Below are 106113 nucleotides of genomic sequence, written 5' to 3' on the forward strand. Positions count from 1 at the left end.
AGAGCAACACAATGCTCAGATGAGATGGAGAGGTAGAAATGTAAAACTTTCAAAAAATATTGAAGCCATGCACAAACTAATATCACTTAAGTAATTACCGTATATACTCGAGTATAAGCCGAGTTTTTCAGCACGTTTTTTGTGCTGAAAAGCGCCCCCTCGGCTTATACTCGAGTCTACGTCTTCGGGAACCCCGCACAGGAGGGGGTACCGAACGGACTCCCACGGGAGGGACGGGGAGCGGGCCCGCCGAGGTCTCGCGGGATTTGTTGCCCCCAGGCCGGCCCCCATTCCCGTGTCTGGTGGACGGACGGCGCAAACTTGGCGGGCTGTGCATTGGCGCGGGGAAGCCCTGGTGGTGCAGTGAGAGGGCTGGGCAGGGGAGCCGCCAGCCTTCTCGGCTGAGGAGGAGGTTTCCCGACGCGAGCTTCGCCGCCGCGAGAGCCACCCAAAGGCCAGAAGAAAGGTCATTCCATCGAGTAATGGGCGAAGGCTCCTTCCTCTCCGCCTTACCCATGCTGTGCGAGCCCGGCTGGGCTGCAACACCGCCGCCGCCGCCTTCCTCAGCCTCCGGGCCTCGCTCTAGCAGCCGCCAAGCTCAGGCCGGACTCGGCAGCTCCCACCAGCACTCGCACGGCGCGATTCGGGCAGGAGGAGTCGGGCTCGCTCCGTGGCGGTGGCGCCTCCGCCGCCGCCACCGCCACCGCCACGGAGCGAGCCCGACCTCCTGCCCGAATCGCGCCGTGCAGTGCTGATGGGAGCTGCCAAGTCCGGCCTGAGCTGGCGGCTGCTAGAGCGCGAGCCCCGGGAGGCTGAGGAAGGAGCGGCGGCGGGGTTGCAGCCCAGCCGGTTCGCACAGCATGGGTAAGGCGGAGAGGAAGGAGCCGCTCCATTACTCCGATGGAATGACCATTCTTCTGGCCTTTGGGGTGGCTCGCGGCGGCGGCGGCGGCGGTCGGGAAACCTCCCTCAGCCGAGAAGGCTGGCGGCTCCCCCGCCCAGCCCTCTCACTGCACCGCCAGGGCTTCCCCGCGCCAATGCATAGCCTGGCGGGAGTTACTGCGGCTCACCCGGCTCCCGCCCCAACTGGTGGTGTCGGGGCAGCCGCTGCCGCTTTCTAGCAAAAAGGTCGCTCGCCCAAAACTCCTCGCCTTCTCCTGGGAAGGGCTGGATGGCTAGCCGGGAAGGGTTGAATAAGCCAACCTCCCTCCCTCCCTCCCTCCTCTCCCCCGCAAGCGAAAGAGCGTTTTCCCGTTGGAAGAGAGAGAGAGAGAAAGGAGGCCGTTCCTCCTTCTTTCATTCTTTCTTCTCCTCCGTGCTTCAGAAGCTGGGCGTGTGTGTGCGCCTGTGTGCCCTAGTCCCTTCCTTCTCTTCGGCGCTGGAAGAGAGAGAGAGAGAAAGGAGGGGCCGTTCCTCCCCTTCTTTCATTCTTTCTTCTCCCTCCGTGCTTCAGAAGCTGGGCGTGTGTGTGCGCGCCTGTGTGCCCTAGTCCCCTTCCTTCTCTTCGGCGGCGCTGGAAGAGAAAGAGAGAGAGAAAGGAGGGGCCGTTCCTCCCCTTCTTTCATTCTTTCTTCTCCCTCCGTGCTTCAGAAGCTGGGCGTGTGTGTGCGCGCCTGTGTGCCCTAGTCCCCTTCCTTCTCTTCGGCGCTGGAAGAGAGAGAGAGAGAGAAAGGAGGGGCCGTTCCTCCCCTTCTTTCATTCTTTCTTCTCCCTCCGTGCTTCAGAAGCTGGGCGTGTGTGTGCGCGCCTGTGTGCCCTAGTCCCCTTCCTTCTCTTCGGCGGCGCTGCCCCAAACGGCCGCCCCAAACGGCCACTCAACCGGCCGGGAAGGGGGCCCCGACGGAGGAGAAGGCTTTCCTGAAGGTCGATCCCGAGCTAGTAGTCACCGTGCTGGGCGACCTGGAGCAGCTGCTCTTCAGCCAGATGCTCGGTGAGTCAGCCCGTCCCCTTCCTTCCCGTGGGGGTCTGCCTTGCTGGTGAAGGTTATTGGGGCTTTTGAGCAAGGGAGGAGGAACGCGAGCACCGCCTTTCGCGCTGGCATTCCGGGATTTCCCTTTGTTTAGAGCTGGGAATCCTCCTTCCCCCTTTTGCACTCCCTCCCTCCCTCCCTCTCTCTCTCTCTCTCTCTCTCTCACACACACACACACACACACACACACACACACAGACTTCTAAAGTCGATTGGCACAATGCTAAGCAAACACAGCAGTGGGTCAAGGGTGAAGGGCTAGGAACCTGGCAGGTGAAAGGTTGAGCGACATGAAAGGCAAAGACCACAATTGTTTTAAGAAAGAAGCTTTAGCAGGAGGGGGATGGGAGGGTGTTTTAAGTTTTGGCAAACAGCCAGGCCAACTGTATTGGAGAAGGTCACACAACTGGCCTTAACATTTTAGCTGCTGTCTTTTTCCTCACACTTGGGTTTAATGATATTAGAGACCCTTATTGCCCTGCCAAAAAAAAAAAAAAAAAGAGCCACCCCAACGTCTATGAAAATTAACCTTCTCTGCCAAGAGACACTGTGCAGGGTATTTTCACTATTGGTGTGCATACAGGCTTAGATTTGTGCTGGGTTCTTAGTGCTTAGAGCACTGACCTTCAGAGGCACCCTGGTCCCTTGGAAGCTAAAGGAGGACTCATTTTCATGCTTGCAGTTGTATTGTCAATTTCTGTGAGACAATGTTGTTGAAGTAACTCACTCACTCATTCATTCATTCATTCATTCCTTGTGTGTCCAATCACACTTAGCCAATAAAAATTCTATTCTATTCTATTCTATTCATTCATTCATTCATTTTATTTTGTCAAATACATATTAAATAATTATATAAATATAAGCATGAATTGAATACATAAAAGGAATACAACTAAAGGGAACATTAGGACAGGGACGGTAGGCACGCTGGTGCTCTTATGCACGCCTTACAGACCTCTTAGGAATGGGGTGAGGTCAATACTAGATAGTCTTTGGTTAAGGCTTTGAGGATTTTGGGAAGAGACCACAGAGTCAGGTAGCACATTCCAGGCATTAACAACTCTGTTACTGAAGTCACATTTTCTGCAATCTAGATTGGAGAGGTTCACTTTTAAGTTTGAATCTATTGTGTTCTCGTGTATTGTTGTGGTTGAAGCTGAAGTAGTCATTGATAGGAAGTACATTGTAGCAGATAATTTTATGAGGTATGCTCAGGTCATACCAAAGGCGGCGTAGTTCTAAATTTTCTAAAGCTGGGAATCCTCCTTCCCCCTTTTGCACTTTTATTGTTTTTCGTTCAAATAAATATTCATGTTATTTTACTTGGCTCTATCTTTATTTTTTACATTGACCAGTAGCTGCCTCATTTCCCACCCTCGGCTTATACTCAAGTCAATAGTTTTTCCCAGTTTTTTGTGGTAAAATTAGGTGCCTCGGCTTATATTCGGATCGGCTTATACTCGAGTATATACGGTAGCTCCAACCCAAAACCTATAAATCTCACATCTTAGAAAGGTGGAAAAAATCAAGACATTTTTTGATCTTTTTTTTTTCCTTTAAGGACTTTACAAAAATTAAGATGGGGACAAAAGGAAGATTAGGAGAATATTGGAAAATTCTTCAATGAAAAACCATTGTCATATAGGATCTATGAGGTTAAAGGCCACCGTGAAGATACTGGTTTAAGTCCTCATTCAAACATGACGCTAAGTGACTGAGAATAATTCCTATTCAAGCTAGTCTACCTCACAGGGTTATTATTGTGGAAATAAAACCACAAAAGAAAACCCACCCCGTCTAAGCTACCCGTTCCAGTCCGGTTTCCGACCCGGTTACAGCACGGAGACGGCTTTGGTCGCGTTGGTGGATGATCTCTGGAGGGCCAGGGATAGGGGTTGTTCCTCTGCCCTGGTCCTATTAGACCTCTCAGCGGCTTTCGATACCATCGACCATGGTATCCTGCTGCGCCGGTTGGAGGGATTGGGAGTGGGAGGCACCGTTTATCGGTGGTTCTCCTCCTATCTCTCCGACCGGTTGCAGTCGGTGTTGACAGGGGGGCAGAGGTCGACCCCGAGGCGCCTCACTTGTGGGGTGCCGCAGGGGTCGATTCTCTCGCCCCTTCTGTTTAACATCTACATGAAGCCGCTGGGTGAGATCATCAGTGGTTTCGGTGTGAAGTACCAGCTGTATGCGGATGACACCCAGCTGTACTTTTCTACACCGGACCACCCCAACGGTTATCAAGTGCTGTCCCGGTGTCTGGAGGCCGTACGGGTCTGGATGGGGAGAAACAGGCTCAAGCTCAATCCCTCCAAGACAGAGTGGCTGTGGATGCCGGCATCCCGGTACAGTCAGCTAAATCCGCGGCTGACCATCGGTGGCGAGTCACTGGCCCCGATGGAGAGGGTGCGCAACTTAGGCGTCCTCCTGGATGAACGGCTGTCTCTAGAAGATCATTTGACGGCCGTCTCCAGGAGAGCGTTCTACCAGGTTCGCCTGGTGCGCCAGTTGCGCCCCTTTCTGGACCGGGAGGCCCTATGTACGGTCACTCACGCCCTCGTGACGTCTCGCCTGGATTACTGCAACGCTCTCTACATGGGGCTTCCTTTGAAGGGCATCCGGAGGCTACAGTTAGTCCAGAATGCGGCTGCGCGGGTGATAGATGGAGCCCCTCGTGGCTCCCGCATAACACCCATCCTGCGCAGGCTGCACTGGCTACCTGTGGCCTTCCGGGTGCGCTTCAAGGTTTTGGTGACCACCTTTAAAGCGCTCCATGGCATAGGGCCGGGTTATCTACGGGACCGCCTACTGTGACCAGATACCTCTCACCGACCCGTGCGCTCTCACAGAGAGGGACTCCTCAGGGTGCCGTCAGCTAGGCAGTGTCGTCTGGCGATGCCCAGGGAAAGGGCCTTCTCTGTGGGGGCTCCCGCCCTCTGGAACGAGCTCCCCCCAGGACTCCGTCAACTTCCGGACCTTCGAACCTTCCGTCGCGAGCTCAAGACACATTTATTCATCTGTGCAGGACTGGCTTAGATTTTAAATTTACAGGAGTTTTAAATTGATTTTAATATTTAGATTTTTATTTTTTAATAATAGGGCATTGGAATAAGTTTTTTAAAGATTATTTTAATTTTGTATATTGATGTTTTATATGCCTGTGAACCGCCCTGAGTCCTTTGGGAGATAGGGCGGTATATAAATTTAAATAATAAATAAATAAATAAATAAGCTTATTCTGAAAAGATTTTTTAAAAATACGTAAACTCAATATAATCAATAAAATCATGATTTTATTTAGATATACCATGGAAGAAATGCATCACTGCTAAGGAACAAGCAAGGATCTTGCAAAATATGAAAATCCAGTATGAATTCATTGGATGAATAACAAAATGCAACTTACCATTCTAAAGAAGATATTGATCAGTGGTTTTATGTGGTGTTCTATCCAGTTACAAATGTGGATGGACAAATACAAGATGCTTATTCTGCTTTAAATCGGGCACCTCTCCCAAGCAAGGGATTGTACCTGCAGCAAGCCTCTACTGTGGCATTGTGCCACCATTTTGGGATAGGGTTATCATGCTCTAACTATCATCATATCAAGTATCTTCTCTACAGAGACAGAGCTGTGAGTATTTTGAGGGCAGCAATTAGCTAATAAATAACCAATACCTAGATTGTTTAGATGAAACATATAAATATATAAAGACATATTTGGGGGCAGTGGTGGAATTCAAAAATTTTTTACTACCAGTTCTGTGGGCATGGCTTGGTGGGGGTGGCAGGGGAAGGATACTGCAAAATCTCCATACCCACCCCACTCCAGGGGAAGGATACTGCAAAATCCCCATTCCCTCCCCACTCCTGGGAGAAGGATATTGCAAAATCTCCATTCCCACCCCACTCTGAGCCAGCCAGAAGTGGTATTTGCCAGTTTTCCAAACTACTCAAAATTTCTACTACCAGTTCTCCAGAACCTGTCAGAACCTGCTAAATAGCACCCCTATTTTGGGGGGGGGAGAGGAGGAGGAAGGCTATTAGTTTATGTTATTCATTAAATTTATATGGCATTTATTTATAAAGCAAACATTACATTATAAAGGATGCAATGTGGCAGTTTAAGAAAGCAAGTTTCAGTATTTTGAAGATCACAAAACAATTGGATAATAAGATTTAAAGTATGGACCAGAAACAAAATAAGGGCATCATTATAAGAGTCAAATTAGAGTTGTTAGGTCATTCATGTGCTATTTTAAATTGCAAGCAAAGAGGGTTTAATGATTGTCATGCATCTGCAAACTGGCCTTCTTTTTCAAGATTCTTTAAAGAAGGACACAAATTAAATGTGTATTTTTGTTTCAGTGTGTTTATTCTTGTCTTACAGCAAGCTCAATTTTTTCCCATCACCAGGCATCGTTTATAAAGAACTTTTCGCTAGCTGTTTTAATTAGAAGCTTATCACTTTCCTGGAATGGATTTATAAAGAACAAAAAGTTCTACATCTTGCTTTGTGCAGGCCTTCTAAGACTCCATAGAAACATCTCAGAAAAGCACAATCTAACATAGCTTCCTATAATTTCTCTTAAGCTTGCTTGTTTGCCATCTTTTGCATTTAATTGGTTGTTAATAACAAAGCAGTGGTGTGTAATGAACCAAATGTTATTGTAGATGGACAAGAGCAAACTGAGCAAATTCCCAGTTTTGATTACTCAAGAGTCTGGTTTTTGCCTGCTTTTTTTTGTCATTTTGCATCATTATTAAACTAATTCTGAACAGAAAGGGTATAAAAATATTGCAATAAATTTGAATCATCATTAAATTAACTCTAAATAGAAAAAGATATAAAAATATTGCAACAAATTTAATGATTAGTATTATTAATGGTGGCATTCATAAGTATTCATAAGAATGGATAAGTATTCAAAGAACATAGAATAATGATAGCATTTTGAGAGTAGGATGAGAATTTGCTATTTGATTTTTCCTCCCATGGAAAATGATTTTTTAAAAAATGTTTTCAAATCCATATTTAAGACAATTTAATTAAGGAAAGGAGAACATACCTAACATGCGTTAGTTACCAAGTCTGGTTGGGCAAGGACAGGTTTTCTCATAAGAGGTTTATCCAAAATAGATTTTTGGATGCTACTCTGCTCATAGGTATAAGGCTGGAAGCAGGAACAATGAGCTTTCAAGAAACTTTAGGGATAACCAGTTGATTTAGTTTGCACATGAGCAGAATATGGTTCCCTACATTTCAAGCTGGGCATGTTTTTAATGTACCATCTCGTAGCCCAGCTATTCGCAATGAAATGTATAACTCACACCAGATGATGAATATCTGACCTTTGAATATCTCTGGATTGTCATCATATTTATCAGGCAGGAAGCAGGAAGAACAGAAGCAGTGTTAGTGACAGCAAGGTGACAGGTTAATTTGTTCCAGTTGTATCATTGATTTGTTTCAGTTGAGTCAAACAGATAATCTGTACATCCATCTAGTTCTGCTGCAGGTTCACTAGATTCTTACACCAGAGGAAGGCATTGGAAACTTATTTAGCAATCAATCATGTTTTTCAGAAAATATGATTAAAAACAATCAATCCAGACTTCTCACTTCAATGCTTTGAAGAAATAAAACTTCAGATAACGTAAGAATTGGCAATTTATTCCAATTATATTCTCTCACACTCATGGATATACTGTAGCTGTGTTGCGTTATGCTAGGGAACTGATATATCTTTTATGAGTTTAACATTCATAAGTAGGTCATCACAGCTTATAAATTTGCTGAAAAAAGACCATCAGAAAATTGGTTATCTGTTTAATATAATTTTATATAAATTGTATCCTAAGATTCCAAAGTTATATCAAGCCATGATCAATAGAAGGAAACATCACATCAATTTGCACTGATTTGCTATTTCCAGATTGAAATACTGCTTCATTATTTTATTGATTAAATATATATCTACTTTGCTGCAATTTACACAATCTATCAAAAATAAAAATTTATCCAATTGTAACAATAATAGAGTAGGAACATTTTCAAAAGAATCAAAAACAAAAACAAATAAACACTACATAACAAGAAAGGTAAGTATAATTTCAGTGAAAAATAAGGAAAAAGAACAAGATGACATCAGTTAGAAACATAAGAAAAGCCCTCCAAGATAATTCACTTTTTAACATATATCTAAAAAACAGAAGGAGAGGGGTTAGCGCTACCTAAATTGGGAAGTAGTTATAATTCCTCTGAACCTTTCAGTAATATGATACTATAAGTATTTTTTTCCCTAAAAGTATCCTAGCTAAGTCAAATCAACCCCATTGGAGAAAAGTAATCCTGTAAATATCCTGGGAAAATGGTAAAAAATACTAAGGTGTTGGGATTTCTATACAATAATCTAGATTCTGATCATGATATGGAGAAACCTTTACCTTTAATCCCAAATACTGTTCCTATATACAATGAATTATGATCCATATTATGACTTGTTTGAGTGTGCTAATGTTATTACTACCAGCCAGCTGGGGATCATGAAATCTGGAAAATGTTTCTGATTTGGGAGTTTGCTTAAAATGTCTTTTCAAAAGCTGGGCTGTCTGATTACCTTGTCCTGTAAAGTTTATGAGTATATACTAAATCCATGTGATAGTATGTATCATTGAAGGTAATTTGCACCAACATAGCTTAGTTGCTTTAAGATTCATTGTAAAAAAAAATTGCACACAGGGAGGGCAGTGTGTCCTGCTATAACCATGATGCTTTGTAATAGAGAGATAAGAGAAGTTGCAAAATTGCAACACATGGTGATAACACAAGTATTTGTGGGGCGGGAGGAATCAGTTGTTTGCTTTGGTAACTCTGCTATATTTCCTAGTTGTATCTTGACAAGTCAATGGCCATACTGGGTGTTTTACAATCGGCACTGAACAGGATATAATCACATTTTTATTATATTTCTATGGAAATTTCCAGAGCTTGCTCATCTCTAAGAAATATTGTTGGAAATACTGACTGGAAAAATGCACTTAGGATATTTATAGCCAGTACCCAGCCCATAGGCAGTGAGTGTGAATTTAAAATATGCATTCTCTTGGACAGATAAACACTCTTCTTAGATAAGAGGCAGCTCTAACAATAGAACTAATGTGCCATGTGGAATAAGTCTCCATGTACCCAACAAAGAACAAAAGCCTTAGTCATTCCTCTGAAAAAAATGTGGCTTAAGAAGGAATGATTGATTATTGATTATATACCATCAAGTCATTGTCAAATCATAACAATAATATAAATGGATTTTCTCCATGATGATCCATCCTTAATCTGTTATTTCAAATCTTCCAGGTGTGCACTTATCCCCAGTGTAGCTGAATCTATCCACTTTGCTGCTGTTCTGGTCCTCTTTTTCTCTTTCATTTCAGCTTTTCCAGCTTTAGACCTTTCTCAAGAGAGCTGGCTCTTCATATAATTCTGAAAGAGAATAATTTGAGTTTAGTCAGTTGTGCCTCAAGTGGGTTTTCTTGAGGGTTAATTTGTTCAATAATGCATTTCTTTGGTATTCTCAGGAGTCTTCTCCAACACAAAAGTTCAACAGTGTCAATACACTTCCTATTCTACTTAGTATAAAATTCGTACAGTCAGGATAATATTAGTCTTAAAGTAAAAGAATTTCAGAATAATAGTCCCATATAAAATGAATGAAGCAAGCAATGAACCAGAAGACTAGTCACACTACAGAAATGTGCCTGAGAAAAGTGAAACAAGTCATTCATGTGAAGACTTGGAAAAAGATGTGAAAAGGGAGAGATACTTCCTTCCTAAAGGTAAAGATAAAGGTTCCCCTCGCACATATGTGCTAGTCGTTCCCGACTCTAGGGGGTGGTGTTCATCTTTGTTTCAAAGCCGAAGAGCCAGCGCTGTCCGAAGACATCTCTGTGATCATGTGGCTGGCATGACTAAATGCCAAAGGCACACGGAATGCTGTTACCTTCCCACCAAAGGTGATCCCTATTTTTTCTACTTGCATTTTTTATGTGCTTTCAAATTTATAGGTTGGCAGAAGATGGGACAAGTAATGGGAGATCACCCCATTATGCGGCACTAGGGATTTGAACTGCTGAACTGCCCACCTTTTGCTCGACAAGTTCAGCCACTGAGCCACCATGACCCTGTCACTTCCTTCCTACTACATTATATTCCATAATGACTTGCATGTGCACAAGTACAGTATTCTTGCTGCCTGATCTACTCCCTGTGTTTTAGAAAAGCTAACCTTGACAGATTGTGTAGTAATCTATCTTTGCTACACAGTTTGCTACATTTTTATAAAAGAATGCCATTTAGGATTTCTAGTGCTCCCAAGATGTTCCAAAGGAGTATGTATGCAGCTGGTGAGAATTTGAATTTTCAGGGTTAACTTAAGATGAACTTCTCCAACGACTTCCCAAAGTTCTGCAAGTTTAAAAACAGCAGATAGAAAACTAAACACAAAAAAAGCCCCCTATTACTAAAAAAAAAAAAGTACATATATCAGTGTCATTGAATAAATTAACATGGAGCGAATCCTCATTGAAAGAAAGTTGAAGTATTTTAGGAATTAATACCCTCCACCCCCACCATCTGTTGTTGATTTAAAGAAATTCAAAGCGATGGTGCAATGCTTTGGAATATCTTGTAGGACATCCTGCACCCTTTAAATGAACTGCTTAGAGAAACAAGAACTATTTGGCAATGGGGGGGAAAAAGGACGCTTTCATGGAATAGAATAATTCTTAATGAAAATTCTGATATTGACATTTTAATGAGTGTGGTATTATCAGTCCTGACAGAAACACCTATAAAGGAGTTAAAATACATTCATATTCAGAAAAGATTTCCAAAGCTAATAGAACATTTATAAATTCCCAAAACCACATGTTCAAATTGGATGGTGTAGCAATATGAACAATTTTCGGTTATTGCACCTGAGATGCTACCAAAAATACTGGCCATGATTGAGTCAAAGGCTCGTTTTTGCTTAGATAAATTTATTAGATTTTTATGATATATTTAAAATAAAAAATAAACATGAAATATATTTACAAATATATAAATATTTATTATTAAGTTTATTATTATTGTTTATTAAATTTAGTGGGCCCTTAACTCCAGTGGACTCTGGAAAGTGTATAAAACTGAAAGAGCAGGAGAACAGCTAAGCACATTAAATCAAACACACAGCCCAGAATAAATATCCAGGTGCTATTAAGAAAATGAATATGTTTTAACATTTTCTTCATGTCCTGTGCTAAGCATATTGGACTACAAGCTTTCTCCACAGTTCTTGATCCGCAGCTTAACACCGCTTAAAATATATTTCTAATTTTTACAGCTTATCACTCAGAGGAGATATAGTAAAGTGTGATTCTGATATATGAATAGAAAAGGAGCAAACTGGTGAATTTCCTCCACCTGGTCTTGTGGATCAGGGATGGTTGGGGGGAGCAGATGGATTTACACAAGTGCCTGGCAAGCATGCATGCAGCTTCATCTGCACAAGTGGTATGCACACATGCATGCCATTCACTCAAATGGAGCTCATCTGCACATGCTTACCCGCTGCTGATGCATGTGGGGATGTGCATGCGTGTGCGCTCACCACCATTTCTGCAGCCCAGTTGCAAATACCTCACGGCCCACTAGTGGGCCATGACCCAGAGGTTGGGAACCCCTGTTTCAAGGCATATCATAATCATTTTATCAAAATTTCGAAGAACATGGTCCATGCCCATTGCCACGTATAGCACATTTGCTGTCACATATTTCAAGCAGTATTTGGTTGCCCTGCAAGTGAACTATGACCTGTTTGATATCTGTGGCAGATTTGCTCTAATCTGATAGTTCTTTTATGACTTTAACCAACACATATCATTGCCAGCCACCTTTGAATTTAAAACTTCGAATTGATGATAACTAAGTGTAATAGCAATTATCTACAAATAGAAAACAATATATTTAGATGCAAGAACTAATACAGTAATGTAATATATTTATGTCCATATGCTTTATTTAGTTTTTAAAAAATCTTCTCAACTCTTAGTTTGGGAATTTAATTTGGAATTACTGGTTAAGCAATGTAATCTTCATCAGTTACTATTTTGTATATTTTTACATTTTCATGAAATTTATATTTATTTATTTATTTATTTATTTATTTATTTGTCGTAACAATATATACAAGCATTGCATAAAGGGTTATATAATATATGAACGTATATATGAGGAGAAACGAGGTACTATAAACATATATATACATAGGGGAAGAAACAATAGGGCAGGAACGGTAGGCACGTTTGTGCTCTTATGCACGCCCCTTAGAGTCCTCTTAGGAAAGTGGTGAGGTCAACCGTGGACAGTTTTTGAGTAAAGCCTTTGGGGTTATGAGAAGAAACCACATATATGATTCTATTTTATAGAATACAACCCAAATGCTTATAATTTTTATAATTTTTTATGAATCAATATAAACCATCAAGATGACCGTTGATTATTGAACAATGTATATATTCTAATCTGATACTTCTATTATTCTTTATATTTATCCAGCTCCCCTTTCACGTCCTTTTGTTATTGACAAGTGTACATACAGAAACTCTATCTTGGCAAAAATAGGGAAATAAATAACTCAGCATGATTAAGAAACAGATGGCCTGTTTCAAATTCTTGATTTAAAAAGAAAACTAAAGATAAAGAACAACTTGACTAATAGAGATTTAATTAAATATGACTACTGCTTATTTAGAAAAATTACTCATGGACAGGGAGATCTGGATTAAAGAACTGGTAGATGGAAAAGAAAGGACCTATAATGCATTTTCTCGCCGCCATTTCTCTGTTTCCATTCTTCCCTCCAACTCCATTGTGCTATATCAGTGTGAATCTTGAATTGAGCAAGAAATAACAGCTGAGGGAGATGTAATAGAAAAATGACCAGCAGGGAAAAGCATTAAGAGCACACACTGTTCTCCCCTTCCTTGGCGACATCTTGGCTCTAAATTACTCCTCTTGAAACAGAAGCAATGCCAAGAATTCTGTTACATATTTTATTGGATAACATTCAGTTTAAATTCTCACAGCACAGAAAAGATATATGTATAATGTCATACACATATTTAAAGGTACTTTGAAATGAGCTTTAAAATAATCTTTTTAAAAATATGGTAATTTCAGTTATCTTGAAAGTCCTTATTATAACAGCTTTGGAAGAAATAGTCAAAAATGTATCTAAAGTAATGAAAAAAATTCTTCAGTTCGCTCCTGCATTATGCAAATTTCACTTTGTGGGAGAGTGAATTCTATTTTTGCAGTTTACTTATTTTTTTTACATTATCCCATAGTGTGAATTTTTTATAAATAAAGCATTATTGTTATTAGGGGCGATTTATCCTGTTAGTTTGCACTCAGATGGAGATAATACAATAAACATTGGAATGATTAACCCATGGAGCTACTTGCATCTCTAAGTGATTTATTTCCATATTTACCTCCCTCATTCACAACAGCTTCAAAATGGCTTGTATAAGATGCAGAAGTATAAAAAAGATTTTAAAAAATAGAACTCAAACAAAAACATGAATTAAAAATAAAATAGCAGATCAAACAGCTGAAAGAGATTTTTCATAATGAAGTCTAAGAAGATGACACACACACCCTAGGCTAAAAGTAAAGTCACCATATATGGAAGCTACCAGAGAAATATAATATCTCTGATAGCCATCCATCTACTCTCCAATTTAAAAAGTGTAAGGAGAAGTATGTCTGAACATCTTAAACTTGCACCTTATAAATGCATGATTCATATGCCTAATTAAGGCAGGCACAGCAAAGATCCTCTGGAAAAAAGTATGTCTATTATTTTAAAATAGTTTGCTTTTGACAAAGTGTTCTCTATAGCCTTTTCAGGCATCAGATATCCTTATACAAACTTCTGCAATAATATGCCTTCTCTCAAAACTAAAAATATCTGAAATCTACTGAAATCACCACATCTTATGAAATTTCAAAGATTTTAGCCCTAAAATATTATGAAGTCTCATGTGAAAAAGCCCAAATCTTGCAAGATTTCATAAGATGTGGTGATTTCAGTAGATTTCAGATGACTGAATCAATGCAACTATCAGAGACTGAATCAGTGAATATCTCTATGCATCTTTGTGTTTGTATATACACTGCACACTTACCCAAGAGAAAACCCACTGAACATTTGAGAAGAACCTTGCTGAATCTGACCTAAGCTTTTCTAGGCAGCCCTCCATCTCACATGGTAGACCACTAGATGCTTCTAGGAAGCTCATAAGTAGCAGATCAGGGCATATGCCAATGTACCACTGAATATGAAGAAACCCACTATTGCAAATTACAGATCCCAAAGTTAAAGTGAGGAAATACAGGAAAAAATACATAAAAAAACAACTGTCCATCAAAGAGAAGTCTCATTTCTTATGATCTAAAATGTTGGGAATAAAAAGTTAACTGTACATTGCCCCTTATCAGTTTGATAAGAGGACATTAATAGTCACTGAAAGAAAAACATTCACTTTGAGAAATCTATGTATATGATTATCAATGTTTCAATAAGTAATTTGGCAAAAAGGGCAGATTAGAGAGAGAATGATAGTCACTCCAGTTTCTCAACAGACTTAGTATTAGTTTAGCTCAGTCTTATTTACAAATAATGGATGCCCTGTTTAATTCAGCTTCAACACAAAAATAACCGAGTGAACCAGACCAACCACAGTGAGGTGCAAGGAAACAATTACAGCAATTATTCCTATCTTCAGGATGTGATAAAATAAAGGTTGAAGAAATCGTCATCAACTCTGCATAGTACCAATACTGGGAAAAATACTTTAAATATCAGAAAAACACTCCAGAATAAAATATAAGAGAATATATTAATTAATTGAAAACAATGCAAGTGTACTTCAGATGTGTGTGTGTGTGTATGTATCAGAAGTATTCCTGCTGAAGCTGAGCACATCCAATTGACTGTAGTGGGAGAATTAAACCAATGTCTAGTTCAGGGGTAGTCGACCTTTTTATATCTACCTTCTACTTTTGTATCTCTGTTAGTAGTAAAGTTTTTTAACCACCCACGGGTTCCACAGTAAGGGTGATTTATAAAATAGGTTTGGGGGCGGGGGTGCCGGCTACCAGCTCTGCTTGTCTGTTACAGCTGGGTGGTGTGGGGGGAGATGTGAGAGCTATACTGGGATGAGGCTCTTTTGTTTGCGGTCGCACTATAGCGCCATTTAGTTTCACTTATGTAACGTGAACTAAACTTATGAGCAGGCGATACAAATAGTATATTTTCAGAAATTTAAATTGTCATGGAGAATTTTATGAAAACCTAATGAAAATGTTTTTAAATAATGCTGTGAAATTTTTTTAAAAAGTCAATTAATTAAAAAAAAGGAAAGTGCTTCAGTATCAGACAAAACCCCTATCACCCACCATGAAAGCTGGAACGCCCACTAGTGGGCGGTAGGGACCAGGTTGACTACCACTGGTCTAGTTAATTCTTATTCAAATAAATGGAATGTGTAAATTCTTAACATTATTTGCAATGTGCCCTTCATATTTGTAATATATATTTGATGAAAAATTTGGTCTTATGGTTCTTAACAAAGAGGAATACCTGTATGAGAAAGCTGCTTAGCTTTCTTTATGCCAAGTTACCAAGGCATCTAAGAACAGTAACAGAACATGTGGTTTATATTAAAGAGAGGCCAGATTTGGGAATAAGGATTTCTTCCAGTGCTGACCTCAGAGTCTGATCACAGTGGACTAAATAGGCAAATAGTGTTTCTTGGTACAGAACAGCTTCCTATATTCTTAAAATAAATGCAAAAGAATTATGATTTCAGAGGGTCTGCCTTTTAACTCACCCGTTCTTAGTTCTAATAAAATGCATAGGGATCCTGTCTCATTGTGTGCATACAACAATCCATACATTCATAACATTCTGGAACAACTCAGTGAAAAACAGATATGCAACGTCTTTAAAAACATATCCTGATAATTCTGTCTGTCATCTGCACCTCTATAACAGTCTGGTTTGGTTCTGCAACCCAACAAGACAGACACAGACTTCAGAGGATAATTAGAACTGCAGAAAAAACAATTGGTACCAACCTGCCTTTCATTGAGGACATGTATACTGCACGAGTCAAAAAGAGGGCTGTGAAAATATTTACAGATGCTACACATCCTGGACATAAACTGTTTCAACTCCTACCCTCAAAACAACGCTATAGAGCACTGCACACCAGAACAACTAGACACAAGGACAGCTTTTTCCTGAATGCCATCACTCTGCTAAACAAATAATTTCCTCAACACTCTCATACAATTTATTAAGTCTGCACTACTATTAATCTTCTCATCATTCCCATCACCCATCTCCTTCCACTTATGACTGTATGACCGTAACTTTGTTGCTTGTATCCTTACGATTCATATTGATATTGATATTGATTGTTTCCTGATTGCTTATTGGTACCCTATGACTATCATTAAGTGCTGTACCTTAGAATTCTTAATGAACGTATCTTTTCTTTTATGTACACTGAGAGCATATGCGCCAAGGTAAATTCCTTGAATAGAATAGAATAGAATAGAATAGAATTTTATTGGCCAAGTGTGATTGGACACACAAGGAATTTGTCTTGGTGCATATGCTCTCAGTGTACATAAAAGAAAAGATACGTTCATCAAGGTACAACATTTACAACGCAATTGATGATCAATATATCAATATAAATCATAAGGATTGCCAGCAACAAGTTATAGTCATACAGTCATAAGTGGAAAGAGATTGGTGATGGGAACTATGAAACGATTAATAGTAGTGCAGATTCAGTAAATAGTCTGACAGTGTTGAGGGAATTATTTGTTTAGCAGAGTGATGGCCTTCGGGAAAAAACTGTTCTTGTGTCTAGTTGTTCTGGTGTGCAGTGCTCTATAGCGTCGTTTTGAGGGTAGGAGTTGAAACAGTTTATGTCCAGGATGCGAGGGATCTGCAAATATTTTCACGGCCCTCTTCTTGATTCGCAGTATACAGGTCCTCAATGGAAGGCAAGTTGGTAGCAATTATTTTTCTGCAGTTCTAATTATCCTCTGAAGTCTGTGTTTTTCTTGTTGGGTTGCAGAACCGAACCAGACAGTTATAGAGGTGCAAATGACAGACTCAATAATTCCTCTGTAGAATTGGATCAGCAGCTCCTTGGGCAGTTTGAGCTTACTGAGTTGGCGCAGAAAGAACATTCTTTGTTGTCCTTTTTAATGATGTTTTGATGTTAGCTGTCCATTTGAGATCTTGCGATATGATAGAACCCAGAAATTTGAAGGTTTCTACTGTTGATACTGTGTTGTCAAGTATTGTGAGAGGTGGAAGTATGGAAGGGTTTTCCTAAAGTCTACCACCATTTCTACGGTTTTGAGTGTGTTCAGTTCCAGATTGTTTTGGTTGCACCACAAGGCTAGTCGTTCGACCTCTCGTCTATATGCGGATTCGTCATTGTCTCGAATGAGACCAATCACTGTTGTGTCATCTGCGAACTTCAGTAGCTTAACAAATGGATCATTGGAGATGCAGTCATTGGTATACAGAGAGAAGAGAAGTGGGGAGAGCACACAGCCTTGGGGGCCCCTGTGCTAATTGTACAGGTATTTGATGTGATCTTGCTTAGCTTCACCTGCTGCTTCCTGTTTGTTAGGAAGCTTGTGATCCACTTACAAGTCTGTTCCGGTACCTGTAGCTGGTTTAGCTTAGTTAGAAGAATGTCTGGAATGATGGTATTGAATGCTGAACTAAAGTCTACAAAAGGACCCTTGCATAGGTCTTTGGAGACTCAAGATGTTGTAGGATGTAGTGCAGAGCCATATTAACAGCATCATCTGTTGATCTATTTGCTCGGTATGCAAATTGCAAGGGGTCTAAGAGCGGATTCGTGATGGTTTTCAGGTAGGAAAGCACTAGCCTTTCAAAGGTTTTCATGACTACAGATGTTAGAGCAACTGGTCTGTAGTCATTCAGTTCCTTGATGGTGGGCTTCTTGGCACTGGGATGATGGTAGGCGTTTGAAGCAAGAAGGAACATAGCACATCTCTAGTGATTTATTGAAAATATGGGTGAAGATGGGGGCCAATTGGTCAGCACAGACTTTTAAGCAAGAAGGAGTTATCTTGTCTGGGCCTGGAGCTTTTCCTGGCTTTTGTCTGTGAAATAGGTCCTGCACTTCCTTTTCTGTGATCACTAGGGGTTGTGAACCCAATGAAATGGGGTCAGTTGTAGGAGGCTTGGCTGTTGTTGGTGTGTCTGAGATGGGGGTTGTGGAGATAGGTGGCTGTAGTTTCCTTTCAAACCTGCAGTAAAACTCATTCAGGTCATCTGCCAGTTGTTGATTACCTTCAGCCTGGGAAGGAGGTTTGCCATAGCCGGTGATATTTTTAAGAGTTTTCCACATGTTTGCTGGTTCATTTGCTGAAAATTGATTCTTTAGCTTTTCAGAGTAGCTTCTTTTTGCTGCTCTTATCTCCCTTGTTAGTGCATTTCTGGCCTGATTGTACAGCATTTTATCACCTTTTCTGTAGGCTTCCTCTTCGGAATGTCGTAGCTGCTTAAGTTTAGGTGTAAACCAAGGTTTGTGTGTCCAATCACACTTGGCCAATAAAAATTCTATTCTATTCTATTCTATTCTATTCTATTCTATTCTATTCTATTCTATTCTATTCTATTCTATTCTTAAGGTCAATATTATTCATATGTGCATAGCTGAATTACAAATTAGTCAGCTACATTTTAATTTAGTGTTAGATACTAACAGTGAAGCAATAGGCTTCACTCAGGTCTGCTGAATGAGCAGGAAAAATATTTAAACCTGATTGGTTGAGATGACAGCTCCCCATATAAGGGCTACCTGTCAGGCAGGGTTTTGCTGGATGTTACAGATCTACAATAAAGAACAGTTGTATGAGCCTGGCTTCCCGTCTCTTCATTCTCCCTATCTAACATCTAGGATGCTATATTAACCCATATAATTTGGGGAGTTTAGGATCAATGAACTGCTTTCATTCCATGAATTATGGTTAAATTAATATGAATAAACATTCATATGAACATAATTTCTCGGATTTACATAGAAGAACACTGTGAAAAAAGTGTCTATGACTTTAGATTTATCTGTGATTATTATTAAAGAAAAGGAAAGCATTATAATCCAATGTTAGAAACAAACATGGCATATGATGGTTGTATATCATTACTATGCTATATAATAATACTATCATATAGTATTTTCATTTCATAGATAAAAAATTAAGGCTGAATGAAAGTCAGTGAATCTGGATATGATTTAAAATTGAGCACTCTAATCTGTAGATCAAACCTGTGGATATTGTGTTTACCACACAGATAGTGTTGCCTGGTTCCTTTAAAATGTTTAAAAAGCAGTTGGAGATGGATAAATCCAGACTTAAGCTGTAGTAAGAATATTTACGGTCATGTTACACTTTGACTATGGAGCATAAAAGGGATGGAGCAACATTAGAAAAAACATTATCACTTACTTTTCTCCTTACCACAATTATTATTATCTTTTTAAATGTTTCTTAAAATTTAGAAGCAATAGGGACCGCCTACTGCCTCCAATAGCCTCCCATCGACCAGTGTGCTCCCACAGAGAGGGCCTCCTCAGGGTGCCGTCAGCCAAACAATGTCAACTGGCGGCCCCCAGGGGAAGAGCCTTCTCTGTGGGGGCACCTACCCTGTGGAATGAATTGGGACTACGCCTACTCCCCGACCTCCAGACCTTTAAGAGCGAGCTCAAGACCTTCCTGTTTCACGGAGCAGGGCTGGCCTAAGGGCAATTTTAATGGGTGGTTTTATTGATGGTTTTGGTTTTATAGTTTATTTGTTATTTTAATATTTTGGCCTATGGAATCAGATTTTTAAATTGATATATCGTGTTTTAATTTTTGTATATGTCTTTTTAACTTGGCTGTAAACAGCCCTGAGTCTTCGGAGAAGGGCGGTATAGAAATACAAATAATAAATAAATAAATAAATAAATAAATAAATAAATAAATAAATAAATAAATAAATAAATAAATAGAAGGAAACATGCAGAAACATCACTGCTTAGCTATGATACCCAGTGTACTAATATTTCAGGTTTCTGTTTATAAAAATATTTTTCTTATACCAAATGAGGTTTTTCATTCTTTTTTAAAAAATAGGGGATGGATGAGAATCCAAATCATTGTTTTAAAAAATAAGTAACACTTTACTTCCAAGAGTTTGGGACAATATTCTTTTCTTCAGAATACTAATACCTAATATGGTTTGATTTTTGCCCATATAAAGTTAATCTTTAAGCATACACAGAATTTATGGCATAGCCAAGATTTTTCCATAGTTACACGGATTTCACTAAGGACACAGGTGCTCTGTAGAGAAAATTCATGAAAGAAACAACTGTTAGTCACAAACCACACATGGTCACACTTTTTGTGAGTGAATATTAACCATTTTTTGCTTTAAGGTAATCTATAAATTTCAAAAATCCAACAAATTATGTCTTAAATCTTTCCCAAATTCTATTTTAATATTTTAAAAATCTACACCATCATTTACAGAGCATCTGTAATTTCTTACTATATATTTGACTTGAAGAATGTCTGGATATTCCCATGATTTACAGAAATTATCCAGAGGGATTTTCTTGTTCAGTAGAGACTCTTTATTTTCATTATCTAACATTATATGGTAACTTTCAGTACTTTTACCTTAACACGTGTTCTATCAAGAAAATCTGAATTATTCCTCCTCAAAACTGAAAATACGTCGAATTCAGTCCAGATCATATTTTGAATTTATATTCTTGTCTGCTTTCTTGAAATATGGAGGTGACTGATAGCTATCATGCCAAAATCATTATCTTTACGGTAGGCATAGAACAATATCATATTTAACCAAAGGAATTCAGTGCTACCAAGAAATAATAAGAGAAAAATATAAGCTCAGGAAAATTCCTGTCCCATCCTGTCAACTTCATCTGAAATCAGTCCTCTAATTCTTCACTCCATTAGATGTTCCATTTGACAACCTACTAAATGTGTAATCATGTAAACATGTGTTTTTATATAAAATTAATTAATACTCCATCTGCATGAGATAACACTTTTCTCATACACAACTCATTCTTATGTACATATACGTACAAACACACCACCTCCCTCCTTCAGCAAAGGAGATGAAGGAAAGGGAAAGGGTGGATAGAGGAGAAAGAAAAGAGAAGCAATACTGGATGGAAATGAGGCATGAAAATAGCAAAGCAGATTTGAAATAAAACAAAACAGAGGAGAGTCTAGTTTATATGTTATACAAAAGATCAGCTTTAGGAGGTAAGTTGCTAACACCAAGCAACTGCTAATCTTTCAACGTATCCATGCTTTTTAGCAGCAATGATTCCAGCCATTTGAACTGCCACACATTTCCTTGTTTTTATCAGCTCTTTTCTTCTAGTCATTGGATATTCGACTTCCTATTTATTCATTCATTCATTTATTCATTCAATTTATGTAGCCCTTCTATTCCCGTTACTGATAATTATTGCTTCTTATCAGATAAAAGAAACACTAAATAAAAACATTGCACAAAATGTATCCAGGGATTAACTGGGTATGCAAAATGATCTAGCGCTATTCAAAATTACAGAGAAATTCATTATTGAAAACCTAGAACAAGATGACAAACATGGAAGGAGACAGATACTGAGGAGTGAAGGATCTAGAAGACCATCAACAGAACTGGGAAGCAGAAAGATCTGATTCAGAAGACCATAGTTCATTCAAAGAGCTTCCTTCCACTGCTCTTTAATTCAATAAACAGAAATTCAATAGAACTTCCCAATTAATTGTGCCTTGTATTGTTTGGGTTTGAATTGTCTGCCTGAGGCATTAAATTGTCTTACCCAAAAACCATTTTTCCATTGCACTGGAAACCAGATCAGTATAAACCCAACTATTCACCTCTATTTCAAACAGCTGTTAAAATTGATAACAATATGCTATAGATCCAGTGGTAGTAATTGAATTGAAATTAACAGCTACAGCTAATCCCAAAGATGCTTTTTCAAAAGGCTACTGGACTCTCTTTGTTTTTCCCTGGAGACCTTTCACTTCTCATCCAAGAAGTTTCTTCAGTTCTGGAGACATTCTGGAGAACTGCAGAAGATTTTTGGATGGGAATTGAAACATCTTCAAGGAAAAACAAAGACAACCATAACCTGCATGATTCAGAATCTCCATAGACATTCAGCTACAATTAGGAATAGATAAACCATCTGACAAACTCTCCCACAGCTTAATGACAGGCAAAAATTCCAGATATGAGGATTTTGATACATCTTCCTTTTTCCTCTTCTCTTACATGCACCCAACGTGACTTTAATCAGAAAATGCTGATCATGCACAGCCAATAAACAAAAAGAATGTTGGTGCATTCCTTTTTTCATACCAGTGATATTGCTAACAAGAAATTCAACCACATCTGCAGCTTTGAATAAACATTTTCACTTTTAATAAATATAAAATTACTATTGTATGGAGCTAGTTAAATTGTTACAAAGATGAACCTTAGAGTATATTTTAAAGAAGAGGACGGTCTTTTTATATAATTCTAATCTAATTAGTATCTTTTTGTATAATGCTAGTCAAAATAAGATGGTTTTTTCTCACGTTGGAATACTACATCAGCCTATAGTGCACAAACCAGACAATTCTGCTTTCTGGAATTCATCTTTTGAAATGATGACCTTAATTTAGCCCAGTTTTCTAGAGCATCATTATATTAGCTTTAAAGAATAGAGTAATGGTGCTTTAAATTGGTAGGTAGAATCTGAACAAAATTAGGCCAACAATACCTACAGTTATGACTTGAATAGTGTGTGTACACTGTTGAGGTGAACAAAAAATGTCCTCTCCTAATGCTCTTTGGAAGTCATTCTGAATGCCTTTGAATTTCTGAGTTGATAAACAGATGTGCAAGCACACAACTGCCAGACTGTTCTCCATTGAATATACATGAACAGCTGCTGAGAAACATATGTCACTCCTTTTTCAAAATTAAGAGGAAGCTGAAAAGGTGCACTTGCAAGTGCATAATAGTAGCCATCTATCATCTCCACAACCACCACCATCATCATCATAATTATTAAGTTTAGAAATAACTTAAGTGTTCATTAAAGAAACTTTATCCAATATAGCCTCGAATGGGGACCAATCAGATGTCTTTTAAGTATCTCTCTACCATAGAGCTTCCCCTTGTGGATTGAATGCAATATCATAACCCAAATAGAAAAGAACAGTGGTTTGCATGCCAAAGCTTATATCTACATTTTGGCATCATTACAATTAGGATCATCTATGATTAGAAACACCAATGATACTGAGACAAGATCTGAATATTTTTTTTTTCTAAATCAAGAACTAAATAAATCTATCCATTTAGGGATTTTTTCCCTTTTTTAATTATATGATCTGTTCCAGAGACAACATCTGTATTATATTGACTGAAGGTTTACAAATAGCTTTCACATTACTGAGTTTTCAAGTACTTGTCACCAAGCAAAATTTTAAAAATGTAATAGATGAAGAAGTGGAAGAGACAAGACTGATGTTTGAGCCATGTCATAGTATGTTAAGATTTTAATATTCCAGTAGTATTCTCAATATAGACTCTGGGATTTCCCATAAGATTCATACTGCTGTTATTATAATGCAATTCTGTATTTTCCTACAGTATTTTCTCTTTGTATTTCATTTACACATTATAGTAGAAATAAGTAAAGGTAAAGGTTCCCTGTGCTAGTCGTTGCCAACTCTAGGGGGCGATGCTCATCTCAGTTTCAAAGCCGAAGAGCCAGCGCTATCCATAGATGTCTCCATGGTCATGTGGCCGGCATGACTCAATGCAAGGCACACGGAACGCTGTTATCTTCCCACCAAAGGTGGTCCCTATTTTTTCTACTTGCATTTTTACATGCTTTCGAAACTGCTAGGTTGGCAGAAGCTGGGACAAGTAACAGGAGCTCATCCCGCTACATGGCAGCACTAGGGATTCGAACTGCTGAGCTGCCAACCTTTTGATAGACAAGCTCAACGTCCTAGCCCCTGAGCCACCGCGTCCCTATAGTAGAAATAGAGTCTCCTTTTATAACTGAGCCCAAAATTTCTTTCGCTAAGTGAAACATTTAAGTGAATATTTCTCCATCTTACTACCTTTCTCACCACAGTTGTTAAACAAATCATTCCAGTTGTTAAGTTAATAACATGGTTGTTACATGAATCTGGTTTCCCCATTAACTTTGCTTATAATACATGACCTTGGAGATGCTACAACAGTCATAAGTGTGAAAAATTGTCATACTGTAAGTCACTTTTTTCAGAACTATTGTAACTTTAAATGGTCACTAAATGAACTGTTGTAAGTGGAGAACTATCTATATTTGAATTTTGACCATATTTTACAATAACTGTAATTTATTGAAATTATATTTCTTTTGGTGTTCAGCTTGAACTTTGACAATTGCATTAAATGAACAATAAAGAAATATATCTCAATGTATGTTTTTTCCTTCACAAAGTTCAGTTCAATACGGTGCTGCAGTTTAAGAATTGGAGTTCAGAGGATGGAAGTTATACAGATGTATTGTTTTAATTCATAATTCTTATATATGTATGGTTATAATCAACATTACTAAATACACTTTTTTGGCAGATTACACCAATTTGCCAAAGGTATACGTATATTACATTTTGACCATTATTTTTACTATGTTTTCTCCTATGTACTTTTTTTCTTTCATTGGTAAATTACACCACGACATTTGAATAAATGAAAATTTCGAAGAACTATATTCTGCTTTGCATTCTCATTTGTAAAAATGCATTGTTGGAGTAGTTTTCAAAAGGATGGTTCAAGCTGGCTGGTTACAACCATTGGAAGGTAAAAATCTAGGACATCCCTGCTAGTCAGGCCACACATTAACCCCCTTTCCTACTGAGATATAAGTTGTTCTATTTGTCACCCAGGGCAGATCCACTTGTCAATCTCGTGCTGAGGAGTTTAACGGTTATCTATACGATAAAATCGTTCAGCTTCGGGACGGTCTGGACCAAAATTGCGGCGATTCAGACGGGGCGTCTGAGGGCGGTATTGGTGATATTGTCTGGGATGAGTTTGACCCTGTGGCTCCCGAGGACATGGACAGGCTGCTGGGTAGATTGAATGCCACCACGTGTTTACTGGACCCGTGCCCCTCCTGGTTGGTGCTGGCCACTCAGGAGGTGACACGAGGCTGGCTCCAGGCGATTACGAGCGCTTCCTTGTTGGAGGGAGTCTTTCCGGCCGCCTTGAAAGAGGCGGTGGTGAGGCCCCTCCTCAAGAAGCCTTCCCTGGACCCAGCTGTTTTAGGTAATTATCGTCCAGTCTCCAACCTTCGCTTCGTGGCGAAGGTTGTAGAGAGTATGGTGGCATATCAGTTTCCCCTGCACCTGGATGAAACTGTCTATCTAGACCCGTTCCAGTCCGGTTTCCGGCCCGGTTACAGCACTGAGACGGCTGCGCGGGTGATAGAGGGAGCCCCTCATGGCTCCTGTGTGACACCTATCCTGCAGACTGCACTGGCTACCTGTGGCCTTCCGGGTGCGCTTCAAGGTTTTGGTGACCATCTTCAAAGCACTCCATGGCATAGGGCCGGGCTACTTACGGGACCGCCTACTGCTACCGAATACCTCTCACCGACCCGTGCGCTCTCACAGAGAGGGACTCCTCAGGGTGCCGTCAGCGAGACAGTGTCGTCTGGCGACACCCAGGGGAAGGGCCTTCTCTGTGGGGGCTCCCGCCCTCTGGAACGAACTCCCCCCAGGACTTCGTCAACTTCCGGACCACCGAACCTTCCATCGCGAGCTTAAAACACATTTATTCATCTGCGCAGGACTGGATTAGTTTTTAAATTTGTTGGTTTTAATGGGTTTTTATCATTTATTCTAAATTTTTAATCTAGGCCAATTGAATAAGTCTTTTAATTGTATTTTAATAGTATTTATATTGTAATATTATTGTTTATTTTATCTGGCTGTGAACCGCCCTGAGTCCTTCGGGAGAAGGGCGGTATAAAAATTTAAATAATAAATAAATAAATAAATAAATAAATCTCTCATGCTTTCTTATTTCCACTGCTGCTGATAAATCATGTCAGACTCATCTTGCTGGCTCAACATCAAACTTTTACAGTGTGTTCACTCTTCTGTTATCTATTTCTATCATTTTTTTTATCTACCACATAATGTAAAGATTTTGATTGGTCCTCCTTCATTGGCAACCCTTCTCCCTGGGCAGTTTCAGCGTCACTGACTGCTGTATAAGCAGTGTACAATTAAAAAAAACACAACCATGGCAATCTCCCCATGGTCATGTGATCAAAATTCAGATGCTCGGCAACTAACTCATATTTCTGAGAGTTGCAGTGTCCCAGGGTCATGTGATTGTTGCAGCCTTTAAACAAGCAAAGTCAATGGGGAAGCCAGATTCACTTAACAACCGTGTCACTAACTTAACAACTACAATGATTCACTTAACCACTGGGCCAAGAAAGGTCATAAAATGGGGCAAAGCTCTCTTAACAAATGTTTCACTTAGCAACCAGAAATTTTGGACTCCTTTGTGAGGACTATCTGTACATTGTTGCTTCTCCATTTCTCTGATAATAGCCAACAGTCATCTATGAGGCTAGCATGTGCTGTTGAAATCAAGCAGTACTTTAAACTGCCCAGATTAAACCCCAAAATCTCCCAGCGTGCGTTAAAAACAAAACAAAAATCCAAGCCAAGGGTAGGGTAGGGCACAACAACAACTAGGTTGCCTGATGTTGACCCCAAGATAAGAGGGTTGAGAAAGGAGGAATTAAAGCAAACAGATGACAAAAGCTCCAAAGGTCCAAATATGGATAAGATGTAGGGTACCTGAGTCTTTTGGTGTTTCACGGAAGCAATGAATGGTTGGCTGTGTGTCATTTGCCCTTTTGCCAAAAAGAAAATAAAAATATAGAGAGAGATGTCCAAAACATGAACTTCTCTGGCATGAAGAGCTCCACTTGGCTATAAAGCCATGGGAACACCAAGGAGCAGAGAGAATAGCAAAGGACAAGAGTATACCATGGCAAGACCAAAGGGAGAGAAGAAAGAAATGCCCTTCCATCCTTCCAAAGTGGGTAAAATGAAGACCCAGATAGTTGGGGGCAATATGCTGATTCTGTAAACCGCACTAGTAAAGCACTGTGAAAAGTTATATAAGTCTAAGTGTTAAGTGCTACCTTCCCCACACCCATCAACACAGGGTTAATTGCCTCCATACAATGACTTGAAAAATGAAAAATTGAAATTGAAATTTAAAATGAAATGAAAAAATTAAAAAAAAAGTTCATTGCCTCCATACAGTGACTTGAAAAATGAAAAATTGAAATCGAAATTGAAAATGAAAATGAAATGAAAAAATCAAAAAAAGGTTCATTGCCTCCATACAGTGACTTGAAAAATGAAGGGCAGAAACACCACTTTGCTGTGGAGCACAAAAGCCTGTCCTATAAGATGATTCTGCCGCTGTGAGATACTTGCAGAAGTTTGTGAACACCCAGGCTCTTAAAATGAAGGATATGGTTTACTCTAGGCTCAAATCCAAAATCAAATCCCTGCAAAGTGCAAACCAGAACTAAACTGACCAATCAAAAGAAATGTCGCTTAAATTGTATATTTTGCCGCCCACTTGTCCGCTATTTGCATTTGATTTGAAGGTGATGTTGAGTGAGGGAAAGCAATCCGGTATCCCCCAAGACAGGTCTTTTGGATACAGTGTCACAAACCTTTTACACGGATTCCTGCCAACAGCAGTGAATGGGTTAATTGAAATCCCAGACATCTAGAAGGTACGGAGTCGAGGTTTGGGAACTATCAAGGAAAGTTTTGAACCCGGTATATATCCCCCATGTGGGAGGGATATCCCCTCCCACACAACACAGAGGCACATATTTGCATACAATGTGACAATTACGGAAATCGATCCGTGAAGGGCACTGTGTGTGAAATTTTCTGCAATTCACACACTCCCGGTGCAACGCCCAGTCCATACTGAGAGCTGTGCCTCAAGTAATTGCTCCCATGAGGACCCTATTGAGGCCCCCGAAAATGTGAACAAGCTGTTTGCTTTCTGGCGGGGAGAGCCTCTGAAAATGCGGGCAATTTATCAAAGAGGAAAGCGCTGCTTCCGTCGGATAAACGCAAAACAAAACCCCCACTGAAACTTTAGTTTCGCCACCGGTCGAAAGCACGTAAAACTTTGCAAAGGATTCTCTTCAAACCGAGGGAATCGTTCCCGACTTTTTTTATCTCCTTTTTCTACGTCCTCCTCAAGCTGCAGGGCGAGGGAAGCGGGAGGGAAGCGCGCTGATGGATACCTTGGCTTCTCAGGCGCTGAGAAGGCGAAGCTTGAGGCGCACGCGTGTCCTTCCACGCAGCGACTTCATTACGGGTGGACTCCGGCGGTGGGGAAGAGGATCGTGAAGGTTGGAAGGCAGAGGCTGAATCACGCGCTGGGAGGAGCGGCGGGGCGGGGGAAGAAAGCGAGGTGGCCAGAAGGGGGTCTCCTAGGAGGGAACGGGGCGGGTGGAGTGAGCCAGATGGGAAACAAGCGGGCAACGTCCTTTGCTATAAATCCAGAACTAACACCGGACAAATCCAAGCCTCATGACACTCCCTTCGAGTTACCCAGGGGACTGGGTTGAGCTAAGCCTCCGCCTTCTAGCAATAGTAGCGCGCTTCCAACGTGCTCAGAAGGCGAAGAGAAGGGCTCGTAGCGGATAGAGAGGCCGAACTAAGGGAAAAGAGGGAAAGCTCCACCAATCCGTAGGTGTACCACCGCGGCCACCTCCTCGCCCTGCGACACGCGCGCGGAGGCGCTCCTGTAAGTTTCTTTCCCCGCCACTCTTTCAGCGCTATTTCAACTTTCTTAACACCCCGCGCCCATATCTGTAGGATCAGGTAAGGCGTAGAAAGGTCTGAGTAACTATGACTTGAGGGATACTGATGTTGCAACACCGTTGAGGATGAGCGGAGGCTACTCCTGGGGGATGCAGATGGGGTAGTAATATTAGGAGTTGGGTGTTGTTATTTCCTCCTCTCCAGTTCTTTACTTTAAAAAAAAATCAAGACAGTTGAAATCCAAAACCATCAACTTGATTTCTGAATTTCATAGTACTTGGCTAAACCTGGGTATTGTATTGGATCATAATTCTGGAATACGTAAAATCTAAAGACTTTGGAGATATTTTAACTTCCTGCGATATTTAAAGATATTTATATTGTTTCTAGGATAAAGTATTCCTTTTACGATTTATTATTATTTACACTGCTGCTTCTTTTTCTGGTGAAGCGCAATACAAAATATATCTTTTAAGGTGCGTATGTACATCATTATATAAGCACTTTTTGGGAGGTTGTACGCTCTGTTCAGAAAACTTTGAAAGTGGGATTGCATTAGTCAGCTCACAATAACAACTGGGCCCCTCCATGAAGAGAGTAGTGCTGTTCCAAGACTAGCTTGAAACGATGCCACAGAAACAATGCTGTGTACAAATGATAAAGGGTCTCTACACTTCTGGCCTCATCATATGAATCCTCTTGTCTTTGTCCTCTTATCACCTCCAAATCACACTTAACAGTGTAGACTATTAGCCCATTACTGTACAAGGGGCAAATTTTCCAATTTATCACAACATCCAATGGAAAAAGTTATATTCTTGCTTGGATCTAAAAAAATAAACAATTGAGTTCACAGTCTGTTCTCTTCTGAACATTGAAATAATTTCATGCCAGTATTGTATCTTAACTATTGCTGTGTTTTTCTTGATTTTTTCTCACAAGATGTTTATAAGATACTGATTTCTGGGGGCTTCGGTGCATCAGCTCTGCGCATTGGCTCTTTGTAATTAAACAATGTAGTCACAGGGAAGATCTTTCAATTTGTTTGGATTGGTTAAAGTCCATTGAATTCAGTGGCATTTGAACAGCCAAACTATGTAGAGGATCACAGTCACATGTTCTGGTTAGGAAACTCACTCCATTCTATGACCTTCGGTGTCTTCTCTTGTCCCCTGATTATTATCAAAGTCTGACGTAAATAAAAGTCCAGCATTTAACTAATAGGAATGTGTACTTTAATGTACTTTGCACTTGGAAAACTCCATGGATATGTTTAATTTAGTTACCCGTTACTACTCTTGACTCTTCCAAATCTCTCTATTTTATCCTCATTTGGCTGCTTTGTATGTGTACCCTGTATTGTAGAACACATACGTTGGTTTATGTGGGTAAAGTGAGGAATGATTTCTTAACACTCCAATCTTGCTAAGCAGATTGAAATTGATCGTTTTAATAGAGTCATAATAATTGGAAGAATCTGTCATTTATTGCAAGTGTAGGTCAGAGTTTAAAAATATGTAAATTCTGATTAAGGAAAACTGAGGATTATACTAATCTTGGGGTCCCTCAACATAAAAATGGCAATATTTGAGACCAGGTGGAAGAAAATTGTAAAACAACCCTGCGTATCAAACATCACCAGTATGGGGGCCTATCTATGTGGACATTTCCATTACCATACAAAAGTAAAGAGTGAATCACGCTACATAAAGTCTGCCTAATACTGATTTTTTGCTATGTGTAAAGAAGCCAGAACAAACATTACATGATTTAGGATATATACAGATAAACATGCATGAAAGATTAGAAACCAACTCTGTCTGTCTCTGCTTTTAAACTGAAATTAGTGCTATTACTTGAGTAGTCTTGGGAAGATTTGCTCCATGACCTTTGGTGTATAATTATGGAAGAGAAGACAAGAAGAAGCAGACATTTGAAAAGGGAGAAAAATGCTTGGGAAACATAGACAGAGAAAACGGTGGGAATTCTCCAAATGGAATGTCGATCACTTTTTCATCTGTGGAAAGTATGTGTGTGAACAGGATAGGAATCTAGATAGGAAAAGGGTTGGATATGATTGCAAGGGGCAATACCAGAGACCCCTTAGCTTTCATACTATACAAAACAAACCTCTCACAAGAATACCTCTGGCATGTGAAGAGACCAGCAGTGTACTACACCTGAGATACTGAGGGAAAAGGAAAATTGAATTAGAAATAAATGCAGTCAACAGTTCTCACCTCCTATAATTTGTATGGATACAAAACAAACTTGATTCCTTTTGATATTTTTTAAGGAGTCATGAGTTGGAGGAAGCAGGTGGTTCATAAACACAATTTTGACATATTAACTATGTTTCTGAACCTAGTTATCCCTCAGGTAGGATTTTCAAGGGTTTTCATCCAAGACTATGGCTTTTAGACTCACTAGCTTTGTTATTATCCTATAGTTACTGTTATTAACCTTATATATAAATGTATTGTAATAGGATACTTTTTTGTCCGTTGGTTTCTTCCCTCCCATCTGGTGGGTCCAGGGCAAAAATGAGGGTTCGTTTTATTGTCTTAGTGACTTCATAGCAAACATTTTTGACCTGATATGCTCATTTAAAATGAGAAGATATTTTTGCTTTTCTATCTTATTTTTGTGACTAAATGTTGCACTATTTAAGGCTGTAGACCAAGAACCAATATGTGCATTTGGTAAGGCGTTGAGCTGGACTGGGGAGAGTTGAATGCTACCCCATTCACAGTCATAGGAATAGGTTTGAGGTGAGTTACTCATCTTTAGCTCAGCCTATTTCCCCATGAAAAAATAAGGTTATAGTGTTGATGATATCTAATGTTTCTTACCAGGGTTGGGTTCTCCTTACCTTTACTACCAGTTTGCAATGGGAGCACACGTGCTTCTGCGCCTGTGCAGATTGTCAATTATGACATCTGGGCAGGTAGGCAAAGCCTCCCGCCGCTTTTACAGACAGACAGAACCGGGAGCAACCCACCACTGTTTCTTACTCTGTTCTTAATCTACAGACAATATGCCTACGGACTTGGTTGACTGGGGGCTATAGTCACTTCCAAAGTATGCCAGGGAACGAACGTTATGGTGTAACCCCTAAACTATCCTGTTGAACTAATTATAATTTTTATCACAACAGTTATAGATAAAACTCAACTATCAGAATAAGTTTCTGTTATTCTGAGTTTCTGTTACTCAGAGCAAAAAAATGCATTAAAATAATCCTCATGACCCAAACTCATGTAGAAATTTATCTGGACTTCAGAAATTCAATAAATCAGAATAGTTAATGATGGGTTTCATTATGGGGAAGAGAAGATTAGTAGTAGAACACATGTTTTACATATAAAACAGTAGTTTTATATAAACTTTGCAGTGTTCGGTAAGACCTCTGTTTAAGAATTGCTCTGGGTAAAGTACACAAACATTAGTTAGTAATCCGTATGATTTCATAAACTGGCTTCTTAAAGAACTATAGGGATAAGATCAAGATCAGGCAAGACGGAAACAACATCAAGCTTTGTTGATTGATCAGGTAGAATAAGATAACTGGAAAGTTCTCCACCTAAGTTTTATGAAACTGATGCACATTTATGAAACTGATGCACATAAAATACTACTGTATTTTATTATCTCTTCAGACAATATTGGTTACACAGCAGGCTTGCCTCATCTACCCTAAAAATCTTGCATTCAAAAATAGATGATAGATAGATAAATAGATAGATAGACAGACAAACAGACAGACAGACAGACATGATATGATAGAGATAGAGATGATAGATAGAGATTTCTATGCCTTTTAAACGGACTCTGATTTTATACTGTTTTAATTTGCTGGATTATTTTTCTTCACTGAGTTTTAGGCTGACTTGTTATTGCAAAGTTCACTTCATTGCCCTGTGTTTAAAACTAGTGTGCAGATTTTATAGAGGCATTACTATGAATTTGTTTATCCTACAGCTCTTCCTGACAGCTGAGCTAAAGTGCTACCCACCTGTCCTTGAGTTTTTAGAAAACTATAACTTGCTGTGTCTATTGACAATCCTACTCTGCCAGAAGCACGATGCCAGCAAATAGTGCTGTTTTTATTTAAGGTGTAGTGCACATTAATGACAGAAATTGGTGGGCTCCCCAGCTATGTTTTCATCCATTCCCATCAAATGTTATCTTCCAATGGCAAAATAACCATTAATTAACGTGGGATGGCATTGGGGAGGAGACGAGATTTGAAGATGGCCAGATCAGCACTTTTAGCTGTCTGTCACCATTCATTCTGATTGGTGCAAGTGTTTTGTGTGAGTGCAATCAATGATGACCTTCTAACTAAATTCCAATAAACAGGGCTTTAGGCTATTCTGGAACAGGACTAAACTCATGTCTAAAAGAGCCCTGAACATCAACTGCAAAGCCATTTGCCGTAGCAGAGATGCTTATTGGGCTCCTTTTAGATACCACTTAGTAGAATTCTAGAAGAGTTTTTTCCTACCATGTTATCATGATGTTCCAGTCATCTCGTCTTTAGGTATTCCTTTTTAGTGGGCAATAAGCTGTGCAGAGCACAATCTAATACACTTCACAGGTGATTTGATCACTGTTGAGTTCTAGTGAACTTTATAGGGAAGGATCATTCTGGCAAATCTTTGTTCAAAAACTGACACTGGGGAAAATTGCACTGGGAAGTTGCAGAAAAATGACCATCTTATGATTTCTTCCTGCTTTAACATGCAGCCTGTCTCTCACTCTCACAGCTGCTTTGGGGTGATTTATATCTCTCCCACTATTCACACTCTATTCAAAGCAGAATGACCTTGGAAAATACTGTCCAGGGATTATGGAATATCCCTCAAAAGTTTCAACTTGGTCAGAAAGTGCCAGAAGGATCCTTCCCTGTAAAGTTCACTAGATCTCAACAGTGATCAAATCATCTTTGAAGTTTCTTAGATTGCAAAACTGCACAGCTTATTACTCACTGAAAAGGAATAGCTGAAGATAAGATGATTTTAACATCATGGGAACATGGCAGGAAAAATATTGTTGACCATGTCCTTGTCAAGACGTAAGTGAGCCCTTAATTTCAGCTATTTGCCCAGAGAATTGCAGAAAAAGAAAGAGAGGAAGAAGCACAGAATGAAAATTATTTATTCTGCTTATGAGATTTGTAGTCCAGTAAATCCAAAGAACAAAAATTATGAAATGGCTGGATAAATAGACAGATGATAAATCTTTACTTATTAAAATAAAGATTTGCTGGACTACAAATCTCATAAGCAGAATAAATAATTTTCATTCTGTGCTTCTCTTCCCCTCTCTCTCTCTCAATAAGTTAATAAATAAAGACTTTATAAATATTATGGGGATGCAGTGACTCAGTGGCTAAGATGCTGAGCTTGTTGATCAAAAGGTCGGCAGTTTAGTGGTTTGAATCCCTAGTGCTGTGTAACAGTGTGAGCTCCCATTACTTGTCCCAGCTTCGGCCAACCTAGCAGTTTGAAAGCCCGTAAAAAAAATGCAAGTAGAAAAATAGAGACTACCTTTGGTGGGAAGGTAACAGCATCCCATGCGCTTGTGGCATTTAGTCATGACCACGGAGACGTCTTTGGGCAGCGCTGGCTCTTTGGCTTTGAAACAGAGATGAGCACCGCCCCCTAGAGTTGGGAATGACTAGCACATATGTGCAAGGGGAACCTTTACCTTTAAGTTGTTACAATAGTTTTCTAATAGCCATAGTTTTGTGCTAAACCAGTAATATCCATAAAATAAGGCATAGCACAGAAGGAATTACTATTGGCAGAAGATTTTTGTCAACATACAGTGTTGTGAATCTCCCACTGTTATCATAGCAATGTTAGAAACAAATTCTAACTGTGTAGCTCTCAAGTGAATGTGTATAAGTTTGTCTCTTTGATTTGCAAAACAATATTGCTATGTATTGCATTTAAAAACACATTTCTTGTTTTAGGTGTATATGTTGCATTGCTAGCTTCCTTGCATATTTTATAATTAGAACTGCTGTGAGATATTTCTCTTAAATGAACTGTAAACATCTGGGCTTCCTCTAAATAGCAGCAAAGAGTCAGAACTTTCTGTGTAGTTGTCAACAGGATGTTTGTAACCCAAATTAAATTATTTTATTTTAAATCTAGCATTACTGCGTAAAGTAATTCTATAAAAACAATACCAATCATGTGTTTGCATTGTTTTAGCATATCTTAATTGAATTTGAATTAAATTCTATTGCCTTCTGCAATGCCACTAGGCATATTCTGAAGCACTAGTTAATAGAATTAAAATCTTTACACTCTTCAAAGTTCAAAAATTCCTCAGCTTATTATTCTTGCTACATTAAGGCAATATATTGGTTAAAACAAAGATGATGTCTGATAGCACACAGTGGTACAAAACTAAGACATTCATCAGGGTGACTTTTCTTAAAAGAATGCCCTGCTCTCTATTTTTGCCAAAATTCTCTTAATTTTGTGGAAAACATGACAACTCAAATAATATCTGACAAATAACTTCCTGTGTCATCTGATCATCTTGGAAGAGATCTATGTACGTGGTGGTTATGAGTTAACACCAAACTGATGATACGTTTTTATTTATTTTATTTTATTTATTTCGTCAAGCATGTATTTGATAACAGATACAAGTATAAACTTTATGAATACATGAAATGGATACAAATAAAAAGGAACAGTAGGACAGGGATGGTAGACACTCTGGTGTGCTTATGTATGTATGTATGATATGTAACCAATCAATCAGTCAAAGATAATGATAAAAGCTGCTAATGGACATATGTGTAAAACCAGCAAAGAGGACATTTTAATTAGTTTGAAAATTTAGCTTCCTTGGATCAAAAATTGTTCACTTTGGCAATTTTGAAATCAAACACACGATAACTTTAGGCCACTTTGCAATGGTTAACATGAATAAGATCTGAAAAAGAAGCGATACTGATATAAATATAAAAAGCAGGTTGGTTAGAACAATAGTCTTCCTTATAACGATGTATGGGTGTGGAGAGTTGGACACTAAGAATGGCTGATGGAAGAAGAATTGCAGTCTTTGAACTATGGTACTGGTATAAATTACTGCATATGTCATGGACAACCAGAGTAAGTAACAGAGAGGTGCTAAATCATATAAAACCAGACACATCACTAGAAGCCAAAATCATAAGACTATGTCTGATTTACTTTGACCATGTCATACGTGCAAATTCATTGGAGTAGTCGGTGCTAGGAATGGTTAGTGGAACAAGAAGAAGGGACAAGCAAAGAACATGCTGGTTTGATAACATCAAATCTGATACAAAGATGAGCATCCAACAACTGAAAGAAGTTGTGCTTGACAGGAAAGCATGTGGAGCACTTATAAAGTTCCCAAAATTCAGACATGACTGAATGGTTACAACAACCACCAATCAATAATATATGTTGTTGTTTTTTTAAAAAAATCACCTTTTGGTAATTTTAATTTTACATTTACATTTTAATGTAATTTCCTTAAAAATAAAAGAAGAATGCATTATTGGTGGGCTTCAGTAAATATATCCACCTTGTTTTACTGGATATCCTATCCGTTCAATGTTTAGATGGAGATTTCCATTTATTTTATCACAGCAACAGCAATTTTGTCTCTTTTGCACTATTTTCAAAAAGACTATAGCGCTGTCCTTATGTAGTCATTTAAAACTGAACTCAGTTTTGTTTTGTTTTGTTTTACTCATTCAAGCAAACGTATCCAACATGATATATGCCCTCCTACCTAAAATAAAAGAAAGGAAGCATTAGAAACTCTGTTTAAGGATTCAGAACATTGTGCCAATAGTGTGAATGTTCCACTTGTATTTGGCTTGGGATTTGGAAAAGGGAAGAAATGGAATGAGTTTCGAACAATACTTTCTGAGGCACATGAGACAAGTTTGGGGGATAATTCCCAGCTGTCCATGTTTCCCCAGCATTCCCCTTGTGAAAGAAGATGTGCTTATGAATGTTTCTTTTGGAAAATGAAAATAATTTCTCAGCTCTCCAGCATGTGTTATGCTCACTATTTAATGTATATTAATATTCCATTTCTTTATAAGGGATGAACAGAACGTGACAGTGAGTTTGAAAAAAGGAAACAGCTTCTAATAAAATGGACTCAGCCTTCTATTACCTCACAATCATAGGTCAGGTTAATATTAGGGGTGTTTTACAAAAGGGAGTACATAAAGTTTTATAAAATAGACCATACTACATTTATTTGGTTGATTTATATTTCTATAACCAATCAGAATAAACTGAGGCAATAAAAGCCTATCATTCAAAGAAAATTTTGTAAAACCACCACACAGCCTAAACATTTCACTGCTAGGATTAAATTTAAAATGGAAAAGAAAGAAAACGAATTTTACATTCAGTGTTACAAAGAGTGGATTGCATAAGTAAAGTACCTAGTGAAAAAAAAAATCAGAAAACACCTTAAAATTAAATAATCTTCTATTTTTGTTTCTATGTGTCCCCAACTGGATGCCCTGCCATTAGACAGCAACATGGATCATCCAAGGCAAGATTACTTACCCAGGCAAGATCATAGGCAAGACTCTTACACAATTCAGAATTTACATTAAAAATATAGAGAAGGAGATCATTTCAGGGTTGTCAATCACAAACCTTTGTGTTCATTTTTTTTTTTAAAAAAAGCTTTCTTGAATATCACAGATGTGAAAATGAAGGGAAAAGCAAAATTACTTTCTCTTTAATTTTAAGGCAAAATAAACAAATAATCTTAATTTCAGTATTGCATAAAGGTAAAGGTAAAAGTTCCCCTTACACATATGTGCTAGTCATTCCTGAATCTAGGAGGCGGTGCTCATCTTCGTTTCAAAGCCAAAGAGTCAGCGCTGTCCAAAGATTTCTCCATGGTCATGTGGACTAAATGGCAAAGGCTCACAGAACGCTGTTTCCTTCCCACCAAAAGTGGTTCTATTTTTCTACTTGGATTTTTTATGTGCTTTTGAACTGCTAGGTTTACAGAAGCTGGAACAAGTAATGGGAGCTCACACTGTTATGCAGCACTAGTGATTCGAACTGCTGAACGTCCAACCTTCTTCTAACTAAGCTAAACCAGCTACAGGTACCGGAACAGACTTGTAAGTGGATCACAAGCTTCCTAACAAACAGGAAGCAGCAGGTGAAGCTAAGCAAGATCACATCAAATACCTGTACAATTAGCACAGGGGCCCCCCAAGGCTATGTGCTCTCCCCACTTCTCTTCTCTCTGTATACCAATGACTGCATCTCCAATGATCCATCTGTTAAGCTACTGAAGTTCGCAGATGACACAACAGTGATTGGTCTCATTCGAGACAATGACGAATCTGCATATAGACGAGAGGTCGAACGACTAGCCTTGTGGTGCAACCAAAACAATCTGGAACTGAACACACTCAAAACCGTAGAAATGGTGGTAGACTTTAGGAGAAACCCTTCCATACTTCCACCTCTCACAATACTAGACAACACAGTATCAACAGTAGAAACCTTCAAATTTCTAGGTTCTATCATATCGCAAGATCTCAAATGGACAGCTAACATCAAAAACATCATTAAAAAAGGACAACAAAGAATGTTCTTTCTGCGCCAACTCAGTAAGCTCAAACTGCCCAAGGAGCTGCTGATTCAGTTCTACAGAGGAATTATTGAGTCTGTCATTTGCACCTCTATAACTGTCTGGTTCGGTTCTGCAACCCAACAAGAAAAACACAGACTTCAGAGGATAATTAGAACTGCAGAAAAAATAATTGCTACCAACCTGCCTTCCATTGAGGACCTGTATACTGCACGAATCAAGAAGAGGGCCATGAAAATATTTACAGACTCCTCGCATCCAGGACATAAACTGTTTCAACTCCTACCCTCAAAACGACGCTATACAGCACTGCACACCAGAACAACTAGACACAAGAACAGTTTTTTCCCGAAGGCCATCACTCTGCTAAACAAATAATTCCCATCAACACTGTCAAACTATTTACTGAATCTGCACTACTATTGATCTTCTCATAGTTCCCATCACCAATCTCTTTCCATTTATGACTGTATGACTATAACTTGTTGCTGGCAATCCTTATGATTTATATTGATATATTGACCATCAATTGTGTTGTAAATGTTGTACCTTGATGAACGTATCTTTTTTTTTTATGTACACTGAGAGCATATGCACCAAGACAAATTCCTTGTGTGTCCAATCACACTTGGCCAATAAAAATTCTATTCTATTCTATTCTATTCTACCTTTTGATCGACAAGCTCAGTGTCTTCGCTACTGAGCCATCACATCCCTTGCTTTTATTATTATAATAATAAATAATACAAGTATTATGTAGTATTGTAATACAATATATATTGTATTATAATACATAATATAATATATATTATGTATAAAGTATTATTGCATAATACTGCATAATGTTATATTTCATAACTTGGATATGAAAATATTCATTTATAAAAAGGACAGTAAATGTTAATTGAAACTCCACCATACTATAAACTATGAAATTTAGTAAATAATACTTGCATCATTCCTTTTCTGCAAGACCTAATGGAGCAGGCTGATGTAACCAGGGAGAAGACATCCCTCAGATAGGCCAGTCCCATGCAATGAAAGGCTTTAAAGGTTAAAAATCAACATTTTGAATTGGGTCAGGAAGCAAACTGGCAACCAACCAGTTCATGGCGAAATAAAGTGAAACCGATGAAATCTTTCTCATGGACAAGGTAACTTGTTGAAATGACCTCATATAATCCATACAAAACCCAGAAACTACTTCGTTTGAAAAAAGATGAATCCTTTTGCTGAAGACTATAAACCAAGCTGCTTCACATAAACAAAAATCAAGAAATTCATTATAATTGTTGGAACAAAGCTGAAGATAAGTGAAAAACAAATCTGAGGAAGAGATGGATGGATGGATGGATGGACGGACGGAGAGATGGAGAGATAGAAACATAACATATAAAAGGAAAAAGTATGTGTTCTTCATAATTTTAACTATTGTGCCGTAATTACTGACCACTCCACATGCTGGACAGTGAAGATATTATGCATTATTCATCCTCACCTTCAGCTTCATTTAGGTGGGGCAACATCTGAAGGAGAAGATAAGATGAACTTGGATGTGTGAAAATGTACCACACCAGGAAAAGTTTAGGGATAAACGAGAGAAGATACCTAACTGCCATTTCATTTCGAATGGAAAGTTACATTTGACTAGATAATTGGTAAAGTAATTTACTGATTATATATTCAAGTGAAATGTTAGTCATTACAGTGAGCCTTTATGAGGAAAAAGATTTTATTCTCCATTTTCACACTTTCCATAATCTGATTTTTGCATATATCTGTTTGTTTTGCAGGATACAAGGATTCATTGCAATAAAATAAAGGCTTTCTTGTTTGCATAAAAACAGATGTTAGGATAATATGTGGTGTTATCTTAACATCTGGTAGGAATATATATTATATTTTCATAGATTCTAAGGTTTATTGTAGACTGCACAGTCTGTCCACATAAGATATTATCCAAACATCTGGTAGGCAACATCTGGGAAATACTCCATAGACTTCCAAGCTTTCTTAAAGTGTATCCTTGTTTGCATGTTCTGCTTGCCAGAGTAATTGATTGATGATTTTCTACATTCCTACTCCACTGCAGTCAAGAGTCTCTTTGCGATTTACATAAAGTATATAAGCCAAATAAAACGCCCACAATATAAAAACTATAAACACCTCCACCCAAACAAAAAACAGAGTTGCAGTTGCATGTGAAGCTGAAAAAGAGCTGGGTGGATGGGAGGTTCCATTTTGATGACATATGCCTAGTGACTCCTGTCCTGAAAAAAACAACATAATCTGAAAGCATGTCTCTATGTGATTGCCTCTTTATGTATTTTATTTATTTGTATTTCCTATACTGTGTCTTGATGACACAGAGTCCTAAAGCCTTTCCAGATGACTGGACATATACCATTGGAAGCAGACACTACTCCTGATTTAACATCTGAATGCATTAGTCACTCTTCAGTTAGATTTTGGTCAAAGAGCCCTAATTCAACCATACTTGGAGGAAAGCCACTGTTTCAGTAGTGGGCTTCAATTTTGTTTGCTACGATTTGCTTGTGGGCACACATGTGCAACACTTCTGCGCATGCGCAGAAACATCTGGGCAGGTGGGCAGAGCCTCCTGCTTCTACCGGTTCACCTGATCCAGTGTGAACCAGTAGCAACCCACCACTGCACTGTTTTTCCATCCCATCTCTATCTGAAGTATTCTTCAGTCAGTGTTTCATTGCAAGATGAAGAACCATAAAAATTGACGGTAAGGACTTTACCATGGCAAATTTAATCTGGAGTGTGATAAAATGAACACTAAGATTGTAGTCATTATTGACATATGTTTTATTCAAGTCCCTACTTTTTTATCTTTTTGTAATGAAATTCCTCTTTTATATTGACATATGACTATACTCTTCAAGGCTGTTTTTTTTTATTTTAAAAATTAGGATTTGGAAAGTTGATTTAAAACTAGATATATTCACTATTTAATAGCAAACATTAATGTGCAATTTGTTGCTGATAATTTATTAGGCTTATTATTTATAATGTGCATTTAGGCATTTTCTGTTTCAAAATATAAAGAGCTACAATTTTATACTGTACTTTGTCCATGGGCTAGTAAAATGATAAATTGCAAGTGTACTAAATTTGTAAAAAAAAAAATAAGCAAAAATTGTTCAGAATGCTTAGTGAAAGAATATTAAATATTCAGTATGTGTCAATGATAATGATGAGTGATCTAATTTTGGTTTGTTATAGTGACTACAGCAGAAATCCAAGGGTTTTGTGGTACAAAGCATGCTGAACCCAATTTTATAAGCTATTTCTCTATAACAATAGCACTTAGATTTGTATACCGTTTCATAGTGCTTTTACAGCCCTCTCTAAGCGTTTTACAGAGTCAGCATTGAGCTGGTGAGATTTGAACTGCCAAACTGCAGCTAGCAGTAAGCTGAAGTAGCCTGCAGTGCTGTACTCTAACCACTGTGCCACCTTGGCTCTATGGAGATTTATAAGCTATAATTTTAAAAATGTGATCATTTGGGTTGTCATTTGTGTATCGATTAGGGAGAAGGAGAAGTAAAATTGGTCATATTCTTCCAAAGTGCACTTGAATAAAGAGAAGACCAGGTTAAGCTCACTAGCTATCAGTGGCTCTTTTGAGCCCAACTGATTTATTATTATGCTACAATTATTTATCTTTAAAATGTCCCATGAACATTGCTATATTTGTTTGTTTATTAATCTCAGTAGAAAATTATTCCAATTTTAAAAGGAGACAAGAAAAATTTTGTAGCAATAAAGCAAACTGAAATGTTCTCTTTTGCTTCTCACCCTTGGGAAAGCATCACTGGATCGTTTCATAGTCAATAAAATAGCATCGTCCATACTCAGGTTCAGTAGGTATCAGGATAGTTAACAGAGTTTCAGCAGGGAGAAGAATCGTCCATTAAACAAGTGACACATCTGTCACTTATGATCCGTATTTGACTTATTTCTTCATTTTTACCAGTTCTGAAGCCTCTCAAAGCTTATACTGCTGCAATTTGGTTGTACAATTTGTAACACTGGATTGTACAAGTTTTAGGCAGATTTATATGTTAAGCCAAAGCTGAAGCAAAATGTATTAAATGACACTAGGTAAGTACACCCATACACTATTAAATTACTGCATTCCTCATCAGGTACATCATTGTTTCCTTATCATGTTGCTTAACATATCTTAAAAGTAAGTAGAAGATAGAAGAAAACATGGAACCAGATGGGGGAAAAATGCCAGAAATTCAAGAAGTAACGATGCTGAATGACTACCAAATGTTGATGGCCTGAATGGGGAGGATGGAAAATAAAATGTAGTTTCTTGAAGAAACATTTTTTTACATGTTCAACTTGTTCTCTTTAGACTTTAGGAGAAACCCTTCCATACTTCCACCTCTCACAAGACTTGACAACACAGTATCAACAGTAGAAACCTTCAAATTTCTAGGTTCTATCATATCGCAAGATCTAAAATAGACAATTAACATCAAAAACATCATCAAAAAAGGACAACAAAGAATGTTCTTTCTGTGCCAACTCAGAAAGCTCAAACTGCCCAAGGAGCTACTGATCCAGTTCTACAGAGGAATTATTGAGTCTGTCATTTGCACCTCAATAACTGTCTGGTTTGGTTCTGTAACCCAATAAGAAAGACACAGACTTCAGAGGATAATTAGAACTGCAGAAAAAATAATTGCTACCAACCTGCCTTCCATTGAGGACTTGTGTACTGCACGAATCAAGAAGAGGGCCGTGAAAATATTTACAGATCCCTCACATCCTGGACATAAACTGTTTCAACTCCTACCATCAAAACGACGCTATAGAGCATTGCACACCAGAACAATTAGACACAAGAACAGTTTTTTCCCAAAGGCCATCACTCTGCTAAACAAATAATTCCCTCAATACTGTCAAACTATTTACTAAATCTACACTACTATTAATCTTCTCATCGTTTTCATCACCAATCTCTTTCCACTTATGACTGTATGACTGTAACTTTTTGTTGCTATCATTAAGGGTTAAATTGCAACCTATGACCACCATTTGTGTTGTAAATGTTGTACATTTGATGAAGGTTTTTTTTTCTTTTATGTACACAGAGAGCATATGCACCAAAACAAATTCCTTGTATGTCCAATCAACAAATGGCATGCATGGAGAAAAGTTGGTAGCATATAATCTTTTTCTCATAATCCTTGAAGGGTTGAATCAGAAATTACTATGAAAGGAAACATGCTTCAGAAACATTTCTTGTGTAATTCTTTCTGCTTCAATATGAAATGGTAGGGTGGAACATAGAAAGGTAAAGAATGAAGGAGGCTTGGTCTAAAGTCAGAAAAAAAGAACCTGTGTTAGATGCTTTCACTCAGTCTGAGAGATTTGTTCATTTTCCAGCACTTTCATGCCATGATTGGTTGGCTGGCTAGCTGGCAGGCAGGCTGGCTGTGTACCATCAAATCATCATCAACTCTTAATGATCACAAATATAGCAATAGCAGTAGCAATAGCACTTATATACCGCTTCACAGTGCTTTACAGCCCACTCTAAGCAGTTTACAGAGTCAGCATATTGTCCCCAACAATTGGGGTCTGACCTTGGAAGAAAGGAAGGCTGAGTCAACCTTGAATCTGCTGGCAGCTTGTGATCAGAAGAAGTAGCCTGCAGTACTGCACTCTAACCACTGCGCCATCGTGGCTCATAGATTTTTAAAATATAGATTTTCTTTATGATCATCTATCCCTAACCTGGTCTTCCAGCTCTCTCAGTGCCACATTCATTGCCACTATAATTTTGCTGCTGGTTGTCCTCTTCTTGTCTTTCTTTCTACTTTTCCCATCCTTAGAGTCTTATCTAGAGTTATGTCTTTATGTAATGTGTCCAAAGTGAGATAATTGAGCCTGGTCCTTTGTGCCTTGAATGGAATTTGGGTTGATTTGTTCAATTGTGTATTTGCTTTTTGGGAGTGGGGGTTGTATTCTTCTCCAACACAAAAATTCAAAAGCATCATAGTCTTCCTATCCTGCATCTTTCAAATCCATCTTTCTCCTATAGAGTGTCATGGGGAATACAAATGCTTGCACTATTCTAATCTTTGTAGTTGTAGATCTATCAGGCATCTGAATATCTTCAGATATTCTGAAGACCCTTATGACTTTCCTTCCCTATAGCATATTTCTTGACTATTTGTCCCCTTACTTTAATAAAAATGGCTTAATTTTTTTTTCCAGAAAATGATTTACTCTCCAACCACAGCAGGCAGAGAGCAGAAAGTCTTCAGAGAGATATAGGTAAACAGAGAATTTGAACATCAAGGCAAAAGCAATAAAGTTGGTCATTAAAAGCCTCTGAGAATAAAAACAGAACAAAGGAACTAAATGGAATCTGTTTTTGAAGTTATAAACACATCTGTGTTGCCTTTACACAATGGCAAAGCTACTCCATAAAAGATAAGGCACCACCTGAGACAACCTTGTCCTTTGTTGCCACACCCCTGCCCTCTGGTGGTATAGCCTTTGTGGTTGGTTTCCAGCTAATTCTCTTAAACCTATTTATATTTTTGTATAACCTGAATGTTGCCCTCCATCCACTCTTTAATTTTAGGATTATAACAAAGAAGCCATTCAGAAACCCCTGGCTGATTCTGCTACTCTTTTTTTTTTTAATGCTTTATGCTTTGGACACTTTTAAACAGCCTTTTTATCGTTTTTAGAAAATATATTTAAGGCAGGTCCCTCCAGCTGAGTAGCTGTCATATGTAATAAGGCTAAAGTTACTAGGAAGTTCATCTTGCATACACATCTTATCCATCTTTTATTTATTTATTTATTTATTTATTTACATTTATATCCCGCCCTTCTCCGAAGACTCGGGGCGGCTTACAGGGCCTGGCGGCTTATTCAGGGCCTGACGGGAGAAAAAAATGTTGATTGTTTTGCAATATTATAAATATCTCCTAATTTTATTTTAAACTGATTTAGTTTATTCTTCATTATACGTGATCTACAGTGTGCCATGATAGCACAAACCAAAAAAATGATCTGAAGTTTGAAATGTACCAAATTATATAGTTTACAATCTACCTATGTATAATATCAGTTCTGTTTCCTATAGTTCCCTACAAGTGATTTTGGGGAAGGGCCTCTGGTGGCTCAGACTGCTAAGACAGTCTGTTATTAACACAGCTGCTTGCAATTACTGCAGGTTCAAGTCCCACCAGGCCCAAGGTTGACTCAGCCTTCCATCCTTTATAAGGTAGGTAAAATGAGGACCCAGATTGTTGGGACCAATAAGTTGACTTTGTATATAATATACAAATGGATGAAGACTATTGCTCCACATAGTGTAAGCCGCCCTGAGTCTTCGGAAAAGGGCGGGATATAAATGCAAATTTAAAAAAAAGAAAATTATACAACAGATTACATAATTTCATTGAGTTAATCATATATGATCTATTACAGCAAAAAAAATCTAACAGGCTTTTAATTATTGAATATGGAGTGCCATTGCAGCAGTTTTTTGCTTTCTCTTTCTACAGAGAGAGCTAGAATCCTTCTGAAATATGATTATATTTTTTGCTTGAATAAATATACATATACAGCCCTATTCTATGCATGTTTACCTCTTTTGGATTCAATGATACATAACTCTCAAAACTTATTGCTTAACTTCTTAAAGAAATCCAGTGGTGTACAAAACAAAAGTTATTTTTTAAATTAAAAAACCCATGCAATATGTCCACTGTATACAACAATAAAAATACTATCAATGGGAAAGTGTCACAGAGTCAACAAAGAGGGCATAATTGTGTAATTGAAACCCCAACTCCTTTTAATGATAAAAGGATGAATTCATCCTTGCATGTTGTGCAGGTGAAGTTTAATTCAGTCACACATGTCACCTTGACTTTTTTTGTATGCACCCTGCAGATGTCAACGTTATGAACACTAAAGGATGGTGTAGATATTATTATTTATGTACTCTCTTGCTTTCTTGAGTGCCATGTTTTCTTAAACACCACTTTGTATTCTGTATATGGCAGAATACAGAATGTTGCAGAGCATTCTGTGATGAATTCATCCTTGCTATCAGCCTCAGAAAATATTGAAAATCTTCGGAGACATAGTCCAATAATTTCTGGAGAGGCATATGCTGCCTTACCATATGGAAAAATTGAAAATACAGATGTTGCATTAATGGGTGAATAAACTAGGAGCGGGAGCAGTCTTTTTATATATTTTATTTTTCATCTTGTTTGCTATTTTTAAATTATTTTGAATTTGAGTTCATATAATACTGGTTATGCAGCACGAATGTTCATTACGTTGTCCTGACTTTTGTTTTTAATGACAATCTCTCATCACAAAAACTCAGTATTTATTAAATTTTCCAGTGGTCATCAGTATTTACAAGTAGAAATACAGTTCTTACAAAAGCATTTTAATGCAGTATCTATATTTACAGTATTTTATTGCAGATGCGTCTTCATTGTAAAATATGTCAGTGCCCGCCATTCTGGACTTTATAAACACTTTTATACGCTATCCTTTGCCAAAATTATCAGCTAATCCTCATGCCAATCCATTTCGGATCCCATTAAAGATGTGTGCCTAGTAGAGAAAGTTGAGTGAAAGAACAAATGTTCTGCAGCGACGTTCTGCTTTTTCTGCTTTTTGCCATTTTGTGATTTGTTCATATTTAACAAATTCTCTCTCACTAAAATCAGAGAAGAAATAAATTTATCTCAGCTCTAAGACTAAGTAGTTTATTGATGAGGAGAAGCAGGTTTCAGTCTGAAAATCCCAAAAGCTTTTGTGTGCAAACATATATACTTTCACTAGTGATGATGTACCACTTATCACAATATGCATAGGAAGACCTGGCTGAACTTTCCCATCCTAAAAACTGATCAGAGAAAAGAAGATGTTGGATTGAAGTTTTCTTTGGCAGTGCCTCCAACCCTTTTAAAGAATAAGAAAGAAAAGGCTTGTTTTTTTTTATTTACATTTATATCCTGCCCTTCTCCGAAGACTCAAGGCGGTTTACAGTGTATAAGGCAATAGTCTCATTCTATTTGTATATTTACAAAGTCAACTTATTGCCCCTCCAACAATCTGGGTCCTCATTTTACCTACCTTATAAAGAATGGAAGGCTGAGTCAACCTTGGGCCGGGCTTGAACCTGCAGTAATTGCAGGCTGCTGTGTTCTAATAACAGGCTTCTTTACAGCCTGAGCTACCACGGCCCCTTGTTCTTGATCTTATTCTTGTTAACGAAGAATAACAAAGAATATGGGAGGAGAGAAGTAGCAAAGTGACATATAATAAGGGAGGAGGAAGAGAAAAATGGAGGGGAGTATAAGGGTCTCCAGGAGTATGTGAAAGCCTGGAATCTTTTTCCCATGGCCTTCTTATCCTTGGTAGTACCATTACTTCTCCCATCTCCTCCTCCCATTTTGAAGCTCCAACACTGGAAAAGTACAGAGTGCAGAAGATTTCAGAACAAATGAAGATTTTTCCCGTTCAAGGTAGGAGCATCAACTCTCCCTGCAGTGGAACAATCTATTTATCTTATAATTTCTAAAGCATCTTCTCAGGAACAATTATAAGCAAAGGAGGAAATATTAATTTTAAAATAAAAATTTTAACTTTGGTCTATATACCCAAATTTCAGACTTCCCCTGAAGTAGGGTTGATTTAATTTCATACTAAAAACTAACTGCAAATACTTCAGTAGAGATTACACCTAGGGGTTTTAAAATAGCATTTCAACCATATTTGAATATTTATACAAGTTTGGAGGGCCATGTGCAAAGGAAGAAATAAGAAACTACAACACTTTATGTAGGTTTTAAAATTTATTTAGTTCAGTTTTCAGTACAATTTTAAACAATTCAAAACTATTTATGTTTGTACTTTCCTCCAGCCTTCTAAGTTAATGAATCAGAAGAACTCTTTTACATTTTTCATAGTAAAATTAATAACTTTAGGAAAATGGATCTTAATAGTTCAAAAAAGGAACAAATTTTTCAGCAACAGTTTGAGAAGTAAATTGATACAGTATTTAAAACATCTGCATGGAAAGATGAATGATAAAATCTAGTTTGATCAAATCTATGGTCTATGAAATATAGTGATTGTTTATCTAGGACATTTGAAAATCAAGAGTGGTATTGTCTAATTTTCCAAAATTGCCTCCAGGATATTGCTGGTAGACAAAATAGTTTTGGGATTTTTGTTAAAAAAAAATGCCAGGAAATTTTTCTCTAAATATGCCACAAAATTTTTGGCACTTTTTCATATGTTTGTTGCCCTAGTGGACAAGATAACCCCTCCCACTATTATTTCCAATATGTAAACAAGCAGGTTACAATGTATTTATTTATTCATCATTTTGATATAGCAACCCAACTCTGGTGTCTTACAATGTGGAGAATTTATACCCTATGATGTGTCATGATCAGTATAAAGTCTAAAACAGTGACTGATACAACCAATTTGCTTTAGACCAGTAGAATGCACTTTAATTTAACTTAATTGGATCTAATCAAAATACTACATGTTGATTAATGAATACTTAGTAAGATTGGTCTATTTGTTGTTAGCAACCCCCAAAATATTTCCTTGTGATAGAGTTTGATTATGTACCAGCAGAATACATCACAGCTATGCTTAAGAAAATATGCTTTAGCCTGCTCTCTCATTTGGCATTTTAAACATCTTTCACAATAGCATTTCTAATTTAGGGCAGTGACATTTTCAAATGAGAACTTTCAGAGCTGAAGTATAGCATGGAATTCAATGTGGTATTGGTCAATTTAAAGTTTCAATAAAAACTAGAGGAATATTTGTGATTGCAGTGGCTAATATCATATGTCATTATAATAGATAGCATCTATCATCTATCAATTATCTGATTTTTATGGGTGCTCATCTCACTCTAACGACTAACGCTTAATACAAAAATAATATAATAACATTACATGGAAGTTTTGATTGCACAATCACACCCATATTGATATCATTAATTTCCCTTGTTGACACATCAGTTCATGAGGGATACTTTTTAAAAGTATTTCATCATTTTCCTTCCTCCCTTCCTCTCTCTCTCCCTCCATCCCTCTCTCTTTCTTTTCTTTCCTAAAGCTAGCAGCTGTATTATCCATGGCATTGGGGATAAGTAGCCAACCTCATTCCAGAGCTGTTACTATTGCAAATAGAAGTAAAACTAAAAGACAATGCAAGGGCGGGAAGATTTGCTTGCATAGCAGAATTTTGGTTGCTAAATGGGTCATCACATTACTGATTTTATGACCATTTTACCACAAACATTAAGCAAATCACATGTTCATTAAGTGAATCATGGAATTATTAAGCAACTCTGACTTCCCCAGTTGACTTTGCTTGATAGAAGCCAGGTGAGGCTGTCCTAATTTAATCTGCGCATGCGCGAATATGGCGGCATCTTGATTCTTGTGGAGACAGTGGGCCGGGTTTCCTAGGCCGTGAAGCTGCGTGGGGCCGACCGCCGAGCTGCCTGAGCCTTCCACCTCATATTCTATCATTCCGGCAGCCGATGGTGAGGTTTTGGACCTCGTCGGATCCTCGGCCGCCGAGAACGAGGCTGGAGTCCTGATTGTGCAGCAGACGGTGACGGCCATTTTGGGGGGTGCGGAACAGCGCTCTCTGAAGACGGCCTGCCAAATTGCTGCTTCTTGCCGCGAATGACACCGGCGGCTGGAACTTTTAGCCGCATTTGACATCAGCGGCTTGGACATCGGCCCGGACATCGGTGGCTCTGGTGGCTCTGGCGCGTGGTAGATCACTATGATTGGACTACTCACCGCGAATGACATCGGGGGGATTACCAACTACTATTTGTGAACGACATCGGTGGCCTTTCTTCTGCCACGTCTGGCATTAAGGCCTTGGATCCTGGCGGACTCTGGCAGACGGAATTTTGCCGCTATATTTGGCATCGGTGGCATTGCGGACAGAATTTTCATCAGTCCGAGGTATTTGAATTCCGAATCCCGATCGTTCCATTGGCCTGGTTCTTATTATGATCAGGCTCGCTCTAGATGGTGATTTCCCTGCAGCGGCGCACCGGACCGCTAATTTCATCAGCGGTCTACGGACAGACCGATCCCCGATGAATATAACTGGTCTGTGGATTCCCCTTCGTTTGTTTCGGACTTGTCGGTTTCGGCTGATCCTTTTGATCTCCCGGCCTTTATGGGTCTTGCGGCCATTTTGTGGTATGGGTCAGCAGTACCGGCCTGGTCTGGCCTGTTCCCCAGGCCGCAATTATCATCAGCAGCTGAAATGGTGGGGCCTGACTTTGGCCATGTTAGTCACCTGCTGTTTCCCTACCTGGACTTTTGGCCATGGCTCGACCCTGGTCGCAACTTTCATCTGCGATGCAATAACATCAATGACAAGCTCAAGTAATAATAACATCCAGAACAATGATGTGATAGGGATTAAGCAGACAGTGGAGTCGGTTTTATTACAAATGCAATTCTTATGCCGGCTAGGGATGCCCCTTTCTTCTGCTGTTATTCCAATCTCCCATGAGTTACTCGTCTCTCGAACTCTTACGACTGCGAGGTTCCCCCGCCTCGCAGGAATGGCCCTCCGTACTATCGAGGGCCTACCTTAATGAAGGGTCTTGGGACCCAGAGAGGTGGCATGCATCGAAGAAGAATCTTTGGGGGTTTTTTAAAGGGGGGAGGGAAGAGACGGGTAGGGAGAGAAACCCATCTGGGAGGGTATGTCCAGTCCCAGCGCCTGCTCACAGCATTACTTTACCTGGTCCGAAGGTGGGGGGTAGGGGGGTGTTCATAGCATAGAATGTCGTTCCATCTGTACGGTAAGTGGGAGGGGTAGATATGGCGGAGGCGAGGGGCCGCATCGTTCCCTGGGAGCACATGTTCGCTGTTTAAAAGCGATCACATGCTCCGGCCCCTCAGTCCTTACTCATTCCTCGGATGGCCAAGACCCTCAGAGCTTGGGTCTTCAGGTGATGCTGTGCAATGCCTGGTCCGTGGTTAATAAGTCTCCCCTGATTTGTGATCTTATTCAGAGGGAGTCCGCGGACTTTACGGGCATTACGGAGACCTGGTTGGGCACAGAAGGGGGCGTACCCCTGGTTGAACTGTGCCCTCCGGGTTTGCGAGCATTCCATCAACCGAGGGCCCAAGGGGTGGAGGGGTGGAGGGGTGGAGGGGTGGCGGTTGTGATTAGAGAAAGTCTAGAGCCGAGTGAGTCCACTGTGCCTCAGATAGCCGGTTGTGAATCCCTCCTTGTGAAGTGGGGCCATAGGAATCAGATGGGTTTGTTGATCACGTACCTGGCTCCTTGCTACATGACTACAGCCCTACCTGAGCTGCTGGAGGTGCTTGCCGGAGTGGCAGTTGAGATTCCCAGACTTTTGGTCATGGGGGATTTCAACTTGCCATCGGCCGGCTTGTCATCAACGGCAGTCCAGGAGTTCCAGGCTTCCATGACGGCCTTGGACCTGATTCAAGTAACTGATGGCCCTACACACATTGGGGGAGGCGCACTGGACTTGATTTATATCTCTGGACAGTGGTTTAATGATCTGGAATTAGGAGATTTAGTGACGGAACCTGTGTCATAGTCAGATCATTTTTTCCTTCGCCTAGACTTTCGCACCACCGCTCACCACCACAGGGAGATGGAACCAATGCATTGGTTCCGTCCCAGGCGCCTGATGGACCCTGAGAGATTCCTGACGGAGCTTGGGCCATTTCCTGAGGATCTTGCCCATGGCACGGCTGAAGAACTAGTTGCGGCCTGGGAACAGGCCGCGGCTGGGGCTTTGGACCGTGTCGTGCCTTTGCGGCCTCTGACCCGGCATAGATCTCAATTGGCTCCTTGGTTTTCTGAGGAGCTGAGAGAGATGAAACGCCGGAGAAGACACCTAGAGAGTACCTGGAGGTCTAGCCGGACACTAGTTAGGTCTTTTTCTAAGACCTACCTAGTGGCACTTAGGGAGGTGAAACGTTCTTACGTTTCCACCCTCATTGCGTCGGCAGATAACCGCCCGGCCACCCTGTTCCGGGTGACCCACTCCCTCCTTTGTCAGGAGGGGCGGGATGACCCCCTACAGGGACGGGCTGAGGAGTTTAACGGTTATCTATACAATAAAATTGTTCAGCTTCGGGATAGTTCAGACCAAAATTGCGACGATCCAGGTGGGATGGCGGAGGCACGTCTTGTTGAGGTTGTTTGGGATGAGTTTGAGTCTGTGGCTCTCGAGGACGTGGACAGGTTGCTGGGAAGGTTACATGCAACCACATGTTTACTGGACCCGTGTCCCTCCTGGTTGGTGCTGGCCACACAGGAAGTGATACGAGGCTGGCTCCAGGGAATTATAAATGCTTCATTGTTGGAAGGGGTTTTCCCCGCCGCCTTGAAAGAGGCGGTGGTGAGACCCCTCCTCAAGAAGCCTTCCCTGGACCCAGCTATTTTGGGAAATTATCGTCCAGTCTCCAACCTTCGCTTTGTGGCGAAGGTTGTAGAGAGTGTGGTGGGATGGCAGCTTCCCCGGTACCTGGATGAAGCTGTCTATCTAAACCCGTTCCAGTCCGGCTTTCGGTCCGGACATAGTACGGAGACAGCTTTGGCCGCATTGGTGGATGACCTCTGGAGGGCCAGGGATAGGGGTTGTTCCTCTGCCCTGGTCCTATTAGATCTCTCAGCGGCTTTTGATACCATCGACCATGGTATCTTGCTGCACCGGTTGGAGAGTTTGGGAGTGGGAGGCACCATTTATCAGTGGTTCTCCTCCTATCTCTCTGACCAGTCGCAGACGGTGTTGACAGGGGGGCAGAGATCGACCGCAAGGCGCCTTACTTGTGGGGTGCCTCAGGGGGCGATTCTCTCGCCTCTCCTGTTCAACATCTATATGAAGCCGCTGGGCGAGGTCATCAGTGGCTTTGGGGTGAGTTACCATCTGTACGCTGATGACACGCAGCTGTACTTTTCCACCCCGGGCCACCCCAACGAAGCTGTCGAAGTGCTGTCCCGGTGCCTGGAAGCCGTACGGGTCTGGATGGGGAGAAACAGGCTCAAGCTCAATCCCTCCAAGATGGAGTGACTCTGGATGCCGGCACCCCGGTACAGTCAGCAACTTGGGTGTTCTCCTGGATGGACAGCTGTCGTTTGAAGATCATCTGGCGGCCGTCTCCAGGAGAGCTTTTTACCAGGTGCATTTGGTCCGCCAGTTGTGGCCCTTCCTTGACCGGGATGCCTTATGCACAGTCACTCACGCTCTTGTCACCTCTCGTTTGGATTATTGCAATGCTCTCTACATGGGGCTCCCCTTGAAGTGCACCCGGAGGCTTCAGCTAGTTCAGAATGCAGCTGCACGGGTGATTGAGGGAGCCACACGTTGCTCCCATGTAACACCGCTCCTGCGCAGTCTGCACTGGCTCCCTGTGGTCTTTCGAGTGCGCTTTAAGGTTTCGGTTACCACCTTTAAAGCGCTCCATGGCTTAGGACCCGGGTACTTACGGGACCGCCTGCTGTTACCTTACGCCTCCCACCGACCCGTACGCTCACACAGAGAGGGTCTTCTCAGAGTGCCGTCCGCCAAGCAATGTCGGCTGGCAGCCCCCAGGGGAAGGGCCTTCTCTGTCGGAGCTCCTACCCTTTGGAACGAACTTCCCCCTGGCTTGCGCCAATTACCTGACTTTCGGACCTTTCTCCGTGAGCTGAAAACGCATTTATTTATTCAAGCGGGACTGGCTTAAATTTTTAATTCCTAAATAATTTTAATCGGGGCTACTATTTATGAATTTTAAGGGTTTTAAATTTGATTGTTTTAATTTTCGGCCATTTATGAAATATGCTTGTTTTAAGTTTTTGTTTTAATTGTATATTGTATTGTTTTATAATTTGGCTGTACACCGCCCTGAGTCCTTCGGGAGAAGGGCGGTATAAAAAGCTAAATAATAAATAAATAAATAAATAAATAAATAAATAAATAAATAAATAAATAAATAAATAAATAATAAATTTTGAACCATCATTAAACAAACAATCATGAGTCAAGGACTAACAGTAATTATTAAAAGTATGCTATTCCTAAAAACATCTGAGAAATGTTTTCTGCCCACAACTAAAAACTGAAATGGCCATTTTAGAATGTTGGCAAATGGCACATTTGGGTTGGAAAAGAGCACAGGCAATTTTTTTATTACTCATGAGGAACATCTTCCAAAGCAAAGTGAACCAAATATGTAATGCTTGCTTGCACCTGCAGTGTGGAATTGTTTTTCATCTGAGTGCCTAAAATGTACTTTGTCCCGGTAACATTTCTTTTGCCGGCCATTGGCCTTACTTCAGACTAACCCATTGGAGATTAATTTTCTCTTGAACTCTTTGTTTATGCAGATAATCTGAATAGGATTATTCAATAATAGAAATTGAGCGAGGGGAGCAAATATTTATTTACCTAAAACCTAGCATTGAAGATGAATCCATTCTGCCAAAAGAAAGATAAGACAGAAAAAACTCATTTGTCTTCTACACTGTTCTCTCACAGTAAATTTTTTTAGGGGGAGGAATTGGGAAAAAATATAGTATTCCTCTGAGATAAATATAGTAGATTCAGTACAGGAGATGTGACCAAAAACAACTGCAATACAATATAGGTAAGTCCTTGACTTACAATCATTTGGAGTTACAATGGCACTGAAACAAATGACTAATGACCATTTTTCATACTTATGACCCATGGTCATGTGATTCACATTGGGATGCTTGATAACTAACTCACATTTATGATGGTTGCAGTGCCCCGGGATCATGTGATCCCTTTTTATGACATCCTGACAAGCAAAGTCACTGTGGAAACCAGATTCACTTAACTGTTATTATTATTAGTAGCATTAATTTAACAACTGCAGTGATTCACTTAACAAACGTGGCAAGAAAAGTCGTAAAATGGGCAAAACCTCACTTAACAAATCTCTCACTTAGCAACATAAATTTTGTGTTCAATTGTGGTCGTAAATTGAGGACTATCTGTATTTGGAAATATCTTGTTATACATTGATATATCTGATTAGAGATGTTCACTTTTTGTTCTCTGTCATGTACCTTACTAATTTTATTAAATTTTTACCTCACTGAACTCCAGTAACTCTCAGAAAAGATTTCTGGTTCTTGACTAAGCTATTTTATTTTATTTATTTATTTATTTATTTATTTATTAAATTTTTATACCGCCCTTCTCCCGAAGGACTCAGGGCAGTGTACAGCCAGCGATAAAACAAAATATATACAATTAAAACAACATTTAAAACAAAGCAAATTATAAAGGCTGATAAATTAAAATTTAGATTTTAAAATTTTTAAATATTAATAAACCCCAAATTTAAAATTCTACATTATTATGCCAGTCCCGCTTGAATAAATAGGTGTGTTTTAAGCTCACGACGGAAGGTCCGAAGATCAGGCACTTGACGTAGGCCAGGGGTATTGAAGTATTACATTTATATTCCATCTTTTCTTAAATGTATAGATGGCATGCCAGGTTCTTTACAAGATCATAGACGTAGAAGAGGCTCTGAGACCCTTGCTTCATGCAGAAATGCAGATTAATGCCTCCAACACAGAGGGCTGACTACCGTATGCTTGAACAAAATAGAGGAGACAAACACCAAACACACACGCACGCACACAAAAACACACAAAACAGCCCTGCTCATTTCTAGCAATCAATCCACTATCAGACTTCACCATTTTTTCTACCATTCAATCAGAAACTATATTTTATTGATTGTGGGCCATCAAATCAGTGTCAACTTTTAGTGATCACATAGTTTTTCTCCATGATAGTGTGTACTTAACCTTTGAATATACTCATACAAACAAAATCCTAAAGAAATATAACAAATTTATGTTAAATTAAGCTCTTTCTTTTAGTATTGAAGCCTCAGTTATAGTCAGTTCTTTCTGCTCCCCAACTGCTTTTAACTTCTTTTTTAAAAAAAAGAGCAATAAAAGCTTATCACAAATTTCCGCCTTATTTTTTAGCTTCCCTGGGAATGTTGTGTTTTATCAGTCCATCGGCATTTCAGCCAGCACATATACTGACCATGTGCTTCAAAGTCAAATGTATTTAAAATACGTAATCATGTTCAAATTCTCTTAAGGTTAGTCCAGGAAACATTGGTACATATTTTCAGATAAATTTGCCTAGAATTAGTCACTATTTCCTCCCTTCCTCCCTTGCTCTTAAAAATATTCCTCATTTCTATTATATTTAGGATAATATTCTAAATCATTCTCCAAAGTTTAGGAATCCTGGATCCTTCCAGGCATCTTGGACTACAATTCCTTTCTTTTTTTCTTATTAGCCATGCTAGCTGCAGCTAATAGAAACTGAAGTCCAAAACATCTGGATGGCAGCATGTCATCTATTGCTACAAGCAATTTTGGGGTGTGGCAGTGCTGTTACAAATGAATGCAGCTTCATGAAAAAAATACACATCATGAGAATTGGCAAAAATGCAATTTAAAAATGGGGATTTTCCATTTTCCATTCATGACTTTAGAGCAAAGCTCAAAACAAGCAAAAAATAGGCATAGGTGTGGGTTGGATGGATGAACGTGATTTTTTTTTCCTAATTCTTATTGGTGACATAATTTTTACTTATGAAATTCCCACATTTGAATGGTGTCAGAAATTGATATATTGTTGTTCTTACCAATACACTAAGGCATCATTAAATTGTTATTCTGTTTGATTGCAACAAGATGTTCAGTCATCCAAGATGAAAATCACTCTTGGATAGTCCGCCATTAAAAATCATTGGAAAGAACAGTGCTATCAGGGAGTAGCAAGGGGTGGAATGATGAATCACAAAACTGGATATACTTTTAACTCTTACAGATAGCAGGACAACTTCCAGGAGCACATTTTCACCATATGCACTAAAACCTCACACTTTGCCTTGTCCTGAGAAAATTATAACAGAATATAGTTCAGAGCAAATATTGTAACAATTCTAAGAATACATCAGGAAGATAATTTTAATTCCAGCTACCATCAGATCCTTTGTTTTGAACTCAGTAACACGTTTACTGCATAGAGCACAATTTGGCTCTTATTCCAATTTTGGATCCTTTGAAATAGCACAATTGGATTTTTTTTTTAAATTCCAAAAATCGGTGGAAATGCAACAATCAGGTCTGGGGTTTTTTTTTCCATTGTGGTGACAAATTTTAAAGCTACAAATTCTGGAAGACACTTCAAATAAATGAAAATTGAACAAATCTTAAGGAATAAATCTTCTTTTCTGTTATTTTTTTTTTTTTTTTTGCAAAATATTACTAAAATATTATACTGCTCCAACTATAATTTTTTTGTGTAATAACAAGCAACAGGATACTTAACACTTCTTAATGGAAATCACACATTAACTGTGCTTTAGAGAATGGCACACTATGTTATGGAAGTAATATCAATTTCGGAAATAAGTTTGTCTACTAGGGAATTTAATTTGCTTTATAAATCATTTATGGGACGTAATTCCACAAATTGATTTGTATCATATCTGAATCTGCTATTTTCTACATAAAATGTTAAATATAGTGTTTTATCAATTTTTCATAACGATGGATCTTCTAAAACTGATAGATGTGTATGTAGTAGACAATCGTTACTTTTTTGGTTACTTTTATTAAAGATTGATTGTTGGTTCAGTTCTATTAACAGTTAAGATTATTTTATATATTGCCTTCACTTATTCTTGTTTTGAATATCCTTATTCAAATGTCTACTTCTTTTTCATTTATTCTTTTTTTCTACATGTTTGTCTGTTAAATATATATTAAAATAAAGAAGAAAAAGTAGAATAGTTTTAAAATATTCCTGATTGCTATATTTACAGTTATCTCTAATGAGGTTTTAAGACTAGTTGCTTGATTGCCAAGAATCAAAGCCAATGTTTGGTTAGTTACTCTATTTGCCTGGATAAAGATGAACTTAGATCCAACTGGGATGCTTCCATACATCTTGGTAATTATACATCAGAGATACAAAAACAGTATAAATAAATTGCTTTCATGCTATCTTTTACCAAGTATGTATTCCTTTAGGATTAGAAAATGCTAGCATTCTTATCATACAGCAGATTTGGGACACGGAATCTCAAAATAATTTAAATCAAATCTCAAAAATGTATCAGTTCTTTCAGAGAATCTTGGAAGAGTTTCAAGCGGTTTACTTGTGCTTGCTTAATTATCTCAAGTATTGATAGGCATTTTCTAGAGCCTGCATGAATGTGATCCCCTTGGCGTTTCTGTGTGAATCAGGTAATTGAGTCAATTCATGTCCTTTTACAATGTGAATGTAGTCAAACTGTTGGCTAAGATTCATTGAGCCTTTATTCAACAAATTCCATTCTGACTAACCTCATATTCAATATTTAATAACTAAAGAAGACTTTAAAGTTACATACTTAGTTGCCTAAAGAAACGTGCTATATTCTTGTTGTTCATACAGAATCAGTTATGTACATGTTAGAGTAACATTTTGAAGACTAAACATATTCACAAATGAAGGCAAATATATGTGTCCCAGATTAGATCCTGCACTAAACATATTAATTTATTTTATTTTATTTTGTCACAACATTATATACAAGCACATAACATTGAAAGGAAACAAGAGGACAGGAACGGTAGGCACTTTTGTGTACAAATGCATGCCCCTTAATTCCTTAATTAAGGAATTAATTAAGGAATTCCTTAATTCCTTTAACCTTTATCATTATTCTTTTTCTTTGTTACCTTGCAGTTACTCTACTCTTTTTGGTAGATTCTACAGACAAAAACAAGTAGTGTTTTTCTTAGTTTGCTGTGCTCCATGCAGGGAAGTCTCAAAATGCAAAGAAGGGAAAGCACTCACCTTTCCCTAAACAGCTTCAGGAGAAGACCTGGAGAAAGTCAGAAACTGACAGGCTGGTGTCCTTTAGAATTTTTGAACGGCAACTTCCATCAGTGAAAGCATCCTGGCAAATAGCAAGGGTGTATGGCAGCTTTAATTAAAAAAATAATAATAGGAAAGCAGTTCTCAATTTCAATCAGAATAGAGGTGGAAGGTCTTCTAGTCCTAAGTCCGGTTCAAGCAGGATACCCTATAACATTTCAGACAAATGACTGTCCAATCTCTTCTTAAAAACATCCAGTGATAAAGCACCTACAACTTCTGAGAGCAAGCTGTTCCACTGGTTAATTGTCCTGACAAGAAGTTTCTCTTTAGTTCCAGGTTGCTTTTCTCCTTGGTTAGTTTCCATCATTTCTTGTCCTGCCTACAGATGCTTTGGTAAATAAGTTGACCCCCTCCTCTTTGTGGCAACCTCTCAAATACTGGACCACTGCTATCATATCACGCATAGTCCTTCTTTTCCCTAGACTAGCCAAACCCAAATCCTGCAGCCATTCTTCATATGTTTTAGTCTCCAGGTGTTTAATCATTTTAGTTGCTCTTCTTTGCACTTTTTACAAAGTCTCCACATCTTTTTTGTCCTGTGGTGACCAAAACTGGATGCAGTATTCCAGGTGTGGCCTTACTAAGACTTTATAAAATGGTACTAATACTTCACATGGTTTTGATTCTATGCTTCTCTTTATACAACCAAGGATTGTATTATCTTTTTTTGGCTGCTGTTGCATACTGCTGGCTCATATTTAAGTGATTTTCCACTAGAACTCCAATGTCCATCTCAGAGTTACTGTTTCTGAGCCAGATTTAGCCTAATCTGTACTTTGGTTTTTCCTGCCTAAGTGTAAAACCTTGCTTTTCTCCACATTAAATTTCATGTTGTTGGATAGGTCCCATTGTTCAAGTCTGTCAAGATCTTTTTGGATCCTGAGCTTGTCTTCTGGGGTGTTAGCTATTCCTGCCAGTTTAGTGTCATTTTTACCTAGAATTTGTTTCCTTAGTTTTTCTGGTATTTGTACCCGATGTTCTATTTACTTAACATCGTTAATCCAATGGTAGCTTTTTTGTTTAACACTTCATTATGTATATTTCCAAATACTCCTGAGACTAAAACAAAGAAATTTTATTCTGCTTCTGCTTTCATGGCTGACTTTGCACTGACAAATGGCATTATTGTTCAATGTTAATGTTAAAATGATTTTTTTTAATAGCAAACAAAACATTTTTAGCGGTTAAGATCTCTTGTTACCGCTGTTTTGTTTCTTCTTGCTTTTGAAGTAGGCTTGCCAGGAAACTGATGATTCTACTTGCTTGCTTTTTGCTTGGCAAAAGGATTATGCTGTTATTTTCTAACAATTTTTACATAGAGAAAAAAAACAAAAAAAATCATCCTGCTGGGCTAGGTCAGGTAATCCATTATATGGGATGTTCACAAAGCTTACAGTTATGTTTGTGATTTAATTGTTGAAACATCAAATAATGAATTTAATGTGTTCAGGCAAAAATCCCGAATCTGGCACTACAAATAAAACATTGATATTGTATGAAATCACTTTAAACTGAGGTCTTTGATATAATAACACTGAGCTATGAGTTATCAGTTATAATCCCAAAGGTGCTTTTTCAAGAGGCAACTGGACTTTTTGGTTTTTCTTTAAAGATATATCACTTTCATCCAAGAAGCTTCTTCAGCTCTGACTGGATGGTGGGGAATGGAATGATTTATACTCCTTGCAGACAGTCGGTCATTTGCATTCTTTTAGTGAGTCATTAAGGTCACCTGGAGATTTATCTCTGTCATCAGGATCACCTGAGTGGTGCAAATGGGTGTGCAGCCCTCTTGGAACTGTTGAAAGGACTGTGTTGTAGACTGGAGATAGATGATGTTATATCCCTCCCCCTCTGTTAACAGAAGGCTATTCTTTCAAAAGCACTTTTGGGACAACCAGGACCTGGATGACTGAGAATCTTCATAGATATCAGTTATAATGCAAGAAAGAAGGAACTGCAGCACTAGCATATTATCCTATATCTCCTTGAGGAACAATTTTATCTTTCAGCAATATCAGGGGTCCTTAGTGCTCTTTGAGTTTGGCTGTTTTCATGCATACATTTAATTACCCAAAGTAAGTAACTTCATCAGTGCTAGGCCAACATTAGCACTGATGATATTGCCTAGTTTGAGTAATGAAATGTCTGCAGCAACCAAGCTCAGAAAGCACCAAAGACCCTCATTACAATCCTGATCTACAAATATTCTCCTTCAGAGTTATCATTACCACATGGGCTATGTTCTATTAATCAATAGAGTATGGCTTCTGTAACAATTTGCCTTTAACTCAAGAAATTAATACAGGAAGTTGCCTTACATCAAATGATCATATTATTATCGATCCATTTTTCTCAATAGAATCTATCTACGCAGATCAGATGCAGCTCCCAAATTCTTCAAGGTTCTATTTGGTGCTATCCTGTAATGCTGGTGAAATTTAGGCATGTTGTGTCCCAGTGAATTGTGACCACTCTTCTAATGAGAGTTCAATTTGAATTTCCTTTTAAGTCCTGGTTTCTTCCTATTAACAGTGAGTAGGCTGTTTCCTCAGTATGTAATTAATCCTTGCAAGATTAAGTTACCTAGGTAATTTATATACCAATCTTCTTTCTGTGGAACTATCAAGGTGCTGTTAAAATTGTTCTTAATTCAATATTCAAATCCTCTTTTTAAAATCAGCTTCTAAGATCCTGTAATTGAAGGAGAACCAGATTGATGTAGTGGTTAAGGCACTGAACTAGAAATCAGGAATCCATGAGGTCTAGTCCCATCTGAGGGGCAGGTCAGCTGGGTGATCTTAGACCAGTCACTGTGAGCTCCAGGACAAAGGCAATGGGAAACTATTTTTTGGGGGAAAAATGTTTCCGTAAAAACTGCATAAACTGTCCATGTAGTCACCAGGATTCAAGACTGACCCACAGGCACAGCACACCAAGAAAGGAAATAGTTGAAACAGTCAACATCAATGTGTCACACCAGAACATTAATATATTTTGCATAGGATGAGTCTCAATATCTTTCTGCTTAGTAAACTTGTCATTTTGCCATCAAGTCTAATATTTTAAAAATCTCTTTTTTATATTATTCTTCCTAGTTGCAATCTTTATACTGAATATTTCCTAGTGTACAAAGAATGTGACTAAAAGAAAAAAAAATCCTTATAGCTTTCAGTTTCTACAAATGGGCAAAAATATGTGTTGTCAACTCTGGAACAGTGGATACAATACATCTCTGGTGCCATATGTCATATAATGATATCATTTTCTGACACTTCAGGAAATACATGTTTTTCTTCTGTCACCATCATTTTCTTATTAGAAACTGGGGAAGTGCCCATATTTGAGTGTTAAATTCTTTTTTTTTCCTCAGCACTAGTTACATTTATTCCCTTGTTAGACCTCAGATATGCAGTTTCCATTATTTTTCATTCTTTTTTCCAAAACATTCCTGTTTTTTCCCAACCTTGGGGGAATCTGTGGCTTTATTTTGTTTTTCTGAGAATAAATTCCCTATTAGAAGACAAAATATAGGTTTCATAATTAATATAAATATGATTGTGATGAGAAGTTAGAAAAATAACATTTCTGTTTTTCTGGCATGGCATAATGGTGTTTGTGATTCATTATATTTCTCCTAATACATAGGTTAGGGACTTGTTTAGTTTCTGTAAGAATAATTACTGCTGTCATAATAATACTTTTTGTAACATGGTATTTCATATCCCTCAGCTGAAAGGCTAGGACTGGTTTGATGTTGAGATGTAGTTTTTTTAACGTATGTTTTGGGAAGAATTTGATTTACTAGGTGAATTTCTGAAAAAAGCACTAAGTTTCAGTCATTATTCTTATTTTCTAAAAATGTTCGACCCACTCGTGTATTTGGAAATAAATATGAGGCCAGAATCAGAGATGTTCTATTTTGCCATCTTTTAAATTATCTTTTTAGCTATTTATCATAGGTGGAGTCTGGAGAAGCTCAAATGATGGTGTATCAACAGACATAATGCCCTCTGTTCATTGCTTATTTTGTTAAGCCATTGCTGTACTAAATTACGGGTTCCAATGTGAGAAAAAAATAAAGGAGAGAAAATATTATGAACTAAAAAATCATATGAGTTATTCTGACTGTCTTAATTGAACAATATCTCAAGACCATAGCCTGACTTCTTTAAATGTTGAATTTCAAAATACTTAACCCGATTTTAATGTAGATTACCTTGCTGGGTGCTATTTTTGGCGTAGATTGTAATGATATTACCTATATATACTGTGTATTCATACAGACATTTTCTTTTCACACAAAGAAATGTTCTATAAAATCATAAGAACAACAGAAACATGATAAAGTGCATATGTAGGTTAGAAGCATAATAAATAAATAATAATAATAAAAATATATAAATCTTTTATAAAGAAGAAGAGGAAAACAGGAGGAGGAAGAGCTACTATCTGGCATTCTGGGTGTAACTCATCACCATCATCTTGAATATGAAGAAGAGTCAGTACCATGGATTAATAAGTGACCTGAAAGGAATGTTATCCTTTCTACTACATTTCTTGAAATAAAAAAAAATGAAGTCAATAAACCTGCATTCAGCTAAAATAAAATTTTGTACTGTATTGATGGGAAAAATCAAAGTTTTATGATGGGCATGATCAAATCCTATTGACTGATTATGCCGAGGGGGACCTACCTAATTGTCAGATTAAGGGGTCTTAATTTTATTATATGATTAATTCAATATAATAAAACTAATAATATGTAGAAGAAAAAGTGGGAGAACCTAAGGGAAGAGGTCAAAAAAGGAATCAGCATAGAATCTCTATATAGCCACATATGGACTAAGTCCAACCTGCCCTTGAATTGTGTTAACCTGTATCTAGTGCCAAAATAGTGCTAACCAGTAGTTGATTCCTGTTCATAGGCATGAGTAAGAATAAATCAGTTTAATTGGAACTTCACATGTGGTCCTGATCTTTCCTGTCTGGCATTAGATCACTTTAAGAAAAACAATCATTTCAGTTTGGGGTGTGAGTTACTACATATTCCTATTCTTGGGACCATTAATTTCAGCATCAAAGGTAAGAGAGAAATGATGAGATTGATAGAATATGAATGGAAAGAATCAGGAAGGGATCTCAAACTTTATATCCTCTAATTTCTCAGAATTTAAAAGTGCTTTGGAAGAAATATGCTGTATGTTTGAAAAATTATTTCTGGGGCAGTGTGCTCATTTTGCAACTCGAGTGAGCTCTTCATTTTTCCTTAAGGTGGAATTTTTATCATGGCAAACATACACTTTTCCATAACTAGATTCAGTATGCTTATGGATTGCAAGCTTTATGTGACCTTATAGCAACAGATGTCAAAATCTGAATCCATGATTTACTATAGCAGGATATTAGGTTAAATGTCAGCAAATCAAAAACATACTAAAATAGCAGCAGTTAGCAAAGGAAAAGATCTATTATTATCCTCTAATCTACACAAGAAATAAAGTTTATCCTCCCTTCTGCTATTAATTTTGGAACACGAAGAAATTCTTTAAAAGTATAGATACTACTGAGTAATGGTAAATTCTTTTTCTAAAAATAAATATGTTATACAGACCTCTAGCGGTCAAATCCTGTATTTCTTGAGAAATACATTTTGAATCAAATGAAACCATTTCATTTTGTGTACTATAAGGACCTTTATTTTCTACTGAAATCATCTTCAGGAACAAATATAGAAGAATCTAGTCGAAAATAGCTTTATTTTTTCAACTGTCTCTAGCCCTGGTTCCAGTAAATATTTTCACATAAAGCAATCAAAATTGCATTTATTTGAAGGTATCAGAAGCTTTATTTTTTCACACTTGCACAAAGGTTTCTAAATAGTCTTCTTTGTCCCTCCAACAGCACCCCACTCACAACAGCCAGAGGGCCCCTTCAAAGGCACCCCATGATGGTTGGTGATAAAAACGAAACAATCTTGCTGCCCCTGAGAGCTTCAGTTATCTACATTTAAGTTATTTTGTTTCCTGGATAGGTTAAAGGGTTTTTTTTAAAAAAAACACCTGTTAAAATTCTGCTTTCTTAAATCAGATCTTTTTATGCTAATATAATGGAGGAACAAAAGGATAAATGATATTGCTTTTCTACAATGTTGTGTTTCAGTAATTATCAATTTGGTAAAAGCTATTTTTTAAAAGGACACCACAAGAGTAAAGTTAGAATCTTGAAGTGGGGTTGACGTTAACCTTTGCCCCAAACTGGAATCCCAACAAATAATATCTTCTCACTCAAATGCACCTGCTATTTGTCTTAAGGGAACAGTTTCCATCGAAGTCAAATGAAACTTGCCCAGTGGTGGGATTTAAATTTTTTTACTACCGGTTCTGTGGGCGTGGCTTGGTGGGCATGGCAGGGGAAGGATACTGCAAAATCTCTATTCCTTCCCCACTCCAGGGGAAGGTTATTGCAAAATCTCCATTTCCTCTCGATTAGCTAGGACTCGGGAGGCAGAGAATAGATGGGGGCATAGCCAGTCAGAGGTGGTATTTACCAGTTCTTCAAACTTCTCAAAATTTCTGCTACTGGTTCTCCAGAACTGGTCAGAACCTGCTGAATACCACCTCTGAGCTTGCCCCATCTTTCAGTATGAAGGTTCACATGGGAACCCAAATAAATTAGAACAGGCAAAAGAAAGGAAAGTCCTCACCATTGAGGTCGCAATTCTTTGTGGATATCCCACAATTAGGGGAGATGCCATCATGTCAGCTCAATAAGGTAGACCGGATTAGGAAAGCAAAGTAAGGAATGCTGCTAATTTTATTGCAAGGTTTTAGTAACAGAATCTTGCAAGTCTGAATGCCGCCCTCCCTTTACCTTTCAGTGAACTAGGAAGGGAAATGCTGAGACACTTTCTCCATCCCCATTCCTGCTTTGGATTCAGATTTATCTTATTTATCTTGGTTGTGGCTCTTTTTTTAGTTTCTCAAGGTTACGTGGGAACACCCCAAAAAAGATTTAGCTGCTTTAAAGAGTTGCAGATGGATACTACATACATAGAAACACCTTTAGAATCAGATTCAGAAATGCTGCAAATGCCTGGAGTACATCCCCATTCCTTTTATAAACACTTTCACATAGTTTAACAAATGGTTTCCTAACTAGTTTGATCCCCAGAGAAAAGAGGATAAGTACAGAAAGAGTAAGAGGCAGTGAAATCATTTGCTCACATTAATACAATCTCAGACCCAACAGGGTAAGTCTCCCATCCAGTCTAGTTGGGCATTAAATACTGAATTGTCTCTTCAAGTTCAGCAAGACCTCATCCATACCTACCACTGATGTCATCATTAGCGGTGTTTACCGTATATACTCGAATATAAGCCGATCCGAGTATAAGCCGAGGTCCCCAATTTTACCCCAAAAACTGGGGTAAACTGGGGACTCGAGTATAAGCCGAGGGTGGGAAATGAGGCACCTACCGGTTGGGGAAACCCTCCCTCCCTCAGCTGAGAAGGCTGGCGGCTCCCCCGCCCCGCCCTCTCACTGCACCGGCAGGGCTTCCCCGCGCCGTCCGGTAAAATGTGAAAAAAAGAAGAAAAAAAAAAACTTGAGTATAAGCCGTATATACTCGAGTATAAGCCGAGGGGCTTAAAAAAAAAAAACTCGAGTATAAGCAGTATAGACCCGAGTATAAGCCGAGGGGACGTTTTTCAGCACAAAAAACGTGCTGAAAAACTCGGCTTATACTCGAGTATATACGGTAATCTGTCCTGCAGCTTCCTGGTGGGTTTTTATGTCTAGTATTTCATCTATGTATGTTGCCTCAGATATTTTATGGCAGAGAGGAAATCAAGGTATGAACAATTTCCTGTGGATAAAAGAAGCAGCAGTTAGCATTTCTGAATGTGAAAGTAAAATAAGTTGAATTGTTCTCCAAGTCAAAAACTAGGGTTTGTGTTCACTTTTTATTCCAATTACTCTTAATCCTTTTCATAGGGTGCTTTGTCTTACAGAGATAAAGCACTGAAATGAAGATAGTTCAAATCAATCAGCACATGAATTCAATAAGGATGATATTAAAACAGAAGCTACTCTTAGAAGTCACAGTGGGGCAGTACAGGGTTAGGATTATTATTGCTTAAAGTGAAGACTTAAAAGTATGTTTATAATAAATTATATTGTTCCAATGCTGAGCCAAATTAACTGCAGAGCCATCATATACTCTGCAAGTAATGAATAGACTTAACTGAATCAAAATCTAAATTTTGATCCCATATGTGACGTGATAAAGGTACAGGAAACTATTCCTGTTCTGTTTTGCTATTTGTTATTTACCTTTCTTTCATAAATAATGCTGGCCAATCATAAATTACTCTAGTTAACTAGAACTGAATTTCTGCTGAAATTTAACACAAAGCCATTAGGGTAAATCCAGTTTTCTCTCCTGATGACATGGATAAATCCAAGCAGCTATGAATTAATTGCAAAACTGAACAGCTTCATAATCTCAACCAAATTGTGCAAGAAGTTGCTGGAAAGAAATTGATGAATGTCCTTTTTATCTCCAGTTTTATTTTGCTTAAAGTCATATTCCCAGATATTTTCTATTCTCCTTAAAGACATTGCAGAAGAGTATAAATCATACATGAGAATTATTTTATGCCAAAAAATATATAAAAAGAAGGCTATAATTTGATTCCATTTGCACAAGAGCAAATATTTAGAGATTTGGCAATGAAATAGTCCTTTAGATAAGATATTCAGGTGACCTTTTTACAGAGCGTATCCACTTACTATCAAGAAGACCCTTGTTGGAAAGCAAATGATGAAAAAATATTTTTCCTTGAAATCTGGCTTAAAATCCTTGTTTACGTGATCGCTGTTAATGAAGTTGTCACAGGAAGCTGCAGCCACCAGTATCTCATCTTGTTTTTCATTTCAGCAAAGTGCTGTTTACCTTATAGAGAGGCCCAGCGTCCTTCTCTGTTATCTCAGGCAGTTTAATTAGAAGGTATGATCATCCAACATAGGAAATGAGCATAGTGCTAAATAATAGTTGGTGGAACAGTATGAAGCAACAGCACATTCTCATCAGTGACTTATTATAATCATTGCAATTAAAAAAGAAAATAAAAGGTCAGCCAGGACAGTTATATACCACAGGGATTAGCAGCTCTCCATATAATTTGATGAAAGACTGAGCCTTCAGTGATCATCACATTTGATGCCCCTTGAATGAGGGCTATTGACCAAGACTGCTTTTACCTCTCAGTGTTAGGCAGGTCAGGCCACAATCTAGTGCTGTTGCCAAGCTTCCCACTGGCATTCATGGAAAAATCTACCACAACAACTCATGCAAGTTACAATAATACAGAAACAGGCTAAGTAGGGTGTATAAACTTGCAAACTATGATTTCTGGCTCATGTATGATATTCTGTCAGTTTTTTGCAGAAATTCAAATCCAGAGATAACTGATGCAGCAGGATTCATTAACTTCTCTTTATATATATAATAAGACATGAGATATATATATACATACTTACATACATACATACATACATACATACACATACATACACAATACCAAGAGAGGTTCTTCCAACATGGTGGTACAAACACAGGCAGAGTACAGCAGACAACAGTTTCCAGTTTCAGTTTCAATTCAGCAAACAGATAAGACCAGACTTGTTTTGTTCTCAGCACAGAATCAGAGCTCAGCACAGCTAAGCCACGCCCAGACCCCCAAACAGCCCTCATTGACTGACCTTGTTACCATGTCCTATTCCAGCCAGTCCCCAATGGCTGACCTGTTGCCATGTCTATCCCAGTTCATGAGTATTCTAACATATTCAGACCCCAATAGCTTGTTCAATGAACTATGTTTAAAACATAGTGTTACTTAAGCATAGTATGAATTCAAAATGATTCATACCATTGGCTTCTCAAACTCTGTTGTCCCTGAATTTCAGACAGGGGTTCTTCTTCCTCTCCCTGGTGATCCAGAAAGCCTTTTTATAGATGTCTGTGTCTTACACCAGTGCTTCTCAACTTAGCAACTCTAAGTCCCCCAAAATCCCCAATCAGAATATCAAGAAACACTGTCTTATTCCATTAAGCTATTGATCAGCAATCTCTAGGGAGATGATATCAAGGTCATGTGTAACATTCATGATCTTCTGTAGTGAAAATGCAGAAGAGTATTGTTGGTTTTGAGGAATTTAGTAATATTTTGGTTTCTCATTCATATTAAGAAAAATCTATGCCTGCTTGGATTTTTACTGAATAAACAAGATGGAGTGATAATCATGTCGCTTCAAAGCTTTTTTCACTGAAAATCTTAGACTTTCAATTCTCATCCCAGATTTATTGCCAGCCAGTAGCTGTCAGGTCTTGTGATCTCCTGAGGATAGCAGGGCCATGAAATTAGTCAAGTTTTAATAAAAACCTTGTGGTTGTTGTTGTTGGGAGTTTCTGCACAAACCCAAGCTAGAAACTTGGGGATTGTGGAAACTGGCTGCCCTTGGGGTATCTCTGGTATCATTAGGAAGCTTCTGGCAGCTTGTAAGAGATTTAGATATCATCTTGCTTGGTATGTTTGCTTTTTATGTTTTGCTTTTTAATCCTGTTTGCCAGAGCAAACAATAAAGCTTAAATCCCCTTTATTCACTTGTATGCTTATTGTCTCTGGATCCAAAAGAAGCAATTGCCTGGGCACCGGATCACCGCCCTGATATTGGCAAAACATCATCTTACACTGAACGGGAAGCATTGCAAAGAATTTCTCCATGCGTTCAGTTCAATGCAAATGAAGATGCATCACAGTCAAGAATGCTACTTCCTCAAGCATTCATGCATCACTGTTTGAGTATACGGACGTGGATAATGACAAACACCATCCTACTAGAATTTACAATATTAATTATTTCTGGTACTGTTGATTCCAATACCACATTTTTTTTCATCATGTACTGTTTTATTTCGGAGGGAGGGAGGGAGAGAGGGAGGGAGGAAGGAAGGAAGGAAGGACGGAAGATTTGAATAATTCCTGTCTCTTATTTTTAAATGAAATCTGTTCATTACAGGCAATCAGCAAAATGGCAGCATAATATGAACTCTGATCAAAGAAGGCACAAATAAACTAAGTGTCCTTTAATTTCTTTAGGTTAATTAAATATTCAGCTTTGCAAGGTTTTTCACGTTGAATTCCTGATAATAATTAATCACATTGTGATTTACCAAACAGAAGGATTTTTTAAAGTGTTATATATGGATAAAAGAAAACGGTCAATGCCAAAATATATTATTTGCTTTTTTATAACTAGTAAAAATCAAAAGAAGGTAACAAATTTTCACAATGCATCTTTTAATGAAAATAGAACCTCAACTGATTGCTTTACTTGAGCCAGGTTTAATCCCAATTGTATTTTGATTAGCTAAAATCAATGCTGTTAAATAATCTGCCACTGCAAGTAACATTCTAAATAAAAGAATCATTTATAATAATGCGAAATTCTTTACTTTTAAACATATTTCATACATTATTTAGGGCTTTTTAAATATTTTTTCCTGATTGGTGCTAGGCAAATTAAATGGCTCTTAAATAGATGTTGCCATTTTTAAAGTGGGAATGTTATAATTTTTATTATTTTTAGCAAGGATAAGGAATAACTTAGTGTGAAACAAAAGTATTTTCAGAGCTGTCGTGTACCATCCTATCTCCTTTAGCTGACATCTTGATTTTCCAGTTCAGCAAGAATATATATTGATTAATTCTTACTCTTTGTACAGTACTTGTTTTTCAATTTTCTATACTAGTGCTATTGCTGTGAATTTCAGAGTGACACATTTCTTTCAAAATGTTAGAAGTTCCCTTTTGATATAAAAATCCAGTTCGGATTTAGCAGTTGTTCCTGCATGGGGCTTAGGTACTAGGCTGTTGTATCTGAAAAATATGAAAAATGTCAAATAAATAACAGCCAAGGTTAAGTTAAGATAAGGTTATGAATATACAATATCTCACTGTTAGCTTATCATGAGAAAATTATACAGGTGTTACTTTTTAGGTCTCCATGATGTCAAATGAAAATTCTTAAATAACAAACAGTAGCAATTAGTATAAATTATCGAGAGCAGCTTGATGTTCTGCATATGTTGTGAATCACAACTGACTGTCATAGGAGTTGTGTTCTACAAGTGTTGGGAGTTGTAGTCAAAAATATTTTGAAGAACTTCATGTTGAGTTGAAGGCTCAGGCACTTTAGAGCTCATTCAGAAAAGCACCTGTAAAATGGAGAATGAAAAAAAAAAGTTCCCATGTTCTCTAAGTAGGTTAAAATATAGAACAAGCATGTTTTCAACTCATTTCCAAAATCCTAAACATTAACTTTAAATCATTTTTTTGAATCTGTCTCTAAATGAATTGTTCATGCGAATTTTCCTCCACTGGCAAAGTTTCCTATGGTTGATAATTCTCAGAGCTGCAGTCCAGGATAAGAGAGAGCAATATATTGGGAAAGGCTAGCTTATGGCATGCTACATTCAAAGGATTACATTTTATTAAATGGGTTTTATTTACCAGTATGTATTCTGCTTCCTATAGTGATTGGTTGTTTTCAGACTACTAGAACGTGGACAAAGAAGCAAAAAGAAATTGGTTTTGCCATAAAATTTATAAACAATCTTCACTGCAAATATTTGTCAAATTCTCTTTCTTCTACAGCTGACTACAAAACCCACAAAAATTGTCTCCTTTTCACTACTACCCATTCAATCAACCCAACATTAGAAAGCAGCCACAGGACTAGTCCTCCACTTACTAATAATTCATAAATGCATTCTAAAATTAACCTACAGTTTCTCTACAGGGTCTTTACTACCTGCAATTTCAAAGTATTACTGCTTGGTATTGTGAATCTGAAGCTTACAGAGTCAGAACTAAATATTGTTCATTTTTAGCGTAGTCAATAGCTGATCGTCTAGAACACCTTCCCTTTCAAACTGGAGAAATATCCAAAGCTTCCAGTGCTTTGTGAATTAAGAAATCATCCCCCACTTCTTTTCCTTCATAAAAAGAGAAGAAAATAAGTTCCTTGTATCCACTCACAATGTCCCTATTTTGCCAGCTAGTAGATCAACTGACAGTTGGGATGGCTGCTTCCCTCTGCTAATGGCAGTGTAACACTGCCAACCTTGATTTTTTCCCCTAGAAATCCAGCTAAAGATTTTTGATTAAAATCAATCACATTTCTAATTACTGGATGGTACGCAAGATAGTGTAACTGCAGAAAATGTGCAGAGTGGCTGTGTTCACACACCAACATATTTAATCTTGTCTCTGACTTAACCATTTTTGAATTCATGCAATATTTTTAAGTCACTAGTCAATCTGTGTTTGCAAAAGTGGCTAAACCATAAAAATCCCAACCAAGCTTAACACTAATTACTTTATACAAACATAGTCACTAGGTCCTGGATAAGAATGGTGTGTGGACACAGGCAGTTAAGAATTATCTTAATGTCTGCTAAACCTCTGTGATCTCATACAATGCCTTTAGAGCAGCGGTCACCAACCTGTGGTCCACGGACCACTGGTGGTCCGCAAGAAAATGGTGGTCTGTGGCGCACCCGGGTAGAGGAGCTGCTCCCGGATAAGCAATGACCAGTGTGACTAGAGCTCTGGAAGATGGGACTGGCCAGGCAGCTCATGGTGGGGCTGTAAATCTCCGCTGTTGAGGGAGGTTCAGGCAATTTGTAACTGCAGCACAGCCCTTGCTGACTGGAATGAGGTAATTGTGCAAGGGGGGCGGTGCAGGCGGGCCGAAGCAATGGGTGGGAGGAACCCTGGGCTGTTTCTTCCCCCTGCTGTAGTTTCCTGTCGGCTGAATCCACCAGTGGCTGTCCCTGCCCCTCGTCCTCCCTTCCCAGTCACTCCTCCCCTGGCAAGGGAAGGGGAGGGGGAATGGAGATTCGCTCCTTATTCTAGAGTGGGAGCTGGATCTCGCAGCTGTTTCTTCTGGCCCTTGTTGGTGCTCCTGAACCTCAGTTTCTCGGGGAGACGCTTGACTTCCTCTCAGCCCCAAGACATTGGCTGGCCCATGAGATGAAAGAAAGAAAGAGAATGAAAGAGAGAGAGAGAAAGGGGGAAAGAGATGAGAGAGAGAAAAAGAGAAAGAGGGGAAGAGAGAAAGAGGGGGAGAGAGAGAGAGAATTAGAGACAGAGAAAGAGAATGAGAGAGAATGAGAGCACTGCCTTCTTGGAAGAAGTGTGGGGATGGGGCCAAAGGGGGATGTCTTGCATTAAGTATCGAAAAAACTCCACCTCAATTTCGCGAAGTTGGCCCAGCAGGCAACAGTCCTTCTCAGTGTGCCTGAATCTAGCAGTGTGCCTTGTTTCTCTTGAGCACTCCACCCCACTCCCGCTTCTGCCCACCTCCTCCTCCCAGAGTCTCTGGGCTGCTTACTCAACCAGAGGGAAAACTCAAAGGGCACTCCACCGCCCTGCTTGCCTGCCTCCCCAGGGGGGGCGCTTTCTTCACAGCTCTTGCTCAAAGCTGCCTGGCTCTGAAAGGGACACGCGGAGAATCAGAATCAGAGAGGGGGAGAGAAAAGAGAATGAGAAAGAAAGAGGGGAGGGAGAGAGAAAGAGCATGGGGGGAGAGAGAGAGAGAGGGGAGAAAGAGAGGGAGAGAGAAAAAAGGGGCGAGAGAAAGAGAGAATGACAGAGAAAGAGGGAGAGAGAGAGAGTGGGGAGTGAGGGGAGAGAGAGAGAGAAAGAAAGTAAGAGAAAGAGAGGAGAGATAAAAGAGTGGGGGTGAGAAGAGAGGGAGAGAGTGGGAGAAAGAGAGAGAGAGAGAGAGAGAGAGAAAGGGTGGAGAGAGAATGAGAGAGAAAGGGGGGAGAAAGTGGGCAGAGAGAAAGAGAGGGGAGAGAGAGGGGGAGAAAGAGAGAGAGAAAGAGAGAGGGAGAGAGAGAGAAAGGGGGGAGAGAGAATGAGAGAATGAGAAAGAGTGGAAGAGAGAGGGGAGGCGGGGAGAAAGAGAGAGGTGGGACATTGTCTGAAGGATCCCATCCCATCACTGGGAGTCCAGGCACTTCAGCAAGCAGCGCGCTGGATTCGTATTAGTGGTCCGCGGGATTTAAAATTATGAACTTGGTGGTCCCTGAGGTCCAAAAGGTTGGGGTCCCCTGCTTTAGAGACCCCTTAAAATGCACATTTAATTGTGTTCTTTGTCTTTGTATTCCAAGACCAACCAGAGAAACTTACTCAGAAGCTTATTAAATCCATTCCTAATATAACAGATACAGAACTCTAAGGTATCTTGAATCTAGCAGTTGTGCTATATTTAATTTTTGCATTGATAACAGAGCACAGGACAACATTTCATTTATTTACAGTGCAACAGTGTGTCCAGATTACAAGGTCACCTTTTGTTCTAGTGTGAAGCCTTTAAAAAAAAGTACTGGTTATACCTAAATTCAAGAAATATTTACTATTACTTAGGCCACAGAGTTCAATCTAAGGCTAATTAATCTGATATACCAACAAATAGATGAATGGGAAGAAACCATAAAATACAATGTAATATTAAGCAAAAGTGTTGCTTCAGGGATATCGCTGGGCATACTCAGACAGCTAGTTTAATATGGTCTTTGCCAAATGACAGCTTATATGCCAAAAGAGACAAAACTATAGATAAAGTATCTAACCATCAGAAAGACCTGATATATTATAGCAGTTTAAAGATCTAATAAAATGGTGTTAATGAGCTATCAAGTGAGCGCTTTTAATACATTGAACTAGAAAACAAGAATAATAACCTTGTAATTTTTCCTTCTCAGGTGCTGTTGGTATCAGTTTCCCACACAGCCTCTAACAGAACTGATCACAATGATCCTAAATATCTCTGCAGAAGAGACCGATAAAAAGAACCCCATTGACTGTCCCTCTTTGGGAAGACACAGCTACATTTTTGTTATGGTTCCAACCGTTTACAGCATTATCTTTGTCATTGGTATATTTGGAAACAGCCTGGTTGTGATTATCATCTACTTCTACATGAAGCTGAAAACTGTGGCCAGTGTATTTCTGCTTAATTTGGCCCTGGCAGATCTGTGTTTCCTAGTAACTTTACCATTATGGGCAGCTACAACAGCCATGAAGTACCATTGGCCTTTTGGCAACTGCTTGTGTAAGATCGCTTCAGTTGCAGCAACCTTCAATATGTATGCCAGCGTCTTTCTCTTGACGTGCCTCAGCGTAGATCGTTACTTAACAATAGTACATCCCATGAAGGCCCGTCTTCGGCGCACAATGCTCGTTGCCCGGGTAACTTGCATCATCATCTGGCTGTTGGCAGTCCTTGCCAGTTTACCTGTTGGGATTCACCGCCGTGCTTATGTCCTTGAAAATGAAAACATCACAGTATGTGCTTTTTGGTATGGCACACGCAGGAATTCAACCAACCACATAACCATCAACATTGGATTAGGCCTATCCAAAAATATTCTGGGCTTCTTCATTCCTTTTCTGGTCATTTTAATAAGCTACATATTAATCTGGAAAACTCTGAAAAAGGCTTACCAGTTTCAGAAGAATAACGGCAGAGGTGATGACATCTTTAAATTGATAGTTGCAATAGTTCTATTTTTCTTTTTTTCTTGGATTCCTCATCAAATATTTACTTTTATAGATGTGCTGATTCAGCTTGATGTGATTAAGAGCTGTGATATTGAAGATATTGTGGATACAGCTATGCCTTTCACAATCTGCTTGGCTTATTTTAATAACTGCCTGAATCCTGTCTTTTATGGTTTTTGGGGAAAGAACTTTAGAAAATACTTCCTTCAGCTCCTCAAATACATCCCTCCAAATGTCAGGCATTCCAGTTTGTCAACAAAGATGACTTCGCTTTCATATCGACCCTCAGAAGACTTAATGCGCACTTCCAGAAAAAAAGGATCTCTGGTTGCTGAATGATAATATAGCAGCACATTTTTTGCTGTTAGTTGCTCAAAGCAACAACGCTCCTCTTCTGCAGTGTTGGACCATCTGAAATACTCCATCCTTGTGAAAACTGGGACCTAACTTCATTTCATGTTATGAAGAGGAACATCTTAAACAAAGAATGCAGGCATCATGCCTTCCAGGGTCAGAGCTTGGTGGGAAATAATGTGTGGTAGAACATGTAACCCAACTACATGTAGAAGAATCTCTGAAATTATCTTGCATTGCCTTATACATAGGTGTTATATAGAAGACTTATTTCATAGTCAGGAAAGGAAAGGTGTATTTCAAGACAGTGAAAGAACTCCCTGCGTAACTATAATCAAATTCTCCCTGTACTACATTTGATTACATCTTCTTACAGAGCCTGAAAAGTGCCAGAACTGAACTCATGTATATCAGTAATACCATAAAATGTTGAAATAAGAGTAAAAGTGTAATGCAATTTTACATTTAGATAAAATATTTTTCCATGTTCAAGTAACACTTGCTACATATACATCTAAATGTATCACATTCCAAATATAGCATTGTTTTTAAATGTAGTTGAACAAAAACTTCATTCTGAAGTTATTTCCCTCTCTATGAGCTCTTGGCAAAATATATCTGTAGAACGCTTCTGTTTACTTTCACACAATTTTAACTGCCTTTCAAAAGTACATCACTACAATTGTTTATGTAGTACAGTTCCTTTCAAAATGGGCACTGGTACAGAAAAGTTTTGATAATACAGCCTTTCCTAAACTGGTATCTTCTAGATGACCCAGGTTACAACTATAATGACTACTGTACTGTCAGCTTAGTGCAATGTATCTGGAAGACACTTTATAGGTCATAACCTGCACCTTGACCTATACTGAATTCAGAAGCAAACTGGCAATTAATACAACTTGCACCAGTCTTGTGGTTCATATAACTACCAGGGCCATGACATTTTGCACCAGATTCAGTTCTAGATACTTCGAATCAAGAGAGAGGGAAGTCACAGGGCAACTTGATACACAGAAAATTTCTCACAGATACTCAAATTTTCTGTGTGGTAAATGTGCATTTGGAAATTCTGGGAGGTTGAACTCTATATATCTTAAAGTTGCCAAGTTTGACAACCACTGCAGTAGAGCCAACCAATATGGTGTGATGCCAAAAAGGCACTCTTCCACCATCCCTATCGACATAGACACGTGTATGCACAAATAAACATGCTATATTAATATTCTTTAATATATGAACAAGACTGTGCCATTAAAGCGTACCAAAAAATGAACCAAAAGAATATTCAGAGCCTAGGTGTCAAACTTGATAGTATCACAGGCTGGATTGTGACATATCATGACTTTTTTTGCCTTTACGGAGCTGGGATGGGTGTGGCTTACGCATGATGTATCCAGCCTGCAGGCCACCAGTTTGACAGTGGTCATCTAGGACTATGTCAGCAATAAAAAGAAAGAGGTATTATACAGTATAGAACCTCTGTTAGGATCAGTAGTTACTAAAATCAGATGGATTTATTTTCTAATTGCAAACTAAGGACATGTGCTGTCTATATTCTTTTAGCATCTATTATCAATCCCAGAGCTCCTAATCACTATATCTCTGTGTATATATTTCAGATACTTTTAAATCTGTAAAACTTATTTTGTGCAAAGAAAATCATGCAGCTATAATTTTACATTAATTACAAATACTCTTGATCATAGTGAGGATTTATATCCCAGTATTTTAATTCGGTTATCAGATAATGGTCTAATAACTGCAAGCAAAGAAGACAAGAGATTAATAATCATAGCCACTGCTGGACTTATCTCTGTCTTTTTAACAGAACATAGGATCGATGCTTCTAAGGCTATGTAAAACTTGCTGTCTTGGTCTCCAGGTGGTCTGTCCTGCATTGCCAAACAGTCAAAGGATATGGATTACTTGTTTAACATGGCTTTAATCGTATATTACAACTTTCCTTTATGAAAAATATATATTCTGATAACATCTGCTTTGAAGATAGTAGAACAGGGGTGTCAAACTCATGTCATCACACCGACATCATGTGACATATTGGAACTTTTTCCCCCTTCGTTAAACCGTGGCCAGCGTGTGGCCAACACATGACACATCCGGCCAGTGGGCTGGGAGTTTGACAGTCCTGAAATAGAAGGATCCTTTATTAACATTTCTGTAGGTGCAACACCTTTAATTAAAACATTACCTTAAGACCTTTACTTAAAACATTGTGTTCCTTCACCTATTATGTTACTAACTCTTCACTATTGGTGATGTTGACTGGAGCGGTTAAGAGTATAGTTTTAGCAACATATTTAATAAAAAGATGCATTACACTGCCATAAGTCATTAAGGGATAAGTAGAAAAGGAGACTTGTGTTGTTGAAATTATTCTCTTGCATAAAGACACTTCAAATACAAAGGATTCAAATTACATAGAGAACAAGGTTGAATAGTATATCCAGATGTTTTGCTGGGAAGTCTGAAGGAAAGTTGGATGCATGCATGCATCAATGAAAATAGAACTATTTTCATAAGCTGACACAAATTTTTATTAGTCTTCGATCACATGGCAAGAGGTACCCAGCTTCAAATGTAAATGCAGTTGTCCTTTATAATTCCAACTGAATATCTGCATTTGTTTCTTAAAGAACCAATATAAAATTATGCATTTATTTTTATTGTCTTCATTTCAGACTATCATCTTGAAAACAGATCATATTCCTCTCTGTTTAAACAGAAAACGTATACATCAACTAACACAGGAATACTTTTTGTTTTCAATTATTGCCACATCTATTAAAAACACTTTTTTTCTGCTGGCAGAATCATTTTTAAATGTTGGCTTGCTGAATTTGTAAATGAAATCATATTTATTTCTATTTATTAATAACATTACTTTATTCTACTCATTTCTTCCCATCATGGATGTAAAGAGCTTTCTTGGAAATTTAGCATAAAATATAAACATCCACAGAATGGATTAACTTGCAGAAAGGTAGCAATTAGTTGGTGGTACAGAAAACATGCAAAAAGAAATGTATTTTTTTAACGATATTTTATTATTGATTCCACAATAGTATATATTTGGAAACACTGATGTTAGAAGTCTGTTGAAAGTATTTATGAATTATCAATGGATTTAAATTTCTTTTAATAGTTTCACCCTTGCACATACAAAAATGTTCATTGTATCTGAAATTTAGTTTCATGTTTGATACATCTAACATCAAAAGCAAACAAATTGTTAATGGTTGTAGTTTCCTTTGTTGGCTCAGTATGTTGTAGCTAATGTTCACATGCATAGCATAAACAGACATGTGTATAATATAGATTCTATATCTTAACAAAAACTGTGAAAAATAAAATTCATATATATTAGTATTTCAAAATATCATAATTTTTCCCACATTTACATTACTATGAATCATTAAGTCCAGCGCCAGCCAAAGCTATTTTGGAACAACCACAATATACTAGGATCCAGGATGTCATTGAAAATTGACAGAGGATAAAACAGCAATAGCACTTAGGCTTATTTACCACTTCACAGTGCTTTATAACACTCTCTGAACAGTTTACAATATCAGCATTATTGCCCCCAACAATCTGGGTCCTCATTTTACCAACCTTGAAAGGATTAAAAGCTGAATCAACCTTGAGCCCATCAGGATCAAACTCCAGCTATGGGCAAAGTTTGTTTGCATATTTCAACCTGGCCAACTTGAAGATGTTGCTGCTGAGGAACTCTGAGAGTTGAAGTCCACACATTTTCAAATTGACAAGTCAAGCTTGGTTACAGTAACTAAACAAGAAAAGTTAACATTGATCATGTAATCACAGGTATAGTATGTTATTCTGAAATGCTAGTTTCTATTATATATACATATATGTGGCACATTTGTGCCACCGTTGAGCAAATATTGTTACCAAATGAAGGAGTAGAAGACAATTGAGGTCATGCCACAAGTCTCTGTTCAAGTGAAACAGAAACACAGAAACATCACAGCAAAAACCATAAAGGAAAAAGAGAATAATATCAGAGAATGGGTTCAGGGATTATAGTAGAATATGACTTTATTGATAGTACTTTAAAGTATTTCTGTATAACCCCCAGGAAATCCATTGAGTTAATACTGGTTTTCATAGGACCTGAAGTACTTTTAAATGAATCAAGAGCTTTGATAGAAAACAGAATCCAATCCTACAGTATTTCAGTTCTAAAACAGATTATCTATTTAAACCGTCAGCTGAGAACTTTTCAGGTTACACGTTGTGTATCATGGGGATTTGCAGCTGCTGCTACTTTTGAGAAAGTGATGAAAGCAGCACTGCACTATCACATCTTTTCTCACCTTTTGGACAATTACACCAAGTAATATGTACAAAGAGGGCTAGGCTTGCATCGCAACAGGAGAGTACAGCTTTTGACAGATTGACCCATTTCACACACGGGTCCCAGAAGCTGCTTATGCTACTCTGCAAATTTTTACTGAATGTCCAAGTAGCATGATTCATAATCATCCCAATCCAATTGAATGTTGGAAATAAAGTCTGGAAAAAAATCTTGATATTCTCTTTATGAGCTGGCTAAATTTCCCCAAAAAATGAAAAAACAAGACCAAATTTGATGTAGGTGTTTGATAGGCAGCAAAAGAGCATATGCGCTAAATGTTGTGGCTCTCTACACACATAGGCAACACAAGGAGAGAGCTGAAATAGTCATGTTTATTGTTGATAAAAGGGGTAGAAAAACACCCAGAACACATGCTGTGCTTGCTATCCCTACCAATTTATTTTTTCCAAACCAATTGAACATTGGGAAGACATTATGTAAAGAAATTCATAAAATAATAGGATAGGAAGAAATCATATAGTCCAATTCCCTTCCACAGCAAACAGCTGTCTAACCTTTGTTTGAAAGCATCCAATGATGGAGCACCTATAACAGTAGGAAGCCACCTATTCCACTGCACAATGGTTCTCATAGTTTTGAAATTTCTTCATATTTTGAGTTTGGATCTATGTCCATCTATGTCCATAGTCCAGTCTTGGTAACTTTAAGACTTGTCAGCTTCAGCTTCTAGAATTCCCCAGCTTCCATGGCTGGCTGGCCAATTCTAGGAGTTGAAGTCCACAAATAGAACTTGAAACAAGCAAAAGAAAGACTGAGTTCAAAATGGTGTGGATACAGAAAAATTTTCCTAGAACAGATTTCTCTCACTTAATGCTAGGTTTTGAAAAACCTTACATATAATGAAACACTGAATCAGTGGAAAAATAGAATTAGGGAATTGGTGTCAAATATTGCTGTCCAAATGCATTGAGAAATGTGCTCATAAATAAACAAACATTTTTGTCTCACTTATGTACAATGAAAGCATTTTCTCCATCTTTTCTTCAGATGGATTCTTAATATGGATAAATATTATGGCAGACAAGTTAGAATACATCATGGCATTACATGTTTTATTAGAATTTTTATTATGTTTCATACAATAGAATCACCCAAATTAAAAACTTGATCTAGAGCTGAGCATCCCTCACTAGATTTGGTGTGATATAATATGTCCACTTTTTGTTTCTAGTGTCAGAAAGATCTTTTTCACTTTCATTTTGGATAAAGAGGTTGAACAAGCCATTTTGACCTCATAGGAAGAGTTGTAGCTACTGCAGATATAAAATGTGGGAGACAGGAAGCACAAGGAGAAGAACTACACAACTTTATTAAAGATACTACAGAAGTTAAGAATATGTAATTTAGCAGAAAAAAATTACATTTAAAATGTGGTGTTTTATCCTTGTTCCTTCTTTGAGAGAAAGCCACATTATCATACTCATCATTTTCACAGATTTAAATATATACCCTCTTTCCCCGAAAATAAGACTTCCCTGGATAATAAGCCCAATCGGGCTTTGGAGCACATGCACTAAAATAAGCCCTCCCCAAAAATATTTAAGCGCATGTGTAGCCTGCCCCCGCCATTTCCTCAGGTTAGGGTTAGGGAGACAGAGGTGGAAATCAGGTAAGACTGCAAGAAAAGCCCTGTCTTGCTCCACGCGCCCCAAAATAATAAGACCTCCCCTGAAAATAAGGCCAAGCGCTTATTTCAGAGTTCAAAAAAATATAAGACAGGGTCTTATTTTCAGGGAAACACAGTATATGTTACAAAAGCACAAAAGTTACCAAAGATATTTCATGCAAGACAAATCAAAATTCATGTATGAAGCTGAAGAATTCTTGGCAGATTTTCTGTTTCAGCTGTGCTGTTTTGCCAAGGACAAAATTAACATGATCCTTGTTGAGGATCATATTTGTGTCAGAGGGGTTGGATTTAACAAACCTAGAATCTATTTGACCAAATCCACTAGGCCATCTAATGTGCTTCCAGTTGCTGAAAAACCTGGCATTTTCTGATGAAATTACCAGAATCCCAGCTAGCATGCTTGCTAGATTGTTCAATCCATCTGGAAGGAATCAGATTAGAGAAAACTCTCTAATGCATATTATATAGAAAATGTATTTTAAAAGTGTTCTCCGCACCCCAGTGGAGAAATGTGTTTCCCCCTTCCAGTGGAAAAAAAATTATACTAGGTTTAAAACTTTATTGGCACTTAAGCATATTTTTCCCTGATTGAAGCAGAATTTGTGAAATAATTATATGTCCATGACAAAAGCTGCTAATGATTAGCCTTCAAGAACTGCTGTTGTTTTTCTGACAGTTCAGAAGCTGGTTTTGTTTATTTCAGGAAAAGGAAGCATCAGATCTTTTATGGACTATCCAAACTGAACAGACAGAATAGCAGTGCTAATTATCCATTTCCATCATTTCACTAAAGCTCTCACTGTAGAATAGAAGACTTCGGTAACAATTTAGAATTCTAATTAATTCTTGTCAGCAAGTAATGCTTCTTTGAAGTAATAACATTCACTTTACTGCTCAGCACTAATATTGTGTCATAAAAGGTGGCAAACGCATAACCCAAGTAAAGAGAAAAGATTATATGGGACAGCAGAAGTGAAAACATTATCAAGTAAAGAGATGTGTTGGCAAAAGAAGAAAAATGTGAAAGAAATAAAGGTCAGTTTATCATAAATTCTGTTTCATGTTTGTTTTGCTAGTTGAAATGTCAGTGGCTCTCGCAAATAATTTTGCAGAGTTATTATTTCTTATGGAAATTAAATCTAAGTGGATATTTTATTTATACACTTATTTAGGAAATTGCTGAGCCAACCTGGTGAAGGTAGATATGCTACAACAATATATTTATCTTAATAGGTTATCACAATTTTCCCTAACAAAGAAATGTTGGGGGCAATTTCCCTGAAAGGTGTATAGCACAACATACCAAACAACACAGATATATGTAAATATAAACTCTTTGTAAACAGCTTTCAGAAATTTATTTTCAAGATACATGTTATACAAACAAATGGGTAGCAGGGATGTTTATCTCATCAACCCCAGCAAATGAACTCATTTCATTCCTGTCATTCATTTAGCAGTGAATTCAGATTGCTCCCATAAAATCTCCCATTTACATACCTGCCTCTAGATATTTAGGACTATTTCCTGTGGTCTTGATCAAGCTGGCTGGACTAGCAGAATCCAAAGCATATAGAACAGGGGTGTCAAACTCACATTGTCACGGCAGTGTCACATGACATATCCCCTTTGCTAAACCAGGCGTAGGCATGGACAGCACATGATGCATCCAGCCTGTGGGCCAGGAGTTGGCAGCCCTGATCTAGAACATCTGTTCAGGGCTACAAAAACCCAGATCACATTAAATGACAGCAATCTCTATGTTACCATTTGGTAGTGCATCTTAAATCTGGTAGCCCTATAAGTTGTCTAGTAGGCCTACCCCCAAGCTCTTCGTATATTACTAACTAGGCCAGGTAGGAAATATTTGGTTGCTTTCTTACAAAACATGCTTGTGATAGCCACAACAAGCAAAAAATCCTTGCCTAGCTTTGAAAACCTCCAGATAATTTCTGTCAGGGCTGCAAGGACCACAACTTTCTAGTTGTTTATTAACAACAGTGTGAAGTTTTGTATAATTTGTTGCAGTGAAGATCATGTGTAGAAGTTTGAAAAGACCAAAAACCCAGTTTTTGGGTGAACACAGTTCCACAAGCAGACAGCTGGCTTCATTGCATGACTATGATACAGCTCAAATAACGGTCATGAGAGTGTCCCCACAAGATGTAATACCTAAGGTGGTCATTAAAACCAATGGGGGATTTGTTATTCAAGATAATAGGACATAGATGGCAGATGTAATCTGACAGATCCATTCCTGCCTACAATATCATGTTACTCTATGAGCAAGCACAACAAAAATAGCAAGATTTTAATACCAGCATTTTAAGCTCTTTGATAAAGGGTTGCCGCCTCCTAGAAATGAACAGCTGCAAGAAGAGAATGGTCATGCTATATCCTCACGGAATTGATCTGGAGGAAATTATGGATTTTGAGCATTTCATTTTCTTTGTGCAATGGTGATTGGCAAATGTATATGATGACCATAATGACACAAATATGATGTAATGAACTGAAGTACATATTCAAACAAATATAGATGATATAGATATAGATATCTAGGACAACACAAACTTGTGAAAGGCATCTTATTAATATGGAAGCAAGAATGTGCATGTGCAGTATACAAAGTTCAGAGTATAAATGATCTCTCTCCTCATCAATTTTTATTGTTATTGTGTTAAAAAAACTTTAATGTTTCATGCAGAATGGGAAGTAAGCAAAATTAAGGGTACATTTTATCATGTTAAAACAGAAAAAAAAACAAGAGATACAGCAGTCATTTGAATGAGAGAAAGCAATAGAAGTACAAATCAAAATCAAAGTAACATTAATATTCAGCCACTATCCACAGTCTCAGGATAATTACACTATTCAACCTGGTAATCCAATATGGGCCTTTCTCTCTCTCTCTTTGAATTTAAGTCAGCAGAGTTTCACTTCCCAGAAAAAATATATTTAGCCTGCAAGCCTGCAATCCTATATAGATTAATAAATAAACACTTATAAATAGCAAGAATTAATAATCTTCAGAAAAGAAATATAAGAAATTTTGGAATATTGATGACATCTTAACATTTAATTTTATATTTTTTTCAAATGAAATTCTCCTCTACCCTGCTTTTCATCAGAGACATATGGCAGCACTGTTCTATTAAATTAGCATTTAATATACTTATTGTGCTTTCTTTGGAACTTCTTAACATCCATTTTTCTGAACATTGTTTAATTGCCTCATTACTTCGTAAAAAAAAAAGCAATCAACCTGCACACTATAGGGATAATCTTATAGTTTCATCTTAAATAAATGGATGCAGGAAAAGTCCCACTGAATGAAGCAGGACTGGCTTCCGAGCCACTATTATTAAAAATGGGACTCTTGCCCTTTAAGGCCAAATAAAAACTATCACCAAGAAAAAACAACGTTCAGCAAGAGAAGAAAACCAGATGCTCTCATTAAGAACACAGGATTCAAACACTTGCATGTTTGCTGGTCTCTGGTATCACATCTGTTGTATTTATAAAAGCTTATTTTTATATTCAGTAAGCCAAGGTCTACTTTACACTTTCACTAACATAGCCCCATTGAATTGGGGTTTGAATACGGGCAGGCTACATCAGAGTCTGGTTAGCTATATTCCTTCATTTATCTAGATTTATGAACTACCTTTCATAAATGCAAGATCACATTTAGCCTTACTTTGTCAAGACTTTCTTTTATTATATGATTTAAAACTCGAGAAAACAGACATGACGAATCAAGTGTAGAAAGGTCAACGCTGAGTGGTAAGCCCATAAATTGTACGGAAGAGCCCCAATTCAGTCTTCATCTCTAAGAAAGAAAGATAAAGGTCCTGTTTAAAATTCTTCTCATAAACTTATGAGAAATAGTATCAGTACCTAAATACAGAGCTAAGTAAACCAAGGGTTTCATCAGTTTAGGATTTCTTCCTGTGTTCAAAGTACAGCACTATAGCTTTTTAAATTATGGCTTTGCAATCCTAATCTGCTCTTGTGCTTTTCAGGAAAAAGGTCAAGTTTTAAGATAGCATTTTCTAATTCCACTAATATGGTAATACGATCAAATATCATGTATATTAATTAAAAACATGAACACCATAAGCCCAATTTCACAACCATGCAAGGCCCTGGATGCTGCTGTAAAAATAAAAGCAAATATGTTCTTGTTGTTCAGTTGCTTAATTCCTACAATAATCTGTGACCTAATGGGCATAATTTTACCAAGGTAAATTGGTAAAACTTAGCTTCTCTGATTTCTTGTATCTGTAGGCTTATATCAGCATTGATAGTGTTTAGTCACCATATTTTCTTCCAGCTTCTTATTTGTATCATATGTCCAAAATATCTAAATTTTTGCTTCATTTTTATGCTTCAGCCAAGCAATTTGCTTTCAGTTCATTTATTATTGAATGTTTTTTATTCCTTTTTCAACATTTTTATATTATAGTATCATAAGTTTTTTCCCGAAGGCCATCACTCTGCTAAACAAATAATTCCTCAACACTGTCAGACTATTTACTGAATCTGCACTGCTATTAATCGTTTCATAGTTCCCATCACCAATCTCTTTCCACTTATGACTGTATGACTATAACTTGTTGCTGGCAATCCTTATGATTTATATTGATATATTGATCATCAATTGTGTTGTAAATGTTGTATCTTGATGAACGTATCTTTCTTTTATGTACACTGAGAGCATATGCACCAAGACAAATTCCTTGTGTGTCCAATCACACTTGGCCAATAAATTCTATTCTATTCTATAATTCCAATGCATCCATTTTTCATTACTTCACCATAATATGTATAATATGTTATAATTGTGAAAACCACAATCTTGATAAAACATACCTTCACTTTCAGCAATGTCTGCACTTTAACATTTTGTCTAAACTTGTCAAACTAGATATCTTTATTTTTCTGGATAAAGTCACAATTCTGTGAATTTCTGATCCAAAGAAGATAGTCTTCAACTGCATATCTATCTATTTATATTAGATTGTTGTTTACTGCTGACATATTTTTTTAATAATTATTGACCAATGTATCAGCTTTAGCATTTTCTTTGTTTCACTTTGATCAATAAATTCCTTAATGTTTCTCACTTCGAGTCCCCACAACCTATCATTTAATTCTGACAGCATTAAAATTAATGAAATCTACATAAATTTAGTTTATAACAATAATTAATAGTTGATTTCCAATTTAAAAAGAAAAAAAAGGCATACTTTAATTGCTTACACAAAATCAAAAGAAAACTTTAAAGAGGGAGGGAGAACTTCAAAGAAAGAAAAAAGAGAAAATTATTCTAAAATACTGTTTGCAACTAATGCAAAAATATATTTATATATAGAGAGGAAGGAAACTGAAGATGTCAACATATGTTGAATTCCAGTTAGTATTTTTTTTAAATGAAATACTGTTGTGTTTAATGCACACTGGACGATTTCTTACTTTACTTGAGTACATGAAGTTCTGTGAAGAAACCCTGCCAAGAAGAGTTCCCACAGTGCATTTCCAAACATTTTATTGTGAAAAGAACAGAAAGAAGCCTTTTCCCATATTACTGCTCTGAGTAAAGATTTCCCTGTTTGGAATCCCAGGAAAAAGGAACTGTAATAAGTAGGTCAGAGACCACTAATGTTTATTTCTTATTTCAGAAAAAAGATGGACTTTCATTGCCAAAAGTCAGCTATGAGGGGATGGGGGAGGGCAGAAGGGAAATATGTATTTAGCAAGATTAATCCCTATAGATTTAAGTACAAATTGGAACATTTTAACTGCCAGTTAAATTATCTGTGCTATGCTTTTTTTTCTTTTTAAGGTCAAGAATGTGGCATTTGGTAAACAAGCTACTCAGTATATGATTAAGCAGAAGAGAGGAAGTCAGTCCCTGGAGATATGAAGAAAGGTTATGGCTCCATCGTGTCAACTGAATATTGCTTTGAGTTTATAGAAGCAAGAGGAAATATTTAATTACGAAGACACAGCTGGGTATTACAGTCCCATTGAAGTGAACCATGAAATAAACAAATCTGCAACCAATAAAACAAATAACTGCAAGATTCATATTTGTTTCTCCACATCTTGCATATGTCTGGGTTTGTATGGATGGACCACTAAATGCCTAATGACCGGCTGGGTGGGCGTGGCTAGATGGGCATGTGACTAGGTGGGCATGGCCAACTCAATGTCACTCATGTCCAGGGGTGCCTTGCCAGCCTCTACTCGCCCCTTCCCTCCTAGTCACTCCTCGCATTCTCCCCCCAGGCTCCTTGGGACCCCAACAGGAAGCAGTTGTTGGAGCGAAGCAGCCACCATGAGAAAGAGTTGGCAAAACAGCTGGCTCAGTTCAAATTGGATCTGACCGAGAAGGAGGCTCAGCAGAAGCACCTCACTGAAGACTACGAGCATAGGCTTTCCAAGCAGACGGAAGACCTGCAGAAGTGCAAGGCCAGGTACCAGCGCCTGGAAGCTCAGTGGGCTGAGATGGTCACCAGTTCCAGGCCATGATGCAGTTCCACTGGAACAAGGTCCACTGGCTCTTTGCCACCAGCAACACTTCCCTCCAGCCTTTGCCCAAAGTCCTGCACCAGGAGGCCGAAGCAGATACCAAGTTGGGTTTTTTGCCCCCCTCTGACTCACACAAAAGAACCCGAAGAGGGAGACTCTCTGCAGCAACACAGATGTTCATTGCATGTATCCAACCCAGGGCCGTAGTTTGAGGACCCCTGATTTAATGCAATATAAAAAAATGCAAATAATTTTTCTGCGGACCACCAAAATTTTCTCATTGACCACCAGTGGTTCACGGACTACCAGTTGGTGACCACTGGTTTAGACCATGGGTGTCAAACTCACCACGTCACATTGCCCTCAAGTGTTGTATTGTGACACTTTTTCCCTTCGCAGAGCTGGGGTGCATGACGTATTCGTCCCACGGGCCACCAGTTTGGTTTAGACTATGGTGAAAGCTTAATTGCTTAGGTCTAGAAGGTACCAATTTGAGGAAACCTGACACTGGGTTAAACATCTGCATGCTATAAAGGCTGGGATCATCTGCCTCTAAACTTATCCTCTGCATAAACAGACATCAATATTAGTGGTCAAATCCTCTGTGAATTTGTCCAATCTCATTGTTATCTCAGTTGGCAGTTATTGGACGTTATTATCTAATGGCATCATATTCTGTACTTTAACTATGTGAAAATAATAATTTTGTGTTATCAACCACATTTTTCCCCATCACGTTTCAGTTGCAACAATGTGTGAGAAGAAATAAACTCCCTATTCATAGTTTCCATTATTTTATTGCTCTATCATATTCCCACTTGCCTACCTTAATTCCCAACAAAACTCCCCCACAATCACACTTTTTATAGCTTTTACAGTAAAAAATCCTTGCTGGGATATGGCACTGAACTATATGTAATATTCCAAATGCAGTCTCATACAATATAATAAGATATTACTACTACAGTAATATAGTAATATTAGTATATTAATCTAGTTGATGCTTATTTAATCTTCCCAACTCCATCGCAACTCTTGCTAGGCAAGAGACGTCTGCAGGGAAGATCCCAAACTAAGTACAATTAATGTTTATAAAACTAAAAACAATTGCTCTGTCCTTCCCTTGCTTCCTTAATGTCACTAATTGGCACATTTCATCAAAAAAGAGAAGTTAAAGATATTGATATGACACTGGTTGAATTTTAAATGCTGATCTAAGTAACTTTTATTCCCCGATCAGAACTGCTGCCAACAAAGCTCCTCCAAACTATTAAAGGAATGGTTTTCTTCAGGGGTGGGTTCTACTTACCTTTACTACCAGTTTGCAGCGGGACCACATGTACGCTTACTTTGCTCGCATGCGCGTGCATACTTCTGCACATGTGCTGAAGCTTCCTGATAATGTCGGGGTCAGTGGGCGGAGCCTCCCCTGATTTTACTACCGGTTCGCAAGAACTGGTCTGAAATGGGGGCAACTCACCACTAGCTTTCTGAAACATTTTTATGTAATATAAACGTATGGTTACTAGGGCTTTAGCTTACATTCTTGATTAAAGAAAAGCTTCAGCACTTTAAGAACTTTCTCATATGAAGTTTCAACATACATTTGTCTTCACTGATACCTTCTATTAGTGCTGTATTCATCTACTGAATTGATTAATTAAATTTATATGCCACCCATCTCACTGTCTAAAGTGACCCAATGGTACAGTATCTCACATTTCATTCTGTGACTTCTGGAGGATTTTTTTTGCTGGGTGGAACTCTGAATTCAGAGTCATTTGATTGAGATAGACAGTTACAGAAATTGCATAAATAAATAAATAAATCTTGCAGTAGGTCCCAAAAGACTTTTTTTTAAAGTTAATTTAAATTCCAGCACAATTTGTGTGGATGAAACAACATAATTGCAAATAAGGCTAGCTCTCACTTACAGGAAATTCTGGACAAAATCACTCCTGATAAATCCCTTCCGCTTGCCTTGTCCCTATTCCAAATATCAGTAGGCAACAGGGTGTATCACCCAACTGATTTCTCAGTTAACACAGTGTTAACTAAAACAGGGGTCTCCAACCTTGTCAACTTTAAGCCTGGTGGACTTCAACTCCCAGAATTCCCCAGCCAGCAAAGCCAGCAAAGCAAAGCTGGCTGGGGAATTCTGGGAGTTGAAGTCCTCCAGGCTTAAAGTTGACAAGGTTGGAGACCCCTGATCTAAAATGCAGTACACAAATTCCTACTATTCCTTATTCTGATGGAAACTGCTTTAAATGGTGTTTTATAAATGCATGTCATTTATTTATGTTACTATTTGTGTTGGTCTTGAACTAATTGAATGAACATCCTTATTAAACAAAACAAAACCTATTGGATTAAAAGTTACAGTTAATATATATGATAGTGAATTTGTGATGGTTTGAAGAACATTTTACTTGTTACAATTTTATGTAAAGTGTTTTGATGTTTTTTTAAAAACAATATTGCACATATCAAATATCGATTCTGTAGGTTCTACAGTAATGCATATGATTCTTTATTTCTTGGATGCTGCCTTTTCCTAAGTAGTTATGTCAATAATGTACTCTAGTTTTTTAATGTTTATCTTGCATGGAGAGCAAACATTTTGTATGTTTTCAGAATTCCATTCAGTTTCACACTGCATGTTTGAAAGGAAGTGGGGAAAAATAGGATGTAACATATAACAGAATAACAGAAGGGACCTTGGAGATCTTCTAGTCCAATTCCCTGCTCAAACAAACCATTCCAGACAAGTGGTTATCTCGTCTCTTCTTTAAAGTGATGGAGCACTCACAACTTCTGAAGGAGAGTCATTCCACTGGTTAATTGTTCTCACTGTTAGGAAATTTCTTAGTTCTAGGATGCTTAGTTCTTAGTTCTAGGTTGATTAATAATAATAATAATAATAATAATAATAATAATAATAATAATAATAATAATAATAATAATAATAATAATAATAATAATAATGTTTTAATTTGTATACCGCCCTTCTCCCAAAGGACTCAGGGCGGTGAACAGGCAAATAAAATACAAACAAACATACAAAATAATTAAAACAACCCTTAAAAAACTGATTCAAATTTGCCAGAAAATTTAAAATGACATTACACCCCATAAAATTACAGAAATTTAAAACCCATCACAGTTCAATTAAAATTTAAAATTAAGATCAGGCCAGTCCAGCCATATGAAATAAATAGGTTTTAAGTTCGCGGCGAAAGGTCCTAAGGTCAGGTAGTTGTCGAAGCCTGAGGGGAAGTTCGTTCCACAGGGTAGGAGCCCCCACAGAGAAGACCCTCCCCCTGGGGGCCGCCAGTCGACACTGTTGGGTGGCTGACGGCACCCTGAGGAGTCCCTCTCTGTGGGAATGCACCGGACGCTGGGAGATAGAGGCCGGCAGTAGACAGTCCCGTAGGTAGCCCGGTCCTAAGCCATGGAGCGCTTTAAAGGTGGTAACCAATACCTTGAAGTGCACCCGGAAAACAACAGGTAGCCAGTGCAGTCTGCACAGGATAGGTGTTACGTGGGAGCTCCGAACCGCTCCCTCAATAACCCGCGCAGCCGCATTCTGGACTAGCTGAAGTCTCTGGGTGCTCTTCAAGGGGAGCCCCATGTAGAGAGCATTGCAATAGTCCAGGCGAGAGGTAACGAGAGCATGAGTGACCGTGCACAGGGCATCCCGGTCCAGGAAGGGACGCAACTGGCGGATCAGGCAAACCTGATAAAAAGCTCAGGTACAACTGCCTGATTAAACCTCTTTTTGCCTTTAATATGCATGTGACAATCATATTAAATAGGGTTGACCATACATCCATGTCCTCCATCTTGACTTTATTGTCTACTTAGCAGATGCCACTGGTTTTGTTTGTTTTTTGCAAGAGTTTTGAACCTATGTTTTATTTAATTCATCAGAGGCAGGAACACAATATTGAAGATCTTTCTTCAGGATGATTTCTTCAGATCTTCTGTGGATGATGAAGTCTGGTTCATTTCAATGAGTCTTTAAGTCTCTTTACAAGCAGTACCAGTTGTCTTTTTACTTGCCTTTAAAAAGGAATTCTCTGATCAAGAGCCTGCAGTGCTGGTTGACCCTCTGCTCAAGCTAGCTTGAAAACTGCCTCCTGCAAAAGGTCACCTATCACATGTTAAAACTATCTGGAGTTGAAGGTACTTCTCTTGCAATTAATGTTATCATGCCGCCAGATCACAAACAACAGACAGTGAAGAGGCCTTTTGTAATTTACATCATCTGTGAAGGCCAGCTAGCACAGAAAACAAAACAGAGTTGTAAATTATGGTGGAAACTAGGTGAAGAAATTTTAGCTTAGGACAAAATGAGTCATCTTCCGTTTCTGTCCTCTTCAAGGAGATTTTATAAGCCTAGTTCTCAAAAATGTGGAAAGCTTATTGATGCGAGTTCAGGAAAATTTATGAACACTGCAGTCCTATACTAATTTTATACAATATAAACAAAATTTTACAAGCAGCAAGCAAAAGTGCAGTTGTTAGGAAGTAATTTGGGTCAATAATTCCAGCTTGCTTTTAACCGATAAGTCTTTGCAAACAGTTCATAAGATCAGTTTGAAGAGGGATTTCATAGTCAATTTTGTAACAATCAATTTTCTGATAAAGAAAGTCCAATATGTGCCTTATTGCCATATGCTGAAATTTAATTAGGCACAGTCCATTACAAATCTAAGATTTATATTTATAGCTATATATAAATGTCTACAAGAACTGCAAAGCAGCCCTTTGATTATAAATAACACAGACAAAATAAAAAGGGAATTCAAACTCCAAGTCAGAGTCCTAAGGACATGACCAAATGGTCACTTCTACTGTAAACCTAACACAATTTTGTTGAATTCCTTCCAGTTCTGAAAGAATTTCTTCTTAATGCACAATGACCTGAGATAGAAAAGACTACCGTATATACTCGAATATAAGCCGATCCGAGTATAAGCCGAGGTCCCCAATTTTACCCCAAAAACTGGGGTAAACTGGGGACTCGAGTATAAGCCGAGGGTGGGAAATGAGGCACCTACCGGTTGGGGAAACCCTCCCTCCCTCAGCTGAGAAGGCTGGCGGCTCCCCGCCCGCCTCTCACTGCACCGGCAGGGCTTCAGTCCGCAAAATGTGAAAAAGAAGAAAAAACTGAGTATAAGCCGTATATACTCGAGTATAAGCGAGGGCTTAAAAAAACATCTTGAGTATAAGCCGTATAGACCCGAGTATAAGCCGAGGGGACGTTTTTCAGCACAAAAAATGTGCTGAAAAACTCGGCTTATACTCGAGTATATACGGTAACTTGTTTCAACATGCCCTGGGAGTCAAAATCCTGAAAACCATTCAAATCAGGATTGAAAAATAGGAAACATAAAGTAGCCAACCATATGTTACCCTAGCATAAACTCAATTTTTTGCAACTGTGGAATAAGATATGCGTTTTCTTGCTTGTTGGCCACTGTGACAAAACAAAATGCTGGTCTAAACTAGTCCTTGACCTGATCCAGAAGGGCTATTCTTAACATTTATTGAAAATAAACCAAGGAATATATGAGACTTACTAAAATCAACCCAGAAAGCAGATTTTAAAAAACAATTCTATAGATTAGAACAGAATAAACAGGCCTGTATATAGGTCCTTTATCTTCCCAAAAGACTAAAGATTATTATTAATGACAGGGTAATAAACTGCCAGATGCTAGATTATTTTTAATGGTATTTTGCACAGCATTACTCCTTCAAGAAAAAGCTTGTTTTTATTTGGAGATAATTTCAAATTTCCCCACCCTACCAATATCCTGAGGAAAATGTTTGATATCTCCTTCCCTCCTATTGCAATCCCTGGTAACTTCTTATAATGTACTTGTATTTGTTTCAGTTTCTTTAGGATTTCCAAAGAGACGCAAGGGAAGCCAATTTGTTTCCTGGAAGTTCTGGAATTGTTTTCATACAATTTATTAAATTTTTAAAAGTATTACACATAACTTTTTCACCTTTTACTACTTCCAGGATTCTCAGAGCCAATAAAAAAGCAAGAGATGCTACTCTTTCTCATCAGGTGAAGTCCATACTACTTATTAATTAATCTGTTGCCTCTTATACTTCAACTGAAAGCTATGGCATCAGATACTCAACAATTTCTCTGTGCTAGATCCACAGAAGTAGTAGTTGATAGTTTAAGAAGATGTAGCAATGCCACTAAGACTTTACTCTACAAGAAACTGTGTAATACATGCAAAGAAATATAACCATGTAAAATTGTTACAATTATGTGTTTGCATGCTTGTGGGATCTATCTGATGAGTAGTGAGCTGTAAACAATGATAGGGAAGAAAGAATTGACTCCAACCTCTTCTGCGTGGATCATAATAATAAAGCCTACCCAGAGTATACATAAATCTGTAGTAATTCGATAAGTATGGGAGTGCATGCTGGATTGGCTCTATACTTTTTAGGCAGTAGAATTCCCATTATCAGTGGATAGCCCACTTAATCCATGATTTTTGGTCCTTAGACTGAAACATGGGAATTCTCAAAAGTTTCATCTCTCAAGTCTTCTGATTCTATTTAAAATGCAGGTGGGAGTTTTCTAGATTACCAGTTTCAGGCTTCATGGTGCCAGAAGCATGGACTATTCCTAAATTCATGAGATTATACAGCTCATATAAAATCGACAACCAATCAGCACTTGCCTTTGTTGCCTGCAGCTGAGCTCAGAGAACAGGCAGTTCATCAGAGTAAGTCCCTTTCTTTCTTTCTTTCTTTCTTTCTTTCTTTCTTTCTTTCTTTCTTTCTTTCTTTCTTTCTTTCTTTCTTCCTTTTTGCCATCATAATGAAAGTTAACTGGTAGCATTTCTGTAACAAAATCTCTTTCCATTCTATGGTACTTAGGCTGATATTAATTTTTAATTAGCTACATACACCATACAGCGTCACTAAAGGTGGGAGGTTGGATAAGCTAATAATATACTCCAATGAGATCCACAGGATACCTCTTGAAAAAAATTGTGCGGTGGCAATTCCTGCTTAAAGACCCAATGCCTTTATTGTTATGTAGAAAATCACGGAGACATTGATGATTTGGTAATTTCTGTGATGGTAAGAATTTAATTACAATATTGTGTGTTTGCACAAAGCTCACCTTGTCTCATTATTGGAACTGTACATTCACCTTTAAGAGTTCAAACTAACCTTGTGTTAGATGCATCTCTATGAGTGGTATTTTTAATAATAGAGTTATTTTGGCCTTCTCCAAAAGCTGGCTGGGGATTGTTGGAGTTGAAATACCTCTGGATGATACTGTTTAGGAAAATGGCTTTAGTGAACTTGGGAATACCAAAGTTCATACTGCTTAAATAGCTTCTAGAATAATCAGGATTTAGACAATATAGCAAAATCATATGTCCCTTACACAGTCATGAGGAAGAATTTTGAAGATATCTTCAAAATCTTAAAACATAATTATTACAAAAAGTAAATGGTTGTGTTTTCACATTTATGAAACCACGATATGGTTTTTGTCTGGCTTTAGCTTAAAAGGTCATGTGGTTTATTCTGGGATTTACCCATTGTGTTAAATTATGAATTTATTATCTATGGTTTATTAAATAAACCATCATTTGCTAAGTTTAGTCCTAAACTCACCACAACCATATTGAGTTTAGCAAATGGTGGTCTATTTAATAAACAATGAATAACTAATTCATATTTTAACACAACAGGTAAATCCCAGAATATCTTTACCAATGAAATGTAGAAATGTGGAATGTAACTATTACTAGGATCATGTAGGTTGTACAAAATCCAATATTCTTCAGAATGATAGACATGCCCTATTTTCTTTGATTAATAAAATATTTGCAGAATAATGTGGGCCCAGTTTTTGTTTATATGATTTATGCACAATTCTTTGAAGAAAAAAGTCGTAATTGCAATTGCATAATTCTGTTAACTCCAGCTCTCAGCAATTCTCTACTTAGTATATTAGTCCTGAAAATATTATAACATCCTTATTTGGGCAGGCATTTGACGACAGGTTAATTTTATCGCAGAATGTTTTTTAAAACATGTTTTCAATGCTTTGTTGACATTAGTTTGGAGGGGGTGTTCAAATACAGTATGCATATATAGAGGACTGATCTGCTAGGATTGGGCAAGCTGCAAAAAAATACCCCGTCCCTAATAAATCATAAAATAAATGAAGTATCTGAAGTGTGAGCAAAATGCCAATGTGTAATCTTAATATAGGAAGTATTAAAAAGGAAGGAGTCCTTGCAGCCTGGTCCAGCCAGAAGAAAGCAGACACAATGGCACCAATGGCCATACGGGTATTCTTAGTACAGATTGCCATACTGATACACAATGAGTAAGAGAGGAGAAAGTACCTCAGTGAAGTTACTAAAATAGGCCATCTTGGTCTCCAAACTCTGAAGTCATAAAGATAAAGTGTCCTTTGAGCTGAATTGAAAGGAGATTCTATTAATAATACAAAAGTAGAGAGGTCTCCCCTAAGCAACATGCAAACCTCTTCAAAGAACTCTCAGAGGCCTCTGGAGTGCATTCAAGAGCAATGCTGTAAAAGAAAAATAAGCTGCTGTTTCTTATCTTATCAGTGATGAGTTTTGACAATTCAACACTGAAAATCTCTCCCTCACCAAAGGCAAAACAGCAGGTTATGCCACAGGTCAAGGTTTTGTACTTGTAGTGAAGTGTTTTCCTACACCCTCTGAAAACTGAAACGTACCTCTCCCTTCTTTTTTCTTCCTGATATGGAATTAGAAACAGGATTCTCTACTATCTGAAAAGAGTTTATCTACAGAATATGTGATGGCAATTGGCAAATAATTCTCAGGGCAAGTAATTCTGTCCCACCTGCATTTTGATGGTTGAATAACACAACTCTATAGAAAACCTTCAGTTCAAACGAAATAGTGCAGTATATAGAAAAAGCCTCACACCATAGAGAAAGAAAAGAAAGAAGCAATAGTAGAAAGGAGACTTATGTGAGGATATGGAACTGTAAAACTTCTGTGAGGAAAGCAGATAACTACCTCAAAGCCATATATCCTACTCTAGGATAATAATCCCCTCTACAAAGACACCCCTATTTTGAGGGCTTTCATGTCCAGACTTAAGATATGGAAAAACAAAAAGTAATCCATCAACATTTAGACTTGAAAGGTTATTAGCATCAGCATATAGCATGATCCATATTGAATTTCTACACTCTACTGAATGAAGGAAAGTATTTTTAAATTTATAAGTAGTTTAGTATAACTTTGTAAAAGAATATAAGTAGAACCAGTTGGAAATTTGACTTTGTGACAGTGAAACACTGGTGAAGTGGGCACAGCAGCAACTGCATTTCTGCATCATTTAAGAAAAGTATATCTTCTTTCTTTTTTCCTTACTACTATCTATAGAAGGACAATTGAAAGCATCCTGTTGTATTGTATTACTGTTTGGTTCAGAAATATACCTGCTTCAGACAGGAAGGCTGTGCAGAGAGTGATGAGGACAGCAGAAAAATTATTGGAAGTTCACTTCCTTCTATCCAAAACATAGCATATAAGTGCTGTTTGAGCAGGGTCCATACTAGTCTCAGGAACTTTACATATCATATCCAGGACAGTTTTCATTGCTGCCATCTGGGAAGAAACTTCATAGTATCCAATGCAGAACAACTAGATTCTGTAACAGCTTTATTCCATATGGTATCAGCCTTATTAACTCTCAAGGGTTATTCAAGATGGACTGTGATTAATATATGTTTTGGTGTTATTTTTGTATAACTTGTCATTTTTGGTGTTCCTGCTGTTATTTTTTATTTATTTATTTACATTTATATCCCGCCCTTCTCCAAAGACTCAGGGCGGCTTACGTTGTGTAAGGCAATAGTCTCATCCTATTTGTATATTTTATTTATTTATTTATTTATTTATTTTGTCACAACAATATATGTAGGTATCATACAAAAGATTATATAGTATATAAACACATATATGAGTAAATATTAGGAGGTATAAGCATATATATAGGAAGAAGAAAAGAAAAAAAAACAATAGGACAGGAACGGTAGGCACGTTTGTGCTCTTATGCATGCCCCTTATGGTCCTCTTAGAAATGGGGTGAGGTCAATAGTAGAAAGTTTTTGGATAAAACTTTTAGGATTATGGGAAGAGACCACAGAGTCAGGTAAAGTATTCCAAGCACTGATGATTCTGTTACAGAAGTCATATTTTCTGCAATTTAGATTAAAGCGGTTGTCATTAAGTTTAAATCTATTAGTTGCTCTAGTATTATTGCAATTAAAGCTGAAGTAGTCTTTAACAGGAAGGACATTACAATAGATGATTCTGTGAGTTAAGCTTAGGTCATGTCGAAGGTGACGGAGTTCCAAGTTTTCTAAGCCTAGGATTTCAAGTCTGGTGGGATAGGGTATTTTATTGTTTTCAGAGGAATGGAGAACCCTTCTTGTAAAATATTTCTGGACACGTTCAATTGTATTGATGTCAGAGATGTGGTTTATATACAAAGTCAACTTATTGCCCCCCCAACCATCTGGGTCCTCATTTTACCTACCTTATAAAGGATGGAAGGCTGAGTCAACCTTGGGCCTGGTGGGACTCGAGCCTGCAGTAATTGCAAGCAGCTGTGTTTAATAACAGGCTGTCTTACAGCCTGAACCATCCACGGCCCCTATTATATTATTATATTATTGTTATCCTTGGGATGGTGACATTGTTCAGTGAGCAGTATTCTTTCCTTCAAGTGCGGTGCATCAGAATTTCATTTTAATGACTGCCATTGCATATACAGGTAAATGACAATAAAGGTTATCTTATAGGTTAACTTCAATACATAACAACTAAAGGACATTATACATCTTACTCATTGCTCAAAATTGAACTATTTGCAAAATATTTTTTTATTCTCATGATTTGTTTCAAACATGTACCACTTGAAGATGCTACATATTAACAATGACAATTCCTTAATAAATATAAATCATATTTATATTGTTCAGAAATCATGCTTCCATATTTTAACTGAGAAGTTAACTGAGGTCAGTTGCCATATATGTAACTAAAACATATAGTTTTAGTCCAAGGTTTTTTATGCAAGCTAGGATTTCTAATCTTGAGATCCCACATCCCATTAGCTAAGAAGGATATGCAATATACTGACAAACACTCAGGGAGCTGGAAATATGACTGTGCTTGTTAACCTTTATTTTCATAACACTATTATTCCCAATATGACACATGGTTGGTGACTCCACTATCTGTACACTGTGGTTATTTATTTTGCAACAGACTTTCTTCTGATGACTGTTGACTGAAAAGCAAAATTTATGAAGTTATGAGTTGTATTAACAAAAACCAGTACAGCCCCTTGATCTTCAGATATCTTATACCCGTGATGGCAAACCTATGGCAGGTGTGCCACAGGTGGCACGCAGAGCTTCTCTGTGGGCCTGCCAGCTGTCACTCCAGCTCAGCTCCACCGTGTATGCGTGCATGCCGCCCGCTGGCCAGCTGGTCTTCAGGTTTCTGCCGCATATGCAGGGGGAGCATACAGGGGGAGCATGCAGGGGACGAGGTTTGCATGGGTGGAGTGGTGCATGCACGGAGTGAGCTTGCATTGCATAGAGGGTTCATGCACATGTGTGTGCCCCCTTCGCACCCCATTTTGGGCCTGGAAGGCCTCCTGCACTAACCTGGAAGCCAAAACAGGGTACAGGGTGGCCACACACGTTCCCACCCCTGCACCCTGTTTTGGGCCTGGAAGGCCTCCTGCACCAATCTAGAAGCCAAAAATGGGCAAGGGAGGTGGGGTGCATGCATGGGGGGTTGCACACGTTTGTGGGGCATATGCGAGGGCAGGGCGCATGCATGGGATGTGCTCGCATTGCATTTTGGGGGTTTGTGCTTACGTGCGCATTCACATACATGCACGCTTTGGGCACTCAGCACCAAAAAGGTTAGCCATCACTGTTTTCTCTGTTTTCTACTATAAACCTAACCTAGATTGATGGAAGATTGCTGAAGCACAATATGTTAAGAAAGGCTTTTTCTAAACAAAAACAAAACGATTTTCTAAAGTATGTCAACAGATCAAACACATTTCTGTAACTACTCTTAGTGGAATGACTGTATGGTGCTTTCATGTTGATGTTTATGATCTTAAATGTATGTCTATTTGAGATAACAAACCCAAAATTTAAATTTTACAGATTTTTTTTATAAACACTGGAAAATAATAACTATAGCATCCCTCACTGAAACCTCAATAAACATTAACAGAATTTATAAGTAATTATATGCATCAGCAGTAAAGCCATATATAGCAGATAATAGGAATTCTTCTAAGTAACCATAAACAACAATGAGTTGAAAACATTTGGGCAGCCATGGTGATTTGTGAGTAAACTAGAACTGTCAGTTTTTATAATCTGTGGTTTGATATTTCCTGGAAGGGAAGGTGAAGAAATCATCCTCAATGATTTGGAATAGGGAGAAATTTCTCTAACATTTTCAGTAAGGTAGGATTGCTGTTTAATCAGTCTTGCAAGTGATTTAAATATAAAAAGCCATGAAAAAAGAAATATTGACCTCTTGATTAAGTGCCCTCCACCAGTTACTGTAACACAAGCCTCTCCCCAGAGCATGTTTTCCACCATAACTCATTGCTTCTTAAGCATTCCAGAAATATCTGGTGCTTTTCCAAAGTTTTCTGCAGCTGTCCACCATGGACTTCTTTGGGAAGAATGCAACATCATTTCACATCATGGCACTTTCAAATCATTCTGTGAAATGTGATTGGCATGAAGCAGTGTTGAGCATCTCCAACTACAATTCTGGAAAGTTTGGAGTGATACATTAGTTAAGATTGTTATACTCCACCCAAAAAACCTCAAAACGTGGAGGAAGCTTTAGCTGCAGTGAGCAGTTAATATTGGAGCAAGAGAATTAAATTAGCTTCTATTACTTAACAGCTCTTCAGCTAATTCTGGTAGCTATTGTTTGAGAAGACCCTAACCCACAGTCTGGAGGCTATAAGAATCTGGATAGGGAAAAACAGATTTAGCGTGAATCCCAGAAAGATGAAACAGTTTTGAATTTAAAAGCCATCTATGTTTAGAGATAGTCCAGTTTTAATTTTGGCAATACGGCATCTTCATTGGAAGTTTTTGAGAAGAGAACAGCCATTTGTCCAGAATACTACCTGAGCAGGGAATTGGACCAAAAGACATCCAATGTCTCTTCCAACCCTGTTATTCTGATATTTTATTATTCTGTTGTCATTCTGCTATTTTGTTAGGACACATACCACCCATAGGAAGGAATTTTATTTTCTATATACCAAAGCCACATTCTAAAAATGTGCAAGAAAAATATAAAAAATGTATTGACTACTGATTAAAATTAACTGCCCAAAGTTACCTTGGGGTAAAATGAGCGGTCAATAAATTTAAAATAAAATTTTATTATTTTATGGTACACCATTTATATAACAGAATAAATTGTCTACCTGTACTCAATCTCACACCCTTGAGAAATAAGAGAATTTGTTTATTTTTGGAATTTATGTGATAATTGAACTGCAAAAGGAAGAGAAGTGGAAGAGAAAAGAAATCTGGGTGGATTTGAAGCAAAGACCAGTGAATCTGAAGCAAAGACCAAAAACCTGAAAAGCCCTGTGTAGATATTTTAAAAGGACAAAATCCAGAAAGCAAGCAAAAGGATGTGCCCTACACTTTTAAGTTGCACCTATAACTCATCTTTAAAACCATCCATGGTTTCAATAGTGATACCTGCAGTCAGTTCTTCATCGACCCTTTCTCTCTCCTCCTTTTCAACAGCATTGTTCATTCTCAATGAATTCAGGTGGATCCTGTTCATTTTTTTCATTGTGGACAAGAGAAATGCCAAATTTTTCAACTGAATAAAAGTGGTACATAGAAGCAATAATGTATGCAGTCTTGATTGGCAGTTTATCTATAGGCTAGCATTTATTGAACAGATATATGGCCCTTCCAAATTTTTGTTAGTCCGTATGGAACATTTTTTTATTATAGTCATGGGAAATTCAAAATCCATTTAGAACTATTTTTTGAGATGATTTGACAAATAGCCACACATACTAAAACAAACAATGGCATCCCATGTCAGGAAGTGTTTCTAATCTTATCTTTGATGAGAAAATGTCTGTTGCAAAATTACACTTTTCCATATAGTGTGGACACTTCATAGCTACTCAAGCTGGTGATGCGTTAGGTATTTTTTTTTTCAAAAATGGTCTCCAGCTGCTTATAAAGCACTAAGAATTCCCTGAAATTGAATTCAAATACAGGAAAACCTGACAGCCTTACATTTCTAAGTTTCTTCTTGTTGCTCAACAGGAAACATCTTCAATTTGTTTGATGACTCCATTTCATCATTTATTTATTTTAAGTTCTGGGCTCTTGATCATTCTGCATTGTTGTCTCTTCACTGTTTTTATGAGTCTGAAAGAATTGTATTAAATGATAAGAATTATATTATTTTTCACATTAAAAGTTTTTAAATCTCTGGAATACCACACTGGCAGTTTCCTATCGTTCATAGAATCTTCAGGTATTGTTGGTCCGACTCCAGAAAAGAGATAGCAGACAAACTGCCTGCTAGGCTGTAAAATTAGGACTTTATTTTAGGAATAAACGTTTAATTAAATAATTTAAATACAAATCTAACTTATATTGGCATCCCAATAAGTATTAACACTAAAAATAATTTTAAAACTTTAAAGCACTGAAGAAATTTGTAATTTGCATGTTTCCTGAAACATCAATGGGAACACTGTTGCTACCTCCTTTGATAAGGCATTACATAAGAGCCAAGGTGGCACAGTGGTTAGAGTGCAGTATTGCAGGCTACTTCTGCTGACTGCCAGCTGACTGCAGTTTGGCAGTTCAAATCTCACCAGGCTCAAGGTTGACACAGCCTTCCATCCTTTTGAGGTTGATAAAATGAGGACCCAGATTGTTGGGGGCAATATGCTGACTCTTTAAACTGCTTAGAGAGAGAGCTGTAAAGCACTGTAAAGCGGTATATAAGTCTAAGTACTACTGCTATTGCTACATAGGGATGACGATATGCTGAAAAACCTTTGCCCCTTTATCAATCTCTGGAGTGCATGCAGTGAGAGAGATTCTCAGCATTAGCTTGAAATCAATAAACTAGATAGGTTGATGAAGCAGTCCTAATAAGATCCATGTGCCAAACAACAAACACATTTTAGACCCTAAATAACACTCAGAAGTCTACTGGATGCCAGTGCAACACCTGCAGAACTGATGTTATGTGCCACTGATAACTTTTACCCATCAGCATGTGGGCTGCTGTATGTTTGCTTTACATCAACTGTAATTTTTAAAGTCTCATGCAGGACACATTGTGATAATTTCTATAATAGAGGTGACAAGGTGCAGATAACTATTGTCACAGCTTCCTGCTCCCAAAAGCGGTACAATTGAGAAATAAACTGCCGCTGAGCAACGAGCTGCCCCCTAGCCATACCCTTCACCTGAAGCCTCTGGCCTAGTATGGCTTCCAAAGCTGACACTATCATTGGAGCGGACAAATTGCAAAATGGTTTCAGGACAAAATGCATCTTCACCTTTCTGAGATTCAGTCTCAGTTTCTTCCTCTCTATCAGTGCCTTACAGTCTCCAGTCCCTGGTTCAAGACTTCTATTACATCCCAGGTTGCTCCCAGTATGTGATAAACAATTGAATATCATCAGTATATTGCTGATGCTTCATCCGAAACTTGTACATAACCACTTCCAGGTAGACATTTAAAATCATGGGAGCAATGATCCCTGTAGCATTCCACAAGTGAATATTCACCTGTATGACCCCTCTTACCACATTGTAATTCACTGACACCATTCATTGAGGAAGAAACACTGTTTCTTAATTCATTTGGACCCACGAAGCACCTACAGGAGATAAGGGTCTTCTCACTTTACAAAGATTATCAATGGTATGAAATTCAAGAACAGTAATTTGATTAAACATAGATTTGGATTACCGACTAATTACTTACAGGTGAAAAGTATTCTAAAACTTAGCTACCTGTATGAGTTGCTACATGTTTGCCATGACTTCCACAAATTCCCCAAGCCTTCTCCACCATCTTTAGCTTCCCCAGATCTTGAAAGTTGAAGTCTTCCAGTTCTTAAAACCAGAGGAGCTCTACCATTAGCCCTGAGGTAAAATTTAGGAGCTTATGAAAATACCTGCTGTACAGGAAGATGTGCAGTACACTGTGAGGTTCCCTAGGATGTATTTAATACTCAGCATCACAAGTGTGATGATTTATGTGTGAATGTATCCATTGTGATTTGTAAACTATAAATTATGAGATAGATAGATAGATATATACCAAGTCAGTTGTGAGTTCAAGAAAATATAGTCAAGCAAACTATGGCTTAGTACCATATGTGATCCCAAGATGTGTGTTTTTCTTGAGGAAAGTTAATTAAAATAAATCCATTTAGATTTTATATAGATTGATATTTTCAAAAGGGAGGGGAAATAATCCACGTTAATAACTGTGAGAACAAGATTACAAGTAATAAAATGTAATCCACTGGGATCCATGCTTATTCTCTCATATAAACTGGGCAAACTCCTTTATTAGTCAGTTTTTTTCCTCTCTCCCTCAAGGTGGAGACAGCATCCAGGAATGGGTTGA

At 38.1% G+C, this 106113-nt stretch overlaps 1 protein-coding gene and 1 long non-coding RNA gene across 3 annotated transcripts; one reads left to right on the forward strand and one right to left on the reverse strand.

Moving 5' to 3' along the window:
* Positions 1-7625: 7625 nt before the first annotated feature.
* On the reverse strand, positions 7626-28711 carry LOC131200673 (uncharacterized). The gene is made up of 2 exons (XR_009155680.1): positions 28538-28711; positions 7626-9455 (listed from the first exon to the last, which is right to left on the reverse strand). It is a non-coding gene; the product is annotated as an uncharacterized LOC131200673 (long non-coding RNA).
* Positions 28712-28800: 89 nt separating this feature from the next.
* On the forward strand, positions 28801-80144 carry AGTR1 (angiotensin II receptor type 1). Of its 2 annotated transcripts, none has more exons than XM_058187794.1 (2): positions 28801-29120; positions 75605-80144. In XM_058187794.1, exon 2 carries the CDS (start codon positions 75654-75656, stop codon positions 76740-76742), a length of 1089 nt encoding a protein of 362 aa, XP_058043777.1. In that variant the 5' UTR covers positions 28801-29120; positions 75605-75653; the 3' UTR covers positions 76743-80144. The 2 variants fall into 2 exon arrangements, with proteins under 2 accessions (XP_058043777.1, XP_058043775.1); XM_058187792.1 differs by having other exon boundaries at positions 28814-29043.
* The last annotated feature ends 25969 nt before the right edge of the window (positions 80145-106113 follow it).

The sequence above is a fragment of the Ahaetulla prasina genome, chromosome 6 (genome assembly GCF_028640845.1).
Source record: "Ahaetulla prasina isolate Xishuangbanna chromosome 6, ASM2864084v1, whole genome shotgun sequence".
Classification (NCBI taxonomy): Eukaryota; Metazoa; Chordata; class Lepidosauria; order Squamata; family Colubridae; genus Ahaetulla; species Ahaetulla prasina.

Bases quoted from the DNA above. Each gene is read 5' to 3' on its own strand.
- AGTR1 (XM_058187794.1), top strand. From the start codon at position 75,654: ATGATCCTAAATATCTCTGCAGAAGAGACCGATAAAAAGAACCCCATT.